This window comes from Dama dama, chromosome 32 (assembly GCF_033118175.1).
Source record: "Dama dama isolate Ldn47 chromosome 32, ASM3311817v1, whole genome shotgun sequence".
Taxonomy (NCBI): domain Eukaryota; kingdom Metazoa; phylum Chordata; class Mammalia; order Artiodactyla; family Cervidae; genus Dama; species Dama dama.
Genome location: NC_083712.1, coordinates 27,000,398 through 27,144,576, shown reverse-complemented (window position 1 = coordinate 27,144,576; position 144,179 = coordinate 27,000,398). Strand labels below are relative to the sequence as shown.

General features: G+C 37.9%; 1 protein-coding gene across 2 annotated transcripts; it reads right to left on the bottom strand.

Moving 5' to 3' along the window:
* Positions 1 to 47,944: 47,944 nt before the first annotated feature.
* On the bottom strand, positions 47,945 to 126,487 carry MSR1 (macrophage scavenger receptor 1). Of its 2 annotated transcripts, XM_061134930.1 has the most exons (10): positions 126,334 to 126,487; positions 117,643 to 117,749; positions 116,403 to 116,516; positions 110,145 to 110,554; positions 103,674 to 103,860; positions 99,986 to 100,066; positions 97,065 to 97,154; positions 90,895 to 90,948; positions 61,723 to 61,911; positions 47,945 to 48,720 (listed from the first exon to the last, which is right to left on the bottom strand). In XM_061134930.1, the coding sequence occupies exons 2-10, from the start codon at positions 117,743 to 117,745 to the stop codon at positions 48,587 to 48,589; spliced, it is 1,362 nt and encodes a 453-aa protein (XP_060990913.1). In that variant the 5' UTR covers positions 117,746 to 117,749; positions 126,334 to 126,487; the 3' UTR covers positions 47,945 to 48,586. The 2 variants fall into 2 exon arrangements, with proteins under 2 accessions (XP_060990913.1, XP_060990914.1); XM_061134931.1 differs by lacking the exons at positions 47,945 to 48,720; positions 61,723 to 61,911 and adding an exon at positions 85,814 to 86,830.
* Positions 126,488 to 144,179: the final 17,692 nt, after the last annotated feature.

Below are 144,179 nucleotides of genomic sequence, written 5' to 3'. Positions count from 1 at the left end.
GTCCGACTCTTCCCTGTCCTCCACTATCTCCAGGAATTTGCTCAAACTCACTTCCATTGAGTCAATGATGCTATCCAACCATCTCTTTCTCTGCTGCCCCCCTCTCCTCCTGCCTTCAATCTTTCCCAGCATCAGGGTCTCTTCCAATGAATCGGCTCTTTGCATCAGGTGGCCAAAGTATTGGAACTTCAGCTTCAGCATCAGTCATTCCAATAAATATCCAGGGTTGATTTCCTTTAGGATTGACTGGCTTCATCTCTTTGATGTCCAAGGCATAGTCTGACCTGATGTTCTTATAATCCAACCTGATTTAGCATAGCCTGCAACTGATGTATAATAATCAAACAAAAGCTGAACTAGATCCAGGCAGTACTGTTTTCAATTTTTACCTAGTTATCTGTTGCTTTAAGAGTTCCACTCTGCTTATAACCTAAGGTTTGATAATATTCCGAATTAGAGACAAATATTCCTACTGACTAAACACAGAAATGTTAAACAATTTAATTAAGCATGTGGTTGCAAAACTCTCACTTCTGGCATCAATAAAGTGAGTTAGAACCTCATTAAGTCATTCAGATCAGCTCCATTTCACAGATCAGACAACTGAGAATGAAGCAGGGTAAGCAGCCTGGAAGCACACATTTAGAACCAGGTCACTTGTTAACCAATTTTCTTTTTATAGCTTAAAATAGAAAACAAAATCAATTTATGTTAATGAAGCTAGATCTTTCTCATTGAATTCTGACAATAAATTTTGAAAAAGAAAAAAATCTTATTACCCTTTTATGAATTAGGAATCTAAGGCTCCAGATTAAATAAAGAAGCCAAAGTCACTTATTTTTGAAATGATTTCAGACACTCCATATTCACACAATTTAGCAATCTCGAGAAAGGAATTAATGTCGTTTTGGGGATAGAAATCTATGGAATCTTAATTTCACCAAAATACATTTTTCAGGTTGTTGTCATCACCTCAAAGCAGAAACTGGGCTTACATGAAGTTTGACGGATGAGCCAGTTTCAAAGAAATTCTTGAGAAGTAAAAGCAATTGTGCCACTAAGAAAAATAATTTTTTTTCCCAAAATAAAAAATGTGAGATCTTTAAAATAGTTATTTAATAATCTTTATATTTTAATTAAATATAATTTAATTCTATTAATTATATTTGTAGCATGAAAGTAATATTTGTAGTATTCTTCTATCATTTAATAGAATGAAAAAAATTTAAGATAGTCATGTTCCCATCTCTACTAATCACTGTTTATATATATATGTGTGTGTGTGCATATAATTATGTACATATAATTTTGTATTCAGATTTTAACTTCATACTATAGCAGCATTTTTCCTTGCAGTATATAGTGTTCACAACTGCTATTTTAAATGTCTGCATGTGTCATCATTACTAGTATATAGATTTTTATATATACTTATTTTTTATATGCTATAAATTTTTTTAGATAGATACATTTCTGCATTGAGATTATTTCTCCAGCATGATTGCCTTGAAGAAGGATGACTTACCCAAGTGTTTACATTATTTTCTCCTCTTGGCAGATATGACCATCTTATTGCTTCTCAAAATGGTTTCATGCCACCACCATGTTTAATCCCAACCAACTTCACTGCATCTTTACCAACGTTTGAGAGTGCTCCTAAAATGAATCAATGAATTTGACCAAAATGTTGCTGCAAGGCAATTTTTATTTACAAGTGTTGAAATGTGTCCTTTTACTTCTATCAAGTTCTATTTGTCTTTTGTACACTTCTTTTTTATTTTTCTTCATTTATATATTGGTTGCTTACCAGGTTCTCTTTGTAGAGAGGATTTCATAGAGTAAGACAAAAGCATTCACTCTTGTATTATCTACAAAGGTATTTCCCAGTCTGTTTTCTTTTATATGTAAAAATTTTAGGTGATTCCACTGTTGCTTCCCATCCCACTATTTCAGTTCATTTTCTGATTTTCTTTGACAGTATTTCAGTTATTTCCTAGTTCCATAAAATTTTTCTTAATTTTTTTTAGTCTCAAAAACCTATTCTAATGTTTTTTTCACTTTGTATGTCCTATAGGCCTATTTGTAAAGGAACCAATTTGAGCACAGAGACCATAAGCATGTTAAACCACGGTAGGTACCTATTAAAATCTATTTTGCTATTTCCACATAATTTGAGTTAAAGTTTTTTTCAATGTGTCTTATTTTTTTTCTAGTAAATAAATGAACCAAAATAAAAAATTCTTTTCTTCTTTGATGCTCAGATAGAAAATGACTAAAGTTCAGATTAAATGTTTCCACCAGCAGAATGCCCAGCTGGTGAGATAAGTTCTAAAGCAGAGCATGAAAGAGATGGTAGAAAGAAAAAATAAAAATTACAAAGCTTACAAAAATCAATACCGTGTTATAGCCTGTGTGAGAAGCGGCAGAAACGACTTTGAGGCAAACTATTGGAAAGCTGTGTCCGAGGACAGATTAGCCTTACTTTTCAGAGCTAAATGATTTGGAGGGATTCATCTAATATTTCTTTATTTAAGGGAGGCCTACGTTAGCAAAGTTGAGTGGAAAATTAAGGCTTGTCCTACCATGCATCCATTATCCACTATGCCTGTTCTGAAAATCCCTCTCCTTTGCTTCCAGGCAATCCAGTTCTTTCCCTTCAAAAACACAGCTCAATGGGCAAGTACTTTAAGAAGTTATCACTGTTTAAACTCATTCAGCTATAGTGATTTCTTGACATAATGATACTCATCACATACATCAATATGCATATACTTTAAATTTGTTAGTGAGCAGTAATTCTAATTATCTCTGAATATTGTAGCAAGAAGATAGTCATTACTGACTAATTACATTGCAAAATAACAAAATGACTGGTGCTGTTTTGGGTTAAATTATTGGGATGACAATTTTACTCTTGTTTATTTTTCTATACTGCTGCAACTACAGATTTTATCTTAGATAATGTAAGTACCAATCATTTAAAGCTTACTAAATCTGTGCTTTTAATCTAACATTTATAGTTTGAGAGGATAATTAAAAGCAAAAATAAATCAACATTTTGAAGATTTGAAATATTTACTGATCACAAATTTTTCTTTCCTTTTAGGGAAAAACATTATGAAAAATCACTGAAATTATATTGCAAACAACAAAAATAATATTTCTTTAGATTATATTACCATCCAGAGTTGCCCAAAGGAGAGCATATTAACTGTGGTCCTGATTTCATTTAGAATATTTAATATCATTTTCAACTCAGGAGTAATATGTGGTTTAAAAAAAAAAACTGTTCCACCACTAGCGCAATTAAATATGAAATCTACCCTTTCTCCAGATCTTATGTTGAATTTAAGATTCCCATTCATTCAGTTTCAAATACATTGCATGTCAATTAACTCTACAGCAGAGACTAGCAAACTATGGCTAGTCACTAGTGTTTACAAATTAAATTTTATGAGATGAGTCAAAACCATTCATTGAGTTATTGTCTATGACTATTTTCACACTAGAACATCAGAACTGAGTTGTTACAAGAAATCTCATGGTCAGCAAAGCCTAAAATATGCATCATCTGGCCCTATTAAAAAAAACATATATACTGACCCCTTTCTCTAGAGGGTTGTGAAAATTAACAAGATAGAGTTCCTGCCTCCATTAGAATAGAAGCAAATATTAAACAAATGATCACAAGAATAACTATAGTAAGAGCGATATAGGAAATCTTGAGTATCAGTTCAGTTCAGTTCAGCTGCTCAATCCTATCCAACTCTTTGTGACCCCAAGGACTGCAGCATGCCAGGCTTCCCTATCCATCACCAACTCCCAGAGCTTGCTCATACTCATGTCCATCGAGTTGGTAATGCCATTCAACCATCTCATCCTCTGTTGTCTCCTCCTCCCACCTTCAATCTTTCCCAGCATCAGGGTCTTTACCAATGAGTCAGTTCTTCACACACATCAGGTGGCCAAAGTATTGGAGCTTAAGCTTCAGGATCAGTCCTTCCAAAGAATGTTCAGGAGTGATTTCCTTTAGGATGGACTGGTTGGATCTCCTTGAGTGCAAGGGACTCTCAAGAGTCTTCTCCAACACCACAACTCAAAAGTATCAATTCTTCAGTGCTCAGCTTTCTTATTGGTCCAGCTCTCACATCCATACATGACTACTGGAAAAACCATAGCTTTGACTAGATGGACCTTTGTTGGGAATGTCTCTGTTTTTTAATATGCTGTTTAGGTTGGTCATAGCTTTTGTTCGAAGGAGCAAGCATCTTCTAATTTCATGACTGCAGTCACCATCCACAGTGATTTTGGAGCCCAAGAAAATAAAGTCTCTCAGTGTTACCTTTGTTTCCACATCTGTTTGCCATGAAGTGATTGGACCAGATGCCATGATCTTAATTTTTTGAATGTTGAGCTTTTTCACTCTCCTCTTTCACTTTCATCAAGAGGCTCTTAAGTTCCTCTTTGCTTTCTGCGATAAGGATGGTGTCATCTGCATATCTGATGTTATTGATATTTCTCACAGCAATCTTGATTCCAGCTTGTGCTTCATCCAGTCCAGCATTTCACATAATGTACTCTGCTTATAAGCTAACTAAGCAAGGTGACAATACACAACCTTGATGTACTCCTTTACCAATTTGGAACCAGTCCATGGAACCAGTTCCATGTCTGGTTCTAACTGTTGCTTCTTAACCTGCATATGTATTTCTCAGGAGGCAGGTAAGGTGTTCTGGTATTCCCATTTCTTTAAGAATTTCCCACCATTTGTTGTGATTCACAGTCAAAGGCTTTGACATAGTCAATGAAGCAGAAAAAGATGCTTTCTCTGGAATTCTCTTACTTTTTTTATGATCCAGTGGATGTTGGCAATTTGATCTCTGGTTCCTCTACCTTTTCTAAATCCAGTTTGAACATCTGGAAGTTTTTGGTTCACATACTGCTGAAGCCTAGCTTGGAGAATTTTTAGCATTACTTTGCTAGCATGTGAAATGAGTGCAATTATGTAGTAGTTTGAACATTCTTTGGCAATGCCTCTATTTGGAATTGGAATGAAAACATCTCTTCCAGTCCTGTGGCCACTGTTGAGTTTTCCAAATTTCCTGGCATATTCAGTGCAGGGCTTTGGCAGCGTTATCTTTTGAGATTTGAAATAGCTCAGCTGAGATTCCATTGCCTCCACTACCTTTGTTCGTAGTGATGCTTCCTAAGGTCACCTTGACTTTGCATTCCAGGATGTCTGACTCTAGGTGAGTGATCACATCATTGTGGTTATCTGGGTCATGAAAATCTTTTTTGTATAGTTCTTCTGTGTATTCTTGCCACCTCTTCTTAATATCTTCTGCTTCTGTTAGGTCTGTACTGTTTCTGCCCTTTATTGCCCCCATCTTTGCATGAAATGTTCCCTTGTTATCTCCAATGTTCCTGAAGAGACCGCTAGTCTTTCCCGTTCTATTGTTTTCCTCTATTTCTTTGCATTGATTGCTGAGGAAGGCTTTCTTATCTTTCCTTGCTATTCTTTGAAACTCTGCATTCAAATGGGTATGTATTTCCTTTTCTCCTTTGCCTTTCACATCTCTTTTTTCCTCAGCTATTCGTAAGGCCTCCTGAGACAACAATTTTGCCTTTTTGCGTTTCTTCCTCTTGGGGATGGTTTTGATCACCACCTCCCGTACAATGTTACAAACCTCTGTCCACAGTTCTTCAGGCAGTCTGCCTAGCAGATCGAATTCCTTGAATCTATTTATCACTTCCACTGTATAATTGTAAGGGATTTGAATTATGTCATACCTGAATGGTCTAGTGGTTTCCCCTACTTTCTTCAATTTAAGTCTGAATTATGCAATAAGGAGTTCATGATCTTAGCCATAGTCAGCTCCTGGTCTTTCTTTTTGCTGACTGCAAAGAGCGTCTCCATCTTTGGCTGTATATTCTTATTTATGTAGGTTTTCAGACTAGAATTTATGGCCAAATGAGATTTATAGTTATAACGTGAAATATTTTTTAAATGTTTTGTAAAAATCATGTAGCATTTTCAGAAAAAATTAATTTATTGAAAAAATAATACATTTTGCTGGGTTAAATGCTTTTATCTTGGAGTATAATGATAAAGAGAAGGGATGGATGGTTATCATAGATTTTTTTTTTATTAATCTATGTATTCATAGGGTAATTTCCAAAATAGATGCTTAAGAAATATACAGATTATTCACATTTCATTTTTAAGATCTATGTAGAGATGTATTCACTTAATTATAGATTTTTTCAATTCTTTAAAGTTATTTATATATTCCAGTTCTTCTCTTGTCATGTTTTCTTAAATTGCTTGTAATATAAGATAAACACAAGTAATAATTCAGTCCACCAGTCTCCTCTGTCCATGGAATTCTCCAGGCAAGAATACTGGAGTGGTAACCATTCCCTTCTCCAGGAGATTTCCTGACCCAGGGATCAAACTTGGGTCTCTCTCATTGCAGGCAGATTCTTTATTGTCTGAGCCACCAGGGAAGCCCAACAATGCAATAGAAACAGGAAAGTCAGAACAAAGGAAAATGAGCACAAAAATGCCAGCTATAATATCTGACAGTTTTAAATTTGACTCTGAGTTTCTTCAACATTATTATAAAAAACAAAACCTAACTTGTTACACAGGCCTCAATTTGGAAGAGAAGAACAAACCAAATTCTTAGGGAAATATAAAACTTTACTAGAATAAAATCAGGTTTAAACATTATTTCTTCTTCCCTGGTGAAAGTTTAAAACATTAATATATAATTGATCTTCATTATCTCTCTTTAATAGAGAAAAATAGACTATCTGGGGGGATATTTGTGTATATCAGTGGTCCCCAACCTCCGGTTATGGACCAGTACCTACTGTCAGATCATTAGCGACATTAGATTAGAAACAATGTGTACGATGAATGTAATGCCCTTGAATCATCCTGAAACCAGCCCCCTGACCCCAGTCCATGTAAAAATTGTCTTCCATGAAACTGAGCCCTGGTACCAAAAAGCTGGGGACTGCTGGTATGTATGATGTTACAAAAATATCCTTCTACATGTGTCATTGTATAATAGACTTCTCATTTTTCCAAAAATTTATAGTCTAGAAACCTATGTAAATGACAATTCGTACTTGATGTTTTCTACATAGCTCTTATTTCAATCAATCTCATTCCTGTGTTTGTTTACTAGCTGCCTCTAGTCTAAAGAGAGCAGTATATATACACACACACAAACACACACACACTTATTACATTGTCTGTCCACACCGAAAAATGTACTCTTATATCTGTCAATGACAGCAAGACCCACGAAGATCTCTGAAGTGACTGGTAAGATTTTCTTCAGTGTCTGTCCAATTGTTTATGATGTTAATATTTTTGTGGACCCAAAACTCAGATCATGGGCAGCCTATTCTTTCAATGCTTAGATTCTCCAAGATTTCACTGTAGAGGGTCTGCAAAAACGGGATTTCTCTGGTGACTATAGCTTTGGGAAATCATCTTTCCCTTGATTCTTTTTTTTTCAGTCCAGAAAAGAATTGCTTCTTGAAATCTGATTTCCGTATTTATTAAAACAGGTATCACAAAATTCTACCACTGGTTTGCAGTGAGTATCTGTAGATGGGTTAGTTGTCAGGTTCAAATGAAATCTGGCAGTGAATCCGTCATGTTTTCTGATATTCCGCTCTACACACTTAAGAAGAAAACAAGCTCTGGGACAAGCTTTTCAGAGAAAACATTTCTTACAAATATATAGGCATTCCCTCAGTCCATATTGAAGATACTCAACTTATAAGTTATCTTACTTTTTACTGGTGTTCTTTCTCACAGTGCGCTAAAATTTCTTCTTGTACCTAAAAGGGCACCTAAACAATCTAAAGGCTCTTTTGTTTCAATTAAATATACTCGTGCAACTATAGGCCACCCTCGTGGCTACTGAACACTTTGCTGTCGCAGGGAAGAAGGGAGCTTGTTGCTGGGCTTAAGTGCCGAGGAGGTATGTAGGGGTGATCAATGCTCCCAAAAGGAAATTAGTCAACAACACGGGAGATTCTGCGAACAATACCCCTCTTAGACCTTCAAGAAGAGCCCTAGATTAGAGAACAAATATATGGACACTGTGGAATGAAATATTTTCTGCTCTATGCTCTACCAGTAAACAAGCCTTTCCAAATGGAAACTTCTAAGCCCAAGTGAAACAAAGCCAGTTATTCTGAAGCCATCAGCTACTTCCATCCCCTACCCCACCAAGCCCCCTACTCCCAACACCCTCCTCCCATTAGCACTTAGGAGCTGGGGGGATGTGACATACTACTTAAGGTAAACAAGGAATTAGCATGTGAACAATAAAGCAAGCACCATTGGATCCAGATTACTAGATGCATATGAAAGAAATGACTTCAGCAAGCCTGGAGGCTTGCATCTTCCCACACAGAGAAGATCGCTAAATCTCTTCATGTGAGAGATTTAGTTTTCTCTTAATTAGCAGTAAACTTTTAATATTCAGATTACCTGGGGCTCACTGCAAACTTGTATACAGTCGGGCTCCTCCCCTGCCTCCTGGGAGTCAGCTCTCTCAGGGTCACCTGAGATACTGTCTCTTGGGCTCAAGTCCTAACCCTCAACATCTATGTTTGTGTGTATTATTGCAGTGGACAACACCAAGGAGGAAAAAGGGAGAGTGGGAGGAATCGGGAGACTGGGATTGACATATATACGCTATTGATACTGTGCTTCCCGGGGAGCTCAGCTGGTAAAGAACCTGCCTGCGATGAGGGAGACCTGGATTCCATCCCTGGGTTGAGAAGATCCCTTGGAGAAGGGAATGGCAACACACTCCAGTATTGCCCGTAGAATCCCCATGGACAGAGGAACCTCGCGGGCTACAGTCCATGGGGTTGCAAAGAGTCGGACATGACTGAACGACTCAGCCCGCACAGATGCTGTGTATAAAACAGGTAACTCATGAGAGCACCTACTGTACATCACAGGGCTCTCTACTCAATGCTCCTGGTGACCTACATGGGAGGAAAAATCCAAAAAAGAGGGACTATATATATATTTGTATAGTTGATTCACTTTACTGTAGGTGGAGACTAACTCAACATTGTAAAGCAACTATATGGTCATAAAAATTGAAGGCAAGTGAGAAAGGTTGGAGAGAGGCTGGGCCAAGGCAGTGGACCAGTTTGCCAGTGTGCTCATTTCCTTCTCCTCACCTAAGGTTCAAGGAGAGAATTTAGGAAATAAATTTGCGAGAACCTCTCGCTATGTCGCTCATTGGAGAATGTAATGAGGGAGAAGATAGAGTTCTCAGCACTTGGAGGAGACGTCGGGATCAAGCTGACTTTGTTTGGAAAATGCCTTGGTTAGACCACTTGGGTCGATGAGTCTGCGGGGATGGGCAGGGTCTGGTATCAGGACATCAGAGATGGGAGGATGTGGAAGAGGAACAGCCCAAGGAAAAGGATGACCTGCTATGTCCTGTGACAGCCCCATGAGCTTTATCTATCCAATCTACTGACAAGTTAGTAAGTTTACAAGATGTTTGGTATGGGGGGAAGGAGCATAGTTATAAACGGGACTCAGCTTTATATAAGGGTCAGGATGAGAAAACACGGAAAGCAAGTATATGGAAAATGGGACAGAAATGGAGGGGAATCATTGAAATATATAGCTTATATAAATTAGCACTATTTTTGGAAGGAAGATCTTAGAGATTTACCATACTGTGAAACTGGGGGTTTAAGACAGTCCTACAGCATTTAATGAATTGAGAAGAACCTGTATCATATCTGGATTAAGTCTAACTAGCAAGTATATAATATATAGCAGAAAATGTTCTAGGAAAAATAATTTTTAAAATTTGGATGGCACGTGCACAACAGTTTTCTGAAAACAAGACTATTGGGTCATTTACTCATTGATTCTACAAGTATTTATTCAGCAGTATTGTGTATTTATATGTGTGTTTATTTATATAAATACAAGTATTTATTTGGCAGTATTATGCTATGAATATAGCTGAGGATGCAGACAATGGAAATCAATTTTAAATTTATATAGGCAGACCTAATTTTTTTTTTTTTTTGCACTTTATTGTGCTTTACAGATACTGTATTTTTTGTTGTTACAAATGAAGCTTTTTCACAACCTTTTGTCCAGCAAGCCTGTTGGCACGATTCTTCCAACAGTATTTGTTCCCTTCGTGTCTATGTCATACTTTGGTACTCTCCCAATATTTCAAACATTTTCATTATTGTTATATTTGTTTTCTGTCATCTGTCATCAGTAACCTCTGATGTTACAAGATGGAACTCAGAGATAGTGCAGGTTCAACGTCACACCATGACAATAAAGCAAATTTTGCAATAAAGCAAGTAATGTAAATGTTTTGGTTTCTCAGTGAAAAAGTAACAGAAAGAGTATGATTTGCTGAAGACTTAGATAACAGCATTTTTTAGCAGTATTTTTAATGATGATAATTATTATTTAGACATAGTGTTGCACACTTAATACACTAGAGGTGTAAACACAACCTTTATATGCACTGAGGACAAAAAATTCATGTGACTCACTTTATAGAGATTTTTAATTTACTAAAGTGGTCTGCAACTAAAAGCACATTATTTCTGAGGTCTGTTTGTAGACATTTGTATTTTAAGCAGATGAGATGTTCAGAGAACCTATGTCATTGGTTGTCGTGTTTTGTACCTAAGAAATAGAGAAAAGAAATTAAAAATTTTGTGTCTTTGATACTCTATTCTAACATTAATTCTCTGACATCAACTGAATGTCCAACAGCTCAATTAAATTCTGACACTATCTGGAAAGAACAAAGACCTCGCAGGTCAACAGAATAATCCTTCACGGGACTGTTCCGACTTCAGACACCAGAGGCAACTGGGGTCCCCAGGCGTCCTAGTCAGCTAGGACTTCTGTAACAAAAGACACAGACTAAATAACTGCAATGATTTATTTTTGAAATTTATTTCCTCCCAGTCCTAGAGGCTGGAAAGTCAGAGATAAATGTGATAGCTGATTTGGTTGCTATTAAGAGTTCTCTTTCTGGCCGCCTTCTCACTATGTGCCCATGTGGTGGCAAGAAAAAGAAACACAGAGAAAGACAGCAGACACGCCTCTGGTGTCCTTATAAAGGCGCTAGTCCCAGCACAAGGACATCATCCTCATAACCTTACCTAAACCTGATCATCTCCCAGAGGCCCCATCTCCACAGACCATCACCCTGGGATTAGGGCCTCAACATATGAATTGAGGTGGGGGCACAAGGCCAGGTTATCTGCACTTCTGTCCAAACTGACTACAAATTCAGGGGTTCCCAGGACCCTCATTCAAGTTCAATAATCCACTGGAAAAAACTCAGAGTTACTGAAAGAGCTATCCTTACAATTATAGCCTTGTTATCAAGATAGCAACTTGGGAAAAACCAAGTGGAAGGAACACTGAGGGCAGGGACTGTGAAGAGGGGTTTGCACGCTGTCTCCTTGTGGAATCCACATGCCACTGCATGCCACCCTCTAGCACATCAGTGTGTTTACCAACCAGGAAGCTCCACCCAGCCTTGATGTGGACAGTTGTATATGGGGCTTAATGATGTAGGTGCACTTGCTTAAATTAGTGTCCATCACAGAGTAAACTCAAAACTATACAGCTCCTCTCCCCTACCAGGACATCTGGAGGTGAGGCTGAAACTTCCAATTCTCTAATCATGTGGCTTGTTTTTGTAGTATCTACCCCCATCCTGGAGCTATCCTGGGGCCCACCAGGGCTTCCCAGGTGGCTGAGTGGTAAAGAATCTGCCAGCAACACAGGAGACGAGAGCTCAATTCCTGGGTTAGGGAGATCTCCTGGAGAAGGAAATGGCAACCCACTCCAGTATTCTTGCCTGGGAAATCCCATGGACACGGAAGCCTGGCAGGCTACAGTCCATAGGGTCACAAAGAGTCAGACACCAATGACTCATCGACTAAACAGGAGTCACCTTGTCAGCATAAATTGAGGTGTGGTTGCTGTTGTCGTTCAACTGCTCAGTCATGTCCAACTCTTTGCAACCTCATGGGCTGCAGCATGTCAGCCTTCCCTGTCCTTCACCATCTACTGGAGCTTGCTCAAACCCATGTCCATTGAGTTGGTGATGCCATCCAACCATCTCGTCCTCTGACGTCCCCTTCTCCTCCTGCCTTCTGAAATGTGGTTAAAAGGGGCTTATAATGAGTAACAAAATACATACTTTTATCACTTAAGAGATTTCAAGGGCTTTTGTAGCTCGGTGCCAGGAACCAGGGACAAAAATCAAATACATTTTTTTTTATTATATCACAGACATAATGTTAAAATTAATCACCTCCCCGGCCGCAGAACCCTGCCAGCAAGAGGTGAGTTAATCTAAACTGAGCCCTTTGGCATCTCTGCCTCTGGAGAGACAGGTAGGTAGGAAGGATCCAGTGACACCTTCATGCCTTTTCTATAAAGTTCGCTGCTCTAGATGCACAGTAGGAGGGAAACTTTTTCCTCTATCTCTCTGCCCTGGTGTTACCTGTTTGTGTGCATGTGTGCTCAGTCGTATCTGACTTTTTGCAACTCCATGGACTGTAATCCACCAGGATCCTCTGTCCTGGGGATTTCCCAGGCAAAAATACTGGAGTGGGTTGCCATTTCTTCCTCCAGGGGATCTTCTTGACCCAGGGATCAAACCGGCATCTCCTGCATTGGCAGGCATATTCTTTTACCATTGAGCCACCAGGGAGACCCCTGGTCCTTCCTATTGGTGCTTTATTAGGTCCGTGGAGAAGAGCCTATAAATGCGTGCCATTTCCTTCCGTTTCTGAGGCTGGTCCTCACCTGACCTCCTTGAAAGTGTCTGCCTTTCCTTAGATTGCAGACCATTAGGCTGTTCTCCAATCTCAGCTCTCTAATGGCTTCAAGAGAAGTTGGATTTTTATATTCTATTCATCTATGGCTGACTTTCCCATCTGCAGTATAAACAACATTTATTCACTTTTTTTTTTTCATTTGATTCTGATAATAACCCTATAGACTGGCAGAGTAGAGGTTACTAGTGCTAAGTTTTTCTCATTAATCTAAGGTCTGTTTTCTTTCCAGCACATGATATACCTCGCAGAGATCTTACATAGGTTATGTATACTGCTATCACTCATATTAGGTTCCTTATGACCCAGTGTTCATCAATAAAAGAAGAAAGGAATCACCTAAGGGATATCAAAAAAGAAAGCCCAGAAAGCACATTTCTTTACCTTCCAAATAAGGCACCCTCCTTTCCTCCATGTCTAATATTAGTAACCACCCCCATTTTTAAATGGATATGCTTTCCCCAATCCAAGTACTAAGCCAGAGATCAAACTTCAGAATACATAAGAAATATCTGAGGAACTACTACTTTTAAAACATGTACAAAATATTCACCATAAATTTCTAAAAAAGGGTACACTGGACTATATAGAATTTAGAAGAGATTGAAAAGGCAGTGCTCACCATGGGAGCAGATATTTGCAATACATATATCTGACAAAGAAGGCATACCCAAACATATAAAGAATATCTCCTAATCAATAAGGAAAGCCAGTCAGCCCAATAGAAAAATGAAAGTTCACAAAATAAGATATTCAGACGCCCAATAAACAGGAATATATGCTCAACTTCTTTAGTTTTTAGGGAAATGCAAATTGAAATCACAATGAGATGCAACTATATATTCTCAAAAATTGTTTCAAAAAGGTTTAAAAAAAAGATTGACAATATCAAGTGCTGATAAATACTTAAAGCAACTGTAGCTTTCATTTATATGCTGTTGTTAGCATTGTTGTTGTTAAGTTGTGTCCAACTCTTTTCCAACCCTGTGGACTGTAGTCCACCAGGCTGTTTATGGGATTTCCCAGGCAAGAACACTGGAGCGGATTGCCATTTCCTTCTCCAGAGGATCTTCCTGACCCAGGGAGCGAAACCCAATCTCTTATACTGCAGACAGATTTTTTTACTGCTGAGCCACCAGGGAAGCTCATTGTTAATGTAAATTGGTACAAAACATCAGTAAATTATTTGGAAATATATAGTAAAATTGAATAACTGCATTATCTAGTTCACTTTTAGCTATTGTGAAATCGCAAGGCATACACATGTTCATCAAATATTGTGTGCTTGCTCGTTCGTATCCAAATCTTTGCGACCCCATGGACTATAACCCACCAGGTTCCTCTGCCCATGGAGTTTTCCAGGCAAGAATACTGGAGTGGGTTGCCATTTCCTACTCCAGGAGATCTTCCTGACTCAGAGATCAAACTGGCATTTCTTGTCTTTTACATTGGCAGGCAGATTCTTTACCACTAGTGCCACCTGGGAATCCCAAACAGAAATGTAGATGGCAACACAATTGTGTGATAGACTTAAATTGGAAACTAACCAAATGCCCACTACATTAATGAGGATTTATGGGTTGATACGTATGTAAGAGTATATTCACACAATAATAAACACAAAAGCATGGGTTAGTTTTACAACCATAATTCTCAGTGAAAAAAGGAAAAATTCCTAGTGAACAAAGAATACTTCTCTATTAATCCATTTATATAAAGCAGAAAGAGATCAAAGTAAATATGCTGGTGGATGTCACAAAAGTATTTGCTTACAGGGGCTGGCTGCTGACTGGAAGAGAGAACAGGGCAAGACTCTTTAGGTCAGAATATTCTTTCTTGACTTGATAATGACCATGTGAGTGTTTTTGGTTCATGAAAATTTATGAAGTGGCACATAATATGTGAACTTTTGTGCATGCATGTATGGTATAGTTTAATGAAAAGTTAAAAAATAAAAGCTCACTGTAGCTATACACGAAGAATTTATTTGAGAGAAGCAAGAGTAAATTGGGAAAATCGTTAGGATGTTATAGTTTTGGCAAGAGCTGATGGTAGCCCAGTAGGAAAAAGAAATTACAGAAACTCTTCTAATTGTCATAGCAGGAAGCATAAAACTGATTTAACTAAAGAAATATAGTAAGCAGTTTTCCGAGTCAATAATTGTACATTAATGAGGGTAACATTTATCTTGTATAATTGTCTCTAGCTGTATTTAGCTACTTAGATACTAGCAACAAAATACATACAGTTGATTTTATATAATATATAAAATCTGGAGGTTTTCTAACAAGCACATGGTGATCATTAATTTCTTTTTCAATTTAATTTTATTCAATACAAATGGTCCCACATCTTTGAATTATCCTAGATTCTGCTTTTTTCTCTCATATCCCATTTTCCCCTTTATTATCTTGCATTGACATCTTGAAACTCCCTTGCTGGTTCTTCTTAAAGGAAAATCCAATTGCAAAACAACCGAGTCTTAAAACCCTGCACACTAGATAATACTACCTTTTCTCCAAAAATTGAACTTATAGCTGCGTTTTCTGGGCTCAATACGGGGTGAGGTTGTCTGAGATTATAAAGGAATCAGAGTATACATCTCCAACACCGGAGTGAAGGATGTTCACAACAGATTCTGCAGAGGGTTTTTAAAACTAATGAAATGAAGATAATTCAAGCTATAATATCCATGGAAACATTGCATTCAGAAACTGCATGATAGAGAATACTTTTCTCAGAGCCAAAAGAACTCCTAGATGGCAAATCTGAGATGGCATGAATTTCCATACATTTTATCCTTGAGGGAAAGCTATCCTTCTGAATTTCAGTTATGTTGAAGATGTCCATTAAATCAGATAACTTTTATGGTACACTTATTATGCTCAAAGTACTTTGGCAGATAATTGGAAAAATACAATTATCAATCATATGTCTCAATTTTCAAGATGCTAAAGTATTTGAATTATTTATAAAACAGATGTATTAAAAGCTTGGAGAATTTTAAAAAATGCTCTACATCTATTTCAGGATAGATACTCTGAAGTTACTTCTAAATTGTGCAGTACACACTTACTGGGCAGGGTGGGAGGAAGGTTGCAAAGTCTACTTCATGGTAAGATGGTGAAGTAACAGCTATTAATTCTCACCCCCTAAAATGATCCTGCAGATACATAAAAGCAAGAGAACACCTGATCTATCCTAGAACCCGATATTTAAATATTCTACCAGCCGGGTGGTGACTAGATCCTAATATGAGTTCAGGAAATAATAGTCCAGGTAGAAAGGAAGGGGTATCAAATAGATCCCCTTGGCAGCTCTTCTGACTGTGCCCTACTTGGGGCATTGATTGTTCCAGCTCCATTTGGTGGTAGAAAAGCATCAAGAACAGTTCAGTGCTGACTAGAGTAGCATCGAGAACATGCTGACTAATGAGGGGATAATAAAAGCTCGACATTGTCTGAATAAGTTGGCTCTGATGGATTCTTCCTCATCCACCACGTGAGGGTGAATCTACCTACCCAGGGTTGTTCTGGAAAACAGCAGGATCTATAGGTGAGATACTAAGAGATTCCACAAAAGATCAGATTGGTTGATGCCAGGGAAAGTGTAATGGGGAAGCGTTAGAACCTCACTGAATGTCATAAACTCTGCCCTAAAGCAAATTCCACCACATCTCCAAATAGACAGAATGGGCAAACTCAAGGGCCAGGACTTTAACCTCAGTTATCCCTCCCAACAAAGGTCCGTCTGGTCAAGGCTATGGTTTTTCCAGTGGTCATGTATGGATGTGAGAGTTGGACTGTGAAGAAAGCTGAGTGCTGAAAAATTGATGCTTTTGAACTGTGGTGTTGGAGAAGACGCTTGAGAGTCTCTTGGAGTGCAAGGAGATCCAACCAGTCCATCCTAAAGGAGATCAGTCCTGGGTGTTCACTGGAAGGACTGATGCTGAAGCTGAAACTCCAATACTTTGGTCACCTCATGCGAAGAGTTGACTCATTGGAAAAGACCCTGATGCTGGGAGGGATTGGGGGCAGGAGGAGAAGGGGACGACAGAGGGTGAGATGGCTGAATGGCATCACCGACTCGATGGGCATCAGTTTGAGTAAATTCTGGGAGTTTGTGATGGACAGGGAGGCCTGGTGTGCTGAGATTCATGGGGTCGCAAAGAGTCGGACACGACTGAGTGACTGAAATGACTGACTGATCCCTCCCCCAACAATATATTAGCTGATTCTTCCAATGGAATGTGCATTTAAGGGGCTAAATATTTAAGTACCCGAGAAACATTAAGTACCATAGAAGAATGACTTCAAGCCAAATGATGAATACATTATCTAAAAGCAAATTTTAAAAAGAGAAATCACACATCCCCATCACTCTGGCCATTCTGTTCTCCCCCTCGGGAGCTCCTGGACATCCTGACAGAGAGGACACTCAGGACCCTGTCCTAGGACTAGGACTGGTGTTTGTCCTAATTCCTTCCATGCTTACGTAAGTGTGGGCTTCCTTGGTGGCTCAGCTGGTAAAGAATCCACTTGCAATGTGGGAGACCTGGGTTTGATCCCTGGGTCAGGAAGATCCCCTGGAGAAGGGAAAGGCTCCCCACTCCAGTATTCTGGCCTAGAGAATTCCACAGACTGTATAGTCCATGCGGTTGCAAAGAGTCGGACGTGACTGAGCGACTTTCACTTTCACTATGTAAATGTAAGGGGACATTTACCTGAAAGACTAACATGGAAAAAGCAGCAGCTATGGCAGCTGATTAAATAGCCAATAAAACAGAATTAAGTGGAAAAATCGGGGAAAAGGCATAAGAAAGAGGAAGTTATATAGGATAAAAGTAATATTCCATCAAGAAAAGAACTGATCAAAAACAATTGGGCCAGAAAAAAATATAGTCATAAAAGGCAACACCTGCACTATTGATATTGTGTACAAAATAGATAATTAATGAGAACTTACTGCATAGAACAGACTGGTTCAAAATTGAGATAGGCGTACGTCAAGGCTGTATATTGTCACCCTACTTGTTTAACTTATATGCAGAGTACATCCTGCTAAATGCCTGACTGGATGAAACACAAGCGGGAATCAAGATTGCCAGGAGAAATATCAGTAACATTACCCTAATGGCAGAAAATGAAGAGGAACTAAAGAGCCTCTTGATGAAGGTTGAAAGAGGAGAGTGAAAAAACTGGCTTAAAATTCAATATTCAAAAAACTAAGATCATGGCATCCAGTCCCAATACTACATGACAAATAGATGGGGAAAAAATATAAACTGTGACAGCCCTTATTTTCTTGGACTCCAAAATCACTGTGAATGGTGAGTGCAACCATGAAATTAAAAGACACTTGCTCCTTGGAAGAAAAACAATGATAAACCTAGACAGTGTATTAAATAGCAGAGATGTTACTTTGCCAACAAAAATCTGTATAGTCAAAGCTATGGTTTTTACAGTAGTCATGTATGAATATGAGAGTTGGGCCATATAGAAGTCTGAGCACCAAATAATTGATGTTTTTGAACTGTGGTGTTGGATAAAACTCTTGAGAATCCCTTAGATAGCAAGAAGATAAAACCAGTCAATCCTAAAGGAAATCAATCCTGAATATTCATTGAAAGGACTGATGCTGAAGCTGACACTCCAATACTTTGGCCATCTGACGCTAAGAACTGACTCATTGGAAAAGACCGCGATGCTGGGAAAGATTGAGGGCAGGAGAAAGGGATGACAGACGATGAGATGGTTGGATGGCATCACTGACTCAATGAACAGGAGTTTGAGCAAACTCCAGGAGATGATGAAGGACAGGGAAGCCTGGCGTGCTGCAGTCCACGGACTCGCAAAGAGTCAGACATGAGTGAGTGACTTAACAACAATAACAGCTGCATAGCACAGAAACTCTACTCAATGTTCTGTGATATATGTGTACATATATCACATATATGTGTACATATATATGTGTACATATATTTCATGCTGCTGATTCACTTTGCTATACAGTAGAAACTAACACAATATTGTAAAGCAACTATTCTCTAATAAATTTTAAAAATTTAAAAATTAAAGAAAGACAACATCTGACAGATATCAGGGGGATATAAACGCATCAAAACATACTTTGAGAGTTCAACTTATATTTTTCAGAAACTGCAGGTCAAGCAGTTGAAAATATTTTGGAGGCTATCTATATACTGATGGTTATAAATTAGTAGGTATAGCTTGCTGAGTAATAACTTATGGGGAAGATAAGTATGTAGTATGTGACTCTCATGTGAAAATGTGGACAAATAATATGTGTCTAGCTTTTTATTTGTGTCTATTTGAAGAGAAATACTGGAAGAGTACAGAGATAAACAAAAATATTAGGGGAAGTAAGGTATACAATTAGCTATTTTGTGTACACTTTTGTTCATATTTTAAAGTTTGTAGATACATATTTTTAAAATATTAAAAAAAAAAAAAAAAAAACAAGTCTAAAGCTTTCCAATTCAGCCAACCCAGATCGAAGTGGGGCTGGATCTGTGATTTGATGTTCTCTTCTGCAATAGGATTAGCATAGAGAGACTGGACATCCCAGGGCCCCATTTGTGGGCATTAATGCAGCAGGTAACGGCTGGTGCAAGATTATATTATGAAAAGAAGTCTGAGACTTGAATTAGAGTTGACGGCAAGGATACAGGGAAGATCTGCAGTTAGCAGGACCAAAAGCTATTTGTCAAAGATTTGCAAAGAGTTTAGAGTCAATATAATGTGCAGACTTTAAAGAACAGAGCAGTGGGAGATGAGACAGGTACATCAACATTCTGAGAAATCGGTGCATCAAGCAAAGTCTAACAGACCTATATGCAAATTAGGAGCAGGCTTTACTAGAGCTTTAATATGGGTCCATTAAGGACCAAACCAATCCAGCTTGGCTGGAGGGCTCAAGATAAATGAAAGGATCATGAAGGAAAGACTACGTATAAATCATGTAAACAGGTCTTTAGGAAAATGGTGCATCATTTTTTAAGTTCTGGTAGTAATAGGTTAAACTAAAAAGTGCTTTCACATTCATTCTGTCATGTGAAGCTCAGAATAAAGGTTAAACAGCCGTAACTCCTCTGTTACTACTTCATCAATGAGTAAACTGACTTTCAAGACTGAAATGGCATGTTCACATTCACAGCTAGTAAGAGGCTGTGCAAAGAAGGAATACAATTCTTTTTCCTGCTCAATACCTCGGTCATTAATTTATTCATCTACCCCTCATTTCAAGTCCCTAATAAGTCAGTCACTACTTAACAAGAAGCAGGGCTTTCCCCTGAGCACCCACCACTCCACTAGCTCCTCTTACTGTTAATGCTGTAGCAAGAGGAATTATTTTTCGTCCTGCCTTTATCTGTGCTATAGGCAAGAAGAAATGTGCAACGAACCCATTCAATTCAACTCCGGGGGGTTTTAAGACCTCCATGGGAGGCCAGAAAGCCCATTAATTCTGGGTCTAACGATCTAGTTTTGTGGTTTGGTAACACTCTGCCCTCTGTACCATCTCTGTGCTCCTTTAGACCATTTCAAGGGATGCTAGCATCCTGAAGGAGAGGATATGGAAATGAACAAGATGGAATTCAAGTCCATCAATTTCCATCTGTTTGAGGAGGTAGTTGGCACTGACAAAATGAGAAACTTGGATTATTTGATGATATAAACTAGTTAGCCTAACTTTACCTCTCCCCTCCCCACTGTGAATAATAAATTTGGAGCTTTCTCACTGCCACACACTGATTTGCCTTGGCTTCTCTGTTTTTCTTTTATATTAAAAATTGTAAAACCTTCTCCAACATACGGAATTGTCTTCATATTGTTATTTGTTTGTTTGCTTTAAGTTAATAGGGAAGAGAGTGGGTACTGACAAAGCAGAAATTCTGGAAATGCTAGACTTGCAGTCAATCTGAGGACTAAGTTCAGCTCAGTCATATTTTTGTTTAAGTTGGGAATAGAACAGAGTAACTATCATCAGGATTGAATGAGTATATATATATATTTAATCATAAAGGAAGGAAGGAAGAAACTAAAATAATTTTAAGTATGCACTGCATATAACTGAATTCTAATGAAAGAGCCTGCAAGTTCATTCCAGATCATAACTTTCAAAATGAGTTTGTTGTTAAAATAATGAATTCCCACAGAGACCTTACCAGTGTGGAGCAAGTTTTTCACAGTATAATTTGGTAGAAATAGTTGGCATCTCTGTCACAAAGAAGAGACAACTGAATTTAGAGACATCCATAGAAGCTTAATAAAAAAATACTGGAGCTAGTGCTTTTGTTTGATCTCTGGGAATTGTCTGCAACCTTCTGCCAATGCTGAACTAACAGTGATTCCAAAGACAGTCATAAGTGATTACGGTTTATAGAACCAGTCGTTAACTATTGGCGTCTTTAAAGAAGACAGCTATTCGAAAATGTTAGAAAGAAAATGTGGTTCCCTAAATATACTTCTAAACAGAAGTTTGCATTGGTCAAGCAGAAAATTGCAGCAAGGTGTTTGAGAAGTAATTCCTTGCCTTCCTATAATTTCAGATTGCTTGTCAAGCTTCTCTTCTTTTATCCGCTGGCTCTGTCTTTCCTGTTCTCAACCCAATTGACTGAAAGACTGAAAAAAGAGATGAACAATGGAAAGAAAATAAGCACATAACTCTGCTTTCATTTTTTCCCCCTCTTAAGTCTCATCTCAGTTGAACAAAATGTATTACACTTCGATGTAGTGGGCAAAGAGGACTAGACCCATTACAGGAGGCAGGACTAAGCTACTCCATTAATCACAGATAGAAGGTTAAATAAAAAAGTGCACAGTCTGGAAAGAAATCAAGATTTATGAAATATGTCTCCTTTATATAGTAGGTAAATACTGAGAAGGGGGCTCCAGGTTAGAAAGAGATAAAAATTAAAGCCAGTTTAACAAAATTTATCTGTAAGTAACCATCTGTACTGATAGAAATATATTTCCTCAATGTGACACAAAAATGTTCCCACCAAGGCAACTAAAATAAAATAAATAATAAAAAATACTGAAATACAAGAGAACTTTGCGATCTGACACCACCCCAAATTCTTAGCATCTCTCCAAATGGGTGTTGCAACCAACCTATTTTTCATTCCTGATGGGCCAATGCATGTTTGTTATGAAAGGTATTTTAAATAGACTTAACATGTGGAGGGCTGCCCTGGTGGTTCAGACAGTAAAGAACCCGACTGCAATGTGAGAAACCTGGGTTCAAGCCCTGCATTGGGAAGATCCCCTTGAGAAGAGAATGGTTACCCACTCCAGGATTCTTGCTTAGAGAATTCCATGGACAAAGGAGACTGGCAGGCTACAGCCCATGGCTTTGCAAAGAGTCAGACATGACTAAGGGACTTTCAATTTAATATGTAGAAGTGGATACATTAGGGTAAAATACCTTTGCTTTTTTTTTTTCTCTTCTCCCTCTTTCCATGCCCTATTATTTCCATCATTATCATTCTATGCTTGTCAGTAAAATAGCTAGCTTAGAATAAATGTCTTAGTCCTTCCATGATGGCCATAGATACATGTTTTAGGATGTTTCTCAAGAAATTTCTTTCAGGATCAGATAAATTGACCTTTTCTCTTTACCTCTACATGATGACAGTTGACTGATTTTCATTTCCTATTCCAATAAAAATAGGTCAGTGTTGACCAAAGCTTAACTAATTAGTCCCTTCAGTTCAGTTCAGTTGCTCAGTTGTGTCTGACTCTTTGTGACCCCATGGACTGCAGCACGCCAGGCTTCCCTGTCCATCACCAACTCCTGGAGCTTACTCAAACTCATGTCCATCAAGTCGGTGATGCCATCCAACCATCTCATCTTCTGTCATCCCCTTCTCCTCCTGCCTTCAATCTTTTCCAGCATCAGGGTCTTTTCCAATCCAGAGTCAATTCTTCACATCAGGTGGTCAAAGTATTGGAGTTTCAGCTTCTACATCAGTCCTTCCAATGAATATTCAGGACTGATTTCCTTTAGGATTGACTGGTTTGATCTCCTTGCAGTCCAAGGGACTCTTAAGAGTCTTCTCTAACACCACAGTTCAAAAGGATCAATTCTTTTGTGCTCAGCCTTCTTTATGGTCCAAATCTCACATCTATACATGACTACTGGAAAAACCATAGCTTTGACTAGAAGGACCTTTGTTGGCAAAGTATTGTCTCTGCTTTTTAATATGCTCTCTAGGTTGTCTATGCTGTCTAATGTCTTTGTCTTTTTAATATGCTGTCTTGTCCCTTCAAGTACCGAACAATTCAAACTAACAACACCGCAGCAGTAGACCATGTATCAGGTACTGAGGGAAAACCCAGAGAAACAAAGGGCAGTTCCGTGAAGGGGCAAAGGGTAGGACGAAAGAATTGAAGGGGTTTTCAATTTCTAACTTTTTAAGAGTCTATCAAAGAAATGAGGAGGCCATTCTAAGCAGAGGGGAAAATAAAGATGTGTAGAAACATATAAAGATGCATGAGATGTTGGTAGAGCCATGAGAAGCGAGCACAAATTCATGCCAGAAAGGAAGTGGCAGTGTATGTAGTAGGGGAAGCATTAGCTGTGAAGCTAGATGTTATTTTTCCTGCTTTTAATTTTTTTCATTGAAATATCATTTATAATGTGATAGTTTCAAGTATACAGCAAAGTGATTCAGCTGTATGTAAATCTTTTTCAGATTCTTTTCCACTATAGGTTATTACAAGATGTTTAACTGTAGTTCCCAGTGCTATCCAGTAGGTCCTGCTTGGTTATCTCTTATATGTAGTGTGTATATTTTAATCCTAAAGTAATTCATCCCTCCACACCTTCTTCCTTTGGTAATCATATTTGTTTTCTGTGTCTATGAGTCTCTTTCTGTTTTGTAAACAAGTTCATTTATATCATTTTTTAAGCTTCACATGTAAGCAATATCATATGATATTTCTCTTTCTCTTACTTCACTTAGTATGATAATCTCTAAGTCTATCCATGTTGTTGCAAATGGCATTATTTCATTTTATTTTATTCATTTATAAAAAATAAATGTATTTATTTCATTTTATTCCTTTGTGTGTATATACCACATCTTTTTAAATTCCATGATAGGCTCTAGGAATTTTATCTTGTAGGCAATTCACTTCTTTAAGGATTTTCAAACTAGTAAATAGAGTGGCTTATTCTACTTTTAAAAAAGTAATCACTTTTTCATATGACTGGATTATAGACTCTTCAAAGAAATTTATAAACAAGAAAAAAATTTATCATTTTCCAAGTAATTTCATAAGCAAATAGCCTGAAACTGTGAACCCAGGAGCATGTTTTGCTGGCTGGCAGACTGCTAATGGTTTCCCTGGACCCTCCCCAGGAGGGCTGTGGGACCCCGCTCTGCTCAAGGAGGAGATGCCTGGTCTGTGCCGATTCGCTCACAGCTTTTCTGGAGTCTCTATCTAGGAGTTTCTCAAAACCCAAGTCCAGTCCCTTCAGCACGTATTTTGAATGCATCCCATTTATCAAAATCTAAAATGTCAGGGTTAGACAGGATTCAATGTAATATCAGAATAAAGGTATTCGTTCAGTGCATTCTTCCTAACACCCAAAATGGCTTTGCTTCTTGAGTTCGGTTATTTTGTTGTGATTGTGATCCATTTTCCAGTGCACATGTGGGCACCTCAAAATATTTGCCATGGAGTGCTAATGAACGCCATGAGAAAATTGTGGAACATCTCATACAAAATTGTGGTCATCTTCTTTGACAGCTTTAGCACACAAAAAAAGAAAATTGCAGAAAATTGTAAAAACAAAAAATGCAGTTAAAATGGTTTACACTTACTGACAACCTCTATCTCAAACCCTGCTATTTTATCATTTATTTAATAATCTGTGATGTTAGCTACTAGTTTAAATTTCACTTTCCATTTTCTTCCTTGTGTTGACACTTCCTCGCCTCCTGCATCTGACATCCCAGCAGTGAGCAGTTACTCACTCCTGATCACCAGGCACTTGGGCAGTTATACTCAGGGTTAGCTCTAAATGGGGATGAGCACTTATGTGTATACACTATATACACGTGTGTATATAGTGTGTATGAACTGTTGGCTTCAATATCTGTATTAAAAAAAAAAAAAAAAACCTTTTTGACCTATAGGAAAGTTTGCACTATTATTTGAGAGATTTTAAAAGTAATAATGCAATAGGATCAAGGCTCTGATTCTTATAATAAACTCCCTTCTATTCTCTGGACTGAGAATTGTAATGGCTCTCCCCACTTGTCTCTTAATCAAGTATGACCTTATATTACCTCTTATTTCCTTGTCTACCTGTCCAAATTATTGTGTCATAAGTTTTCTGACCCCAAGTAAACTATTAACTCCCAGAAAGCATGAAATGTATACCATTCATTTCTAGCTTCCCAAACCCCCAGGAAATCTCCTTATGCTTCTCAGCATATTCTACTAATACTTTTTAAATGTTCCACCAGGATTAAATATTTTGATGAGAAATTTGCGTCTATTCTTTCAGTACCTTTAATATACAACTCAGAAAAGTAGATTTGCTTACTACCTTTCTTTCTTTTGGAGCTCATATTCTCATTTGCTTTGAGAATTTTCAGCTTTACATGAAAGAGGAGGAGCCCAATTACTCCCCCAAATAATGGGAAAGTAGACCGAGATATAAATCATATTTTCCAATTCATAAATGGGATTCATCTGCATTAAAGTTACCTATGCATGTGTGCTCAATCGCTCAGTTGTGTCTGACTCTGTGCGACCCTATGGACTGTAGCCCACCCGGCTCTTCAGTCCACGGGATTCTCCAGGAAAGAATAATGGAGTGCATTGCCATGCCCTCCTCTAGGGGATACAATGCAATGAAGAAAAATAGGCAGAATTTCCAACAACATGGATGGACTTAGAGATTCTGACACTGAATGAAGTAAGTTGGACAGAGAAAGACAAATATCATATGATATCACTTATATGTGGAATCTTAAAAAAGGGTACAAAGAACTTATTTACTGGAGAAGGAAATAGCAACCCACTCCAGTGTTCTCCCCTGCAGAATCCCAAGGACTGAGGAGTGTCACAGATGTAAAAAAACAAACTTATAGTTATCAGAGGTAAGGGAGGGGAATAAACGGGTAGGTTGGGGTTGACATATACACACTACTATATATAAAATAGATAACTAATAAGGACCTACTGTGTAGCACAGGAAACTCTGATCAATACTCTGTAAAGGCCAATATAGGAAAAGAATCTTTAAAAGAAAAGTAGACATATGTGTAACTGATATACTTTGCTAATGCAATGCTGTAAATCAACTACACTCTAATAAAGATTTTTTAAAATAAATAAAACATAAAAAAGAAAAATAGAAACACAGGTAAGTGAGCGAGGCTATTATTTAAAACAGAACAGAAGAGCCTCCAAAGAATAAAAGAGACAAAAGAAAACAATTCATTCTGGCAAAAAACCTCAAAGTGTTTGAGACTGACTTTTTTAGGAAAGGAGTTAAGTTTAAAAACAGACTTGAGGAAATAGAAACATGATCTTTGATCATTTAGAGAGTAGATGCCAACAAAATGTTCTTTCTGAAGCAACTAGTCATAGTAAGGAAAAAATCATCACCTTAACCCTAGAGCTACAAAACTAGAACTCATAAATTATAAATAATACCTTAGAAATCAGTCAGGGACATTAGAGAAATAAGAAAACTATACAGGTGAAACAAAATGTATATTGCAAATGAGCTGATGTTATCCTGAGAGAAAAGTCAAAACAACAACAAAAAAGATATTTTTAAATAATGACAATATTTCTAATCTATAGGAATAAAGAAAACATGCTTTTCAATATATACAAGGAGGAAAAATAATTCAGTCCTATTCAAACCAGTCAGGTAAATGTCAGCTCCTTCAATAGCTCCTTTGAAGAAAGAGATTGGACTCTCAAACTGAGCAACATTTCCAGGACGGGGTCCTTTACTCTGGACCTTATTCCCAACTTAAATATTTGCAAATCTGAAGTGAGGAAAACTTAAATTTTTCAGGAACAAAACAGCATTTAAAAGAGCAATAGGCTTCCAGAATTTAAGACATTGTCAGCAAAGGAAAGATATCCAATTCTTATCTGCAATTTTAAACCCATATGAATTGATATTGTGATAAAAATTGAATTCCAGAAGTAATTCACTCATGTCTTCCATTTAATTTCCAAAGATGTGTCAAGTCATCCCATGTACAAACCAACATGCTAAGAAGACAAAGAGATTTTAAGTAGGCAAAACTACTTATAAACCAAATATTGAACACCACCATTTCTTACATCTGGGGCAGCAGCCAATATTGTCACTAATTGACTTAGATATAAAGAGTTTACGGCAAGGTGAAGCTTTAAGATTTCACTGAGCCTGTGGTGTTTAATATTCTTCTCGAGTGCTGAGGAAGCATTATTTATGTTGTGGGATTAAGGCAATGGCACCCCACTCCAGTACTCTTGCCTGGAAAATCCCATGGACGGAGGAGCCTGGTAGGCTGCAGTCCATTGGGTCGCTAAGAGTCAGACACGACTGAGCGACTTCACTTTCACTTTTCACTTTCATGCATTGGAGAAGGAAATGGCAACCTACTCCAGTGTTCTTGCCTGGAGAATCCCAGGGACGAGGGAGCCTGGTGGGCTGCCGTCTATGGGGTCGCACAGAGTCGGACACGACTGAAGCGACTTAGCAGCAGCAGGGATACTCACACTCACATGGAAACTGTTTATGTGGGGCTATCAGGAGTGAGGGAGAGAAGCCAGGCTGATATTGGCCCAGACTCTCCCTTTAGTACAGACACAAACATGATAAAACCTTTGAGCCAAATTGTGCTCCCAAGGGACTCTGGTCAAAAGGAATCGCTGGTGGTCACAGTGGGTGGGATATAAGTGGAATGCCTATGTCCTAACATTTTTTTCCCCATCAAATTCTTATAAACTGTTCATGGGCTCAATTCATGTAGAACACCCAATCTTTTTTCTTTATTTTTAGTTATCCCTACCTATATCTTCTTCTAATTTTTACATTATCATGAATCCAAGCTAACTTTCTCTTCAAAATGTAATTTGTTCACAAGAACAGAAGTTTTCCTACCCAGTATCAGAGACTCCTAAGTCTTTTCTTCCCTCATTAAAAATGCATGGTCTAGGAATTCCCTGGTCATCTAGTGGTTAGGACTCAGCGCTTTCTCTGCCAGGAGCCAGGTTGAGTCCCTGGTTAGGAAACTGAGATTCTGCAAGCCACGTGACCCAGCCAAAAGTAAAAGTTCCCTTCTTTTCCCTGTGAGTTCAATCCTGCATTATTAGGCTAAATTTCCTGATAACCAGGACTGTTTGGAGAATAATCTAATCTCTACAGTTGGGATTGGGAATCAGACAAGTAGGTGATTTGTGAAAGATGATTTGAGGTTGAAAGAGTCAGTTGGATAAAAATATTAACAAACACTAAAATGTCTTGAAGACAATGGCTGCAAATAGTAAACGTTAAATGTTATCTCAACAAGAGAAAGGGTGGAACTGAACAAATTAATTAATGTAAACAGTGCAAAAGATATAATTTTGAAATTATATATATGCTTAGGAATATCTTAACATGTGGGAAGAATATTTTGAAAGTGCTTTTCTTTTTAAATTGGATACATGTGTATTTAGTTCTGTACTGGTATGAAATAAGAAGTTCTATGATTTGACATCATCTAAAGAACATAGATGGAGAAGGCCATGGCAACCCACTCCAGTACTCTTGCCTGGAAAATCCCATGGACGGAGGAGCCTGGTAGGCTGCAGTCCATGATGTCGCTAAGAGTTGGACACGACTGAGCAACTTCACTTTCACTTTCATGCATTGGAGAAGGAAATGGCAACCCACTCCAATGTTCTTGTTTGGAGAATCCCAGGGACGGGGGAGCCTGGTGGGCTGCCATCTATGGGGTCGCACAGAGTCGGACATGACTCAAGTGACTTAGCAGCAATAGCAGCAAAGTACATAGAATATTTTTAAAAGTATCAAATAAGAACTATTTTTACCTTACAAAAATGTTTAAAGTAGAAAGGTACTCTGAAAGAAGCAAAAAAAAAGTACATGTGAAAATGTTTCAGCTGAAGCATTTATATATTTTAATGCAAAAAAATAGAATTGAATATGTTTTCGGTCCAGCAGAATTTGTCCCTGGAGATAATTTCTCAATTAAAAATGTGATATATAGAGACAAGTCAATTAAATCTATCAACAGCAAGTGGAAATACAGTACACTAAAAAATTTCTGCAGAGCAAAGGATTCACTTTATCATCAATAAAGTGAAAAGGTAACCTACTGAATGGGAGAAAATATTTGCAAATCATATATCCAATAAGGGGTTAATGTCTAAAATATTAAACAAACTCATGCAACTCAAGAGGAAAAAAACAGAAAGTCAATTTAAAAATGGGCATTAGATCTGAATGGGCATTTTTCCAAAGACGACATACTGACAGCCAACAGACACACAAAAAGATGCTCAACATCACCAATCATCAGGGAAATGCAAATCAAAACCACAATGAGATATCACCTCACACCTGCTGGAATGACTATTATCAAAAAGAGAAGGGTTAACAAGTATTGGAGAAGATATGGAGAATAGGGAACCCTAATGCACTGCTGGCAGGAAAGTACCAATTTACTTCCCATTTCCACTATGGAAAACAATATAGAACTTCCACAAAATATTAAAAACAGTTCTACCATACAGTCCAGAAATTCCACTTCTGGATACATATTCAAAGAAAACAAAAACACTAAATTGAAAAGATAGCTATCTGCACCCTAATGTCCAGTGTAGCATTATTTACATAGCCAGGATATGTAAGCAACCTATATGTCCATCAATGGATAAATAAATAAAGAAGATGTGGTTTAAATGGAATGGAATATCATTCAGCCATGAAAAAGAAACCTTGTCATTTATGACAACACAGTTTCACATTTGGGGCATTATGCTAAGTAAAATATGTCAGACAGAGAAAGAAAAATACCATATGATCTCACTTGTATGTGGAATCTGAAGGAAAAAAAAAGAAAGAAGTCACAGATTCAGATAATAGACTGGTGGTTTCCAGAGGAGTGGGGTGAAGGTTGGGCAAAATGGGTAAAGGAAGTCAAAATGTACAAATTTACAGTTATAGAATTAAAGTCATAGGAATATAATATAGAGTATGGTGATTACAATTAATAATGCTCTAGCATATATTTGAAAGTTGCCAAGAGTAGATCTTAAAAGCTTCCATCACAGGAGAAAAATCTATGACTATGTATGGTAACCAGACTTCTGGTGACTTATTTAAATACACACGCAAATACCAAATCACTATGCTGTATATCTGGAAACAATATAATGTTTTATGTCAATTACATCTCAGTAAAAATGTATAAATAAGTAAAAAGAAAGTATTGACAGCTTCAACGTTTTAAACCATAAATTGCCTCCTGGAAGAAAATAACTGACAACGTGATGAAAAAAAACTAATCCCATCTCCTGGGGAGGGATGTTCTCCTGAGAAAGCGCTTGGCACAGGGCAGCTCTGTGAAGTTGCCATGTCAGGCTACTCCTCGTTCTTTTGGCACAAGAGGAATGGTTTTCTCTTTCCCCGTGGGTCTCACTTTGCCCCGTGGAGCAGCGATGTCCAAGCCACTTGACTAGTACTCTCGTTTTCATTCTACCAAGCAGAGTCAGCGGAGTTTACAGTCCACACACAATCACTCCTGCAGCACCCACTCAAGGCAGCTTTTATCCCCCCGAGGCTGTGTGCCCCTTGGAGGCAATGTGAAGGGGCACTGCCTGCTAAATGAAGTCTGCAGAGAAGGGCCCTTTTCACTGTGCCTCACGCTTCCACATTTTTTGAAAGCATGTAGCCTAGGCTTTGACCTGTGTTTTTTTTTTTAATCTAATTCTGAAGTTCAAAAAATGGCCTTTTTGGGTTGCCATTTATCAAGCTTGGTGTTTGAATCTTCCATTAGATTGCCTGTCAACAAAAGATAATCTTGTGTAGTCATTTCCCTAAGAATCATCCTAAAACAAAGCAGAGGATTTCTACAAAAATATCATTTTCTCCTCTTATCTTCTCACCAAATTTTACCTGGAGAACAAAAAGGTAATGGAAAGGAAGGGTGGGGGGTGGCGGGGGTGGCGGTGGGGGGAATAGGCTTTTTGATTGCTCGTGGGTGACAAGAGACGTACTTGGATTGCACTTGGGTCCAAGCATGTTCCTGATGGGCAGGCAGATGAAAGATAGTGTGTGGTCTCCTCAGGAAATTCTGAGGGGCAGGTGGTCTGAGAGACCCATTTATCCTGGGTGGCCTGATAAAAGTTCTCCTCGTTCACCTGTGTGGCTGTGACAGAAGAAATGTATGTGAGAAGCCTGGCCCATCAGTCCCAGCTGTCAGACCATCCTTGCTTCCCCATCTCTTGGAGGGATATTCCTACCCATCTTCTCAGGATGCTCAGCCCCACAGGTGACAAATGGCTCTCCCATAGTATTCAATGTCATTTTTTTCTCTTGTCACTGTTTCAGTCCTTACCTTATTTGTAACTAGTTAAATGCATTCCTTTCTTTACCATCAGCTTAGACTTTCTACAGAGAATAATTTATGGCTGTATATTAAATACATGTGTGAGTGCATGTGTTTAACTTCTTACTTTAAAATTTGATTTGCAAAGGTATACACTTAAGTCACATGTTTGTCTTATGCAAAGCTTTGTACTTCTGGTAATACTGGGAAGACTGAAGCCATCATAATTAAACATAAGCAATAATATGGATATCCAACTTATTTGGAAAAGAATAGAATACTATTTATCAGAAGAAAGCTATTTGTCCTAAGAAAAAGCTTATTAATGGTTGTACTTAGTAAAAATCAAACTATACATAGTTTATTTTCTAAGGACATGTTTAAGGAAACAGAAATTTTCAAGCACAACAATAAAATAGGGAAAGTTTTAAAAAAATCCAATGTATTAAAATATCTTCTATTCTTGAAAGGCAAAGTCCTTTTCCTTTGCCTTGTTGCTTGTTTACAAATGTCTTGTTCCTTCATTAAGATGCTCTATAAGTCTAGATCCTAACCATTCCTCTGAGATACAGATCACTGAGTATTCTCCATACTGGAGCATGATGTTCTGTTTAACCTTCATTTGCAATCATTTGTTTCTGACTTCACTTGGTATACAGCATTTTCTGGACGTTATTGCCACCGGATTAACATTTTTTGTAAGCATTTAGTTAAATACTCGAGCTTGGCTGCTTCAAGAAGTGAGCACATAGTTTTACAATGTGTTATGCACAGATAATGCGTTTTTAATTGTGAGCGTTTTTATTGGAGGCAAAGGAAGTATTAACTGTGTTCTCATGGGTCAGTAATTGCAAATTGAGGAAGGCTTTCCCTAATCCTCACTCCTCATGCTAGTTTATTGCTCCAGTTTTTCTCTTGTCTCTTCCCTGACTCCTGGATCTATGCCTCCAGCTCTCCTCGGCCTCCTCTCCCCCTGCAGATGAGCCAACAATTGGAAACCCTTACGTAAATTTACTCCACTGAACCCACCCTGTTGACCTTTTCTGGCTCTTTTTCACTTGGAAAGTGGCCTATACTCCACGGTCTCTAAACATGCAAAACGCATGACTAGAAATACTTGGTATGCTTTTGCTGCTTCTTAGCAGAGGCCTAATGACAACGTCTGTTGGTTTCAAGTGTGACATGGATGAACACAGGGAAAAGCTGTGTTCATGACTCCTTCATAATAGGTTCGCTTTTTAACTGTCTCCAGACCTTCTTAAGCTGGCTCAAAACTCAAATTCAAAAATCTAAGATCATGGCATCTGGTCCCATCACTTCATGGTGAATATAAGGGAGAAAAGCGGAAAACAGCTTTCCGTGACAGTTTTTATTTTCTGGGGTTCCAAAATCACTGCAGATGGTGACTGTAGCCATGAAATTAAAAGTAATTTGGTCTTTGGAAGAAAAGTTATGACAAACCTAGACAGTTTATTACAAGGCAGAGATGTAACTTTGCTGACAAATGTCCGTATAGTCAAAGCTATGGTTTTTCCAGTAGTCATGTACGAATGTGAAAGTAGAACCATAAAGAAGCTTGAGCACTGAACAACTGATGCTTTCCAACTGTGGTACTGGAGAAGACTCTTGAGAGTCCTTTGAACTTCAAGGAGATCAAAACAGTCCATCCTAAAGGAAATCAACCCTGAATATTCATTGGAAGGACTGATGCTGAAGCTGAAGTTCCAAAACTTTGGCTGCCCGATGTGAAGAGCCAAATCATTGGAAAAGACTCTGATGCTGGGAAAGATTGAAAGCAAAAGCTGATGCAAGTAGCAGAGGATGAAATTTTGGATAGCATCACTGACCCAATGAACATGAATTTGAGCAAACTTTGGGGGGTAGTGAAGGATGGGGAAGCCTGGTGTGCTGCAGTCTGTGGGGTTGCAAGGAGTCAGACATGACTATGTAAAACAAAACAAAACAAAACAAAACAAAAACAGACCATCTGACACCAGTTCAGCTGGAGTCAGGGTCTCCTTCATAAATGTTGTCCATTTTCCCCATCTCCACCTCCACAATTTCCTACCTCTTCTCAATCTCCATTGCTACCACCCACTCTCCTGACTCTGAGTCAATGAGAATTTGCCAGGTCCTTGAATCCAGAGGACACTTGTTAATTTTCATTTCTGAACACTCTGCAGCATTTGATGCTATCATTCCCTCTTTCTGAAAACAATTACCATGAAGTATTGTGCCCTACAATTCTTTTTCCTTTAAAATAGTGAAATAATGAAAATTGCAAAAAAGTTCAAATGACACTATGATGAATACCTATGAGGCCACCACTTTAATTCAAGTAAGCTAAAACATAATAAACACAGTTCAAACATTTTCAGACTGCAAGCCTATCTCTCTCTCTCCATTCTCCACACTCTGAATTTGGTCCATATCGTCTATAATTATCAGCTTTGAACACGTTTGTATGTATCCTTAAATAATTTAACTTGATTTGCACTTATTTAAATTTTGCTTAGAAAGAGCTAAACTATATCTATAGGTTTTTATTTTATTGTTACTGTTTTTAAGTTCAGTGTTTGTGAGATTTATTCATATTGGTATGTATAGTTATAGAGCTCTCTCTTCTTTTTATAGTATATTCATTGTTTAAATCTACTACTGTTGACTGTCTAAAAGACTGCCAGAAAAACTTGCTAATCAAGTAAAGTTTATTACACTTACTGCAGTAAAGCAGAAACAATATTGACAATTTTAGAAGTGTTTCAGAAGTGAGAAAGCCAGGGAGAATATTTACAGAGTTTTAGGAACTGGGCTGGGTGATTTTAAGGTGGGTCTTGCAAGAAAGGAAACAGTTTGAGATTGAGCAGGATATATAGCATTATCTTCGGAGCAAGGGTTTTGAAGAGAATCTTGGTGAATCTGATGGTCTTGAGATGATAGAATTATTAGTTTGTAAGGAAGGCTATTTCAGATGGTTCATAGGCTTATCTCCAGAAGCAAGTATTTCTTGCAGCAAGCTAACTTATTTTGCTTTTTCCTCAGTATTGCTTAACATAGGACCATGGTTACATGGCGCAGTTTTATTTAACTCTGGGGCAGGAAAGGATTGTTTAACACAGTATCATGGAATTGTGTTTAAATTCTGCCCACAATTTAAAAAAATATTTCTATATCAATTGTTTTCAATGTTACTATGAATGATGCTGTAATACCTTTTTTAATATTTAAAAACCTAAAGTGTAATAGATGATTATAAGGAATGCATATTCTAAAATTTACTAGACAATGAAAATTTGCTCTACAAACAGACAGTTATAACTTCAATTCCCATTAGAACCTTATGAGAATTCTTTGTCTGCACTCTGACCAGTACTTGCAACTGTTCAGCTTCTAAATTTTTCCCAAAAGTTAAATGATATCTTATCACGGTTCAGTTTTGCTTTGTTAGTTGCTGTTTCTATTTTTGGTCCACTTTTCTACTGAGTCTATATTTTTCTAAATATTTGATTTTAGATGCTCTAAAGTTTCATGGAAACCATTTTTATGACTATGTGCATTGCAAATATTTTATCTCAGTTTTTGGCTTTTCTTTCTCTGTTTTATATATTTATATACCTATAAAGTTTTTCTTAATATAGTAAGATTTATCAATCTTTTCATTAAAGCCTATATTTTTTGTCCATTTAAGAGCTATTTCCCTTTTAGAAAGTCATCAATGACTAAACATTTAGATCCTTAATTAACTAGGAATTAATTTTTGTAGTTGGTGTAAGTCAGGAATGAATTTCATTTTTTTAAATTATACATGGATGACTCATTTTCATAGTGTAATAGAGAATATCTTTTCCAACTTTCCATCACATATCACACTTCCATATATATGTTAGTGTACTCTGGGTTCTAAATCCTACCTCATTGTGATATTTTGTCTATTCCAAAATCAACACCATCATTTCTTAGTGTATTATGAGGATAACTGAGACTTGGAGAAGCAAAATTTCCTACCCAGTTCCTTTTTCTCCAAGGTTGTCTTTTTCCCCCACTTTGTTTCCTCCACAAAATTTTCCTGTCAAGTTCTACTGAAAAACAACCAAATCTTAAAATCCCTTGCCATTTTAATTGGAGTTGTGTTGACTCTCAGTCAGTTGGGGAAGAATTGGGAAATTTTAATAAAATTCAAACTTCATATTCACAAAGACAGAATCTTTTACTCCTTATCTGCAGCTTTCATGTAGCGACCAAGGAAATGCACTTCCATCTCTTGCTGTAGACAGCAGAGTGCATGAAGGTCCTGTTTGCCATCTCTCTGGATCTGCCACCAAGTTCAGGCAGGTTGAACTTGTTCAAGGTTGCTCCCAGCTGATGATGGAGCACATAGGGTACTAATGTAGGCCCAGTCCTGCTTAATCACATCTCCTCTGACTCAGGGCTTCCCCATTGGCTTGGCAGAACTGCTCTGTGGTCTTAGACTGTCCTACCCAGCTCTCCTTCCTTCTCTCATTTCTCACCCAAGTATCAAACCTTCGTCACAGTCTAAGGCTCTCCTACTCTCTTTCCCTTTTATCCTCCAGATGTTTTCCCTCATAAATTTATTTTTACTGACAATTACACGTTAGTACCTGCCCCTTAGAGCATCCAAAGTCACCACACTCAGTGGCTTTCAAAGAATTTTATAATTTTCTTTCAAAGTTATTTCCAGACATTTATGAGACTTTAAACGAACAGTTAAGATTTTAAAATCATACTTTTTGATTGCAATTGTGGTAGAGACACTGCACACAGGGATAGGCATATATCTTTGAAGATTTGCCTAATTCATGCTATTTCCTATCTAAAAGATGTAGGAGAAGCAGCAGCAGGAGTGCCTTTTATAAGCATGTTCAACTTCCTATGGAACCACATTGACCATCTTCTACCACCCTCTTAGAGCTAAGACTGAGGCTGCAGGGATAATAAAGGGAAAAATAGGAGGCTTCCTGACCCCTGACTGCAGGAAGGGACTAAGGAGCAAGGTGAGTGGAATCGCAAAGCAGCTGAGCTCAGGGGTGACACATGAACCTGGTTCTTCACACCTGAGAAAGCAGAGTTCTCGATCCAGCCTGGGCTTCTCAGTCTCTGGGGATTCTGTTACAGTGAGACGGGTCCTATGGCTCCATCTCAGACTTGGGAGGGAGATGGTACTTCAACAACACACAGCTACCTAGACAAGAAACCATTGCCAGAAACACAGCCCAGGAGGCATTCCTAACAACTGGCCCTTCGGTAACAAAAACCATTTGCTAAGAGGCTTGGTGGAGAAAGAGTGGACGAGTGTATTTATAAAGCCAGGAGGGAAGGCAAGAATGAGTCCTCTCCTCTTTCTGCTGACAAAACAGCTGTTAGCTTGAGAACCAATCTAACCTTGAGGCAGGATGTTCTGAAACAACCTCCAGGCAGGAAAGAAAAGTTTCCATTGTTGCTTCCCTTTTGGGCCGGAAGCCTCAATCCTATTATTTATGAGCAAATTGTTGGTCTGCTCTTCCAAAGACTAGGTCAGACTATAGTGCATAACGTTCAGTGCAGATTCCATTGAGCTAGAAGATGACCATGGTTCTTTATAATAATTCTCATGACAGAGATAAGACGATGAGTCTAAGGAAGATTGAGGGCTTTGCCTAGAGTTACACACTCATCAACTTGTAAAATGTAGTTGGCATTTGAACCCAGGTTTCTGGGACTTCAGACTCTGTGCCCTTTCCATGGTGCATTTCCACCTACCTGCTATGCACCTCAGTCCCCTATCTCTGCTCCACTCCAGGCCGGGTCATCTCATTGCATCTTTGTAGATGCTTCTGTGCAAAATGTGTAACTAAACCTTGGCAACTCTGAGTCAGGCTCCCCTGCTGCTGCTGCTAAGTCACTTCAGTCGTGTCCGACTCTTCGCGACCCCATGGACTGCCCTAGGTCTCACTATATCCTGGGGAAGAGTGGGATGCTACCTCGCTTCATCTCCTACCACTGTGCTCTATTGATAAGTCCTCAGAAGTTACAAAGGCTGAGAAATCATGTGGTTTTTTTTTTTCCTATGATAACATTTCTTTTTATTTCTAATCCCTTCTATTTCCATTCTACAGAATCTACTGATTCTGAGATGCCAGATTTATTATTAAATAATGTGTGCTTAGTCAGTCAGTCGTGTTTGGGTCTTTGTGACCTCTTGGACTGTAGTTCGCTGGGCTCCTCTGTCCAAGGAATTCCCCAGGCGAGAATACTGGAGTGGGTTGCCATTTCCTCCTCCAGGGGATCTTCCCGACCCAAGGATCCAACCCATGCCTCCTATGTCTCCTGCACTGACAGGTGGATTCTTTACTACTGAGATGCCAGATTTATTATTAAATAATAAATATAGCTGGCTTTCCTGGTGACTCAGACAGTGAAGAATCTAGCTGAGAAAATACTCAGCTACAGAAAATCTTTAATCTAATTTATTACATTTTCTGTCTGCTATTTAGGTTGTAAATTGCTTTCTGTTAGCTTTAATTTATGAAAATAAGCTGTGAGAAGTCAGGAAATGTTGAATATGTGCTGGCATCAACACTCTGGGAAGGTTATGCCTCAGCTAAGGAGATGCTTAAGTCATTTAAAGGCTTATTTCAAAGTTCAAAAATGAAATTATTACTGCACAGAGACATCAACACAGCACTTACATAACGAATATGATGGGAAAGCAATGAGTGATACTTTACATGAATAAATATCTTTTTATGGTCTATTAAGAATTCTGTGCTTGAACTAGTAGTTACTCCCATTAGCTTCTAAATGGAGCATTGTTGAGAAGCACTGGACTGTGGTATTATGAATGATGTGGCCAGCAGAATAAAGTGATACAAGAGTTGGGCTGTTTTCAAATGATAGCTGGAGAGATACTACAGGATCAATGAGTTTGGTGTATAAGAGATAGGGAATGGGTGGAAAGCTCCATCTTTTCCGAATGCCGACTAGGATACGTAGAGGGCTGATGTTTTGGTTGGGTCCAAAGAGTAAGTCACAGAACCAGAAATGAGGATGGATGAGGTTGTCATTTTCTGGGACTCTCTTATATTAATTATATTGATATAAGTAGGGATACAATAGAATTTAATGAACTAGAAGACCAGGCTGGACTGAAAGGGAGTGTCAGCTGACATGGACCAAATGGGATGGTAAGACCACAGGGGTCTGAGCAGGGCAGGGTCCCCTTAGTCCTCCAGGCTAGCAGGGAACCCCTGTGATAACCGGACACCGAAGAAAACATCCGGTCATTTGGCCAGCTTATGTACTGATAACAGAAGCAACAAAAAAAGCCTCTTATTAGAGGCACAAGGACACCCAGCATTCTCAGGAAAAAAGTGGATACCAGGATTATGGCTATGCTTGTTATCTGAGATCACACCAGCTGGTAGGAGCTGGGTTTCTAATGTGTTGGGTCTTATTTTAATAGCCAGTCAGGCTTAGTCATTATGTAACAGGTACTGTTTGTTTGCTATAGCCTTCCACAAATTATAAATAATAAGCTCAATCCATCTATAACTGTGGTGATTCTTCCTGTCCACTTCTTATTTATTGACTGTATTTTATTCACTTTGTTTGCCCCAGAGTACCTAGATAAATGCTTGCCTAGTTTGAGTTCTTAGAAAATGTGTAGTGCTATTCTTGCTTTGAAACTGACCTAAAAGATAAGGGAAAATAATTGTTTTAGCGGCATGTAAGATGTCCTCTTAGAGAGAAGGATAGCTCTGCTAGGTCAGTATTTGTAGGTAGATCTATGGGAGGAAAAGTAAGATACTTTAGTCAGGGACATACATATTTTTTAAAAAGTAAAATGAAGATCTGTGATGCACAAGCAAGTAATGGGCATTGGATGCTGGGTTAGAGGCTAAGAAGAGTTGAGAAAAGAGGTGCGTTTCTGAGGAGCAAAGAGGAAGTAACACTGTCCAATGAGATGCTCTCAAAGGTGGGGTTTCACAACACAGGCACTTAACTTGTTTGGTTCTGAATTGTTAATAGTATTGGAAATTGTATCTGCTTCGTTGAATCTTCAGGCCTTTTCCATTATTTTGGGCATAAAGAAATTAGAATGGTGTCCATAATGAGGCAATGCAGTAAAAGAAACATACTCTTGGGACTTCCCTGGTGGTCCAGGGGCTAAGACTCTGTGCTCCCAATACAGGGGTCCTGGGTTTGATCCCTGGTCAGGGGACTAGATCCCATACGCCACAACTAAGAGTTCTGCAGCAACGAAGATAGAAGACCTCACGTGCACAGCCAAATAAAAATGAATAAATATTTAAAAAGAAATGTACCCCTGAAATACTAAGATGAACCCTAAATTTAACTCAGAAGAAGCGAAAACGGGAATTCCAGGTTGACCAGGTGAGGTATCAGTTCTGATTGGTTCCCTCTAATAAACCTGGGAGAGACCCATCTCTTCCCTCTGCTGGTGGGGAGGGAAATCAATTTGTTTAACGTTTGGATTTAATTTTACTGGAGTTTTCAGTTTCAGACAACAAAAGCAAGAGGAAATTCTCTACTCATCTTAAGTTCCTAGTTTGTAATTCAGTATGCATTTGGCATTTAGAAATACATATATTCAGAAAATACATATATTTTAATCTAAAATAACTTCTGATACTATTAACAGATACTAATTATAATCCTTCAAAATAATGAATTTTTCAAATTAGCATCTTACTGTTTACTTTCATATTCTAAAAGTCTGAGACTCTAGGGGTGGGAAGCTAGAATTTCGACAGCCAAGGATGATAGAAGATATATAGAACTCTGTCCTTTGTCCCTGTTATTCAAGCTTTTAATAAAGTCCCCTTCAGTATTGTCTTTTGACTTCGAGGAATCCTTTATAATGATCTATATAATATCCATCTTTTAAAACTGCTCTCACAGTTGCTTCTCATATTATTTTAATGATTTTAACACAAGCATGTAAATACTTTTATTATCTCCATATACACATGAGAAAATCAACAGTTATGGATTGATGTTTGCAGAGTTTAAACTTGCATGTGGGAACCAGCTCCAAACTCACATTTGATCATCAAACCTAAAGAGCAGGAGGGATTTATAAGTGAGGTAGGAACCCGGCCATCAAGGTCTGTGCCAAAAATTCTTTCCCTAAAACTTGCCACACAGCGCTGTGCCTCTTACATGCCAAAGGTGGGTCTTGCTTAAGGCATTTATGAAACAAATATGGAAATTAAAGCAGAATCTCTATTACTAATGATGATGGCACCTCGCAATGTCAAAACGTGGGTTATACAATAAAGCAAAGCAATTATGCCAAAATGCTGAACTTATATCATAAATTAAATATTCACCCTACACACATGTATAATTCTATACTCAGTTATACCAAGCCAAAATCAATCCCTAGGAATAAAATAGAAACAACTTTTCTCTACTTCTCTTACATTCTGTCCCTAGACAGCGATAATAATCATGCTGATTTAAATGTTATTAAAACATTTACACAGCATATCTAGATTTTCATATCAGTCTAATATTATTACAATAGTGGCTCAATAAAGTAGGAATTGAGGTGTACATAGCTTAAAGATGAATGAATGTTAAGCATAAAAAGTGTCATTACTCAGTTAAATTCACACTACTTGCTAGAGGTTTCCTGCAGCTCCAGTCCAGATTTTGGGAGCTACTCTCTGGCTTGGAGTAGCAGACAGCAGCGTTGCTTTCAGTTTGAAGGAGCCCATTATTGAGCTAAACAGATGCTTGGTATTTTGCATCATCAGCTCATCAAGCCTACAGACAACCAGCTTCTCTCTAGCCACCATCATCATTCGATAGGACAGCTTGCCTTTCTACAGTTTTACAGTGGGTCCCACGTGCCTCTTAAATCCAATTAGACTCCTGAGTTGGAGTTCCTCTAGGAACTCATTTGTTTTCGGTTCTTCAGGTTCTACTCAGGTTGTTAAAGTTCTAACCCGTTTATGGCCCTGCTTATAAGAACCTCTGTGCCAAACCACATTTTCCTTCTTTAGAATATAGCCACTTTCCAAGAAGGGCCCGAGTTTCTTCCTCCTTTCTTTCCTGTTTTCCTCCGTCTCTGTAACTTTCCACAGCCTGACTCAGATGGTTCTGTGCTGTGTCAGATGCTGGCTGACTCATTTAATGAGTAAGTGGTTTGGATTAAGACCTTGGCAGGCCTTCTCTAGGACAGGCCAGTGTTCACCTAACAGCTTTTCAATGAAACCCCAGGCCTTTTCAAGGGTGAGAGAAGAAAGGAAAGAAACAGTGGAGATAAGTGCAAACTGATGTCAAGAAAGCAACCCACTCAGTGAAGGGACTGGCATTTTGGAAGGCAGAGGGAAGCAGATTCACCTGGGGAGTGTTCTGGTTTCTGCAGCTGAGATTTCTGCTGTGGCTCCACACCAGTGTCTGAAAATTTCTTTTGTCTCTCTCATCTTTCTCTGGATTCCTATGCAAGCCTAGAGCAGCTTCTACACGGGGCAAGCCTTGCAAATATACCCCTTATTATTTATGTTTTTCAGTTTTCCAGATAATTCTTTTTCCAAGTTAGACTAAACTCATTTCCATAGCATTTCTCTGGAAAGATCTGAGTAAACTCAAAGTTCTAGTTACACAGTAAACTTTCTATTTGAATTTACCAAGCACCGTCAAATTATTAACCCCAATGATGCTGTGATGTGTGAGGGTCTCAAGGTCATGTCCAAATGAAAGGACAAAAGTCTAAAAACACAAGAGCAACTTCAAAATCATTCCAGTTCTTTGCTAATATTAACACCATCAAACAAGTGAGGGCTGGTAACTATTCACCATACCTAGATCACTTCTGTCCATAATTCATGTTCATGTCAACTCACGAGCACACCCTGAGTCTTAGAAAAATCACGTGCAATCACTCCCATTTTCCATGCTGGGGTTTGAGGATTTAGAGGCTAAACAAATGGGGGCAGAGTGAGAGGAGAAACTGAGGCTTCCCCTTTCAGCCCCGTGACCACATCACAAGGCTTCCCCGGTCCACACTAGCCTTTTTGTGAAACCGAGAAAATGAAAGGCCTTGTTGGTGGAGAAAGCCCTTGATAAATAATAAGGAACTGCTCAAGTTTTTCATCCCTATAAGAAGTGCATAATCTACAGAGAATGTTATTCATTTCTCCTTTATCTTAATGTGATATGGTTTCTCAGCGTTAAGGAGTAAAAGATGATATACTGTAATTCTACTTTAAAAATAAAAAATACAACAAATGGTGTTCTAGCATGGGAAGTGCTTGTTTTGGTGTCATACCATGAACCTAAGTTGACAGCTGATTCCCCTGCTCCCCATCCCCCCCTGTGGAGGACACAGCCACTGGTGTGGAGTATGCGAAAATGCTCCCTTGAATTTCTTGATTTCCTTACTACTTGCAATGTGGAGTGAAGCTCTGTTTTTAGGTAGCAAGTCGACTTTAGAATCTGAATATGGAGATAAAAATAATTATTGCTACCTCATTTCTTCAGTGCACGATCTGTAAAAATACCATAAAGCAACTTACCTTCTAACTCAGAAGCTTCGTTGTATCATGAAGCGGTGATGAGCAAACTTGCTTCCTGGGGTCTCTCTTCTTTCTTTCTTCTCTTCCTTCTACCCACCCATCCACCCACCCGGCCAGGGAGCCCTCCCTTCCGGGCTCCCTTTCTTTTTACACTCAGCTCTCAGCTTATCCCTTTGACCCCGTAGTCACCCTGGCAGCTGACTTGGATATGTCTTATTAGTTCTTGAAGTCAGCAAGCCTCAACTTCTTTAATAGGCCCTAATTCAGAACAGCTGTGTTTTCACTTTCTGCTGCTGCTCAACTTTTAGAGGAGGACAATTTTATGCAATTAAGTAAAAGAAAATACATGAACAATTTATGTCATTAATTTTATCAGTCTTTTCAGGGAAGTGATGTAAGCATGAGATAGCAAAGACAATTTTTGAAAAAAAATTGAAATGTTTTCCAGTAGGTTTGATTGAACTTACTTGGCCCTAGGGAGGTGCTTAATGGATGATTAACAAATGTATTTCCATCTCTTTTTTTTTTTTTCTTTTCTCCATAAAATTACCCTAGGCATGTAACTCTAAAATTTTTCATTCAGGGAACCCCAAAGAGCTTTTGGGTTACACTCAACTCTAGAGTTGTTAAAAATAATATAGTAATTTCCCTTTTAACAATTCTCTGTGTACTTGACATTTCTGTAGAAAAACCTATGGCACAATAGTTTCATAAATTATGTAACACTTTTAAAACCTGGACTTATGAGTTTCAGGCTCAAAACGGTATTGCCTTCAGAAAACATGTTCCACAGCCAAAGCAGTTCAAAATAATTCCTTGTTTTACCTGTAAGCTTTACAAACTAGAAGAGAATCTAAATATGGAGCCCACAGCTGCAATTATTCAATGTCCTCTATTTTCCTGTTCCCTTTTCTGCCTAAGGCCACCGTCTCTAAATCCAGAGTAACTGTTCCTTTGTACCCTTGAGGAGATTCAATCTCATGTAACTGTGGATTGTGGCTGCTGACTAAGTTTTCCAGGCAAGTCTGCTGTGTTCCTGTTTGGTCCTGGGTCTGAAGTCAGGAGGGGGCTCTTTAGGAGTAACAGGATGGACATGAACTGGGAGAGAGAGTGAGTGAGGACAAAATGGAGCTCACAGAGATGAGCTGGAACCGGCATTCATTTCTCACTCCTCCAGCCCTGATAAGCCAGGTGGTGTACAGGACAAAGTGGTTAATTCAACACAGAGCTCAATGTGTACCTGGCTCAAGCAGAAGAGAAACTGAACAAGGCTCCAGGGGAAAGTGCAGGAGCTACAAGCTCCACCCTGCAAACCTGGCCGGCCAGCAGCAATGTAGACCACCCGTGGAGCTTTGTCGGTGCCCTGAGGCCCCCTCTGCAACTTCCCGAGCATAAAAAGGCCCACGCTGCTGCTGAACTCTCAGCTTCTCAACCCCACGCAAAAATGCCCTTGGTACACAGCAAAGGAAACCATAAACACGACAGAAAGACAACCCTTAGAATGGGAGAAAATATTTGCAAATGAAGCAACTGACAAGGGATTAATCTCTGAAATACACAAACAGCTTGTGTAGCTCAAAAAAAAAAAAAAAAAATGGGTGAAAGAGCTAAACAAGCAGGCATTTCCCCCAAAACATACAGATGGCCAACAAACACATGAAAGATTCTCAACATGACCGATTTTTAGAGAAATGCAAATCAAAACTACAATGAGGCATCACCTCATACCAGTCAGAATGGACATCATCAAAAAATCTACAAATAATACATGCTGGAGAGAGTGTGGGGAAAAGGGAACCTTCTTATACTGTTGGTGGTGACCTGGTATAATCCTTATGGAGAACAGTATGAAGGTTCCTCATAAACTAAAAATAGAACTACCATATGACCCAGCAATCCATTCCTGGGCATATACCTGGAGAAAATCATAATTCAAAAAGATACATGCACCACAATGTTCATTACAGCACTATTTACAATAGTTAGGACATGGAAGCAACCTCAATGCCCATCAACAGAGAAATGGATAAAGAAGATGTGGTGTATATATATATATATATATACACTTATATACAGTGAAATATTACTCAGTCATGAAAAGGGACAAAATCATGCCATTTGTAGAGACATGGATGGATCCAGAGACTGTCATATGGAGCAAAGTAAGTCAGAAAGAGAAAAACAAATATCATATATTAACTCATATATGTGAAATCTAGAACAATGATATAGATGAACTTATTTGCAAAGCAGGAAGAGAGACTCAGAAACAGGGAACAAATGTACGGATAAGGAGGGAATGAGGGGGTGGGATGAATTGGGAGATTGGGGTTGACATATATACACTGGAATGTATAAAATAGATGACTAATGAGAACCTACTGTATACTAGCAAAGGGAACTCTAAACTCAATGCTCTATGGTGACCTAAAGGGGAAGGAAATCCAAAAAAAAGAGGACGCATGTATACATCTGGCTGACTCACTTGGTGTGACTTCTCTCTAAAGAGCTCGGTCATCTCTGACAAAGTTACTCTCTATTACTGTGCTGCAACTGTATTATCAGGGGAAAAAAGTAAAGAAACTAGATAATTTCTAAAATTATTGTTTTTCAATTTAAAAAAATCTGGCTATATAAATAATGCATGTTTATTGTAAAATTTTCAAAGTTTGTAGTATAACTGTCAGTGACTAGTAGAATTTCTTTTCTTTTTTTTTTTTAAGAAGAAACTACTTTCCTGCCCCTGCTATTTTATTTCTTCTTATGGCTTTGAGTTAATTTCTAGTATTCTTTCATTTCAACCTCCTGAAGCACTCCTCTTCAGTATTTCTTACAGGGCAGCTTCAATAGTAAGAAACTACCTTTGTTTTTGTTTATCTGGGAATGTCTTCCTTTCTCCCCCATTTTTTGAAGAGACAGTTTTGCTAGACGAGAATTCTTGGTTAACAGTTGTTTATTTTTTCTTCTTTTCCGCACTTTAAACCTTGTCTTCTGACCTCATGGTTTCTGATGAGAAATTGGCTGTTAATCTTACCGAGGATCCTTTGTATATGACAAGTTGCTACCCCTTGCTGCTTTCAGGATTCTCTCTTATCTTCAGACAGTTTATTATGATGTATCTTTGCATGGGTATCTTTGAATCCATCCTGCTTGGATAATTTTGAGTTCCTTGGGTGCATATACATGTATATATATGTCCATCTCATCCATCAAATCTGAGAGCTTTTGCACGCTATTTCTTCAGACATCCTTCTTCTTTTCTTTCTCCCTTCCTCCCTTCCTCTCTCTCTCTCTCTCCCTCATTCTCTGCTATTTCTGAGACTCCCATAATGCATGTTTTGGGCACCCTAAATGTACTTACATGCACCCTACACCATACTTTTACTTTTCTTTAGCTAATTCCTTATTTTGTTTAAATGTACTATTAAATCCCTTGAGTGAATTTTTCACTTTAATAGTTTTACTTTTCAAATCCAAAATTTGTCCTTTTTTTTTTTTAACTCTTTTTACTGATATTCTGATTTTGTTAGTACACTGTTTTCAGTTTTCTTTAACTCTTAGTCTTTTTTTTTTTTTTTTAGCATATTTAAACAGTTGTTTTAAAGTTTTTGTCAAATATCACAACATTGAAACTTCCTCAGTGACCTTTTCTGTCAAAGGTCATACTGTTCCTTTCACTAAATCATACTTTTCTGTTTCTTTATACACCTTGTGATTTTTTTTGCTGTTGTTGTTGAACACTGGACATTTGAATATTATAATGTGGTACCTCTGAAAAGTAGATTCTCCCCCTTCCCAGTGACTTGCTGGGTTTTTTGTTTGTTTGTTTAAGGCTGTAGAAGTCTATTTTTCTTATTACTTCCCTGAACAGTTTTGCAAAGCCTATTTCTTGTGGGTAGTCACTAAAGCCTCTGTTCCTTAGCTTTCGTTCAGCTAGTGTTTTTGAATGCTAGGAGCTAAAACAACAAACAAACCTCTACAAAAGAAACCCAAACATACCCAAAGAAAAGCAACAATAACAGCAAAACCCACCTCTTTCAGTATCTGCAGATTGGTTCTATGCTGAGGGGCTCCTTCAACACTTAATTACAAAACTACACTATTGGAGTAAATCACCTATGTACATCAATTAGAAGAATGTACTGTGATAAAGTACATTTTCAGCAGATCATTTCCAGTAGTTCCAATTCCAACATAACATTTTTGCCTTTGCAAGTGAGAGGGCGCTAAGTCTATTATCTGGATACTGTTCGTGAAGACTTTAGGATATGAAAAAATGCCAAGACCATGCTTTTGTTTATCATCATTAAAGAAAGAATAGTAGGGCCATCCTGTACTAGTGGTTTTCTAATCACATGTTTCTCTGAGTTGGGCTTGGAAAACTTGAAAATTATGTTTCTCAGGGCTGAGATTAAGCTGAATTTCAACAGAAATTGCTAGTCTTTCTACCTGTACATCTAGACAGCAGGGCACAGTCACTGAGTTATTGGATGAACTTGGCACTATTCTGGCTTCTCAGGGTCATCAACCCTTTAGTGGTGAAGATTACCTCTCTCTCTCTCTGGGTTGTAAATATTGACTCTTAATGAAAGACTACAGAGATGGGTCACTGAAACTTCCTTCTGCAGGCAGGACATTTGCATGCTGTTAATTAAAACCGAGTAAGTAGATATACTTACCTTTTAAACACAGTCCTAGAATCGTAACAAATTACTCAGTTTAAAATGTATAGCAAGCTGAGCTCTATGTTATAAAATGACATTTTTGATCTGCTAATTATATGGACACATATAGTGATGGTGGGCCTTTGCTTTTTCTCATGTCTTGCTTTCAACTAACTTAATGGTTCAGTATAAAAGAAAAAATAAAAACAAGAAAACTGTCAACACTTGACCATGTCAAATAATCATGTTATTATTAATGACCATGTGATTAGTCATGTTAGTAATGACTTTGTCAATATTTGAGCAGGTAAAACCTGATGAGTTTCTCATCATGGCCAAAACATATCATGAACATTGCTATCTAATTGCTAAGTTACTGCACAGAAATCTTGAGCTAAGATTCTTCCTTTAGAAACGTGTATGGGTTGGAGATTTTGCCAACTTGGCACAAAAGAAAACTTTCCAACCTCTCATTATTCAAAAAGTAATTACATTAAAATCAACTAAGTAGATTACAAAGAAGGCAAAAAATGTGATCTTGTAGTGAAGATACAAATTGTAGCCAGTGATTGGGATGTGTTTCCGTTATCACTGGCATTTGTAATCCAGAAGCCTTAAACTTCAATATATGCAATTCAATATATGTCATTATATTAGAAGATGCCATTTAAAAACCTAGAGAACTTGAAATGGTCCTGATATAGGTATTTGAAGCAAATATGAAGCTATCTTATATGTTTATCCAGTGATTTTTAAATATTCCTTTTCTGTGGACAAAATTCGTATATTTCTTAAATATTAATTAAGCTGTTTTTAGTGAAGCAAAGAAAAAAATCACTTTGTAACAGTTTAAAAAATGTGAATGAAAATATGATGTGTTATGTAGTGCAAGTGACCCCAGCATCTTCGTCGTGCGAACAGACTCTCACACCCCACTGTCTAATTCTGCACTCTTCAATGGATGACTCTTTCCCAAAACAAAATACTTCATTCAGCCATATTGGACCTGTACCTGCAAAAATCAGATACAACTGTATTAATAAGTATAGTTTAGTGTTTATGGTTGTGTGGAACAGTCATTAATTTATTCACTAATTAAACAAAAAAAATGTGTTGCTCATTATCCACATACAAGATCTGTGCTCTCTATTAAGATTCAAAAATTAACTCCCTGCCCCAGAAAATTTTATTTTCTGTCAGTGTGTAAATGACAAAAATACTAAGTAATAAGAGCTGTCATGAAGTTTAGCTCTTCATATGTATTTTTACGAAATCATAGACTAAAGAACTATTGATTTTCTCCAAGGATTTAATAAATTAATTTTATTTTTAAAAATAAGGAAGGAAATAAGCTTTACTAACAATGGATATATGCTATAACTTAATGATCTAAACATATCTGGTAGGACGTATATCTAGAACATATGCAATTCTGCAGTTCTTTTTTTAGCTTCCTATGTGTTGCAGTTTGCATGTGTCTGATTTACCAGGTATGTTATCTATTTTTAATTAAACTAAGACTAACACGATCAGCAAAGGGCTTACAAACTATCCTGCAAGAAGACTACAGATTATTAATTGCAAACACAAGCAAACAAGAAAATGGCAGAGGTAACACTTATACTCTTTGTCTGAAATCTTCCTCAGACACATTAGAAGGAAAAACAGGCTGTCAGCATAGGCTACCTAGAAGATAATTAACTAAACAAACTTAACTGCTACTTTCAAGATAAGGACATTATTTTATCAGTGAATAAGAAAACAACATTTTTTTAAGGAATTCATGGCAAGAAAAGATAACTTTAAAATGAATGTTTGGCAATGTTTTTCTGATATTCTCTAAAGATTTTTTAAGTGTATCAGATATAACAGTTTTTTCTTTCATACTTAAGGCACTTGGGAACAGACTCTTTGAAAAACTTCTACATGAATGATTTCATTTGGTTTTGTTAAACATATAATATTGCAAACCTCCTGATGAATTTTCAAGAACATTTCATGTCATTAAGAAACTGATGATTTAGCAGTGAAATTCCAATAAATACCTTTACAAAACTGCGAATGGTAAATAAATATCTTAATACTGTAAGCATAATCAATAATGCACTTTTTCCATTTGGATCAATATGATGTTAAAGGGTTCTCTTTCAGTCACAAGAACTATATAAAGCATGTTTAGAAGCAAATTCAAAACCTAGAAACATACCTCTGTGTAGCTCTAAAAGCTAAAGGAAGATTTGTTTTTTACAAAGGAATATAAAATGGCACATATAATTCCATTACTCTTAACTGATTTTTCAAATAATCTGTGAGTTAAATAAAAGTTAATAATATGTGCATGACTAATGTGCATAATTGTATAGTAGCATGTGCCTATAATATACAACTAAATTAACAGATATTGGAAATTTTGTAATTGCGATGTGGATAATATTTGACAAAAGCTTAAAAAATGAATGAAGGTTTTCCATGTGTTGAAAAGATGTCATTCCATATAGTGGGGGCATCATGAAAATGTATGATGTATTAAAACAGTGAATGGTCTTCTGGCGTCTGTAACAGAGTGTATTAGTGAGGGGAGGAGGACTCTTTGGGAAGGTTGGATAGGAAGATAGGACCATGCTATAAACATTATTGGATTGTATACGTCACCAAAAAAAATAATATCATTAGAACTATATTTCAGAATTTTAAGTCTGGCAGAAATATTGAAGATGGACTGAAGAAGAAAAAATAACTATAAGCTAAAGGAGCACTTAATAGGATGTTTACATAGATATTTTCTGTAAAGACTCATGTTTTTATTTACTTTGAGAATTAGGAAACTGTAAGTTCCATATATAAAATAAATAGGTGCACTTATTTAATTTTTGAATAATTTGCACCTTCACTAGAAATATCCAAATAAAGACAAGTATTAATAATATTTAGGTTTACATTATCAAAGTAATTGGGAATAGTATATTTGTCATTTCACATAATAGTAATTAAATCATTAGTATCCAAATAATGTCTCTATTAGACAAGCAAAAGTTTTCCTGGGCTGATCAACTAGAATAGTAACCTGGAGAGCTCAATTATTTTATGAAATGTTTATAAGAGTAATAAGCCTTTTCAATTTGAAATTTTAAGGCAGATAAAAATGAAAAGATTAGAGGAATATGATCTTAAAATCAGAAGCCTAGCCAGTAATAATCTTTGGTTTCTAAATTGTTCTTACTAGGTATATTGTGGTCCCTTTGGTGTTTGTGAGTAATTGTGTGTATGAGCATGTTTGTGTGTGTGTGCACTTATTTTAAATATATAAAGACTATCTAAACTTTTGGGAAACTTCCCCAAAGAGCTACTCAACAAGATAGGCAAATAACAACTGGACAAATAATAAAACAATTTTCCTGCTAACGTGGAAGGGAGTCAAAACTGTGGGGCATTTACAAATTGTATTTATTACATTTATTTATTACAGTTCAGTTCAGTCACTCAGTCCTGTCCAACTTTTTGTAACCCTATGGACTGCAGCATGCCAGGCCTCCCTGTCCATCACCAACTCCCAGAGTTTACTCAAACTCACATCCATTGAGTCAGTGATGACATCCAACCATCTCATCCTCAGTCGTCCACCTCTCTTCCCACCTTCAATCTTTCCCAGCATCAGGGTCTTTTCCAATGAGTCAATTCTTCACATCAGGTGGCCAAAGTATTGGAGTTTCAACTTCAACATCAGCCCTTCCAATGAATATTCAGGACTGATTTCTTTTAGGATAGACTGGTTGGATCTCCTTGCAGTCCAAGGGACTTTCAAGAGTCTTCTCCAACACCACAGTTCAAAAGCATCAATTCTTTGGCACTCAGCTTTTTATATAGTCCATCTCTCACTTTCATACATGACTACTGGAAAAACCATAGCTTTGACAACAAAGTAATGTCTGTACTTTTTAATATGCTGTCTAGGTTGGTCATAACTTTTCTTCCAAGGAGCAAGCGTTTTTTAATTTCATGGCTGCAGTCACCATCTGCAGTGATTTTGGAGCCCAAAAAATTAAAGTCTGTCATTGTTTCCATTGTTTCCCCACCTATTTGCCATGAAGTGATGGGATCAGATGCCATGATCTTAGTATTCTGAACATTGCGCTTTAAGCCAACTTTTTCACTCTCCTCTTTCACTTTCATCAAGAGGCTCTTTAGTTCTTCTTCATTTTCTGCCATAAGAGTGGTGTCATCTGCATATCTGAGGTTACTTATATTTTTCCTGGTAATCTTGATTCCAGCTTGTGCTTCCTCCAGCCCAGCATTTCTCATGATGTCCTCTGCATAGAAGTTAAATAAGCAGGGTGACAATATACAGCCCTGACGCACTCCTTTCCCAATTTGGGACCAGTCTCTTGTTCCATGTCCACTTCTAACTATTGCTTCCTGACCTGCATACAGAGTTCTCAAAAGGCAGATCAGTGGTCCAGTATTCCCATCTCTTTAAGAATTTTCCAGACTTTGTCGTAATCCACACAGCCAAAGGCTTTGGCATAGTCAATAAAGGAGAAATAGATGTTTTTCTGGAACTCTCTTGCTTTTTCAATGATCCAATCAATGTTGGAAATTTGATCTCTGGTTCCTCTGCCTTTTCTAAATCCAGCTTGAATATCTGGAAGTTCATGGTTCATGTACTTTTGAAGCCTGGCTTGGAGAATTTTGAGCATTACTTTACTAGTGTATGAGATGAGCGCAATTATGCAGCAGTTTGAGCATTCTTTGGCATTGCTTTTCTTTGGGATTGGAATGAAAACTGTCCTTTTCCAGTCCTGTGGCCACTGCTAAGCTTTCCAAATTTGCTGGCATATTGAGTGCAGCACTTTCACAGCATCATCTTTTAGGATCTGAAATAGCTCAGTTAGAATTCCATCACCTCCACTAACTTTGTTCGTAGTGATGCTTTTTAAGGCCCACTTGACTTCACATTCCAGGATGTCTGGCTCTAGGTGAGTGATCATACCATCGAGATTATCTGGATTGTGGATTGTGAAGATCTTTTTTGAAAGAGTTGTTATTTATTATAACTTATATAAATAAGCATAAGTGAAACTTTTGGTTTTGTAGTGATCGAGAGCATGAGAACAGCATGGTTTCATGGCCTCTGCACCCTGGGAACTGTGATGCTTTCATTCTACAATTTCTAGATCTTGTCACCAGATTTATATCTCAGCAGTGCAGAATTTTTACAATCCAGGAAAAGAGAATTAAGCATGAGGATCCTCTCAATAGCTGAAGCGACCAGAAGGGCCATCCCCACAGGGGCAACTCAAGACAGATACTATTCAGTCCATGTGCTGCCATGTGAGCCTAAGTTTCTAGATACCATAGTAGGGAACTTCATGAATATTAGAATGACAAAGGTGCAGTAAAAAATAAGAATGAACATGTAAGCCCACTGTTTTAAGGATTCATTGTGTGGCAGAAAATATTCAAAGTACTTTTGAGCTGTTACCTTACTAAATTCTCAAACAATCTTAAAAAGTAAATAAATGCTATTTCGGGGTCATGATACTGTTATGGAAAGTGAAAGACAGAGAGAAGAAGTCGCTTTGCCCTAGGTCACACAGCTAGTGCCTGATGGAACCAGTGTTCCCGCCCTGGGTTTGCCCACTGCCAGGGCCTTTCATCAGAGGTTTACTGCAAGCCCTTGCATCGCTGTCTGCGTTTGTGTGCTCAGCCGTGCCCGACTCTTTGCAGCCCATGGACTGTGGCCCTCCAGGCTCCTCTGACCATGGGATTCCCCAGGCAAGGATACTGGAATGGGTTGCCATGCCCTCCTCCAGGGGATCTTCCCAACCCGGGGATCAAACTCTCATCTCTTATGTCTCCTGTATTGGCAGGCAGATTCTTTACCACTGCGCCACCTGGGAAATCTCCCTTGCATTATTAGATTCTGTCATTTAACAAATCTTGCAGTGCCTATTTGAGTAAACAAAATCAGAATCCATCCTCTCTTGGACTGACTTTCTAGTGAAGACCTTTGTTTTAGGTGAATGCAGCAACTGAGGTCACCTAGATAATTAGTGGCAAAGCTGATTCCTGTAGTTAGAACGCTTAACTCATGCACGCATGATAAACTGCTTCAGTCGTGTCTGACTCTGTATAACCCCATGGACCAGAGTCCCTCAGGCTCCTCTGTCCATGGGATTCTCCAGGCAAGAATACTGGAGTGGGTTGCCATGCCTTCCTCCAGGGGATCTTCCCAACCCAGGGATCAAACCCACGTCTCTTAAGCCTCCTGCATTGGCAGGTGGGTTCTCTACTACTAGCGCCACCTGGGAAGCTCCCGCTTACCTCATATTACAATGCTTTTCCCACCGAGGACACATAGATGTGATAAATATGTTATGTAATTTAGTAACTCTTATGTTACGCTATACCAAAAAGACTCAGGTACAGTGAACATACTGGGTCTTTTCATATATAATTTTACAAATTTACTTCTAATAACTTTGTAAAATATTGGCAATTGTTTCCATTTCACTGATAAATAAACTGAGACTCAGGGAGGATGTATGATTTTCTCAAAATAACAGAGAAAATAGAGGCAAGGAACAGAACATGGTGACATTTAAACCTTGGTGCTATTCATTGACTATAGAGAAGCCCAAATAGAGTTATAAAAATTATTTTCAAGTATTTGCTATTTTATTTTTATATTAATATATTCAGGACTATCAACACAAAGGATAAATTTGTTTAATACTTATTTCCCATCTCCTTCCAAACTGTTTTCTGCATTAAAAATTAATGCCAAGGTAGAATAAAATTCATAAAATTTTATCTTCATATGCACTTCAAAGATTAAAAAACAGATCTGTTTTTATTTCTGTAGGTAACGACAGTTACTGAAGGACTTTTGTCGTTGCTGCTGTCCTTGTTATTTTTTGCCTCTGAGCAATCCTTTCTACTAGTGGAAACCATGAAAAATTGATGTATGTATTTTAGGGATGGTTTTATTCTCTAATCCTACCTGTTTATCATCTATTTCCCTATCTACCTAAACATCTATATATCTACAATTTCCTTTACAATGTGAAAGCTGCATAGGAAGGAAAAACTGATTTTGTGTTTCTAAAAGCAGACGACAAAAACTTCCGTCTATGGCTTCTGGAATTTTGTGAGCTTGGTTTGCGATGCTTAACAGTGTGCTTGACAGATGATACCGTTTCCTCTTAATTCCTCTTTAAAACCAGACAAATATTGATATTTCTTTGAGGGACTTGAGTTTCTTTAATCTTTCATAACCACTGCTTTTATTTTAAAAAAGTAATCATATTTCAGACAGTAGCCAGATACATAGTGACATGGTAAGTTTTGAGATTATCTGCTGAGTAAGATAAGTGAAGAAGCAAAAAATCACTAATGGTTAAAGCCTCTGAATGAATTTTAATTACATCCAGTCAAGGCTGGGTGACATGTATTTACATCACTTTTTAGACTTCTAGTTGGGAAGTGCATTGTCAACAGTTTCTTCTTTGAGAAAAGCATTATGCTTTTTCTTTTTTTAGGGGGTGGGGGGGCCAATGTTAAAAATGAAGTGGGAATCAGACTAGAGAATGGGTAAACTTAGATTATTGTTCTAGATTTTAGTTTTTTGGTTCTGGAGAAGCTACTTATTTTCTCTGTCTTATTATATATGAAGAGAGGGGTGGGGCTGAAATAGATCTAAGATTTCATTTACCTTTACAATTCTAAGATTCTGAAGAAGCAAGCTCTTTAGAAATGAAGTTTTTAAGGTTAAAGAACTTAAAAGGACATTCTGTCCAGTGGAGAGACAAGGTAAGGGATGAAGGTTGACCCCTGCCTCACAACCACCATAACAGCTATGTAAATTTGGGTGTTTTGTGACAGTTCTGTCAGATTTACTTAGTTTTCTGGAAAGAATGGGGCTATAATACCTTTCTCATAAGCACTGAGAGCACTAAATGAGATTGCATAGTAAACACTTGATAAACAATATTATTTCATACTTAGTATTTGTTAGATGAGCAACAGAACAGACATGTTACGAACTCTATTAGGCTCTATGAAAGTGAAAGTGATAGTGTTAGTAGCTCAGTTGAATCTGCCAGGCTCCTCTGTCCATAGAATTCTTCAGGCAAGAATACTGGAGTGGGTAGCCATTCCCTTTCTCCAGAGGCTCTTCCTGACCTAGGGCTCGAACCCAGGTCTCCTGCATTGCAGGCAGATATTTAACCATCTAAGCCACCGGGGAAGCCCGGTTCTATACCAGGCTCCATAATATCTCACACATAAACATTTATATTTGAAAACTTTCAATGCACAGGGATCAGTATGTAAGAATTGGCAGTTCTGACTTATTGATGTATTTTATTTATCTTTGAGATTGTTTTTACTCCCAATCACTAAGGGATAATTCAGAGATGCAGAGTTTTATTTTTGATCTCCTTCAGTTTAGTTTTATAATTCTTAAAATTCCACTCGGAAAATTGAATATGGAACGTGAAAGGGGTAGTGTACAAAAGAGAGCATTTATGTTTAGAATTTTCTTCCGTTTCTGCTTTTACATTTGGAGCTTCAGCACCAACTCCCTTAAATTTAGGAGAAGATGAGATGGCTGCTCCAGAGCAGCTTCTTACTTCCTGCATCAGCCTATAGGCTCAGACATGCCTGGAACAAACTCCCGGACTACCGCCGTCCCCTGATAAAGCTCATCCAGGTTTGCTACAGGGAGCCCACTGAGAGAGAAGAGGCTCCCTCTCTCCTCCTTGCTCCATGCAACAGCAAGCACCAGAAGCTTCTCAGTGCTTCTTTAATTTAACCTTTTTGTCTCCTCAGGAAAAAGAAAGAACATTCCACTTGATGCAAAAGGTGCGTCCAGATGAAAGAACCCATTTAAAGGAGTGAGCTTTAAGCTTTGTTCCTATGAATCCTTTCACTTGCAACACTAGTTGTTCTTAAAGCTAATAAGGATTATCTCTAACAAGCCAGGTTTGCTATTTTAAATGAGAAGGAAAAAAAAAAAAGAGAGGGGGGGGGTGACTATGGGAGACTGTGTCCAGAAAATGGTATTCTTTCTTTAACAGGAGAATTATACAAAGGAGACAAATTTAAACTTTCATCTTCTTGGTTCAATTTTGATAATAATGTACCATATAGCATTAATCTGATTCTTCTTACTTTCCTATGAGAACGACATATAATTAAAACTTTAATGCACCTTCCTCCTCATCTCTGCTCTACACCTCCCCACTCATACTTCTAAGTTTCCTTGCCTGCTTCTCTTTTGCAGTCAAAGTTGCTTTCTCCTTTACCTCCTGAGTAAAACTGTAAATTTAAAATGGAAAAATGAAGAGTTTAAACAGCTTCACCTGAAATGGTGGTTTGTCATGACTAATCCAGAATCAGTTTATGTTGTAAACCTGTTTCTTAAAAGACAATGTACACTGAAGCAGATCATGAAGTTCATTTTTCAGATTCTGTTTCTTCAGAACAAATCACCTCAGTTCTATTTTTGTCCCAGCCCACCTTGCTTTACTATTTAAAAATTTTTATCATAATTCTTCCATTGTTTTGGGCTGAAATCTACACAGAGCTGAAACAGTGCTGGGTGTGCGTGTGCAGCAGAGCGGGGACCTTAGGAGAGAAGGTTACACAGAACATTCTTAAGTCACACCTCCGTACTGCAGGAAGCCACATTCAACTTTTCCACTCTTGGAACATCATGAATGTCACTCTACAATGTAATACCAATCTGACTTCTCTACCTTTCAACTTTTAGCTTCCCTGGTGGCTCAGACAGTAAAGAATCTGCCTGCAATGCAGGAGACCTGGGTTTGATCCCTGGGTTGAGAAGATCCCCTGGAGAAGGGAACAGCTACCCACTCCAGTATTCTTGCCTGGAGAATTGCATGGACAGAGGAGCCTGGCAGGCTACAGTCCATGGGGTCGCAAAGAGTCGGTCACGACTTAGTGACCTTCACCTTTCAAAGAGGATGGTAAATATGTAACTATACAGTTAGTGGTCCTGCTCCCTGTGATCTTGTCACTCGGGAGCAATGATGTGAGTGCAGCTTCATACTGGGCACTTTCTAGATGCCACTTCTTCTCAGATTCAAAACAAATATTTGCTGTTCAGTTGCTCCCCCATGTCCAACTCTTTGCAACCCCGTGGACGGCAGCACTCTGGGTTCCTCTGTCCTTTACCATCTCCTGAAGTTTGCTCAAACTTATGTCCATTGAGTCGGTGATGCGGCCCAACCATCTCATCCCATGTCATCCCCTTCCCCTCTTGCCTTCAATGTTTTCCAGCATCAGGGTCTCTTCCAATGAGCTGGTTCTTCACATCAGGTGAAGAATGCTTCTTCAGCATCAGTCCTTCCAATGCATATTCATAACTGATTTCCTTTAGGATTGACTGGTTTGATCTCCCTGCAGTCCAAGGGTCTCTCAAGAGTCTTCTCCAACACCACAGTCCGAAAGCATCAATTCTTTGCCACTCAGTCTTCTTTATGATCCAACTCTCACATCCACTCATGACTACTAGAAAAACCATAACTATGGCTATACAGATACAAAACAAATCTGCCAAGTTGTTATTGATAGTCTAATTTTGTTGGAAAGGAAACAAAGTCTGAGACATTAAGTATTAAAGCTAAGGTTTCAACTTGGCTCCCCTTAGTTTATAAAACTTTTTGGTCTTTCCGGTTCAATTCAGAAGCACTTAAAAATAAGAGCAGAAAAACAAAAATCTAACATTCCTCGCTGTTTTATTATAATAAAACTCTAATGTATAGAATCTCCAGCTATCATAAATATATCAGTTCAGTTCAGTCACTCAGTTCTGTCCGACTCTTTGCAACCCCATGGACTGCAGCATGCTGGGCCTCCCTGTCCACCACCAACTCCCAGAGCTTACTCAAACTCATGTCCATCAAATCAGTGATGTCATTCAACCATCTCATCCTCTGTCATCCCCTTCTCCTCTCTTTTCTAATGAGTTAGTTCTTCGCATCAGGTGGTCAAAGTATTGGAGTTTCAGCTTCAGATTCAGTCCTTCCAATGAACATTCAGGACTGATTTCCTTTAGGATTGCCTGGTTGGATCTCCTTACAGTCCAAGGGACTCTCAAGAGTCTTCTCCAACACCACAGTTCAAAAGCAGCAATTCTTTGGCACTCAGCTTTCTTTATAGTCCAACTCTCACATCCATATATGACTACTGGAAAAAACATAGCTTTGACTAGACAGACCTTTTTTGGGAAAGTAATGTCTCTGCTTCGGAATATGCTGTCTAGGTTTGTTATAGCTTTTCTTCCGAGGAGCAAGCATCTTTTAATTTTAATTTTACTGTAAATACATAGCCTCCCTGAAAATGGATGCTCATTTTAGAGAAGTAGTCAGTTATCTGGAAAAAACTTGAGATGATTGTTTCCATATAGCCAAAGGAATCATTTCACATGAGACTAAATTCTATTGTTTCCTATTTTAATAATAACCTTTTTTTTGGTTAGTATTTCAGAATATTTATTTTATTCCTTTCTTACCAGTGTTTTAGACTAGAAATCCCTAGTGCTTTAGATTAGAAATCCCTAAAGAAATAAGTAAGAATGAATAAAATCTGAGGGGAAGGGGGGAAGAGTATTTTACTTGTGAAACTAGGCCTTCAAGTTAATGGAAATTAAAATTATAGTCTTCAGTTGTGTGTTGACTGTCGGCTTGAACCTCAATGGGAAAACAGCTTTGAAATTTATGGCAAGGCTCCATATTCAGAAAAGGAATAGAGCTGGGGTATAATGTCTAATTCTGTTTCCTCCTACAGTTTATATTTGAAATGTTTTTTATACAATTATGTATTTTATATAAATGGCCTTTCATGTTACAGATCTTAGTTACCATAGAAATGGAATCTCTCTGAAAAGAACATTATAGAAACTCAGATTGGAAGATTAGTCTTCCTAAACAATTAGCTGACTCATTTGATTTTCTAGTGATGAATAGTTGGGGATTTTTTTCTTTTTCCCTTCTCTGGGGGGAAAAAAATCTAGCTTATCGATATTAAAAACATTTCACTTGGAGGTAAATTTACAGGTTCATGAATGATTTTGGTCTGACAGCTTTCAAGCTGAGGAAGTTCTGAAAGTGTAGTGTAAATGGAAAAATTCGGAAATTCCAACAATCTATTTGGTGGTGGCAACTTATGGGTATTTTCTATTTCCTTTGTTTCTTCTATTCCAAGCTTTAACACACAAATTAAAAACTGGTGGCCAGGGGCTTGAACAAAACAGAATAGAAATTTTCACTATCACCACTTTCTTTCAGTCTTGTGTTTAGCCTCTCTATGAATTTAATTATCCTTCTGGTCTCTAAAGACTTTAGAACCTGGATTCCTGCTAAAATTCATCTCTTAAATCTGATATAATAAATTCATTTAGGTAAAGGAATAAAGGATATAATTGTGATCTATTATTAACACTATTTATGTGTTTAGCACAATGCATGACAGAATTATTACTCAGTAAGTTGTAGCATAATAGTACTAAACACTGGCTTCCCAGGTGACGCTAGCAGTAAAGGATCTGCCTGCCAATGCGGGAGACATAAGAGATGTGGGTTCAATCCCTGGCTTGGGGAGATCTCCTGGAGGAGGAAATGGCAACCCACTCCAGTATTCTTGCCTGGAGACTCCCATGGACAGAGGATTAACAATATGTTTCATGAATATATATCATTAATTTAAGAAGTCTATCCTGTTTAGTATTTTGATATAATAATTTGACATACTCCACTATTTTATTATTATACATAAGATTATCTGGTAACTGTTCAGTTGCCCAGGTGTGTCCAACTCTTTGTGACCCATGGCCTGCATCACGCCAGGCATCCCTGTATCGCATACCTGGTAATGCTGCTATGTTATGTCTATAATTCTGCATACAATCTCTATTGCCAATACCTCTCTAGAAGAATAACTAATGCAATATCAAGGTGGTCAGATCTTTCTCTCTTTTTATAGTCATCATCAGCTTCAGAGATACTAGTTACTTATCACATATGGACAGAAGAACTATAAACAAGAAATACTGACTTTAAACTTCTAGTTTATCTATACATGGCTACTTAATCTGTCCTTCAGAACTGAAGCACTTATATATGTTTAATCATACATAAAACCTAATATAAGATGCCTATGTAGGGGGAAAAAACGAGTAAAATTTTCATGGGTAAACTTTCAAATATTTTGTCCCCTGCAAATTTTCTCCCACACTCTTTTAATACATTCATAAAACATGTTACCGAGCCATCCAGATGAAAATGCACAAATTTACATGCAGCAAAAGAATTATTCATTTCAACCTCACGTAGAGGGGAAAGTAAGCTTTCCAGTCCCTATTTCCCATCACATTCCTTAGAGGAGAAGTCATAACCGGCAGGCATAGAGAGCCCGTAGAGTTGCCCCTTCTTTCAGGGTTTCCACTGCCCTTTCTGGAGAAGGAAATGGCAACCCACACCAGTATTCTTGCCTGGAGAATTCCATGGACAGAGGAGCCTGGCAGGCTACAGTCCAAGGGTTTGCAGAGAGTCGGACATGACTGAGTGACTATAAGGAAGGAGTGACTGGGAGGTAAATGCAGAAGCCGGTACCCTGCCCCCACCCTCAGTTCCAAAGAAGAGAGAATGGGGGAGCACAAGGCATTGCCCAGATGCCCACAAGACCCAGAGAGGTCAGTGAGTGTCCCAGGAAGTCAGGCCTGGTCTATAACTGACTGCTTCCTGTTGCTCTGCTTTGCCAATCATTTCCCGCATTTCCTCTGTGTTACATTCTCCAGCTAATCAATTGAATCCAAAGGAAATGTAGACATTAAAAGGTGTCTGAGAGCATATGTCTTTCCCTTAAATCTCTTTTCATTCCTACTTTCTAGGAAAGGCCTGTAAAAAAAATTCTGCTTCCTATTCTATATGTTCCTGACTCTACTCGATTATACCTATTGGAGAATGCTTACATTTCATTAAGAAAAATTTACCTTTTCCAAAATAAGCTCCCTTATGCACACTTTGAACACCTTTGTATCCCAAACTCCTACAGACGACCAGTCCTCCACGCAGTTCCCAGCGGTCGTCACACACCGTACCCCACTGGCCTTCATGGAAAATCTCCACTCTGCCTTCGTGAGGGCCGCTGCCACCCACCAATCGGACTGTATTAGAGAGTCCTGTAACAGAAGTAAGCAGGGTTTAATTATATAGACTATATGTATATATATATATATATATATATATATGTACATACTGCTTTATAATGCTTTTTCTTAAAAAACCCCCACATTTTTCCAGTTAAGTTCATTATTGTAATAAATATTAAACTTTCTAGCCCCACCTATTGGTAAAGACTTTAGTTGCACACACTGTACATAGTGGTCAAATCTGAAGAAGAAATCTCTTCTTTCTTGTGAATCTCTTCCAGTAACTTTAAAATTTAACAGCTACAAGTCTGTTAATGTTATAGAGATTTTATGAGGTTTTATAATATCATAAACATAAAAATAGACCAAATATCCCATTCTTCACCAAGATAAACAAAATAACTATAGTGACAACACTGATCTAGAAAGAGCAAGGCTCTTCCTTGTTACAAGTTCCCTGGATTTTATCCCAAAGTGTTTTTCTTGTTTTGTAAAAGGATTAATGAGATAGGAACTAGAATATTTTTGTTTATTTTGAGAAACTGCTAAAGAAATAAACTTTGGAAAGAAATATACCATGTCTATAATAGTAAAAGTAATTTTGCTCTGCAATGCTTAAGTAATCAGAATTGTCATACATGCTGTAAACTGTTATAAAATCTTGATCATGTGCAGCAATAAAAGTGTCTCTTTGCCTTCTTGAAAAGCAACATATACATTTCAAACCTAAGAACAGGTAAATAAAGTGGATAATTAGTATTACAAAAAGTTTCACTTAAAGTTAGAAAATTTCTTTAAATAACCTATACTATTCTAGTAAGTATTTGTTTAAGAATATTTGGCTAAAAATGAGAAAACAGAAAAGACAGAAAATAACTTTTAAAATGTATTTAGTGCTAAATAAAAATAACAATATTCTCTAATAATTAAAAAAGCCAATGAATTAAACACAATGCTACTTAAATATATCTTTTCAAATACAAGTTTGAAGAATATCACATTATAAAAAAGCACAATGTGACTGTTGCTACAAAAGTATCTCTGTAATGTGAAAATGGAGTTTTAGATTATGGGTTTTCAGAACTCAGTTACCTAAAGAAAAAGTAACTTTTTTTTCAAATTTCATTAAATTTTGTTTGAACAGTAATCTAACAAAGTGTAAAGGAAAATAAGCCATTTCCTACAAGCCTGACTGAGCCACTCAGAAACAGGAAAAGCAAACAAATTAAATGTAGTATTACAATTACAATTATTTTCTTGATTCTTCCAAAATGTTATTCAGTGCTAAATAATGAATTCATGCAATAATGCCCAGGTGCATAAGCCCTTTTTCACTTAATAAACATGAGTTATAAGCATTAAAAACATTTTTAAAAAGGAAAATAGCTTGCTATTGCAGTAATCAAACTTCCAATTACTGGGTAACCCAATTGTTCACTGTAAATGTCTAAGAAAATAGGAAATGATCCAGGAGCAGATTGTGTAAAGTTTTAAAATACTAGAGTCATGTAATAGTAACTAGTGCCACTCCCAAGTGTTTAAATTTTACACAAGTCAGAAATACCTAAGCACAACATGTTTACCATGATTCTATGAAAAAATAGATGTCACATTCAAACACGTGATTCTATGAGCTTGCCTTATTGCTCAAATAAGTGTACAGAAGTATTCTCATTGTGGGTTCTTTCCCCTCTTACAGCTCCGAAAATGCCATTAAGGAGCCTGGCTTGTCCTGGATCAGTGGTTCTCAAACTTTAGTTTGTCTTAGCTCAGACTGCTACAACAAATACACCATGGACTGAATGGGTTAAACAATATTAATTTCTCACAGTTCTGGAAGCTGGAAAGTCCAAAAAACAAGGTGTTGGCAGATGCAGGATGGGGTTTAGCCAACTTCTTATAGCCAGCTGCCTCGTGTCTGCTGTGTGCAGGAGGCCTTTCCTCAGTGTATGTTCATGCAAAAAAAGAGGTAGAGAACAGCTCTCTGGTCTCTTCTTGCAAGGCCACTAATAGAGGAAAACAGTAGAATGGGAAAGACTAGAGATCTCTTCAGGAAAATTAGAGATACCAAGGGAACATTTCATGCAAAGATGGACACAATAAAGGACAGAAATGGTATGGACCTAACAGAAGCAGAATATATTAAGAAGAGGTGGCAAGAATACAGAAAAAACTACACTAAAAAGATGTTAATGACCCAGATGATGACAATGGTGTGATCACTCGCCTAGAGCCAGACATCCTGATGTACAAAGTCAAGTGAGCCTTAGGAAGCATCACTATGAACAAAGCTAGTGGAGGTGACAGAATTCCAGTTGAGCTATTTCAAACCCTAAAAGATGATGTTGTGAAAGTGCTGTACTCAGTATGCCAGCAAATTTGGAAAACTCAGCAGTGGCCACAGGACTGGAAAAGGTCAGTTTTCATTGCAGTCACAGTGAAGGGCAATGCCAAAGAAGGTTCAAACTATCACACAACTGCATTCGTCTCATACTCTAGCAAAGTAATGCTTAAAATTCTCTAAGCTAGGCTTCAACTGTACATGAACCAAGAATTTCCAGATGTTCAACCTGGATTTAGAAAATGCAGAGGAACTAGACATCAAATTGCAAATATCGCAGAGAAAGCCTTTGACAAAATTCAACACTCATTTATGATTAAAACTCTCCAAAAAGCAGGAATAGAAGGAACATACCTCAACATAATAAAAGCTATATATGACAAACCCACAGCAAGCATCACCCTCAATGGTGAAAAATTGAAAGCATTTCCCCTGAAATCAGGAACAAGACAAGGGTGCCCACTCTCACCACTACTATTCAACATAGTGTTGGAAGTTTTGGCCACAGCAATCAGAGCAGAAAAAGAAGTAAAAGGAATCCAGATAGGAAAAGAAGAAGTGAAACTCTCACTGTTTGCAGATGACATGATCCTCTACATAGAAAACCCTAAAGACTCTACCAGAAAATTACTAGAGCTAATCAATGAATATAGTAAAGTTGCAGGATATAAAATTAACACACAGAAATCCCTTGCATTCCTATATACTAACAATGAAAAAACAGAAAGAGAAATTAAGGAAACAATACCATTCACCATTGCAACAAAAAGAATAAAATACTTAGGAGTATATCTACCTAAAGAAACAAAAGACCTATACATAGAAAACTATAAAACACTGATGAAAGAAATCAAAGAGGACACAAACAGATGGAGAAACATACCGTGTTCATGGATTGGAAGAATCAATATTGTCAAAATGGCTATTTTACCCAAAGCAATCTATAGATTCAATGCAATCCCTATCAAGCTTCCAACGGTATTTTTCACAGAACTAGACCAAAGAATTTCACAATTTGTATGGAAATACAAAAAACCTCGAATAGCCAAAGTAATCTTGAGAAAGAAGAATGGAGCTGGAGGAATCAACCTGCCTGACTTCAGACTCCACTACAAAGCCACAGTCATCAAGACAGTATGGTACTGGCACAAAGACAGAAATATAGATCAATGGAACAGAATAGAAAGCCCAGAGATAAATCCACGAACCTATGGACACCTTATCTTTGACAAAGGAGGCAAGGATATACAATGGAAAAAAGACAACCTCTTTAACAAGTGGTGCTGGGAAAACTGGTCAACCACTTGTAAAAGAATGAAACTAGAACACTTTCTAACACCATACACAAAAATAAACTCAAAATGGATTAAAGATCTAAATGTAAGACCAGAAACTATAAAACTCCTAGAGGAGAACATAGGCAAAACACTCTCCGACATAAATCACAGCAAGATCCTCTATGACCCACCTCCCAGAATATTGGAAATAAAAGCAAAACTAAACAAATGGGATCTAATGAAACTTAAAAGCTTTTGCACTACAAAGGAAACTATAAATAAGGTGAAAAGACAGCCCTCAGATTGGGAGAAAATAATAGCAAATGAAGAAACAGACAAAGGATTAATCTCAAAAATATACAAGCAACTCCTGAAGCTCAATTCCAGAAAAATAAATGACCCAATCAAAAAATGGGCCAAAGAACTAAACAGACATTTCTCCAAAGAAGACATACAGATGGCTAACAAACACATGAAAAGATGCTCAACATCACTCATTATCAGAGAAATGCAAATCAAAACCACAATGAGGTACCATTACACGCCAGTCAGGATGGCTGCTATCCAAAAGTCTACAAGCAATAAATGCTGGAGAGGGTGTGGAGAAAAGGGAACCCTATTACACTGTTGGTGGGAATGCAAACTAGTACAGCCGCTATGGAGAACAGTGTGGAGATTTCTTAAAAAACTGGAAATAGAACTGCCATATGACCCAGCAATCCCACTTCTGGGCATACACACTGAGGAAACCAGATCTGAAAGAGACACGTGCACCCCAATGTTCATCGCAGCACTGTTTATAATAGCCAGGACATGGAAGCAACCTAGATGCCTATCAGCAGATGAATGGATAAGGAAGCTGTGGTACATATACACCATGGAATATTACTCAGCCATTAAAAAGAATTCATTTGAAACAGTCCTAATGAGATGGATGAAGCTGGAGCCCCTTATACAGAGTGAAGTAAGCCAGAAAGATAAAGAACATTACAGCATACTAACACATATATATGGAATTTAGAAAGATGGTAACGATAACCCTATATGCAAAACAGAAAAAGAGACACAGAAATACAGAACAGACTTTTGAACTCTGTGGGAGAATGTGAGGGTGGGATATTTCAAAAGAACAGCATGTATACTATCTATGGTGAAACAGATCACCAGCCCAGGTGGGATGCATGAGACAAGTGCTTGGGCCTGGTGCACTGGGAAGACCCAGAGGAATCGGGTGGAGAGGGAGGTGGGAGGGGGGATCGGGATGGGGAATACGTGTAAATCCATGGCTGATTCATATCAATGTATGAAAAAACCCACTGAAATGTTGTGAAGTAATTAGCCTCCAACTAATAAAAAAAAAAAAAAAATTGCAAATATCTGTTAGATCATCGAAAAACCAAGAGAGTTCCATAAAAACATCTACATCTGCTTCGCTACGCTAAAGCCTTTGACTGTGGATCACAACAAACTGTGGAAAATTCTTCAAGAGATGGGAATCCCAGACCACCTAACCTGCCTCCCGAGAAATCTGTATGGTCAAGAAGCAACAATTAGAACCAGACATGGAACAAGGGACTGGTTCCAAATTGGGAAAGGAGTATGTCAAGGCTGTATTGTCAGCCTGCTTATTTAACTTCTATGCAGAAAACATCATGCAAATTGCTGGACTGGATGAAGCACAAGCTGGAATCAAGCTGAAATATCAATAACCTCAAATATGCAGATGATACCACCCATATGGCAGAAAGCAAAGAGTAACTAAAGAGCCTCTCGATGAAGGTGAAACATGAGAATTAAAAAGCTGGTTTAAAACTCAACATTCAGAAAACTAAGATCATGGCATCTGATCCCATCACTTCATGGCAAAAAGATGGGAAAGCAATGGAAACGGTGAGAGACTTTATTTTGGGGGCTCCAAAATCACTGTGGATTGTGACTGTGGCCATGAAATTAAAAGCAGCTTGCTTCTTGGAAGAAAAGCTATGACAAACCTAGACAGCATACAAAGGTCCATCTAGTCAAAGTTATGGTTTTTCCAGTAGTCATGTATGAATGTGAGAGTTGGACCATAAAGAAAGCTGAGTGCCAAAGAATTGATGCTTTTGAACTGTGGTTTGGAGAAGACTCTTGAGAGTCCCTTGGACTGCAAGGAGATCTAACCAGTCAATCCTAAAGGAGCTCAGTCCTGAATATTCATTGGAAGGACAGATGCTGAAGCTGAAGATCCAATACTTTGCCCATCTGGTGTGAAGAACTGACTCATTTGAAAAGACCTTGATGCTGGGAAAGAGTGAAGTTGGGAGGAGAAGGGGACAACAGAGGATGACATGGTTGGATGGCATCACCGACTCAATGGACATGAGTTTGAGCAAACTCTAGGAGTTGGTGATGGACAGGGAAGCCTGGTGTGCTGCAGTCCATGGAATTGCAAAGTGTCAGACACAACTGAGCAACTGAACTGAATCCCATGTCAGGGACCCTACTCTCCTGACCTCACTTAAACCTAATTAGCTCCTTAAACGTCTACCTCCAAATGCCATCACATTAGGGTTTCAATATATAAATATGAAGAGGGGGCTCAAAGACTGTTGGTCTCACACCCAGAGTTTCTGATGCAGTAGGTTTTGAGCAGAACCCAAGAATCTGTGCTTTTCACAAGTTCCCAGGGACTTCCCTGCTGGTCCAGTGGTTAAGACTTCCTTTTCCCATGCAGGGGGTGTGGGTTCGATCTGTGTTTGGGCAGCTAAGATCCCACATGCCTTGTGGTCCAAAGAAACAAAACAAACAAAACAAAACCATAATACAGAAGTAACATTGTAACAATGCAATAAAGTCCTTAAAAAGTGGTCCACATTAAAAAAATAAAAAAAAAAAATACAAGTTCCCAATGATGCTAATACTATTAGGTTCCATACTTCTATAACCACTAACCTAAAGATCACATTATACATTTTAAAGAGAAAGCATGTTATATAAGAAGCAACTATTGATGCTTGTATTCAATCCTTTGACCTCATTTATTTCAAAAAGAATGGCTTGTAGATTTCTTCCAAATTCCCTGTGCTTGTAGGATTTTAAGGGAGATTTAATTCCTTAGTGCCAAATATGTCTGGACATGCCTATGCTTATCTCTGACTTAAATATTTTGAGTTATAAATCAATTGCTGATAGCTGATCACACTTTGATGATCCCTGGTCATCTCTGAACGAATAGAATGAAAAGAAGCAGGTCAATAGATTCATTTACGTGTCAGTATCATACATGCAACTACTCTGTTTTGGAGAAAAGCTCATTTTATCATTTTGAAGAGCCTCAATCACAGCATGTTTCTCTATAAGATGGTAGACCAGAATTTTCCATGAATGTGGATGTAAATAATGCCTTAGCATCACACTAATATAATTAGTCAAACAGATTTTTTTTCCCCCATTGGGAAACTTTTGCCTTGTACTTAAGATTTCAGAAGAGTAACTTTTATGATTTTTTTTTTTTCTGGGTCACTATCTTAATTCCCTTCTTAACTTTATTAAATGTAGATTTTTTTTCTAGAGTCAAATCACAGACACATAGATAAACACTAGGTGGCCACTACATGACCCTCTGTATTAGTTATTACTTTGTAATTGGCTAAAAACAGAAACACAAATCAAAATGGGAAAAACTCCCAGTGTCAAAGACCACAGGATTCTCTCAGAACTCAGTGATGCGAGAGTAGTCAGGCACCTGGACCAGCTAAACCAAGACTTGAACCTGCTCAGGACTCTCGCCAACTGTAATCCAAGAGTCTCTGTTATGTTGCTTCATTCTTTTCTTTAATTGCCAGCTGGATATCTTTGCTCTTCAGTAAACATGCCTGTTATCAACTCTCAAATTTATATTTTACATTCTCTTTCTTACAGACAGTTCTAAAATAGCCAGGGAATGGCCTAGTTTGGGTGAGATTCCCATCTATGGACTCAACAGCTTGGGCCAAAGACATGGTCAGTTGTGTTCACATGGCATTCTTGGAATGGGGGAAGGAGAGAGGCATTTCCTGTGGAAGGTGAGTTTTGAGCAAAGACAGTAAGTCCAGCTCATAAAACACTTTAATAACCTTGGTGTATTTATGATTAATAATTGTACTATATGTTTAGCCTTGTGTTCTTTTTCATATCCCTGACTGTAGAGTATAACTGAAATCAAAAATGCAAGAGTTAGATAATCTGGATTCTCCCTCTTCCTCTGACTCTGTTCATGTGAGCTATTAGACAGGTTAACCTCTAGGACCAAATTCTCCAACTGTTAAGAAAGAGTACATGATATTTTCTCTTTTACTTAAACACATCTAAACACAACTTCTCTGTGCCAGGCATTTTCTTTGGTTCTATGAATTATTTGAATAAAGCATGTATCCTGCCCTCAAGACTCAAGTATTTTTGAGGTTATTATGAAGCTTTGTTTTGTAACAGGAGGGAAAAGGGCACGGCACAACTTTTGAAAGAATGACATAGCCCAGTAAAACTCATTCAGTTGTGTCTGACCCTTTGTGACCCCACGGACAATAGAGTCCATGGACTTCTCCAGCCCAGAATACTATAGTGGGTAGCCTTTTCCTTCTCAAGGGGATCTTCCCAAACCAGGGATTCAACTCAGGTCTCCCACCTTGTAGGCAGATTCTTTACCAGCTGGGCCACAAGGGAAGCCCAAGGATATTGGAGTTGGCAGCCTATCCCTTCTCCAGCAGATCTTCCTGACCCAGAAATCAAACTGGGGTTTCCTGCACTGCAAGCAGTTTCTTTACCAACTTATCTATCAGACATAGATCAAGGACACAACATAAACCGATGAGAATCAAATAGCTTCGAGATGGCAGACAAAGTTGACTTGATTAGACCTTGATCATCAGTAAGGGAAATGTCACACCCAGAGGCACCATGACAGTTGCAAGTCATTGTCAAAAGACTAAGAAGTGGGTGGTGACCGATTTCCTGGAAAATTCCACCCCTTCCGAAAAATAGTTGGAAATTTCATTAGCATATGAAATTACCAAGCCTATAAAACTAACCATGCCACATTTGTGCAGAAAATCCTGCAGTCTTTGAAAGGAGATTAGTGGACACTTTTCAGTTCAGTTCAGTCACTCAGTCATGTCCAAGTCTTTACAATCCCATGGACTGCAGCATGGCAGGCTTCCCTGTCCATCACCAACTCCTGGAGCTTACACAAACTCATGTCCAGGATGTCAGGGATGCCATCCAACCATCTCATCTTCTGTGGTCCCCTTCTCCTCCCGCCTTCAATCTTTCCCAGCATTAGGGTCTTTTCAAATGAGTCAACTCTTCGCATCAGGTGGCCAAAGTATTGCAGTTTCAGCTTCAGAATCAGTCCTTCCAATGAATATTCACGACCAAATTCCTTTAGGATGGACTGGTTGAATCTCCTTCCAGTCCAAGGGACTGTTCAAGAGTCTTCTGCAACACCACAGTTCAAAATCATCAATTCTTCGGTGCTCAGCTTTCTTTATAGTCCAACTCTCACATCCACACATGACTACTGGAAAACCATAGCTTTGACTAGATGGATCTTTGCTGGCAAAGTAATGTCTCTGTTTTTTAATATGCTATCTAGGTTTCTCATAGCTTTTCTTCCAAGGAGCAGTTCAGTTCAGTTCAGTCACTCAGTTGTGTCCAACTATTTGCAGCCCCATGAACCGCAGGATGCCAGGCCTCCCTGTCCATCACCAACTCCCAGAGTTTACCCAAACTCATGTCCACTGAGTCGATGATACCACCCAACCATCTTATCCTCTGTTGTCCCCTTCTCCTCCCACCCTCAATCTTTCCGAGCATCAGGGTCTTTTCAAATGAGTCAGCTCTTCGCATAAGGTGGCCAAAGTATTGGAGTTTCAGCTTCAACATCAGTCTTTCCAATGAACACCCAGGACTGATCTCCTCCAGGATGGACTGATTGGCTCTCCTTTCAGTCCAAGGGACTCTCAAGAGTCTTCTCCAACACCACAGTTCAAAAGTGTCAATTCTTCTGTGCACAGCTTTCTTTATAGTCCAACTCTCACATCCATACATGACTACTGGAAAAACCATAGCCTTGACAAAACGGACGTTTGTGGACAAAGTAATGTCTCTGCTTGTTAATATGCTGTCTAGGTTGGTCATAACGTTCCTTCCAAGGAGTAAGCGTCTTTTAATTTCATGGCTGCAGTTACCATCTGCAGTGATTTTGGAGCCCAAGAAAATAAAGTCTCTCATTGTTTCCATTGTTTCCTCATCTATTTGCCATGAAGTGATGGGACCAGATGACATGATCCTAGTTTTCTGAATGTTCAGCTTTAAGCCAACTTTCTCACTCTCTTCTTTCACTTTCATCAAGAAGCTCTTTAGTTCTTCTCCACTTTCTGCCATAAGGATGGTGTCATCTGCATATCTGAGGTTATTGATATTTCTCCCGGCAATCTTGATTCCAGCTTGTGCTTCCTCCAGCCCAGCGTTTCTCATGATGTACTCTGCATATAAGTTAAATAAGCAGGGTGACAATATACAGCCTTGACGTACTCCTTTTCCTATTTGGAACCAGTCTGTTGTTTCATGTCCAGTTCTAACTGTTGCTTCCTGACCTGCATATAGGTTTCTCAAGAGGCAGGTCAGGTGGTCTGGTATTCCCATCTCTTTCAGAGTATTCCACAGTTTGTTGTAATTAACACAGTCAAAGGCTTTGACATAGTCAATAAAGCAGAAGCAGATGTTTTTCTGGAAATCTCTTGCTTTTTTCTTGATCCAAAAGATGTTTGCAATTTGATTTCTGATTCCTTTGCCTTTTCTAAATCCAGTTTGAATATCTGGAAGTTCACGGTTCATGTACTGTTGAAGCCTGACTTGGAGAATTTTAAGCATTACTCTCCTAGTGTGTGAAATGAGTGTAATTGTGCGGTAGTTTGAACATTCTTTGGCATTGCCTTCTTTGGGATTGGAGTGAAAACTGACCTTTTCCAGTCCTGCGGCCACTGATGAGTTTTCCAAATTTGCTGGTATATTGAGTGCAGCACTTTCACAGCATCATCTTTTAGGATTTGAAATAGCTCAACTGGAATTCCATCACCTCCACTCACTTTGATCATAGTGATGCTTCCTCAGGCCCACTTGACTTCACATTCCAGGATGTCCGGCTCTAGGTGAGTGATCACACCATTGTGATTATCTGAGTCACAAAGATCTTTTTTGTACAGTTCTTCTGTGTATTCTTGACACCTCTTCTTAATATCTTCTGCTTCTGTTAGATCCACAGTGTTTCTTTCCTTTATTGTGCCCATCTTTGCATGAAACGTTCCCTTGGTATCTCTAATTTTCCTGATGAGATCTCTAGTCTTCCCCATTCTGTTGTTTTCCTCCATTTCTTTGCATTGATTGCTGAGGAAGGCTTTCTTATCTCTCCGTGCTATTCTTTGGAACTCTGCATTCAAATGGGTATATCTTTCCTTTTCTCCTTTGCTTTTCACTTCTCTTCTTTTCTCAGCTATTTGTAAGGTGTCCTCAGACAACAATTTTGCCTTTTTGCATTTCTTTTCCATGGGGATGGTCTTGATCAGTGCCCCTGCACAGTATCATGAACCTCTGTCCATAGTTCTTCAGGCACTCTATCAGATCTAATCCCTTGAATCTATTTGTCACTTCCAGTGAATAATCATAAGGAATTGGATTTAGATCATAGCTTAATGGTCTAGTCGTTTAACCTACTTTCTTCAATTTAAGTCTGAATTTGGCAATACGGAGTTCATGATCTGAGCCACAGTCAGCTCCTGGTCTTGTTTTTGCTGACTTTAAGGAGCTTCTCCATCTTCAACTGCAAGTAATATAGTCAATCTGATTTCGGTACTGACAATCAGGTGATGTCCATGTGTAGAGGCTTCTCTTGTGTTGTTGGAAGAGTGTATTTGCTATGACCAGTGAGTTCTCTTGGCAAAACTCTATTAGCCTTTGCCCAGCTTCATTCCGTACTCCAAGGCCAAAATTGCCTGTTACTCCAGATAGCTCTTGACTTCCTACTTTTGCATTCCAGTCCCCTATAACGAAAAGGACATCTTTTTTGGGTGTTAGTTCTAGAAGCTCTTGTAGGTCCTCATAGAACTGCAGCTTCTTCAGCATTACTGTTCAGGGCATAGACTTGGGTTACTGAGATATTGAACGGTTTGCTTTGAAAATGAACAGAGATCATTCCGTCATTTTTGAGATTGCAACCAAGTACTGCATTTTGGACTTTTTTGTTGACTATGAAGGCTACTCCATTTCTTCTAAGGGATTCTTGCCCACAGTAGTAGATATAATGGTCATCTGAGTTAAATTCACCCATTCCCATTTAGTTCACTGATTCCATTATAGCTCACTGATTCCTAAAATGTCGATGTTCACTCTTGCCATCTCCTGTTTGCTCACTTCCAATTTACCTTGATTCATGGACCTAACATTCCAGGTTCCTATGCAATATTGCTCTTTACCTCATGGGACTTATTTCCATTGCCAGTCACATCTACTGCTGGGTCTTGTTTTTCCTTTGGCTCCCTGTCTTCTTTCTTTCTGGAGTTATTTTTCCACTGTTCTCCAGTAGCGTATTGGGCACCTACCAACCTGGGGAGTTCAATGTCCTTTTTTTTTTTTTTCCTTATCATACTGTTTATGGGGTTCTCAAGGCAAAAGTACCGAAGTGGTTTACCATTCCCTTCTTCAGTGGACCATGTTTTGTCAGAACTCTACACTTTTAGGAGACTTTTAGTTCAGTTCAGCTCAGTTCAGTTGCTCAGTTGTGTCCAATTGTTTGCGACCCCTTGGACTGTAGCACACCAGGCTTCCCTGTTCATCACCAGTTCCTGAAGCTTCCTCAGACTCAAATCCATCGAGTTGGTGAGGCCATCCAACCATCTTATCCTCTGTCATCCCCTTCTCCTCCTGCCTTCAATCTTTCTAAGCATCAGGGTCTTTTCCAATGAGTCAGTTCTTCGCATCAGCTGCCAAAGTGTTGGAGACTTTTAGGAAGTATACAAATATGAATCCCTCCTCCCCTGAGGGACAGGCCCCCTTAGCTATGTATTTCATAGCCCAGTCTGCCCCAGACATCAGGCACAAAATTCAGAAAGCAACTGCTGGGCCTCAGACTCCAGTGAATCATTTGCTCCAATTCACTTATTAGTTTTTTAAAAATAGGGATATGGCCAAGAAGGCTGAACACACCCAGAAAAATATGCAAAAGACCCAAATGATTGCAATGTTTTTTTCTGCTCAGAGACCACCAACAAATCTTCTCACTCAGTAGCATATGAAGTTGCCAGCCTATAAAAACTAAACAGGCCACACTTCATATAGGAACTTGTGGTCTGTGATGGCCCACACTCTGTCTGTGGTATGTGCTTATCTCTGAATCTGAGTAAATCCACTTTTCCTACCTATCACTTTGTCACTCACTAAATTCTTTCTGCAGTGATACATCAAGAACCTGAGCTTCCCTAGGTCCTGAAACCAGGTATGGTGGGTTTTGGCAGGGTTCAAATCCCAGCACATAGTTCAAGTTCCAATCTGAGGTACCCAGTTTGGGTTTATTCTTCAAAATGAAATATAAATCTGAAGTTTTTACTTTTACAAGTTTTGAAAATTTTGAGATTTACATTTTAAGGTGAGAGTACTTGAATATATTATCATACTATTAAACACCTTACTTATTAATTTTTTAACTACTTTCCTATTTAACACTAACCTTCTCAAAGAGGAGTTTTCAGCCCAATAGGCTGAATTTCTGCAGACAGACAAAACCTACCGTATGGTTTCAGAAGGAATATATTTGACTTGTTATTTCCAAACATGATGGATCTTGAAGAGGCTCATGGAGACCAGTAATGAGTAAAATATGGCCCTTAAGCCAATCATAGCTTTCTGTTTATTTTGTAAATAAAGCTTTAGTTTATTTACTAAATAAACCTTAAAATTATCTAAGCACAGCTTCAACAATATGTGAACCAAGAACTTTCAGGTGTTCAAGCTGGATTTAGAAAAGGCAGAGGGACCAGAGATCAAATTGCCCACATCTGGGATCATAGAAAAAGGAAGAGAGTTCCAGGAAAACACCTACTTCTGTTTTATTGACTACGCCAAAGCCTTTGACTGTGTGGATCACAACAAATGGTGGAAAATTCCAGAGACTGGAATACCAGACCACCTTACCTGTCTTCTGAGAAATCTGTATGCAAGTCAAGAGCCAACAGTTAGAACCAGACATGGAACAACAGACTGGTTCCAAATGGGGAAAGGAGTATGTCAAGGCTGCATATTGTCACCTGGCTTATTTAACTTACATGCAGAGTACATCATGAGAAATGCCGGGCTGGAGGAAGCACAAGCTGGAATCAAGATTGCCAGGAGAAATATTACTAACCTCAGATATGCAGATGACACCACCCTTATGGCAGAAAGCAAAGAAGAACTAAACAGCCTCTTGATGAAAGTGAAAGAAGAGAGTGAAAAAGTTGGCTTAAAACTCAACATTCAGAAAACTAAGATCATGGCATCTGGTCCCATCACTTCATGGCAAATAGATGGGGAAACAATGGAAACAGTGAGAGACTTTATTTTCTTGGGCTCCAAAATCACTGCAGATGGTGATGGCAGCCTTATAATTAAAAGACACTTGCACCTTGGAAGAAAAGCTATGACCAACTTAGAAAGCATATTAAAAAGCAGAGATATTACTTTGCCAACAAAGGTCCATCTAGTCAAAGCTATCGTTTTTCCAGTAGTCATGTATGGGTGTGAGAGTTGGACTATAAAGAAAGCTGAGTGCTGAAGAATTGATGCTTTTAAACTGTGTTGTTGGAGAAGACTCTTGAGAGTCCTTTGGACTCCAAGGAGATCCAACCAGTCCATCCTAAAGGAAATCAGTCCTGATTATTCATTGGAAGGACTGATTCTGAAGCTGAAACTGCAATACTTTGGCCACCTGATTGCGAAGAGCTGACTCACTGGGAAAGACCCTGATGCTGGAAAAGATTGAAGGTAGGAGGAGAAGGGGATGACAGAGGATGAGTTGGTTGGATGGCATCACTGACTTGATGAACAGGAGTTTTTGAAAGTTCAGTAGTTGGTGATGGACAGGGAAGCCTGGTGTGCTGCAGTCCATGGGGTTGCAAAGAATCGAACGTGACTGTGCGACCTAACTCAACTCAACTCAACTTCCACTGAAGCTTTAGTGGAACGCATCCATGCCTGTTAGTTTACATACGATGTAGGTTTGCTTTCAGGCTACACAGCAGAGTTAAATAGTCTGACAGAGACCTTCTGACAAGCAAATCAAAAATATTTACTAGCTGGTTGTTTTCTGAAAAAGCTTGGCAACCCCTGATATAATTGAAAACACAAGACTAGTATGATAGCGGATTTCAGTAGGGAAAAACCTGCCACATGACCCCTGATTCATGGACCTAACATTCCAGGTTCCTATGCAATATTACTCTTTACAGCACCGGACCTTGCTTCTGTCACCAGTCCCCATCCACAACTGGGTGTTGTTTTTGCTTTGGCTCCATCCCTTCATTCTTTCTGGAGTTATTTCTCCACTGATCTCCAGTAGCATATTGGGCACCTACTGACCTGGGGAGTTCATCTTTCAGTGTCCTATCTTTTTGCCCTTTCACACTGTTCATGGGGTTCTCAAGGCAAGAATACTGATGTGGTTTGCCATTCCCTTCTCCAGTGGACCACATTCTGTCAGGTCTCTCCACCACGACCCAACCGTCTTGGGTGGCCCCACACGGCATGGCTTAGTTTCATTGAGTTAGACACGACTGTGATCCTGTGATCAGATTGGCCTGTTGTCTGTGATTGTGGTTTCAGTCTGTCTGCCCTCTGATGCCCTCTCTCAGTGCCTACCATCTGACTTGGTTTTCTCTTACCTTGGATGTAAGGCTGTAATTAACCTCTAATTACGTTTCCAGTTTAACGCTTTGAAAACCTCTTTGCCCCTCCCTTCTTGCTCCCTTTTCTTCAGTTACATAATTACTCACATTTCCAAATAAGCCTTCCCTCCTTTATTCCTGGGGCTTTGGTCCCTCGATCCCCCATACCCTCTCCTCCTCGCAGCCCCCACCAACACCTCCCATTTCTTCACCCTCAGCGCCCAATTTTGATAGACACCCTTCTCAAGCTTGGACAGCACTGAAAGTGTTAGTCGCTCATCTTGTCTGACTCTGCCACCCATGGACTGTAGCCCGCCAGGCTCCTCTGTCCAAGGGATTCTCCAGGCAAGAACACTGGAGTGGGTTGCCATTTCCCTCTCCATGGGATCTTCCCCACCCACGGATCGAACCCAGGTCTCTCACATTGCAGGCAGAGTGTTTATTCTTTGAGCTACCTGAGAGCCCAGCACTGCTGACCTACAAAGCACCGGAAACTGGTTTATTTTCGCCCCCATACTGAAATCCTTCCAGTTATCTTTTCCATACCTGACCAAATTTCACTTGATGAAGCATGATGGTATAAATGAATGAATGAATTTTGAGCTACTCTTGATATGTGATCTCTATGACCTGAGTGGATTAAATTGGCAAATGTTTAAAATACCAAACACTGAAAGGAATAGAATTTAGTATGTCATCCATCTCTAGAGAGAATGTTGTTTCTATGTGCAGAAGCAGTAAAGAAAATTGCGCAGAGAAGGTTGATTAAAAAAAAAAAAAAGAGTCCTATTACAGGAAAAAAATCTCCATGGTTGTCCACTAAGAGCCCTCTAATGTGGAATGGTCTGGTGGGAGGGTTTGATCAGAAGCCTCACAAATTCCAAAGCCTGATTTTTAGGTTTAGTGGATTTATCTCTTAGTGGCAGACTAATGTTAAACAGAATCTTGGGACTAAATGTCAATGCAATTTACAACCAGAAATGTAATTGCCTCAAAAAACAGGAATATTTTTAACTACTTGACAAGGCCATTTTCTCTCTGTGGGCAATCTGTGCAAGAAGTCAAATCATAATCAGTGAATTATTCGTTTAATTAATTTATTAATTTACAATGAGGCAGAGCAGTGAGATTTTGCCTCTGGGATTGGCCCATGCTCTTTTGCTTAACACATTTTTCTTTCTATATGTTAATATATTTCATCAGGTTAGGGGATTTCACATATCTCTGCTCTGATTCACTGTGGTTTAATTTTCTAAAGGCAGTCTTACCATACTTATTTCCTAGGGTTAGAAGGAAGAGTAGAGTACTGATAATTTCTATATATTATTAAAAGTCTATAAGAAAGATAAAAACAATATGTGAAATACTTATTATACAAATAGCTCATTCGTATGTCTATAATCATAAGGTATCAAACAAAAAATAATGAGCAGGTAACTTACAGAAGAAGGTTTTTTAATCTGAGAAAATAACTTCAAATTAGTGCAAGTTACCAAGTTCAGTGGCCATTGTTGGTTTTTTTGTTTACTTGTTTGTTTGTTTATTGAAGGCTTATTTTTAAAGGAAGAAGTAAAACAACTACATTAAATATCTGGAATAGAGGAATAGGTAAATTAATTATAGTATATACATTAGAAGGATAGTTTTAGAGGCATTAAACGTAATTGTCAAAGGAATCATGTAGAAAATGAAAAAAATGGTAATATAAAATTAAGTGACTATATTAATATTTTATTTTACTATGCCAAAAAGTTGATATTTAAAAAGACTAGAAGGAAGTATCCAAGAATATTGATAGTAATTTTCTATAGGGGATAGGAATTGAATATAAAATATTTTTCTTATTTTCAGAAATTATATTATTTTTAAAATTAGGATTAATTAAAATAAGTGGTGGCCAGATATTCACTAATGTCCTTACTGTTTTAAGGGGTCTATTACTCAAATAAAGCCGAAATTCATAAAACTGAGAAAAATAACAAGCTTAGAATGAGAGATCTTGTATAATGTTATTTATATAAAACAGAAAATAATACCATCTACCATTTATGCAAACATACACATGTAGTAAATATACAGAAGCATGAATGGAACCAAGCGTGTAAACTCCATGATGGAAGTTTAACCTAGAAAAACAAGACAGGCAAGCATAAATGGGACTTCAACTGTGCAAGTTAACATATTTCTTAAAGTAAATACATGCAGTCAGTATGGTAGAAGGACAACACCTCTGAAATGCAGGTGGTGTAAACATGATTATGTATCAGCTATTTGTTGTAACTTTTCTTTCTTCCTGTCTTTATATTTGAAATCTATTTTATTTAAAGAAATCTATTTTAAGTCTCATGTTCATAAGGCTGCTGATGGAGCCATCCATGAGCCCAAAATAAATTATAGAAGTGCTTCATATGTAAGTCTTTTCCGGAAAGTTAGGAAAAAATATGAATCTACCAAACATAGGACAGGAAGAGGGCAGGGCACAACCTTTAAAAGAATGACAGAGATGTTGCAGACACAGTATAGACTGGTTAGCACCAACTAGGTCCAAAACGGTGGACAAGTGAACTTCCACTAGACCTTCAGCCTCATTATATACTTACTATAATACATAGGAAAGCTAAATGACTCACCTACAGACACCAAGACAGTTCTAAGCTCAGCCATAAACAGACAAGAGGGCAGTGACCCAATTCCTGGAAATCTTCACTCCATCCCCAAAATAGTTGGAATAATCCTCCCACTTATTAGCCTATAAAAACTAACCACCCTGTATTTTGGGGCCTCTTACCTTCTGAGATGGCCCAGACTTTATCTATGGAGTGTGTATCTTCCTGAATAAGCCATCTTTTACTTTACTATGACTCTTGAATTCTTCCCTGAGGGAAGCCAAGAACCCATACTATGCACCGTCCCAGGGACTCGCCTGAGACCTGAGACGTGACCATCTTCTTGCACCCCACTTTCTTTCCTGCAACAAGCTCCAGCTTTCAAAATTTTAATTTTGAAAAGAAAAGTCAAGAAGAATGAGAACTCTGAGGCATCTCTGCATGTGTCCAGCACTGCTACTTGAGTGGAAGAAAAGAACAGAGGTTAAAATGACTTGAGGAGTGTAGTTATTTCATTTCAATTATTATCATATTGCTTGCCTTATTGTCATGCTTTATTTACTTTAAATCATTTAGTGGAATTATGATTTAAGGCTAAATTTATTACCCAATGGTAATTATTGTATTTGAGTTCCAAATATAGCAAAAAATTTTTTGTAGAAGTCTAGTTGCAAGTTAACCCAGAAGTCCTTGTAATATAACAAAATTCCTCTGGAAAGGGATCTGATTTTCTTTTTTTAAGATAATTAGTCTAGTGATGTATTTAGCTATGAAAGGCACAATCTGGTGTGAAATAGAATTTATATTTTATGGCAAGATCAAAAAATTTAAACATAACTTTTTTCTGCCCTTTGACCTCTTCTGCCCCCACTGTTCATTGTATATCTGCATTATGCATCAACCAGACCTCACCCATCAGCAGAAATACCTGCTCAGCTGTAAAAAGGAACAGTGTCCTAGCATCAAGACAGCTCCTTAAAGATAACGTTCCCTCTAGAGCTTGTAAGGGGTCACATGACCTAGCACGATGACCTGAAGATCTGGATTATGTAAACTGTCAATAATACCATCATTTGATGCACAGTCCTCTGTCTCAAAAACTTTTGCAACTGGGCCTTGACTTTCAATGGAGCTCTCTGAGATGCTCTTCCCAAGCTATCATCCTCAAATTTGGCTCTAATGAAATTTTCCATTTCTTCCTTTGATTGACGGATTTTTTCTTTTACAATGGATATCAGATGTCTGGAGAAATATGTTGAACTTCTTGGAAAAATAATTTAACATATTTTGAATCTTCTCTGGAAGTTGAAAGAAACAAGTATTCTGGAAATCCCAAAACAAAGTAAAGGGGAGAAACCGGAGGGAGAAGATCCCAGCTGAGCAAGAGTGTGTAAAGTTTTTTGGTTGCAGGGGAGAGTCTGAGGATATTGGCCAGTGAGGAAAATTTGGTGTCTAATCTAGCTGGTTTTCAACACAGTCAAGTTCAAGGTTCAGCTTGAAGTTGTAGACTCTTCTGCTAACATTTCCTGTTAGGTGTGATTCTTCAGTAAAATTCTCTTACATCCCCAGGGAGAACTAGGGAACATTCTCAAATGAAGGGAGACATGTGGTGCTCATTGTTGGAATGAACGATGTCGGGGGGAAGCAACAACAAAGATGTGTGGGTGTGAGTTTCCTCAGGCAACTATAGTAAATGGTCACAAACTGTGCGGCTTAAAACCACAGAACTTTATTCTCGCAGTACTGGACATCAGAAGTCTGAAATCAAGATGGTGGCAGGGCCTTGTTTTCTTTGAAGAAATTTCTTTGAAGGATTTCTGGGGAGAAATCCTTCTTTATCTCAGCTTCTTATGGCTCCAGCAAGTCTTACATTCTCTGGCTTGTGACCAGATCACTCTAATCCTTGCCTCTGTCTCCATATGGTCTTTACAGTGTCTCTGTGGCATTCTTTTCTTATCAAGATGTCCATCACTGGCTTCAGGGCCCACCAGAATCCAGAATCCTCATCTTAGCCTAACTACACCTGCAAAGACCCTACTTCCAAATAAAGGCACATTCTGAGGTTTCAGGAGAAAAGGAATTGCTAGAAACCCTATTAAACCCACTATCACAGTTGTTGCAGGGGTTTGAAAGAGGAGATGAAGGGAATATATTTTTTTCATATTTTCATCAAACTGCTTTAGACAGGAGGCACTGGAATTGCCTTAGGATATGAGGGTGGTGCTCAAACAATCTATTACAATTTTATTTCAGAATTAAAGGACTGACCCCCCAACCCCACCCCGGATTTGAGGACTGCGGAATAGCTGGGTGGTAGACACTTGGTTGCACTGGAAATTAGTGACTTAACAAAATTAACCATGATGACAGTGAACACCCATAGTTCAATAACTAAAAGATTGAGAATGTGTTGCATGAAAATAAATGGTAGTAAAGTCAGATGATACTGAGTAAATCTGTTACAACTTAAAAGTTCTTACTTTGCAGTGGATTAAGCAGGATGTGAGTGAGAACACAGCAGAAACGGGGGTGAGGGTAACCGGAGCACCCAGGAAGCGTCCTGCAGGGTAAGCCACAGTGGGAGATATTTCCGGGACACTTCATGTGCAAGCAAGTAACTCCTCTGGCTGTTCTAAGGAATCTGATCTTGAGATTTGCATTGTAGTGAGCACAGTGGCCAGAGAACCAGGTTAAGGGGGCAAATGATCCGTTGTGACCTGGGAATTCCCTGGTGGTCCAGTGGTTAGGACTCAGTGCGCTCACAAAAGAAACAATCTTGGATTAGTGTAAGACGATGTTTACAGCAGAGCAGGAAGCCAGGACCCAGTTCTCTGAAGAAGGAAGGAAAGCCATTGGTGCCTCCAAGCTTGTGGAGACATGGGAAGTGGCATGTTGGGTCTCTCTGCTCCATCTGAACTCTGGCACATACCTGGGTGAATTACAAACTTTGCTGATGCAAAAGACCCGGCTGGAACTGTATTGATTTTTTGTTGTTGTTGTTGTTTCCTTCTCATTATCTCTGCTGAGAGTCAAGCTGTGAAACAGCTGGGATAGGTCCTAAACAGGACCAGTGCTAAGCCCTAGACTCATTACTGATTTAAATCTCTATTTCAATTTACAAGACATATTAGTTATACACACTATTAAGGAACACATCTATTGCTTCTTAATGGAACACTATGTGTTTTTAGCAACCATCTGTGGAATCATATAAAGCTGAAAACACCACATAACTGTTGAGAATGATCAGTGTTTATGTAAGTTACATGGAGCCATCACTGTTCGGGGACACTGCTCTGCTGAAGCCCAGCTGGGCCACTGAGGAAAGGACAGTGAGCAGTTAAACAAGAGACATGATGAAAGAAATGGGACATCCAAGCAGCAACATAATTGGGAAAAAAAAAAGTGTTCAAATGGAGCCAGTTACTGAAATAAAGATTGAATATTAACAGGTAGCTTCTTCCCCTGGCATACATGAGTAGCTCTCAGCAAGGTAATGGAAGCTTGGTGAGCATTCCAGAAAGACTATATTTCTGAGTTAATATTCTTTAGGGAGAGACTGCAGGCAGTGGCTGAAACAGGATATGAAGGAAGAAACATAAACAGAGATTAAACGAAAATGCTTTCTTGGAATCTGACCTAATGGAATTCATGTTCTAAGAACTTTTTCTTCCATAAGGTCTTCAAATGATTAGGCCCATCCTAGATAATCAAATTGCTCATTACAAATCTCTTTCTCTCCCTTCTTTCTCCCTCTCTCCACACACTCCATATGAAATATTCTTGATATTTATGTATAAAAATATAGAAAACTAGTGTGGGAGTGTTGGATGGAAACAAAAGGGACTTTGGAGATCAACACACCAGGTTTTGCGTTTCTGTTGTACCACTTATTAGCGGTGAGCTTCAGTTTCTAATCTATAAAATGGGACTGATGATAAGACTTACCTCAAAGGCTCTTCTGAAGATCAGATGAGATAATGTATTAAAGCCCCTGGTGCTGAGAAAATATTCTCCAAATGCTCATTATTACAATTATTTTGTGGTTGGAGAAGAAGCCTTGACTTTGGTCAGCTGATTGCTTTGAGAAAGACCAAGATTCATTCAAGGGTGTGCTGAGTCCTCAGTAGTAATCAAATGAAAGACATACTGATATTTCATATCATGGTATGAGTTTCACTGTATATAGTCTTACTGGGCAAAATGCACAGCAGAAAACACAGACATTAGTACTTGGTATGTTTAGGACAGAGCATCATGCAGAGTATTTAATTGTATAGCAGGAATTCCATTTGCCTGAAACTCATACACGTTGAGGTTAGAATGAGAACATAGCAAACTATTAGGACAAGCATTAGAACTTGATGCAGACTTATTTTCTCTTTAGTATGTTATTAAATCGGCTGTCATGTGTCCATTTGAACTAGACATTCAGCATCTACTCTTGTCTAGAGAAAAAGCCCTTCTGCCCTAATGTGGAAAGTTCAGGTTAGTATTTCACACACTTAAGAAGTTCTTTGCAGCCTGAAGAGCCAGATAGCTTGTGAACTGAATCCCCTAGCATGGTGTCCCAGGGAGTCTGGGTTCAGGTTATCCTGCGGCCACCGTGGACCGAGTCCTGCTGGAAGGGAAGACGGCTCCCAGCCATTGCCTGGCCCCCAGCATGGAACAAGGTAGGACACCCCATCCAATGAAACCACAGGCACAGAGATCCGACTCATCTTCAGACGTCTGCAATAACTGACTCCTCAATGTTGCTAGTTTGCTAGCATTGAGGATGGGTGGTCTGATTGCTCCCTGCCCCTCTTCTCCTGGAGACCTTAGTGTCCAGCTGGCATAAACCCAGAGTACCACTGACAGCTCTAATTTGTTTCAACCTTTCCTGGAGCTTTCTCATCAGCAGTGTCGTCCTCCAGGGCTCATCCTCCGTTCCTCAGAGCCTGGAACTCCTGTTTTATTAGCCTGACATTTGGTTGTGACCTGTGTTGACAGCTTCTGGCCTCTGGTGGGCACTCTGTTTAGCCGCTCCTTTTATTTATAACTTACGCTCTCTTCCTCGGCTCAGACAAACTCACTGATTTGTGATCTGGTCACACTTGCGTTGCTCTGTCTAATGTAAAATCTCATCCAAGTCTCCAGCATCTCTCTTTTTGTCCATGGCATTTATTTGGCTTCTTGCATTTTCATTTGGCACACATTTGTGTTCTGATTGTGGATTTAAATGTCTGCATTGGACCAGTGAGAAAGAATAGCTCCAGGTTAGAGAGACCCACCGGGAACTATGCCTTACGAGTATTAAGCGCTTCATGATTTTACAGAGCATCTACATACACAGAGTATCTTATGTGACTCTCAAGACAAACCTGTGAGGTGAGTGATACAATGCCCATTTCACAGGCGAGTGAATGAAAGTGGGGAGACACATAGGGATGCAACTGAGAATTCTCCTAGAACCTTAATATCCTGAATCCTGGGACTATATGTGTTAAAACTTGAAGGGAAGGAGAGGTGAGAAAATTCCATCTGCTGATTAATAGAGAGAGATAGACATTCAAAATGAACAAGAAGTCCCATAGCTTCCTATTTTTGTAGTTTGTCTTTTCCTACTTTTTCTCCTTTCTCATTTTCAGCACTTTTACCTACAAAAAATATCTCCAGTTGTACTGAAATATTTCTTTTTCTCCAGGATCTATACAGGATATTTAAAGTACAAAGAATTCCTTAAAAAAAATGCTTTTCTTTATAGTTTTTATTGAGTAACATAACTAACACACTTAGAAACTTTGTTTTTACATGTGCTTTTACCAAGGATATTAAATGCAGCAGGCTGGTGAAAAAAGCTTTATAGAATAAAACAAGTTTCAGCATTTTTTTCAGCATTATTTTTTTTATGATCAAAATATTCTTGCTTGAAAGAGCCAGATAATTTAAGGCAACAAATTCTGATTTTTTGGCTCAAAAATGTTGAAGGAACTGCCCCAGTTCCACTTGATTTCATGATAAAACTTGAAAAACATATGCCATAAACTGGAGAATAAGAAGACAAGAAGGTAAACTAAGCAAATCAAAGTCAATTTACCTTTTTAAAATTCTAAGGAATTGAAGACTCTTGATCCCTTCTGAACACCCACGGAGCCCAGTTCCTTCCCCCATCTAGCCCTGCTCTAATGTATAAATGCTTCTGTCTATGTCTATGTATTTCAGGGACAATTAGTTCTGGAAGGCCAGAGACAACAGCTATCTTATTAGCTGTTAAGTCTAGCTCTAGGAGGTACATGGTAAACATATGCTGAACAAACAAATGGATTCCTTTATGGCATTGCTACCTCTGGCTGAGACTGATATGTTTGAAGGTAAAGAACTCACATATAATCTGTTACCATGAGATTTCTCCTGGGAGCCAACGGATTCAGGAGACACTAGATGAGAGGGTGGCAGAGTGATCTTGGCCTGGCTCTGAGGAGGGTAGGAGAGAGCAGTCTGCAAGTCAATATATGGAGGCATCCCAGCTCAGGGACAGTGGTCATGGAGAGGTGGTGGAGAGCGGACAGGTATGAGCAGGAGAGCAGAGGCCCCAACAGCACCAAAGGACCAGGAGAGGAAGGCATGCGGAAGCTGACACCACGTGGGAACCAAGGTCGTTTGGAGGAGCCACAAGGGGATCCTGGAGTCAGTTGTGCTGATGACTTGTCCAGAGATGAAGGGCCTTTTAATGAGATGGTAGCACGGGGTGTCCCGCCCAACCCACCTGATCTTCAAAGGGGCCTGCCCTAATACGATCAGGGAGTTATGCTGGTCCTGACACATATATGAAAGAGGAAATAAGAATGAAATTAGAACATGCTGTAGCACCATACACAAAAATAAATGCAACATGGATTAAAGGCCTAAATGTAAAACCAGATACTATAAAAATCTTAGAGGAAAACATAGAACACTCTCTGGCAAATATCACAGCAAGATCTTTTTTGACCTACTTCCTAGAGTAATGAGAATAAAAAGAAAAATAAGCAAATAGGACCTAATTAAACTTATAAGCTTTGGCATAGCAAAGAAAATCATAAACAAAATGAAAAGACAACTCACATAATGGGAGAAAATATTTGCAAGGTGACCGACAAGGGATTCATTTCCAAAATATGCAAACAACCCATGGGGCTCAATATCAAGGAAACAAACAGTCCAATCAATAAATGGGTGGAAGATCTAAATAAACATTTCTTCAAAGAAGATACACACATGGCCAAGAGGCACATGAAAAGATGCTCAACATCTCTAATTACCAGAGTAATGCAAATCAAAACTACAATGACGTATCACCTCACACAAGTCAGAATGGCCATCATTAAAAAATCTACAGATGATAAATGCTTGCAAGGCTGTGGAGATAAGAGAACCCTCCTACACTGTTGGTGAGAATATGAATTGGTATAGCCACTACTAAGAACAGTATGGAGGTTCCTTAAAAAACTAAAAATAGAACTACCATGGGATTCGGCATTCCCACTCCTGGGCATACATCCTGAGAAAGCCATAATTGGAAAAGACACATGTACCACAGTGCTCACCACAGTACTATTTACAGTAGCCAGGACATGGAAGCAACCTAAATGTCCATCAACAGAGGAATGGATAAAGAAGATGTGGTGTGGAAAACTAGTTGGCCATAAAAAAGAATGAAGTAATGCTGTTTGCAGCAACATGGTTGGACCTAGAAATTGTCATACTAAATGAAGTGAGTCAGACACAAAAAGACAAATACCATAAGATACTAATTATATGTGGAATCTAAAAGAATGGTACAAATGAACCTACATGCAAAATGGAAACAGAATGACAGATACAGAAAAAAAAAAAAAAAAAAAACAGTTACCAAGGAGGAAGGGGGGGCAGGATAACTTGGGAGATTGGGATTTTCATTTACACTCCACTAAATGTAAAATAGATAACTAACAAGGACCTACTGTATAGCACAAGGAATTCTACTTAATACTCTGTAATGATCTATAAAGGAATAGAATCTAAAAAAGAGTGGATTCACTCTGCTGCATAGCAAAAACTAACACAACACTATAAATTGACTATGTGTGTGCATGCTAAGTCGCTTCAGTTGTGTCCAACTCTGCGACCCTATAGACTGTAGCCCACCAGGCTCCTCTGTCCATGGGATTCTCCAGGCAAGAATACTGGAGTGGGTTGCCATGCCCTACTCCGGGAGATCTTCCCAATCTAGGGATTGAACCCGAGTCTCTTATGTGTCCTACAAAGGCAGGTGGGTTCTTTACCACTAGTGCCACATGGGAAGCCAAATCAACTATATTCAAATAAAACTTAATTTAAAAAAAGCTGAACACCCCCCTGCAAACAAAACAGGAAGTCAATTATTATTTTCTTTATATTTAAATCACACTTAAAAATATTTTTAAAAATTATAGCAAAATAATTCAACATCAATTTTCATATATTAGAATTAATTGAAGATGTGGGGAATAAGGCACTTTCATACAGAATAAATTGGTGCAACCTTTTAGGAGCCATTTGCAAGAATCCACCAAATTGTAAAATGCATATCACCTTTGAATTATTAATTATACTTCTAGCAAATTCTCTATTAAAAAACATTCCCAAAACATCATGTAAGAGAGTGCTGAAAGTAGCATTGTTTCTTAAAGCCAAGCTAAAGCAAACAAAAATCATCAAGTGTTCATCATTAGGGAATTGAATGATATATTATGCTAATTAGGGCAGCACTATATTAATGGAATAGTGTGTAGCCAGTGAGAGAGAAAAAAGTACCATAAGTATTGCCATGGCAGATGATTGGTATGCTAACTTAAATAAGAAGACAGAATACACTGTGTAGATATTTCTGGATGTGATTCTTTGTGTGTTTTTGAAACATTATGGAATTATATACTCTCCATAGGAGAATACATGGAGAGGAATCTGGAGGCTATGTACACACGTTTATACATGGAACTTCCCCTTAACACTTCTTCAAATAAAGCAAGCACATAAACTTCAAAACAGCCATGAAAATACTTGTAACTGAAAACATTTCTGAATACATCTGAAAACAAAAAATGTTCAAAGCATTTGAAAGCCTCAGGTAACAAAAGAAAACATGAGTGCTTGGTTAAACAGGCTGCAAAATAAAGGTTTCCCTTATTTGCCAAGCTTGGCCAGAGTCAAGGTTAAGAAACTCAGAGAATGTCTTAAGAAAAGACAAGAAGGAGATAAAGAACCAAAGATGGAGATTCCCATGAACAGAGGAGCCTGGCAGGCTACAGTCCTTGGGGTCGCAAGAGTCAGACATGACTTAGTGACTAAACCACCACCAAAGGAAGAGATAAATTTTGAGATAAACATGCAGATAGAGAAGAATTACACAGGAGCTCAGTGAAAATAAGTGGGTGACGGGGGAAAGGGGAAGAAATGGATAAAAAGTAAACAGCTGATCAAAGTGATCACATCAAATAATAAATGGAAACAAAGGAGACTTTTTCCTATCCATAGACTGTAGCCTGTCAGGCTCCTCTGTCCATGGGATTATCTTGGCAAGAATACTGGAGTGGGTTACCATTTCCTTCTCCAGGGAATCCTCCCGACTCAGGGATCAAACCCGTGTCTCCTGAATCGCCTGCATTGGCAGGCGGATTCTTTACCAGTGAGCCACCTGAGAAGCCCTCAATACGATAACAACAACACTAATAATCACTGACTCACATTAAAACACTTTGAGGATAAACAATACTCAGTATTGTTCAATTTAAGGGCACACGCAGTTCAACAATGAAGCAATTATGGAAATGACTGTAGAAAGCATCATGTGGTTATACCACACTTAAATGGCTGGCATTCACAATGCTGACCCTAAGTTGCCTAAATGTGGCATCCACACACATTATTAGGTTAAAATAATTATTTTTAATAAGATGGAAAAATTAGTACTGCATTTTTAAAACAATAATTACAATGGAGAACTGCTAGATTTCTATGGTTCCATGAAAGGATTTGCCAAAATCTGTCTCAATCAGGCTCCTGATGGGTAAAGATTATGATAATCTCTGTGAGTATCACCTATTCTCACAAGCACACACACACATATACACATTACATGCAGCGCCTAGTGTGAACACAGAGAAGGAACACATTGGTTTCTGAGAAGTCAAATGCGAATTCCTCATTCACTTTCAAAATTTTTTCATTATATCTGGTAGGTTCAGGCTAGACATACAAGTGTTGACTTATAAAGATAAGTCATCTAACATTTAGTTTTCAAGGTCCAATTTACAGATTCTCTACACTGGAATATAAGATCACCATTCCATTCACAGAGAGTCCTGTTGTGAAATCTATGCTATTGCAGTTTTGAAGGTCTGGGATATTGAATATCACTTGTCAAGTTTTTATCAAAACAAAACACAAAAAAACCCCAGCTGTCACAGAATTAGTCTGTCAGCGTTCTTAGATTGTGCAAATTCCTATATGTAACATTTCGGTTATTTCGGTTAGTAGGTAAGGAGGCTGTAATTGTTTCTATTCATAAGCTTCATTTTCCTTCAGCAGACTGAAATTTGCTTGAAAATTGAGCAATTTTCAGTGTGAAATTTTTAGAAAATTACGCTCATCACAAAAACTAAATACAAATGGGTAATGAGATTTAGAGCTGTGTAATTTAATCTATTTGCTTTATTCCAATTAGCACAGTTTACTTGTAGAAAGCTGTGGCTGACTTTCAGAGCATCTGTGGATCAACACTGAAGTTCTCGACCTTTACCTCAAGAGCAGCCCACCACTGTCACAAGCTTGTTTATTACCAAGGCGCACAGGAAAAAAAAACCAAGAAATTATAAACTTACTTTGCATGCTCCCACTCCCTTTTTCTCCCTTCTGGCCTTTTTGTCCATTAACTCCTTTAAGAAAAAAAAAAAAGGAAAAAACATTAGTTTAGGCAATTCAAAATGTTTGCCCTAAAAGGAGACAAGAGCGTGACAAGGTTATCTAGAACATCAATGTATAACAACCTACAGATGCTCAGACATAATAATGTTGATGATGATGACAGCTATCATTTTAGAAGGCTATTATGAACTTGGCATTTTATGGGTAGGTCCTTTACATACATTATCTCAGATTCCTTACCAGGGCATTAAATGTTCCATTTTCCTAAAGTAAGCAAAACTGAGGAGTAAGCAGTTTGTTTGGGGCTTAAGCATGCTCCTGTCTATCCTTTTTCTCTGTGCCTTCCTCCCTTCCCCAGAAAGTCTAGTGTCCTCCATCTCCTCCCAAACCTTGATTTTCCATTCCCATTACAATTTTTCTATCTTACTTTCTAGTTTTTTTTTCTTTTGTGTGGAACCTCGCAAAGACTGAGCTGTGAATGAACTTCTGGGAGAGCTGAGATCCTGATTACCTCAGTCCTGGGGAAAGCTGGGAAGGTTTGAGGGGGTGTCTAAACCTCTAGGCTTTGAGACATTTTGGCTTCGAGAAGTTTCTTTCACATAGTTAGAGGTGTGGTACAAAAGGTATTCTAGTAAGGTTTAGGGCTTCAGATACTTATGGAAACATTGCTAAGACCCTGCTCTTTGCTAATGGGTTGCTATTCCACCCATGGTTCCATTCGGAAAGGTAGATCCAGAGGATCAGTTCTTAGCACCAACAAGAGACTTCACGAGGGACAATCCCGTCTCATGAGAGGAGTGCTGCTTTTGCTTATTGATTCTCCTTCCAAGGGTCCTCAATTGACTGTCTTGCAAATAATAACCTTCCTGGTATAAAATGCATGACTGATCACAGTGCCTTCTATCTCTAAGTCAAAATCTTTATTAACATTCTTGATTTCCTCCAATAACACCAAGGACTGCTCTCTTTTCATCCAAGAACTCAGAAAGCAGAGTTCAAAAACTCATGAGCTTTCGGATAATAACAATCATTTTAAAATCTCTTGTGTTGAATTATTTTGCTTGGCCACTTATTAGGTATGTGGCTCAGAACAGGTCTTTAAACCTTTCTGAGCTAAAGTTTATTCTTCTTTAAAATGAAAAAAAACAATACTTTCTATTGCAGAGTTGCCTTGAAAATTAGCAACCATGTTTATAAAAGGCCTTGCCCATAAGAGATGCATATGAGAGATGGTAGCTCTCATTATTTGTTGTACAACATCACTTAGCTAGAATGGTCTCCATGATCTTATTCTCAGTGAATCAGAGAGGATATTTTCATTTCAGTTCACTTTTTTATGGTACAATTATTTTAAACTTAATTTTTGTTTTACTCTTTATTTTGGATTTTATTTTTTTGTCTGTTTTCTCCTCTAGTTTACTTTGCTTCATCTAGGCTTTGTTTTTGAACACTTGTCCTTATTTGACTTTTAGAGAAGATTTTTTTTTTGATCCCCAATTTACTACATTTTAAAAAATACAAAATAATGTGTGATTTTATTAAAAATTAAAATTTCAAATTAAAATTTTATTGTGAAGATTTCATGAAATACCAACCATTCTTTATCAGAGTATGATAAAGAGAAAGTCTCTAATTGTTTTATATCTATGGTTACAATGTACATCATTAAATTCACTTTTTACTTATGATTCAGTCATTTCAGGTAATATTAAATTGACAAGAATCACTAATCTTGCACAAAGTACCAAAAACCATTTCTACTTTTTTTTTTTGATGGTAGGCTTTTATGAGATATAATAACAAAGTTTTAGATTTCCTCAAGAGGAAAAATCTAAGATATTAAACAAAAATTGGGGATAGCGGTTTAAAATGGTATAATTGGTCAGTTCTAATTCTTTTCAGAGAAGATAATAAACAATTTTATCATTCTAGCACTATTTTCACAATTAGAAAATAGTTGTAAAATTATTCTTGGAAGTCTTTTCATACTGCAATTTGTCTTCAGTATTTAAACAACAGAACAGATTAAACCAAAGATCTGAGCCAATGACCCACTTTTCTTCTTATAAATAAAAACAAATGTTTTATGTTATTTTAGCATGATTCAGAGATTTCCTCACAAACAGCATTTGGAAATCTTTTTTCACTCCTGAACACATGAAAAACATCCTTTCTAGAGAACAGGGGTTCCTTCCTCCTTTATGAAGAGATGCCTTAGACTAAAAATGAGCCCAACAACTTTGTCAAAATCTGGAGTTAACCACCTCCTGTCAGATATGTCACTCCTCCATCAAAAATAAAGAACGAATATTTCTGACAGTCACTGAAAAACAAGATGTAGATGGTATGTAACATACTGCCACTCTAAATTCTAAGATCAGAGGAGCTATTTTCACCGACACCATTATGACGTCAGGCATTTTCAGACCCCTGCCGTGAGCCGGGTGCTGGGCACCCGTTTTCACACGCAGGCACGCTCAGCTCAGCCAGAGTCTTTCCACATCCATTCAGATGTGACACCCTCTCTCCTCAGCCTAGTGCTTCTTCCTGTCTCCTGGATTCTTCACCTTCAACCTTCTTCCTAACGTTTCACAGTCTTTTTCACCTTTGCTTCCTCTGTATCTTCAGCAACTCCTGTATTTCATCTGGCCATCAGCCTTTAAATAGTATTCAAATTAACTTCCAAAGAAAACACAAAATCAAATGAAAGAACTGAGCTGCTGCTCCCCCTCGGCAGAGCCAGACCTCTCTACCCCCGTCTACAGTCCCCACCACCAGCTACCTCTGGGCCTTCCCTTGTCTGGCTTCCACCCAACCCCACCAAAACTGCTCTAATAAAGGCAACCTCCTCATAGCAGCAAGTGCAAAGAGCTTTCTGTGGGCCGCATCTTACTTGACCGACTTGTGCAACTGTCTGCGTTTTCCACATCACCTTGTCTGGGCTCTCCTCCTCACTCGGGCTCCTTTGTTCTTTCTGCTCTGTCTGTACATCTGGAACCACTTCAGCCTTTATCCTAGGCCCCTTCTCTTCTCACTGCTTACCCATGAAATACTATTAAAATCAACAATTATTAAAATTCACTGACCTCAGTGAACATTTATATGAGCTTGACTACAACTTTGTCTTTTTACCTCTGGCTTCTCCTCTGAGTTCCAAACCCATATATTTCACTATCTATAAATATCTCCATGAATGGCACAGAGAAAGTGTTTCATAATTGTTTGTCAAATAAATAAATGAATTTGCTATGGTCTATAGCTTTAGACACTCCTAAGAAAGACCATAACGCATTCTTAGAATCAGACTTTGAATGGATTCCAAGAGAAGTAAATTATTTACATTGCTGGAAAATCTAGTTCATTTAAACAGGTTATATTCAGAGTCCTTTAGGGATTTTAAATATATGTAAGGTTACACATCAATTAAATCTTCCAAGCGCTCTTCAGGGATGATAAATGCTCTATAAATCTGGGATGGATCAAAAAGAAAGTCTTCCCTTTTTCTGCCTATATGTGTATATTTTATCAGTTAAGGACTGTATCTTAATTACTTCTCATTCCCTTGTACCAAGCATTGTCCCTTGTGTGTGTATATGTTTATATATATGGGGGGAGGGGACTTAATACACGTGGAAGAAAGAGGGCAGGGTGGGGAAGAAAAGGAGAGCAGGAGAGAAAATAGGAGAAAATAAATAGGGTTGCTTTTTTAAAAAACTTTTTGCTTGGAAATCTGATAATGCTTTGACATCACTCAGATAGTCCAGGCTGTCATTATTTAGAAGACGACAATTAGATTTTATTTCTAATTTTATTACTCTTTGGACTCTTGTATGGAAGGACTCATTTACTGTTTTAATCTGAAGTATAACTAAACTAGTACCAGGCACTGCTGCTCACATTTCTAGCAAATTTGAATTTTTAATAAGCAAGGGATATCCTGAGAATATCTTTGGTCAAGGGATTTACTACCTCTGCACAGAGTTACTGTTTCTCCACATTTCTTCACTGGAAATGTGGTTCTCAAACTGTGATCCCTGGATCAGCGCCATCACTATTACCTGGAAATTTGTGTAGAGTAAACATTCTTGGGGGAACCCAATTCTTAACCTACTGTATTAGAAACTCTGGAGTTGGAGCCCAGGAGCCCAGTAAGTTCAACAGGGCCCTAAAGGTGATTCTATTGCCTGCTGAAGCCTGAAACCACAGACAAAAATGGAATTCTATGCATCTTTAGGCCAGCTCCCATAGAACTTTCATTAACACCTTGTCCTGCTGTATGGAATTAATCACTCTACTTCCTACTTCCACAGCTTCCAGCTCCCATTACTTCTGTCTGACTGTACAAATGATTATTACTTACCACTTGGCAATATAGCTAATTGCTTCTGCATTTTTCTGCCCCTGCTCCCTTCTAAAATTTCTGTGCAAAGTTCACAATTCAAACTTAGGCTACTGGCATAAGGAGTAGAAATAATATCATAGTGTATGCAAGCTGTAACAGGCCCGAGCATGTCGATTATTAAGTACTAATAAAATAACATCCGCTAGATCACTGAAAAAGCAAGAGAGTTCCAGAAAAGCATTTATCTCTGCTTTACTGATTATGCCAAAGTCTTTGACTGTGTGAATCACAACAAACTGGAAAATTCTTCAAGAGATGGGAATACCAGACCACCTGACCTGCCTCTTGAGAAACCTGTATGCAGGTCAGGAAGCAACAGTTAGAACTGGACATGGAACAACAAACTGGTTACAAATAGGAAAAGGAGTACGTCAAGGCTGTATATTGTCACCCTGCTTATTTAACTCATATTCATAGTACATCATGAGAAACGCTGGGCTGGAGGAAGCACAAGCTGGAATCAAGATTGCCAGGAGAAATATCAATAACCTCAGATATGCAGATGACACCACCCTTATGGCAGAAAGTGAAGAAGAACTAAAGAGCCTCTTGATGAAAGTGAAAGAGGAGAGTGAAAAACTTGGCTTAAAGCTCAACATTCAGAAAACTAAGATCACGGCATCTGGTCTCATCACTTCGTGGGAAATAGATGGGGAAACAGTGGAAACAGTGGCTGACTTTTATTTTTCTGGGCTCCAAAATCACTGCAGATGGTGACTGCAGCCATGAAATTAAAAGACACTTACTCCTTGGAAGGAAAGTTATGACCAACCTAGACAGCATATTAAAAAGCAGAGACATTACTTTGTCAACAAAGTTCTGTCTAGTCAAGGCTATGGTTTTTCCAGTGGTCATGTATGGATGTGAGAGTTGGACTATAAGGAAAGTTGAGCGCAGAAGAATGGATGCCCTTGAACTGCATTGTTGGAGAAGACTCTTTGAGAGTCCCCTGGACTGCAAGGAGATCCAACCAGTCCATCCTAAAGGATATCAGGGTGTTCATTGGAAGGACTGATGTTGAAGCTGAAACTCCAGTACTTTGGCGACCTGATGAGAAGAGCTGACTCATTGGAAAAGACCCTGATGCTGGGAAAGATTGAGGGCAGGAGAAGAACAAGACAAGAGAGGATGAGATGGTTGGATGGCATCACCAACTCAACAGACATGGGTTTGGGTAAACTCCGGGAGTTGGTGATGGACAGGGAGGCCTGGCGTGCTGTGGTTCATGGGGTCGCAAGAGTCAGACATGACTGTGCGACTGAACTGAACTGAACAGTAGGAGGCAAATTATCTTACAAAGGATAGGATTTCAGGTCTACCTGTGTTTTGCTAATTATAACTTAAGAGGATTTGAAGGTTTTGGTTAAAGGGGGGTTAATATTGTTTATCAATATTGGTTATTTGGCTAGTATTTTGCTTTTTTGTTTTCTTTGCCAGTCTTCCACTCTTTATTCTATGATAGATGGCGATTTACAGTGGTGTGAAGTTGATAGATCCTCTGTTGTGGTTTTATATTAAACTGTTTTCCTTTAGTAAACAGAAGCCTTGCTCACATGGTCAGAAATCAGTTTCAAAATGTTTCAGATCACAAAATAAACTTCATGTAACTGCTACTGTCCATACCATGATGACCATTGTTTTTGTGATCTAAGAAGTTGAAAGGAATATCAATGATCTGGTGTTTATTTTCATGTTCTATAGAGAGAATATGCTTTATCAGAATACCTGGCTTCCCGGTCTTCCCCACTGGTCCTGGGAATCCTCGACTTCCAGGAAAACCAAAGAGCCCCCGATCACCTTTAAGACCTGGAGGACCTACATGGTAAATGAAGGGGGAAAAAAACCACACTAGTAATAATTCATTTTTCATAACAATTTGAGAAAATAATGAAGCAATTTAATTTTACTAATGGATATGAAAGAGGTGAATCTCCAAATGGATGAATAATGTCTTTCCTAAAATTTCATGTGTAGAAATTGATAGATAACATCAACAGTAAGTGGAAAAACATTAGTGCATACACAGCAGATATTCAATAGGTAACATATTGTTAATAGAAATAAAAATACATGAGGAAACAAATCTTATAATTTAAATAATTTAATAATTATTAAAATTTATTATAAAAATAATAAAATTATAAATAATTTAATTATAATTAAATAATTATAATTTAAATTTATAATTTAAATAAGTTTTAATTAGAAGGTTTATGTAGTCTAATCAGGAATCTTCAAATGGCAGGATTTTGCTGTGGCAGAAGTGATAACTTTGAAATGTAAGCTAAACATTGGATTTTTAACATTTGTCCCAGAAAAATCACAACTTAAGCAATGGGAAATATAAAAGAATATTTATTAAAAAAAAAACTAGGTACTAGTGAAGGAATATATTACTCTATCTTGCATGCTCTTGTTTATACCTACTCCATTTTAATCCCAAACAATAATGTAACTGTGTGTGTACATGTGTCTCCCAGGCACAGGGAAAGTATTCAGTAAAAAATTTTTTTTAATAAATTTTAAAGTAAAAAGTCATAGGTCATTCTCCCTGACATACTGCCAAGGAAATAGCACACTGAAATTATTTTTATTATATTATTTAAGATAAAGCACAGTTTATCCACATAATATCTACCCCAGTATAAGTAACAATTAAAATATATTTACTATATTGATTATTTAAAACTACTAAGATAAATAATGGACTCCAATATCCTTGCCTGGGAAATGCCACAGATAGAGGCGCCTGGAGGGCTGCAGTCAATGGGGTTGCAAAGAGTTGGACACAACTTAGCAACTGAACATTAGGATTAACACTTATTTTTCTCAGACTTTCATATCATGGTTGAGTGTCAAGCTGAGTTTACTGGGCTTAACTGCATGTATATGTGGGGTTTTAATAAACCTGCTTAAATCAGAAAGTAGAATTATCAAGACAGTCCATTATATACTTTTAAGCTCCTGATTCTAGTTCTACACATGAGACAAATAGGCAATGTGGCAAAGAACAAAACAGAATGCAGCAATTAGGTAGGAGAGATGCCTTATAACTTGAATATTTTCGCTGCAGTGCACCAAATCAAATGGCAACCTAGTAATCTAAGAGAGTCAGTTTATCACTCCCACAGTGAAATCTGCTTCTCTTTAGAGGGGCCAGATAATGCTTGTTTGTACCGTACACGAGCAGTACCAATAGCCACAGACTAAAGCCTCACTTAAAGAATTGAAGCAGCTTTGCAATGCTATCTGTTTATGGTATTAACAAAAGCTGAAACTTTTAAATCCCTCTTTCTATTTCATACATCCATAGTTCTGAAACAGCTGCAAAAGATGTTCCCAAGATGAAGCTTTGGACAGCAAGTTGTAGCCCAGACTGAACTTTTATGGTTGAGTTATAAAGCTTTGACAATTGCAATTTGTAACAGAGGAGCTGACAGACCTTTGACAATAGCCACTCTGGCAGATAATATAACACTGGTTACTTCCCTGCTCATGACATTAACACACCATTGCTAAGATCTGCCAGGTGCTAGTCAAGCAGAAAGACTTTCCTGAATAAAGGCTCTTACCTGGTATTACTTTCAAAGGCACAGCAACAATTCATCTTATACATATATATATTTTTTTTCTTTAAAGGAATTTAAAATTTTTTTTAAGAAATGTAAACGTTATATACTGGCTTTTTAAGCTCTATGATATAAAGGGCAGGCTTGTGTCAAATTCATGCTTTTCATTTTTAAAAACTGTTTTTCTGATGTAAACTGGGCTGGTCAATACATTGATCAGAAAGGAGGACATTTTATATAATCAAAAGACAGAAAAATAAGTTGAAATCCTTAGTATTTAGGTATTTTGGTAGAGGGCAGAACAAACCATTCTAGTTGTAATTAGACTGTGCAATGCACTCCCCACCTTCAAAAGTCATACAGGTATTTGATTTTGAGCCAAGAATAACATGGTGATCATGTTCTTGTTATTATCTTCTTTATTTTTTTGAGAGCAAAGAAAGTTCATGATCTTTTTCTTTTCCTGTCTTCTATTATCTTCTTTCAAAATATTGCTTTCAAGATTACAAAATAGAAGAAAGTAATTTGAAACATTTTGCTCCAAGTAAGATACAGAGAGTAACTGACAGCAAAGGTAAAACTCATCCGTATTCTAGTCAATATTTATATTGAAACTGCAGAGGTTTAAGCAGGTATGTTCAGTTAAGGACTATATAAGGAATATGATCCAATTTGCCTTTGACTCAAGTTTTTTTTTTTTGGTATCTTGAAAACCAGATGACTTGTAAATATATTCAACGTGAAAATAGTTTTCATATTTTCCTTCACCTGTGACTTCAAACTAGTTCTGCCAAATACTGTGTGCAGTCAGTGATATAGACAGCCCTCCCTAGAATTAACAAACAACCGCATGTTGTTAACGTTCTTCGAAAATGAAGAATCAGTGCTTACCATTCTGAACTTAGAGGTGATGAGGCTACCCGAACACTTAATATGCCCTCAGTACACACACACACACACACACATGCACACACCCCCCACAGAGAACCAATCAAATATCTCAACCCTCCTTCCTCATACATGGCTGTATACTACTCAGCTCTGTGGTACATAATGAAGTAGTTACTATTACCATACCTATTGGACCTGGGATGCCTGGTAGACCAATGTCTCCAGCAGGGCCTCTATCTCCTTTTTCTCCTGGAGGTCCAGGAGGACCTTTAAAAAAATAAATGACAATTACTGATCATAGTTTTAAAGCAAAGGTAAAATAAATTTGTCACCTGTCAAGACAGTTACATAGGTAAATCCAAAGCCTTTTGTTTGTTGCACAGTTATACAGAATGAACGAGACTGACCATCCTGGTTGGAAGCGGTGTAGCCAGTCATTGAGTAGTACAAAGAGATAGCCCCAAACTAGACAGCCTGATTACAGATTAAATACTTATGTGTGCTGTACCGTTCTGCGTTCTCTGATCCTGGCGGCAGAGAGAGAGACACTGAGTCAATGACAGGACAAGTCCACATTAGTACTGTGTACCTACTGGGAATGAAGCCCAGTGCCCCTAAAACTGAGTTCCCCTGCCGAATTTATGATTAACCTCTCTACTCAATATTTTATACCCCTTCTTGTCTTACCCATGCTCCCCTCAGGATTGAGGAGCATCAAAGAAAAGGGGGATTTAAATCAAGCAGGACCTTTGGGACCTACCCAGCCCAAGGCTTTCCAGGTCCCCTGTTTCTTGTTTGCAGAGAAAAGTCTTTAGTTTCCTAGGCCTTCCTTGAGCCCCAGTGAGCAGGCACAAATGGTTAACAATGAGACAAGTGAGGGGATGCAGACAGAAAGCAGTAGTCCAGCAAGGTAGCTTCAAGTTCAGAGTCCTAGTTCCCCCCCAACAATATATGTAATGATCTGACACATGTCTGAGTTGATCTGCAGACACCAAGCCACTCATGGAGGTGGAGGGTGGTGACTATGTGCAGACCACTAGCACGGAGACGCCGGATTCATTGGAACCAGAAGGTTGATGATTAAGGCTCTGGGAACATCTCCCTGTTACCTCATCACCAGGCAGATTTCACTATATTAAGTTAGATCTTCTGTGGGAAATGTGCAAGTAGAGTCATGTGTGGTACCGTCAAAAGAAACAGAAACCCACACAAAGTAGATAACCAAAACCCATATTGTTGAAAATGATACCCTTGGGTATTTGTTAGAGAGATGCATGTCAGCACGAGAAGCAGTGGTCGAAAAGGCTTGATTGAGGAGGTAAGATTGGAGTGGACTTTGAAGAATAGGTAGAATGAGAAGAAAGAGAATTCTGGATAAGCGGGAGAGATGTGGGGAAAGACAGTAAAGTGAAAATGAGTAAAGGAATAACTTTTCAAGTATAATATTAAGTAGAATCCCAAGATGGATATAGATGTTATAAAATAAGATGGAGGTTGCAGGGGAAATTTTGACTGCTTGGCATGGCAATTATTAATACCACAGTGTCCCCCAGTACTGAGCCTGATCAACACTGATTAAGTCACTTGAATTTTCTGTGTCCAAGAAACAGATGGCATTATGTCTCTCTTCTTTATAGAGTGCCATAGGACAAGTATTAATCTCTTCCTTTAAAGCAGAACACTTAGCAAATGCTTTTTTTTTTTTTAATTCCAAGAGGAAGAAATGAACCTGGATATATCACAGAATAATTACAAGGCAATGTTTTAAAAGAAGCATTTTTCAACTTCCATGGTTCAGCCACGTAACCCAAGGACAATACATAGACATAGTTAGCGTCACTGGTTAAATAGCACTCGTTTACAAATTGTAATCAGGTGGGAAGATATAAGACCTGAAAAATTCTAAGAAGGGCCTACATAAATAAAGATAATCTCATGAGTAAGTATATTCTGTCCATTTTCTTTGCTTCTTTTGAAACACTTTCCCCTGCTTTTCTTCATTTTCCTGAACTGTTTCTGATTTTGCAAGATCCAAATTGGGTTTTAGGACCTTCCTTCCCTGATAACTTAATTTTCCAAATAGCCATGGCACATTTTCCATTTCAATGGCACATTGTCCATTTTCCTTCATATACACCACTAGGCTTTAATGTTTTATTGCATTTTCATTACAATAATAACTCTACATATTATAGGAAGGGTAAAAGCCTAGACAAAATGAGGAAAATCTAATTCATAATTCTATCATCTTAAGAGAATAACCACTAACATTTATATTTTCTATTTGTGTTGTGTATTTTTTTGCCTCTTTGCTTTTTTTAAAATATAATCATCACATAAATTACATACCACTGGGCATTAAATAGCTGTAGTAACAACTAGCAAGTTCTTGTAAACTATAGCTTAATGTAGGAAACATATTTTTAGGTGTCCACAAGCGATGTCCTGGTTTTATGTCAATGGGAACCCATGCACCCTCCTATTCCTGCAGCAAGTACTTCTTCCCAACGAAGTGGTTTTAACCCCACAAATGTGAACATGGCTACAGTTCATTCATCTCTGCACAGTGACGAGAGAGCAGGAAAGTAGGCCAGAAAGACTCAATTTGCAGCTTGAATTTTGCTGAGCAAATTGAAGGGAAGCAAATCTGCAGTACTCCAGGATGAATTTTGAAAAAAAGAGTGCATACGCAAAGGCTGTGATTCAGTGACAGGGCCCTAAACCAAGACAGACATCTCAGGAAAAACTATACAGTGTGAGACAAGAAACAAGGGACACAGACTAACTGTGGACTCTTAGCCTCTGAGATTAAGAGTTTTCACCATTTCTTTAATAACTCAATATTCAAAAAACTAAGATCATGGTACCCAGTCCCATCACTTTATGGCAAACAGATGGGAAACAATGGAAATAGTGACAGACTTTATTTTCTTGGGCTCCAAAAATCACTGCAGATAGTGACTGCAGCCATGAAATTAAAAGACACTTGCCCGTTGGAAGAAAAGCTATGACTAACCTAGACAGCATTTTAAAAAGCAGAGACATTAGTATGCCAACAAAGGCCCATCTAGTCAAAGCTATGGTTTTTCCAATAGTCATGTATGGATGTGAGAGTTGGACTATAAAAAAAGCTGAGAACCGAAAAATTGATACTTTTGAACTGTGGTGTTGGAGAAGACTCTTAAGAGTCTCTTGGACTGCAAGGAGATCAAATCGGTCAATCCTGAAGGAAATCAGTCCTGAATACTCATTGGAAGGACTGATGCTGAAGCTGAAACTCCCAACACTTTGGCCACCTGATGTGAAGAACTGACTCATTGGAAAAGACTCTGATGCTGGGAAAGATTGAAGGCAGGAGGAGAAGGGGATGACAGGATGAGATGGTTGGATGACATCACGACTCAATGGACATGAGTTTGAGTAAACTCAGGGAGTTGGTGATAGACAGGGAAGCTGGCGTGCTGCAGTCCATGGGGTCGCAAAGAGTCAGACATGACTGAGTGGCTGAACTGAACTGAACTGATAGCTGATTAACAGTGTTGTGATGGTTTCAGGTGAACAGTGAGGGGACTCAGCCACACACACACGTGTATACACTCTCTCCCCAACTCCCCTCCATGCAATCTGCCACATAACACTGAGCGGAGTCCCCTGTGCTATAAAGTAGGTCCCTATTGGTTATCAGTTTTAGATACAGCAGAAGACAGCTACCTTAACACATCTGAAAAGATCCCAAGACTCCTTCCTCTGGATATTTGTAATAAATATATGCTCCAAAACTGTTTGAAAACTATAGAATTCCCAATACCAAATTTCTACATGTATCACTACATCCTAGTATATAATTTTCTGGAGGAATTAGAAGATACTTTACCTTGGAATAAAGTGATATTTTTCAATGTCTGAGAATGTTCCCAATCCTTCAGCCTCAGATCATTAGTGATATTATTCAAGAGTTTCACTTCCCCTTTTATTTCCTGTTCCAAATGCACTTGTTTTTCATCCAGAGACTTAATTTCTGCTGATGCATTGTACACACGCTCCTCTAATTTACGCATCTCCTGTGAAACACAAGCCAACATCTGCAATTTCTGTTACACACACAATTATCAAATATATAAGTTTAAGAAGCCCTACAAGTCAGATTTTTTTAAAATGGATAATATTACAATAATATTATGGAACAAGAATATGGAAATTAGAGAACAACTTTAAAACAGTAATTCTTTGGTTTTGAAGCATTTCCTCTTTTAACTGAATGGCTTATTTCTACACTCTGCCAGAAAAAAAAGGTTAAATATATATATTATATATATCTTAGACATGCTTCTATTCCTAAATATCTACATGTCAAAATGCTAAAACTAAAATAAAATTTAAAACTTGGCATATGGTTTTAAATTCATTTGAAGTTAAACTCTTTATACTGTACTTGAGTAATTCCAATTCTATAAACTCAATAGATTTGTACACTAAATTGTTTTACAGCAATAGCAAAGCTTAATGTCATAATTCTCAGTGGTAATGAACATTAAGGATAGCTTTTCAGATTTGATAAAATCTCAACTAGCATGATAACAATATCTTATGTTCACATGTTTTGCCTCTGTATTTGAGATTTCATTATTTTATGTTTTCAAATGTACATATAGATTGTGGGCATTTACACATATGCACGCATATCTGAAGAATATGAACGAGAGAGATGGCATCATGTTCTGGATGATGACTTTATTTTTCACTCAATAATATATTAAGAATATTTACCTATTAAAATATTTAGATACTGCTTTATTTGCTATAATTTAGTAGAATTATATTGTATGTTTCATAATTTGATTCCTACTGATAAAGAGTTTTGAGATGCACATAAATAATGCTGCAATGAACACAATTTTATATGTATCTACATATTTATACAAGTACTTTTATAGTACAGTTTCCTGGAAGTGGATCTGATCAAAGGGACTAAATATAAAAATTTTTGTTCACCACTGCCATACCACCCTATAAATACACAGGACCATTTTTTTACAAAAATCTTACTTAATATATCTGAATGCCTACTTTTTGCACTCAAACCCTAGGTATCATCAATGCATTTAATTTTTCAGAGTAAGAGTAGACACAATAAAATCTTGTTCTATTTGCTTTTCAAATTGTGATGAGGTTAAGTCTCCAGTTGTAAAGTTTTAGACAATATTTTTTTTTTATTACTTTTCCTTTCAAGTCATTTCCTGGGTTTTCCTTTGGGAGCTAGGCTTTCTCTTTCCAGGGTACCTAACTTTCTCATCTATCTTGGTAGCATTTTCTATTTCTCTGTTCTACTTACCTTGTGTCGTCTGTCTTCATGGTATAATTTATACTTTTCTAATGACTTCTATGTTTAATTGCTAATAAATTCTCATTTCCCAATTGCACAAAGAAATAAATCAGTGGTGTACTGTTCCTTAATCCAGGTATGAAAAGAAAATTTCACCTCCCTTGACTGGACTGGACAAGTTGAAATAAGAGGGTCAAAAGTGTCACCTAAAGCCTTTGGAAAGAAATGCAAGTATACCCAGATCTGCCTGTACAAGAGCACCGCACTCAAATAGAGAGACGTCGGTTTTTATCACTCTGACTGTGCCTGCCTTCCCTCATCCAAAATCTTGTTCTAGATTAAGATGTCTCTACCCTCTGCTGCCTCCCTCCCCGTTTAGTCTTTTCTGTACAATATGGTACATATATACATGAAATAATGAACATGGATGTTTTATAGAGCATAAGGACATGATAAATATGCTCGACATCATTGATGTGGCTGCAGATTGCTCCAGCTGTCAGGGAGTTCCCGATATCCACAGAGAAAAGGTCAAGGGACTAGTTGGTGACCTTGCTCCCTAAACCTTAGGAGTCACCCATGTTTTTCATACCTAAAGCTGAGGCTGCCTTTTCCCCCTTCTTTGAAAACTCTATACAGTGCTCATATTAACCACACTTTACTTGAAATAGGTTTTATTGGGAAGAGAGAAAGTTCATTTGATATATCTTTAAAAGTCCTGTATAGCAAGAGTCCCCAGCTGACAGCATCTAATGCCTGACGGTCTGAGGTGGAACTGATGTAATAATAATAGAAATAAAGTGCACAATAAAAGAATCATCCTGAAACCAATTCCATCACCCCCTATCCAAGGGAAAATTGTTTCCCACAAAACCACCCCTGGAACTAAAACGGCTGGGGACTGCTGCTATACAGTAACCCCACACACTGTCCATCTACCACCAGTGGCTCTGCTAGAAACAAGCATTTAACTTTGCATTCTTACAGTCCTTTCTATGTAAAACAGAGATAATAAATCCCATCTCTCTCTTTTATTTAGTCAGTATTCTTCTTTCTTTCAAATTAATGCTTGGTCTATCCTTGATAAACATTACGCTGGTATTACTTATAAGCCTTTTATTCAAACAATTACTGATTGAGGCATTTATTTAATTTACTTATTCCTGCATTGGGCTAAAGATTCAAAGATGAATCCAATTGTTTTAAGCGATGGGAACAAGATTGCAAATACTATTTTCAGTGAGCAAGCACGCATGCACACACACACACTAGCACTGACCTAGATTTCAAATCTCTGCAAATGACTACTGTCTTACAAAAAACGGCTTTAAAAAAATTAACCTTGCAAGTTCCTCCTTTCCCTTGTACCTCCATCTCTAATGCTGGGACCACTTCCAAAACGGAAGTGCAATCTATTCCAACTCAATGATCAATTATTACCAGATTCCGACTGCTTCTATTATATATCATTTCCAGGCATCCTGGTGGCTCAGACGGTAAAGAATCTGCCTGCAATGTGGGAGACCTCGGTTCAATCCTTGAGTTGGGAAGATCCCCTGGAGAAGGGCAAGGCGACCTGCTCCTGGAGAATCCCCACAGACAGAGAAGCCTGGAGGGCTACAGTCCATGGGGTCGCAAAGAGCCAGACACAGCTCTAAGCATACACACATGTATCATTTCAAACATGTTCAGTACTTCTACTATCTTCCAAATGGTTTCCAATTTGGTTTTAAATCTTCATTTATGTGGGTTTATGAAAATGATGAAAATGGAAGTTGCTCAGTCGTGTCCGACTCTTTGTGATCCCATGGACTGAATTCTCCAGACCAGAATACTGGAGTGGGTAATTGTTCCCTTCTCCAGGGGATATTCCAAACCCAGGGATCAAACCCAGGTCTCCCCCTTTGCAGGTGGATTCTTTACCAGCTGAGCCAGTTCATATATAACCTATAATCTCTGAGGAATTGGGGACATTACCAATATCAAGTAAATTCTTATTCTTTCATTGTGTCTGTCTTCTTTTTCTTCTCACCCTGTTTCACTGCCCCTCTGATCTTCAGTTTAGTTCAGTTGCTCAGTCGTATCTGACTACTTGTGACCCCATAAACTGTAGCACGCTAGGCTTCCTGTTTATTACCAACTCCCGAGTGAGTGATGCCATCCAACCATCTCATCCACTGTTGTCCCCTTCTCTTCCTGCCTTCAATATGCCCCAGCATCAGGGTCTTCTCCAATGAGTCGGCTCGTCACATCAGGTGGACAAAGTATTGGAGCTTCAGCTTCAGCATTAGTCCTTTCAATGAATATTCAGGACTGATTTCCTTTAAGATGGACTGGTTGGATCTCCTTGCAGTCCAAGAGACTTTCAAGAGTCTTCTCCAACACCACAGTTCAAAAGCAACAATTCTTCAGTTCTCAGCTTTCTTTATGGTTGAACTCTCACATCCATACATGACTACTGGAAAAACCATAGCTTTGGCTAGATGGACCTTTGTCAGCAAAAGTAATGTCTCTGCTTTTTAATATGCTGTCTAGGTTGGCCAATGGAGAAGGCAATGGCAACCCACTCCAGTACTCTTGCCTGGAAAATCCCATGGACGGAGGAGCCTGGTAGACTGCAGTCTATGGGGTCGCTAAGAGTCGGACACAACTGAGCGACTTCACTTTCACTTTTCACTTTCATGCATTGGAGAAGGAAATGGCAACCCACTCCTGTGTTCTTGCCTGGAGAATCCCAGAGATGGGGGAGCCTGGTGGGCTGCCGTCTATGGGGTCGCACAAAGTCAGACATGACTGAAGCAACTTAGCAGCAGCAGCTGCAGCTAGGTTGGCCATAGCTTTTCCTCCAAGGAGCAAGCGTCTTTTAATTTCATGGCTGCAGTCACCATCTGCAGTGATTTTAGAGCCAAAGGAAATAGTCTGTCACTGTTTCCATTGTTTCCCCATCTATTTACCATGAAGTAATGGGACCAGGTGTCATGATCTTATTTTTCTGAATATTGAGTTTTAAGCCAACTTTTTAACTCTCCTCTTTCACTTTCATCAAGAGGTTCTTTAGTTCCTCTTAGCTTTCTGCCATAAGGCTGGTGTCATCTGCATATTTTGCGGTTATTGGTATTTCTCCTGGCAATCTTGATTCCAGCTTGGGCTTCATCCAGCCCGGCATTTCGCATGTTGTACTCTGCATAGAAGTTAAATAAGCAGGGTGACAATATACAGCCTTGATGTACTCTGTCCTCAATTTGGAACCAGTCCATTGTTCCATGTCCAGTTCTAACTGTTGCTTCTTAACCTGCATACAGATTTCTCAGGAGGCAGGTGAGGGGTCTGGTGTTTCCATCTCTTTAAGAATTTTCTACTGTTTGTTGTAGAACACAACAGTAAACTGTGTAAACACAGTCAGGTTTTAGAGTAGTGAATCTTGTTTGCACACAAAGTAATATTTCTTCTCCTGTCCTCTTTCCCTCATATTTAATCAGTTTCTAGTCCCAAAGCTGATATTTTATTTTCCTCTGTCTCTCAAGGTTCTCATCCCTGTGGATACTTTCTTATTTGTGCACTCTTTCTAAACCCTCCATAGCCTGAGTGCTTGATGTTCCAATAACATTTGCATATGCTTAGATACTTATTAACCATGGGGGAGAGAGTAACAGTCAGTATTTGGAAGATGTGACAGGGATACAACACGGACTATCAAGGCTGGCATTGGGATGAGGTTCACCGATGGAATTTCTATATTTAAACAGCAATGTCATTGTCCTCTCAGTGATTGCATCTTACAATAAATATAAAAATGTGCTTTCTTAACCTGTTTAATCTGTTCTCTAGTCAATAATTTAGTTGGTTTTCACATGATGTTAAAACTTCAGAGGCTTTTCTTTGCTCTCTAAGAGACATCCATTTAAAAAATTCATCACCACTGCATAACACTGTATCTATATAGCAAACAACGTCATTAAGATGTGGTCCATTTAAGTAAAATATACTACAAAGATGACAGCCTTACTGAGCTAATGGTGGAAATTTTACACATTTCACATTATGATCTTAGGGCATGTAATATGAAGATTAATTTTTTCACACAAGTAATAAAGTTTTATCCATGAGCTTATTTTTTTCACAAATTGAACAATTATAATTACCTAACAACAAAAAAATCCAGTTCTGAACTAAACAACTTGCTTCTTAATTTCTTTCTCCTCAATACAAAGTAACCCAGAGGGCTGGCCACAGAATAGTTTAGGGCAAAGCTGAGAAAAATTATGATCCATGGGTCAAAGTCTATTTTTGTAAAGAAAGACTTATTGGATCACATTTTCACTCATTTGTCTACCTACTGTCTATGACTGCTCTAGTGGTAGAGTTGAGAAATTGCAAAAGAGACCATGTGGTTCCCAAAGTCTAACAGTCACATCTGGGCCTTTGCAAAAATACTTTGGCTAGCAAGTGGTCTAGAAGATGTCTTGCTCTCTTGTGTTTGATCCTGTGATGGAAACAAGATGTTGATGCATTATTCAAACTCTAATTCTTTACTTATAGTTATCTATACACATAAAAATTTAGCAATACTTCTTGGGAGTGACAAACTATTTTAAAATTTAGATTTTACAATTTACCCATGTAAATAAGGTTTTCATTCTTTTCATGATGGAGAAATTCTGGGTTTCTTTTAAAATTTGCAAAAACTGTGTCTATCTGTCCAAATATGCTAAGATAATATACCAACTCTAATGGGTTTAGAGAATCTCAAGAGGCATTCTGAAAGTATTTATAAAATTAAAACATGCTAAGAGAGTCTATATTTGATGAAAAACAAACAAACTCCCTCTTGGGCTGGGAATTTGGAACAGGCAGTAGGTAAATCCATTTGGAACTTTCTGGTGAGACTGCAAGAGAAATCAGGGTAAGTAGAATGATGTGGAAACAGTTTTGCAACTTTGTCTCTGCCCTGGACTATCTGAGGAGATAGGTTACAGATGGATTCACTCCCAGCATATGACTTTCCAGTATAAAAACTCTTACCTCTTGTTGTTTAAATGCATGCTCCTGGACTCTGCCAGTCAGTGTTTCAATACTGAGCTGCAAATCAAGTAATGTGGTGTTCAGACCTACTAATGACTTGGAGATATCACCTATGATATTCTCATGTCCCTGGATGGAGGAAAGTAAGGAATTTAGCTGGAAAAGAACATCGTTAAACCTCTGATCAGTTGTTATGCTGAAATTCTGGAAATTCTTAGAATCTAGGAGATTGGCTTCATTGTCTGAAAGATACTGGATTCTCTTTTCCATGTTGCTCATGCGTTCCATCATGACTTCTCGAAATCTCATTTCATCTTCACTGCCATTTCCTCTGCCTTCCAGACTTGGAGATATATCTGCATTAACTGAACCAACTGTGCAATTCTTCATTTCCCATCTCAGGAGCTGAGCTGCATATTTAAGTAAAAATAAAGAGAGTCATGCCCTGTATCCTTAAATGCATCCACTGTTCCATTCCACATCACTTCATCCCAAGCTAACATTCTGAATGCTATCCTAAATCAGGTGTTTGTTTTAAACATACAAAGTATGAACCAAAGTAGGCAGAGTGCTGGGAGGGAAACAGTCTCCTTTTCCTATTTTACATTAGAATTTATTCCACAGTTAAGTCATTCTTTCTGACTTGCTGCTTAGATGAATCTTCTGGGTCGCCACATCTGGCTATGAGAGCAAGAGTAAATGCTACAGATTATGAAGTGCACTGTATCCTGGTCCTCAGGTGTGCTGTTAGGATAAGATGAGATAATGCTTAACACAGTGTCTGCAGTAAACATGTTGAATATGTTAGCTATTATGAAGATAAATGATGATGTGACAAAAACAATATGTAGCAAAAGTAGAAATATTAGTGTTATCCATTGTATGAATAAATTGTTGGCTCATCTTCCTTATGCTATCACTAAGCTACCAGAGAGTTATCACTTTCAGTTTCTGCAGATCTAATTTATTGTTGGTAAAGCAGGAAATTGGATAAAAAAGTTTTTTAACTTAAAAAAGTACTGTTCTTTCAAGACTCCTCTAAAATATATATTTGTAGAGGAAAATTTAGAAAATATGAGTAATGAAAATAATTTACCATTAATCTCATGGTGCAGAATTAAGTGCTAATGTTTTAGTAGATGCATATTAGATTTCTGAGTCCACTATCATATTATTATTATACAATCAAGAGCTTATATATAATTTGGAAACTAACTTTCAATTAGCATCTATCATAAAGACCCTTGCATATTATTTAATATTGTTTTACAAAATAATTTGAATAACCACATTGTATTCTATGTGTGGTTTTGCCAGATTTAACAAAACCCCTATATATTGCTTCTATTTCTACTAATATATTCAACACTTCGATGAACCATCTTATGAGCAATTATTTCCTGAATATAAAAATTCTATTAAATGGTGTTTGGGGCATAGAGAGCTGCTGATATATATTTACAAATGGGCATATGTTCTCTAAATAAGCTAATTATCCTTCTGAAAGGATCTAGAGCAATATGTTTATAGTTTCAAAAATGAAAAGTATAAATATTACTTTTGCCGATAAAAATAATACATAATTGTACACGATGAAGAAAATGTTAAGCACCATTTTATTCCTAGTTAATGATGGTTAAGATTTTATTGTTTCATCTCTCTATATATATATCTATATGATTTGTACCTTTTATCTACATATATATCAGTCTCTAATCCATATTAATTTGAATACATAAGACTTTACATATTTGGCCATTATTGAGCAGTAAAGAGTAACTTTGTATGGTTTAAAAGTATATCTATATAAACAGCAATAACTGACCTGTCAATTTTCTTTAAAGTGATATGGCAATAGTTATTTATTAGCTTTACAGGTTTTTGAGACTTAACTGAGGTAACACATGAAAAGCCCTGAATTAAAAAAAAAAAAGAAAGAAAAGCTCTCAATTCCACCCTAAGCTTAGGGTACTGTTATACAAATGAGAGCTTGGTGTTTATGTAGGAACAAGCTGCCCAATTCTGGAATCTAGTCCCACTCCTTAGTTACTAACTAGGTTACTCTGAGCAAGTTATTTTTCTTCTTCTTAATTAGGCTTCCCCAAAGACCTAAAAGTAATAACTGTCTTATAGTGGTGCTGAGAATGAATGAGATAAGGCATGTAAATCCCATAGCACACAGATGGCACATATGAAAACTACTCAAATAAAAGTGCCTTATCTTTGAAAGTTATTATCTTAGTTACAGAGTCTTCACCACCGTCACTTAAAGAAGGTGTTTGATGACATCTGTCATTGTAGCTCTTATTAAGCATTAAACTACATATTCAATTAAATCACAATTTAAAAAAATCATATTATATGTTCCTAGTTATAGTCTCTTTAAAATTAGCTTATTTGAATTAATAAAATATGTGACTATGTTTTGATACTATCCACAACAGACAGAGGCCATATTGAGTGTACATTATTTTATCAATAATTTGGACAAAATAGTATTTTTCTTAGTTAGATCTCATAACATTTATTAAATTAAGTGTAGAGAGCAAGTTTGGGATTGACAGCTTCATTTATGCATTTGCCAGTTCCATGATTTATTTATTGAGTACCTACTATATATAAAGTACTGCTCAAGCAATTCTGGGAATAGCAAACTGACTGGGAATGGAATTTGACTTTAACAATCAGAAACCCTAACTAACAATATTTGCAAAATTATCTCCAAGTTAGCCCTTAAATTTTTCTCTTATAATGATTACTGCTTTTTCAGATAGCAGTTAATAATTCAGGCTCTAGACGGGAACTGCCTGGATTAGCCATTCTTGTTCTTTCCTTCATAAACTGTGCCCTTGAGCAAATTAATCAGGCTATCATTTCACTACCTTATAAACGGGATACTACTAGTTAGTGTTTAAATAGTTAAATGAACTGATATATGTAAAGTGCTCAGATCTTTGCCTGGCACATAATGCACATTTGATACTTTTCATTTTTTAATTATTATTAATATTTTGGATTCAATATCTGCATGCCCAATACTGATACAAGGGGGAGTTAATATTATGTAATATAAAAAATTGGGATGAAGTTGGGTGCTCCATGAGAAAGATAGTATCTGTACTTATTTTAATAGGCATATTGATTTAATTACTCAACCATATAATTTTTACTTTCACTAGAAATTCTTTTTATTTCATAGGGATAAAGCAAAATCTCTTCATAGTGTAGAAAGGGAAGACTTGATTTGATAAAATGTCATGTGACCAAAGATTTCTATTCAATATCAAGTTCAACATGAGCTGATACTAAAGGCTACTTTTTGCTTATAGATTTAAAAATGCAATATTGTTTGTTTTCCCAAATCCTGAGTGAAACCTAATTTAATCCTTACTTTCTTTAAAAACATTTAACTATGATACAGATGATACAAATACGAGTATCACAAATCTAGGTATGGAATGCTAGAGTTCATATTTTCAAATGTTCATTTCTTTCATTATCATCAGAGAGATGGTATTTTGTGACTTTTCTATCTTACATTTGAAAGGAGACAAATTTTATGACTTGTACAATAGGGAGAGAGTTATATTTGACCTTACAGATCACATATACTCTTCCATGTTGGCAATACCTTCTTCTACCAAAATTTGTATTACTTTGAGCTCAAGGATCTTCTGTTTGTCAGCAATTTGTATACATTAACTTAGGCTTAACCTTATCTTATTCTTCAGAGACATTACTATATGCTGTTATACTGTAACAGAAATGTAGTAGCTTCTTGGAAAAAAGGTAGCTTGTGGAGAAGACTATAATTAAGAAATATTTTTCAATATATAAGACACTTTAGCTTTCATGCACAACATTTTATTTCATCTACTGATTTATATTTGCCAAAACAGAATAATTTCTATCATTTCAGGGATATATTTTCTCTACATTTGAAATTTTTTATATTATGTAGAGTTAATGTATTGCATTTCAGCTTTCTTTTGGAAAAATTTTGACCTACAACTTACAGCTGTAAATGGATAGTCAACTGTTTATTATTCAAGTATGATAAACACAGGAGATCTAAATTCTGGTGAATTGGGGTGCTAATGTGAACTTGCAAGATTTGAACATGTTTAGCTTTTTGTTGGTATTAATAGTACATGCTACAGTCTAAGGAAACAAACTACTTCAGGTCAATCATTGTCAACCCTAGAACAATTGTGTTGACTTGGTAGCATTTTCTAACAGCCCACAGATTTTGAACCTGGTTAGAACCCTGATATTTTCAAACTTCAGTTCACATTGTGCCTGGGCAGAGTAGAAAGAAGTTGCATTCCTGGAGGTTGGTTCTGCAGGCCATGGTTTACATAAAAGCGACGAAGGTGAGGCACTCAGTCGTGTCCAACTCTTTGCAACCCCATGGACTATATACAATCCATGGAATTCTCCAGGCCAGAATACTGGAGTGGGTAGTCATCCCCTTCTCCAGAGGATCTTCCCAACCCCAGGATCGAACCCGGGCATTCCACGTTGCAGGCAGATTCTTTACCTACTGAGCCACCAGGGAAGCCCAAGAATACTGGAGTGGGTAGCCTATTCCTTCCCCAGTGGATCTTCCCAACCCAGCAATCAAACTGGGGTCTTCTTCATTGTAGGTGGATACTTTACCAGCTGAATCACCAGGGAAGCCCCATAAAAGTGATGAAATTATGCAAATTCTAACTGACTGACAGCTAATGATCCCAAACAATGATGCATCTTTCAGTTAAGCACTTGAAACTGGTAAGCATAAACATAAACAACACATAGATAACCTGGTTTATCAGGACGTTGTTGTTTAATGACAGACACATCAGATTCTTTTACTTAAATGGTTGTGGTTCATTTGATTGGTTGATTGGTTGTGGTTGATTATTGTTTTTGACATCCAAAATAGTATTTGACTTTTACATATGGAAAATATTTTCCTGGCTAATGTTACAACAAGCTAATTTTTTAGTGGCTAATCATATTTTGTTCTAAACACCTGATTGAACTGGGAGATAGTAGACCACAAAGGATAGGAGTCAGGAGTCATGGTAGGAACTTCAATTCCATCACTGAACAGTTTTCTTTTGTGGATGATGAGGGTAAGCATATGTCTGTCCAAGGGTAACTGTGAGGTGTCTTAAGATAACCTGTGGAAAATGTATAGCCCAGGGCCTGAACAGAGTAAATGCTCAAAAATGTTATAAAAATATTACAGTCATTGTTGCTTTCATTATCATTTCTTCCTTAGTACAATTTTGGTTCTATCTTGGAATATCCTTTTGACAGAGGAGGTATGGCCTTATATTAGGAGCATTTCCTTGTTAAGCTGATTAGTATGCACATAAAAACACATCTTCCTCCCAGCCTATCTCTTGTTCAAGCATATGTCTAGACATTTTGTCACTCCCAGAGAAAAAGGGAGCTACAAGGCAAATAAATTCAAATGTCAATCAAATCCCTCAAAAATGGTCCTGAGGGAAATAATGTTTATAAATTTGCTTGAGTTACATGCAAGCTATCCACCCCTGTATAAACTCTTTAAATGTATCTCTAATTCCAGCCAAACTCTTCAAAACAAATCCATACCTAAAAAACATCATGTAGGACCCAAGCAAAGTGTTCTATTTGTTTGTTTGTTTGTTTGTTTGAAAGGATGCTATCAGTTTATTTTTAGAGAGGTTTTAAATAAAACCCTCATGAAATATGTGACCATATAAAGGACAAATATTGCTGAGGGACAGGTCATTAGTTTCTGAGGTTTCCTCTGAAGACTTGTAGGGAATACTTCTTTCTGCTCTCAATACTAGGAATAAAAGTATTTTTCCAGAACAACTGGCTTGTTTTTATATTTTAGGCATCACTGATATAAACAATCAGGTTTATATCTTCACATTTGCAACTAGAATGCTTACCATGAAATGTATGATGCACCACTAGAACTTCCTAGGACTTCAGATGATAACATTGCTGAAATGGTCAATTCTTTCCATCTTCCCTTTACATATTCATATTTTTATCTTAAAGTTCCATTTTCTATGCTGTTTATTTATAGGTTTTTTTATGCAATAACTTTGCAGAATCTGTTTTTTTCGTGAAATAAATTTGAGGAACATTTTTTGATCTGAAGTTCAAATTCTTACTAATTTGCCATATACCAAAGACTGAATACTTCTTTCTGCTTCTGCAGTAAATAATTTACTAGGTGAGTTGCTGAGTTTCAGAACTAGAGTACTGTACCTGCCACTATGCCAACGATGGGCACGAGAACTACAAACACAATGAGATAAAGGGTGATCAGTGCAGCTTTATAAGACTTCATCCTCTCTTGAAGAGTTGGGCCATTTTTAGGATCTAAAAAACAAAAGTCCAACCTCCTGTTAGAGAACTTACTCATCTTACTTAATTAAAACTTTTTAAAATCTCCAATTATATGGTTAGTATCAAACCTACTGGAATAAGAAAGGAACCAAGAAATAGGTTCTCATTTATTCAGCAGAAAGTAAAAGGGACAGCCAAAAGGAGAAGTCAATACAGAAATCGCTGTGGACATTTGATTTATCCACTAACTAAACATCCAGGACAAAGTTACTATCTTCTCCAAGCTGTACTTGTCTCATTGGATGCATTCATTGGTAAATTTTAATACTGATACCATACCAACACACACGCAAACATAAATTTTATTCTTCTGTTTCACATGGGAATGTGAACATTCTGGATGAAAATAAAGTTCCTCAAGCAACTATATATTAATAATTATATATATTTTTTCAGATTTTAAGTGAGATAAGAAAAACATTACTTTTGATGGTAATTATGCAAATTTTCTTTTCTCATTCTACCTCAATAGTTTTGTATTTGGATGCCTCTTATGATTTGAATACAAGTTGGAAAAAAAGAAATAACAAAATTCACACTTTGATTAAACTTTGGAATGGATCAGTAAAGCCCATCCTCTGGATATTTCAGAATATACCAATATTTTAGTATTATTTCTTTATATGAACCAGCAATTCATATGTTGAGATGCTAACTGTACAAAAGCTATCTCGATATAGAGGGAATCTTACTAGCAGAAGAAGATGTTTCTTTAGTTAAGTGAATTAAACATCCATTAAAGCATTCTTTCCTATGGCCATTGCTTTTGTTGTTTAGCAAAAAAGAAGGAAATTTTGTTTTCAGATTGCAAATTAAAATGAAATTTTAGATATTGTTCAATAATGTTCTATGAGGAATTGAACAGAAAAAGGAGGAAAAACTTAGGTAAAGAAAATTTTAAAAATAAGGAAAAGGGGGAAAATGAAGGAAAAAAGAGAAGAAGCAACCACAATACAAACAAGACGGGACATTCCATCCGTCAGGTGACTAAGACTGAGATCCAGCCAAGCAGATAGAGTAAGTCTCATGACCATACTTTTACACAGTCTCACTAACTCCAAGGACAATGTCCATGAGCACCCTCCCTTATTCTACTTACTGGGAGGAAGCAAGGCTGTCATTGAGCGAGCATCAAACTTCACAGACTCTGTACAGCTGTCAGTGTCCTCCTGCTGATCAGGAAAGTCATCCCACTGTGCCATACTTCTATCAAACACATGGAAAAACATGATAATTACACACGGAATTGCTAGGGCCCTTTGGCATCATGTTTCACATTGAAATTTACAGTTAAAATCCAATTTTAGCCAGGGAACAAGTACAATTAATAAAATTTACATCTCTGTCCTACATATGCCAACATATTATAACTACCCATGAATTTTCATTTTAACATTAAAAGACAGACTTATATGGAACCCACTCATGAATTTTTCCATGTACAAATGTACACTTGTGATTGTAGATATGTGGGTTTTTTTAGAGTGAGAGGTAACTTTGCTCTCTTTAGCTGAAAAAGGAAAAATTCCCAACTGGCAGAAAACAACTGTTTAGCTAAAAAGTTAAAAAGAATTTCCCTCAGAACAAGTAGTAGCTGAAAATTTGAAACAAATATTTCCCGTGATCATTTATCACAGCTTTATGAGCCAAATTTTCGTCTGTCAAGGCATGTGTTTATCCCTTTAGAAACAAAACAAAGTCCAGTCACAAGATAAAGAGCCACAGGAAAAACTTAGTTTTTTTATTTCCCTTTCTTTTCCCATTCTTTCTCTTAAAAAAAAAAAAATTCTTATATATTTTCCTATCAAGGCTTCCCTCACTATATACATTGCCAGCACCTCAAATATGTGCTTGTACCTTTTAAAACACAATTGCAAAGAGCTGGGCACGACTGAGCATACACATACATGTTTTATGACCCAATCTATAGCTATGTCTCTTCAAGATGCACCAGAATCATTTACAAAGCTTACTTTAAAACAGACTGATGGTCCCTACCTGTGAAATTTCTGATATTTAGGGTAGGGATCAACAACCTGCAGGCTTCCCTGGTGGTTCAGTGGTAAAGAATCTGCCTGCCAAGGCAAGAGACATGGGGTTCAATCCCCAATCAGGGAAGATCCTCTGGAGGAGGAAATGGCAGTCCACTCTAGCACTCCCGTCTGGCAGTCCACGGGGTCACAGAAGGGTTGGACACGACTTAGAGACTAAACAGCAACAATCTGCAATTCAGACAAGTTTTCTAGTGATGCTGCTCCTGCCAGTCTGAGGACCACAACTTTAAGAACATTTGTCAAAAGAAATGGTGACCTTTTCTTGGAAGCAGTTCAGTTCATTTGATTGATAAGTTTAGCATAAACCCAACATCTTCTTATCATTGTTTATTTTCTCTAATGCTGAGTTATGGATTTAGCACAGCTGAAGTTACAACTGTGTGCCCTGGCAGCTTCAGGACACTGAACTCTTTATCTCCTCCAGAAAATGGACAATCATTCATATGCAAATGTTTATTGTGCTTTGGGAAGAGGTACTGAAAATAAGGATGTGGCAACTCCTGCCAATATATTTTTTAAAAAATATTTCCAAGGAGTTATTTTATTTTGCAACTTGTACATATATCATTCTGTAAATCAGTTTTAGTTTTTTGTAAGTCTGGTCGATCTAACCAAGGAGTGTATTCTTTAAACACTTCAGTCACTGTGGAGGAAGCTGGTAGAGGGGGAAGTTAGAACGACATCCCCTTTTCTTAGGCAGAGGTGAAACTAAATAAACAATTATAGGGGAACACTGACTATTATAGGAAACCAAACTAATTAATTCAGACCCAGACTCTCCTGCCATTCCCCCCCTTTTTAATTCACTCTATTATTTGATTTGGATGACAGTTTTTTACTCACCATGGGAAACAAATCAAAAATATAACTTTGAAAAATGAGATGACAATGAAACAGCTAAATTCTTTTTAAAAATACAGTTCAAAGCATTGGGACTCTGGCAAAGCTTTTAACATTTGAACTCACTTTATAAAGGACGGGCTCACAAAGTCTACTTTTTTTTTTTTTTGCTGCATCCCATGGCATGCAGGATCTTAGCTCTCTGATTAGGGAACAGGCCTATGTTCCCTGCATTGGAAGCCGGGAGTCTTAGCAACTCGACAACCAAGTGTATATTTAGGTACCTCTGCTATGCAGCTAGAAATATTTTCCTGTCAGTCTGCTCACAGGTCCCTTCTCAATATGTTTGACTCTGGTTCTGGTCCCAAAAGCTGAGATATTATGACTCCATTTTCACTTACATACAAAGGAAACATCCTTATATTACTCAGTCTTCTAAATGGGAATATCTTTGTAAAATATATTTTTGCAAAATTTTGAAAATTTTAAATCTGATAAATCTCGCTAGACTGTGAGCTACAGAAGTGGGACCATGTCTAGTTTTGTTCAATATTATATTGCCAGAGCCTAAAGCAATCTGGAGTATAGACTACACTTAATATATACTTGTTGAATATTTGGGCACTACTACAGAGACTAAGTTGTTTTGTTTCTCTTTAGGCCTCTACATTTCAATCTATCTTTTATGGGCTTTAGATGAAAATATACATCTTTTAGATTACTGGATTTCAAACTATGATTTCTTTGGGCAAATTTAAAATCTTTGAAAAAGAAAACCCTCTAATAAATGTCTACAAGTGGATTAGATTAAATAACCATATGTGGACAACAGAGGTACAGAGAGCTGAAAGTGAGATGAACACTAAAGTCTGTTGAGTGGAGCGATGAATGAAAAATAATCCCCTCTGGGCTGGTGAACTGTGGGTTCTGTTTGTTCTCTGGAGTGGTTAATAACAAGGGTTGGTTAATCATGAAGTATACTTTTTTGCATTGAAAAAAAAAAGATGAAATTAATCATAGATGATGCTGCCATAAGATTGCTGGCATTTACTATTACTACTTTCTTTTGTTCTCAGTCTCCAAAATTATCCTGAGAAGCTCATTTATTTCCATGGCTTGAATGGCATGAACTACTACCTACATGCTGACTAAGCCAATATACCCAGCTCAGATCTCATGTCTCAGAATCAGATTTATATATATATAAATACAGCTACCTACAAAGGGGTACTTTCCACATCAACCTAACTTTTCTTCTTCTAGGGTTTCTGATGTTGGCATGCCACCCATTTATATCATCTATTTGTTATTACAATCCTGGGCTATTAATAGCTCCCAATAGGTCTCTCTGGCTTCCCTGATAGCTCAGTTGGTAAAGAATTCACCTGCAATGCAGGAGACTCCAGTTCAATTCCTGGGTTGAGAAAATCCAGTATTCTTGGGCTTCCCTGGTGACTCAACTGGTAAAGAATCTACCTGCAATGTGGGAGACCTGGGTTTGATGCCTGGGTTGGGAAGATCCCCTGGAGAAGAGAAAGGCTACCCACTCCAGTATCCTGGCTTGGAGAATTCCACGGACTGTATAGTCCATGGAGTCGCCAAGAGTCAGACACGACTGAGTGACTTTCACTTTCACTTTTCCATAGGTCACTCAGCTTCATGTTAATCCTTCCATTTTATTTTCCACACAGCTTCTAGAATGGTCCTCTTCAAAAGTAAGTCAGATTGCCATCATGACCAAGTGGGCTTTATCCCAGGGATGCAAGGATTCTTCAATATTTACAAATCAATCAATGTGATACACCACATTAACAAATTGAAAGATAAAAATCATATAATTATCTCAATAGAGGCAGAGAAAGCCTTTGACAAAATTCAACATCCATTTATGATAAAAACCCTCCAGAAAGCAGGCATGGAAGGAACATACCTCAACATAATAAAAGTCATATTTGATAAACTCACAGCAAATATCCTCAATGGTGAAAAACTGAAAGCATTCCCCCTAAAGTCAGGAAAAAGACCAGGGTGCCCATTCTCACCACTACAATTCAACATAGTTTTGGAAGTATTAGCCACAGCAATCAGAGGAGAAAAAGAAATAAAAGGAATCCATATTGGAAAATAAGAAGTAAAACTCTCACTGTTTGCAGATGACATGATCCTCTTTATAGAAAACCCTAAAGACACCACCAGAAAATTACTAGAGCTAATCAACAAATATAGTAAAGTTGCAGGATATAAAATTAACACACAGAAACCCCTTGCAATCCTATACACTAACAATGAGAAAACAGAAAGAGAAATTAAGGAAACAATTCCATCCACCTTTGCAATGAAAAGAATAAAATACTTAGGAATAAATCTACCTAAAGAAACAAAAGGCCTACATATAGAAAACTATAAAACACTGATGAAAGAAATCAAACAGGACACAAATAGATGGAGAAATATACCATGTTCATGGATCAGAAGAATCAATATAGTGAAAATAAGTATACTACCCAAAGCAGTCTATAGATTCAATGCACTCTCTATCAAACTATCAACTGTATTTTTCAGAGAACTAGAACAAGTAATTTCACAATTTGTGTGGAAAAAAAACAAAAAAAACAAAAAAACTCTAATAGCCAAAGCAATCTTGAGAATGAAAAATGGAACTGGAGGAATCAACCTGACTTCAGGCTATACTACAAAGCTACAGTCATCAAGACAGTATGGTACTGGCACAAAGACAGAAATATAGATCAAAGGAACAAAATAGAAAGCCCAGAGATAAATCCATGTACCTATGGACACCTTACCTCTGATAACAGAGGCAAGAATATACAATGGAGAAAAGACAAACTCTTTAACAAGTGGTGCTGGGAAAACTGGTCGACCACTTGTAAAAGAATGAAACTAGAACACTTTCTAACACCATACACAAAAATAAACTCAAAATGGATTAAAGATCTAAATATCAGACCAGAAACTATAAAACTCCTAGAGGAAAACATAGGCAAAACACTCTCTGACATAAATCACAGCAGGATTCTCTATGACCACCTCCCAGAGTAGTGGAAATAAAAGCAAAAATAAAAAAATGGGACCTAATTAAACTTAAAAGTTTTTGCACAATGAAGGAAACTATAAGCAAGGTGCAAAGACAGCCTTCAGAATGGGGGAAAATAATAGGAAACAAAGCAACTGACAAAGAATTAATCTCAAAAATACACAAGCAGCTCATGCAGCTCAATTCCAGAAAAATAAATGACCCAATCAAAAAATGGGCCAAAGAACTAAACAGACATTTCTCCAAAGAATACATACAGATGGCTAACAAACACATGAAAAGATGCTCAACAACACTCATTATCAGAAAAACACACATCAAAATCACAGTGAGGTACCATCTCATGCCAGTCAGAATGGCTGGTATCAAAAAGTCTACAAACAATAAATGCTGGAGAGAATATGGAGAATAGGGAACCCTCTTACACTGCTGGTGGGAATACACACTAGTACAGCCACTATGGAGAACAGTGTGGAGATTCTTTAAAAAACTGGAAATAGAACTGCCATATGACCCAGCAATCCCACTGCTGGGCATACACACTGAGGAAACCAGAACTGAAAGAGACATGGGTACCCCAATGTTCATTGCAGCACTATTTACAATAGCTAGGACATGGAAGCAACTTAGATGTCCATTGGCAGATGAATGGATAAGAAAGCTGTGGTACATATAAACAATGGAATATTACTCAGCTATTAAAAAGAGTGCATTTGAATCTGTTCTAATGAGGTGGATGAAACTGGAGCCCATTATACAGAGTGAAGTAAGTGAGAAAGAAAAACACCAATACAGTATATTAATGCATATATATGGAATTTAGAAAGATGGTAACGATGACCCTATATGCAAGACAGCAAAAGAGAACCAGATGTAAAGAATAGACATTTGGACTCTATGGGAGAAGGCGAGGGTGGGATGATTTGAGAGAATAGCATTGAAACATGTATATTACCACATGTGAAATGGATCACCAGTCCAGGTTCTATGCATGATACAGGGTGCTCGGGGCTGCTGCACTGGGATGACCCAGAGGGATGGGATGGGGAGGGAGGTGAGAGGGGGTTCAGGATGGGGGACACATGTACACCCATGGCTGACTCATGTCAATGTATGGCAAAAACCACTACAATATTGTAAAGTAATTAGCCTCCAATTAAAATAAATTATTTTTTTTAAAGTAAGTCAGATTGTATCACTCTGCTCAAATCCTATAAACACCTTCCCATCTCATTCACTCAGACAGACTGTTCTCCAGCATCAGATCTGAAATGGCAACCTACCTCTTTCACTTCCTCTTCTCCTTCTTGCCTTGATCCACCCCCCAACCAACTTATCACCATCCAACATGAAATACATTTCCCTTATTTATCTTGTCTATTGTTTGTCTCTGCTCACACAAGCTACAGTCATGATTCAGGGGTTTTCATCTCTTTGGTTCAATGAATAGAGAGTTCCTGTCACTTAGTAGGTGTTCATCATGTACATAAGAACATCAGGAGAAATTCCACAAATAAATGAAAGACAAAATAGTTTGCAAGATGACTGGATTTTATACCTGGAGTCATGCTTCAAGGAAAGTTTGTATTAGTGAAATGCAGAAATGCAAAAAACTGTTCTGCTATCTATTGGGAAATGAAAGGTTTTTCTCTGAATCCCATGTCAACAGGAAACTGAAACAAAAAAATCTCACCCCTGATGTTCCCACTTTTGCCTCGGAGGGATTCGTTAGACTTACTTGATTCCTCCAGTTCCTTACTCTATCAGTGCTGTTTGTTTAGGAATGTTAGAAAACTTACACATGTGAGGGTTTGTTAGAAGCCAGCGGACAATTCACAAAATCCAAATGAGGCTTTAACTGTTTTCTCCAGAGTTAAAAGAAAAAGTAACCTCACATAATGCTATGGTTTCCTGTCAAATGTCAATGCACTGACAAAGAACTGCAAAATCTTCTGAGTGTATGTAATCTATTAAAAGTGCATTCTCATGAGAAGTGAAACGCCTCTCTGCAGTATCAGCTCTTCATGAAGAGGGTGAAAAGTTTATAGAAGCTACAACAGGAAAACCTTAATGAAAGAGATTCAGTATTATTGTGTTTGGAAACATACTTTTCTTTATTCCTGTTCTTATTATAAAAATATTCTAACACTATTGAAGACAAGTTGGGACAAAATTTCTACCAATCCATCACCCAATATAAGAAAAAAATTGAGTGTATCCACATTACAAATTGATACTATAATGTATATTATCATCTAGTTTCATGTATTCCCCTTAAATTCATATCAGTATCTCTATACTTGAAATTATTTTTTTAAGTTTAAAATGATGGGCCACATAATAATTCACTGAATATATGTACCTTATTTATGCAGCCATTTTGCTACAATTCTTCAAAAAAAGATACGTTCCCTGTTCTTTGATGGGCAATGTTTTACTGATACAGATGCTGCTGCTGGAAATATTTGCATTACTTAGGTTTCTTCTTTTTAGCCTAAATGTTTCTTTAGGCTAATTCATTATACGTTGAACTATCAGATAACAGGAATACTATCTCAGACTTCTTAGTATCCACTGTCTGACTTCTCTTTAAAAAGATTGTACACATTTACAGAGATTCTAGTCACTTATGTTTTAAACCAAATTCACCACTGCTCAGTAACAATGTTTATTTTAGAATCATTTAGATTTTAGTGAGAGTTAAATGATATATCAGATATATATTTATATACACACAGATATATGTGGTTATAATATGAATTTTAAAATTATTATGAGGATTAAAAATAATTTTTATAAATTGTTTGGCAGACAACCACAAATAAATGAATCACCATTATTTTAAACCATGACTTTTTTTTTAATATGAAGTTTTCTTATTTTATTCTCACAACAGCACCATGAGGTATGTTCTCAATTTTGCAAGTTGGGAAACCAAGACCTAAAACTTTTAAGTATCCAGTTAATGTTACACAACATAAGGAGTGGGGGAGTTGGGACCTGAAGGTAGGCAGTGTATGACCAGAAAAAAAGCTCCTAATACCTGTGTAAAATATTTATAATCTCAGTTTTATGACTTTTCTATCACTATTTTCACACGGCTAATGAGAATGCTAGTCACATTTTATGCCATGTAAATCTTAACGATTCTTCGAGGTGAATGTAAATTCTAACAGCTCCATGAAGATTCTTCTTTTCCTCTTTAAGTAATTTTGGCCCCTCCTGTATTCTCATAGTAGTTACATATAGCACTTGCATACCACTTATGGTGCCCAAATTATATTATGCCAATTTGCCTTAGATCTTGATTTTCCTAAAGACAAAGACTTTTATTTTTTATATCCCTTCTTTACATCTAGTTCAGGAAAGTGCACACAGTAGATGCCCAACCAATACTTGCTACATGAGCAATAGAGATAATAAAAGTATTAAAGTCAAAAGTATTATGTAAAAATTAAGGTTAGACTAAGATATATTTAATCACACTGAGTAAAGCCAATAATTTGCAACAAAATATGCACACTTATATGCCCAAAATTTCTTGCTAATTCAACTTACAAAATATATATTATATATGTATTTCATATACATTTGTGCACATATATTTATTTTTCACCCTCAGAAAACCTAGCAGAAATCTCTATTTATTATTGAAACAATCAAACCTAGTTATTAGTGATAGGATAAAAAATTGTACCAAAAATTACTGATCACATATGTAAACAGCTCTCTCATATCACATACACACACACACACATTTAGACACACAAAAATACACAGAGCAGACCCATATATTCAATAGAAGCAATTTGGGAAAAAACACAAGTAAAACTTCTTTTACCATATGTCCGAAAGACGGCAGCACTGATTTATCCACTTCCCTCTTGTAACAATTGAAACCTAAAACCTTTATCACATAATATTTCAGCACGGCACAAGAAGAAAGGAAATGACACATCTGTATGTTGAAAATCTTTCTTAACAGTGTATTTCAATAGTACTCTCCTCAGTGCACAAGTTTGCAGAATCTAAATTTGTCAGATAACTCATTCCTCTTTCCATCTAAGACATTACAAAAAGAAAAAGAGAAGTCAAATGAAAAACAAATGGGGTTACTGTAACAGCACACATAACATATGGAAGATTAATCTTTTCCATTTTGTAAGATAGGTCTGCTTTATATAATATTCTCATTATTATTAATCTTCTATTAATCTCAATATCTTCCACTAATACTCATGGTCTCTTTCATACTGTATAACCTTGAGGGAAGACTCAATGTTTAGGTGGTTTGTTTTTCTTAATCCTTTTCCCTAGATCCCTTATCACTAGCTTCAAACACAAAGCAGAGAAGGAAAGGATACCCACCAAGTAAAACCAGCAATCCCTTACTGCTCACTTCAGCTCTGTCTATAGTGATGTTAGCAATTTCTGTAGATCCCTTTGAGCATCTAAAAAGTTATTTATTTCCTGAGAAGTATAATAGAGGGCATGGGATCAGAACAAAGGACTGACTTTCATCTTCCACACCTGTCAGAGTTTTACATTTTCTTTAATCTCATTTATTTAATCACATTCCAGTTCCAATAGGACATGTAAAAAAAAATACACTAATGAGCTAATTTTTAGATCTGATTCTTTTGAGGACAAGTGTTTAGTTTATATTTCATGGGCACTTCGTGGTGCTCAAAGAGAGAGGGACCCTACCTTCTATCAAGAGATGGTCAAAATGTCCTTGCCAGGCCCACTGGCACCACAGAACACTAACGCCTGGGAGAGAGAACCCAGGAATAGTGCACAGTGCTTGAAAAAAGAAAGCAGAAAAGAAAGTAGCAGTGTAATAGCAATAGTAACAGGCAATGAAGCTGGCAGCACAAGTGCTGACCAGGCAGCTTGAGCCAAGAGTAGGATCACAGACATCAACCCAGGCTAGACCAACATGAAGGCTACTCTGTGACCACACTAGGTCACCAGATTCTAGAAGAAGAACTGGAGACTAACACCAGAACTCACTGTATTTTCTTTTTATCTGCTTCTATATGTTTTTGTTGTCCAGTCATTAAGTCATGTCCAACTCTTTGCAATCCCATGGACTGAAGCACACCAGGCTGTTCTTTCCTCCACTATCTCCTGGAGTTTGCTCAAATTCATGCCCATTAAGTCAGTGATGCTATCTAACCATCTCATCCTCTGCCACCCCCTTCTCCTCTTGTCTTCAATCTTTCACAGCATCAGGGTATTTTCCAAACTCACTGGAAATATTGGAGTTTCAGCTTCAGCATTAGTTCTTCCAATGAATATTCAGGGTTGATTTCCTTTAGGATTGACTGGTTTGATCTCCTTGCTGTCCAAGGACTCTCAAGAGTCTGCTCCAGCATCACAGTTTGAAAGCATCAACTCTTTGGCGCTCAGCTTTCTTTATGGTCCAACTCTCACATTTGTACAAGACTACTGGAAAAACATAGCTTTCACTATATGGACCTTTGTTGGCAAAGTGATGTCTCTGCTTTTTAGTATGTTGTTTCATTTTGCCATAGCTTTCCTTCCGAGGAGCAAGCGTCTTTTAATTTCATGGTTTCAGTCACTGTCCATAGTGATTTTGGAGCCCAAGAAAATAAAAGCTGTCATATTTCCACCTTTTCCCTTTCTATCTTCCATGAAGTGATAGGACTGGATGTCGTGATCTTAGTTTTTTGAATGCTGAGTTTCAAGTCAGCCTTTTCACTCTCTTCTTTCATCCTCATCATAAGGCTCTTTAGTTCCTCTTCACTTTCTGCCATAAAAGTGGTATTATCTGCATATCTGAAGTTGCTGATATTTCTCCCAGCAATCTTGATTCCAGCATGTGATTCATCTAGCCTGGCATTTCACATGATGTAAACAGAATATGTTAAATAAGCATGGTGACAACATGCAGCTTTGATGTACTCCTTTCCCAAGTTTGAACAAGTCCATTGTTCAACATCCAATTCTAACTGTTGCTTTCTTGACCTGCATACAGGTTTCTCAGGAGACAGGTAAGGTGGTCTGGTATTCCCATCTCTAAGAATTTTAAGATCACAGTTTGTTGTGATCCACACAGCCAAAGGTTTAGTGCAGCAAATGAAGCAGAAGTAGATGTTTTTCTAGAATTCTCTTGTTTTCTCTATAATCTCTCTATACATTTCAGATGCTGGCAATATGATTTCTGGTTCTTTCTTTACTAAATCCAGCTTGCACATCTGGAAGTTCTCAGTTCACATACTGTTGAAGCCTAGCTTGAAGGATTCTGACCGTAACTTTGCTAGCATGTGAAATGAGCACAATTGCAGTGCAGTTTGTACATTCTTTGACATTGCCCTTCTTTGGGATTAGAATGAGAACTGATCTTTTCCAGTCTGGTGGCCACTGCTGAGTTTCCAAAGTTGCTGGCATACTGAGAGCAGTACTTTAACAGCATCATCTTTGAGGATTGGAAATAGCTCAGCTGGAATTCTATCACTCTCACTAGCTTTGTTCATAGTAATGCTTCCTAAGGTCCACTTGACTTTACACTCCAGGATGTCTGACTCTAGGTTAGTGACAACACCATTGTGGTTATCCAGGTCATTAAGACTTTTTTGCTTATTTCTTCTATGTATTCTTGCCACCTATTCTTAATCTCTTCTTTTTCTGTTAGGTCCTTACTGTTTCTCTCCTTCATCATGTCCATCTTTGCATGAAATATGCCCTTGGTATCTCCAATTGTTTTTTTTAAAGAGCTCTCTAGTCTTTCTCATTCTATTGTTTTCCCCTATTTCTTTGCATTGCTCATTTAAGAAGGCCTTCTTATCTCTCCTTGCTATTTTCTGGAACTCTGCATTCAGTTGGATTTATTTTTCTCTTTCTCTCCTGCTTTTCTCAGACGACAGCTTTGTCTTCTTGCATTTCTTTTCCTTGGGATGGTTTTGGTCAATGCCTCCTGTACAATGTTACAAACTTCTGTTCAGGCACTCTGCCTACCAGGGCTAATCCCTTAAAGCTATTCATCACCTCCACTGCATAATCATAGGGGATTTGATTTAGGTCATACCTGAATGGCCTAGTGGTTTTCCCCACTTTCTTCAATTTTAGCCTGAATTTTGCAATAAGGAGCTGATGATCTGAGCCACAGTCAGCTCCAGGTCTTGTTTCTGCTTGTGGTATACAGCTTATCCATAATTGGCTGCAAAGAACTTAATAAATCTGATTTTGGTAGTGACCATTTGGTGATGCCCATACGTAGAGTTATTTCTTGTGTTGTTGGAAAAGGCTGTTTGGTATGACCAGTGTGTTCTCTTGACAAAACTCTGTCAGCCTTTGCCCTGTTTCATTTGGCTCGAAAGCCAAATTTGCCTATTATTCTAGGTATCTCTGACTTCCTGCTTTTGCATTCTAATCTCTATGATGAAAAAGGATATCTTTTTTGGTATTAGTTCTAGAAGGTCTTGTAGGTCTTCAAAGAACCAGTCAACTTCAGTTTCTTTGATATTAGTGGTTGGGGCATCTACTTGGATTACTGTGATGTTGAATGGTTTGCCTTGGAAATGAATCAAGATCATTTTGTCATTTTTGAGATTGCATCCAAGTACTGCATTTTGGACTCTCTTGTAGACTATGAGGACTACTCCATTTCTTCTAAGGAATTCTTGTCCACAATAGTAGATATAATGGTCATCTGAGTTAAATTCATCCATTCCATCAATTTTAGTTCACTGATTCCTATGATGTCAATGCTCAATCTTGCCATCTCCTGCATGACATCAAATTTACCTTGATTCAAGGACCTAACACTCCAGGTTCTTATACAATACTGTTCTTGACAGCACCGGATTTTACTTTCACCACTAGACACATTCACAATTGAGTGTCATTTCTGCTTTGGCCCAGCTCCTACATTGTATCTGAAGCTATCAGTAATTGCCCTCCACTCTTACCCAGTAGCATATTGGACACCTTCCTACCTGGGAAGACTTCATCTTCTGTAGTCACATCTTTGTGTCTTTTCACACTGTTCATCCGTGGGGTTCTCTATGGCATACTGGAGTGGGTTGCCATGTCCTCCTTCTGTGGACCATGTTTTGTTAGGACTCTTCACTAGGACCCATCATCTTAGGTAGCCCTGTGTCAGTTCTGTCGCTTAGTCGTGTCCAACTCTTAGAGACCCCATTGACTGCAGCACGCCAGGCTTCCTTGTCCATCACCAACTTCAGAAGCTTACTCAAACTCATGTCCATCGAGTTGGTGATGCCATCCAACCATCTCATCCTCTGTTATCCCTTTCTCCTCCTGCCTTCAACCTTTCCCAGCATCAGGGTCTTTTCCAATGAGTCAGTTCTTCACATCAGGTGACCAAAGTATTGGAGCTTTAGTTTCAGCATCAGTCCTTCCAATGAATATTCAGGACTGATTTCCTATAGGATCAACTCGTTTGATCTCCTTGCAATCCAAGGGACTCTCAAGAGTCTTTTCCAACACCACAGTTCAAAAGCATCAATTCTTTGGTGCTCAGGTTTCTTTATGGTCCAACTCTCACATCCATATGTGACTACTGGAAAAACCATAGCTTTGACTAGATGAACCTTTGTTGGCAAAGTAATGTCTCTGCTTTTTAATATGCTGTCTAGGTTGGTCATAGCTTTTCTTCAAGGAGCAAGCGTCTTTTAATTTCATGGCTGCAGTTGTCATCTGGAGTGATTCTGGAGCCCAAGAAAATAAATTCTGTCATTGTTTCCTTTATTGCTCCATTTATGTGCCATGAAGTGATAGGACCAGATGCCATGAACTTTGTTTTCTGAATGTTGAGTTTTAAGCCAGCTTTTCCACTCTCCTCTTTCACTTTCATCAAGAGGCTCTTTAGTTCCTCTTCACTTTCTGCAATAAGAGTGGTGTCATCTGCATATCTGAGGTTATTGATAATTTTTCTTGATTCCAGCTTGTGCTTCATCCAATCCAGCATTTCACATGATATACTCTACATTTAAGTTAAATAAGCAAGGTGACAATATGCAGCCTTGATGTACTCCTTTCCCAATTTTGAACTAGTCCATTGTTCCATGTCTGGTTCTGACTTTTGCTTCTTGACCTGCATACAGATTTCTCAGGAGGTAGGTAAGGTGGTCTGGTATTCCCATCTCTTCAAGAATATTTCACAGAGAATTCTTCAAGAATTTTCCACTCTGTTGTGAGCCACACAGTCAAAGGTTTTAGCATAGTCAATAATGCTGATATTCTTCTGGAATTCACTGGCTTTTTCTATGATCCAATGGATGCTGGCAATTTGATATCTGGTTCCTCTGTCTTTCCTAAATCCAGCTTGAATATCTGGAAGTTCTCGGTTCACCTACTGCTGAAGCCTGACTTGGAGAATTTTGAGCATTATTTTGCTAGCTTGTGAGATGAGTGCTAGAGTGTGAGATGAGACTCCGATGCAAGGGGTCGGGACAGAGTGTCTCTGAGGGGTGAAGGGCGATCTTGTCAGCCTATCCCTACTTGAACAAACAAAACCCTGTCCACACCAGGACCAAGAAGAAAGGAGAAGTGGCCCCACAAGAGACGAAGCCAGATTTGCCTGTGAGTGTCCAGCCCTGTGTGACATGGCTCATAGATTCATTGAGTAATCCCTTAGCCACAAGGCTGTGACCCATGAAGGGACTGCTTCCATATACATCTTATTATAGACTATGGTCCCTTGAGATCTTTTAAAAAGTCTAGAGTTTAAAAATTCCTTAGTCTATTGCTAAATTTGGATACCCCTGTCAGTACTATGTGATCAGAGAAGTCAGACTCAGTAAAAAATCTAAGACACCAACTTTCTAAAATTCTTCCTAATAAAATTCATTTCTTTTAAAGTGGGCTATATTTCTAGGATGTCTCTATTAATATTGTTTGGGATACATCTTTACTTTAGCAATAGTGCCCACTTCTCTATTTGATATTACCACATTCTTCAGTCAATCTAGTCATTCATTTAAAACAAAAAAAAAATCTCTGCAAGTGTGTACAGGGTATCATATAATGTATTATATTCTATAATATTATCTATTACGGCTTAATATATGTAAGATACCTTACCAGGGAACATGGAGAAAATGTTTAGGTCAAACTAATGGTTCACTGAAAGAAAAGCGGGGATCTTTTCATCCACTGAGTCATTTGAATTCACAGCAACTTTGTCAGGTCATCTTCCTGATTAAGAAATTGAGGCTTAGATATTGAGTAAATCTGTCAAGATCATAAGAGATACGAGTCATCAGAGCTGGCAGTCATACCCAATTAACCTGATTTCAAAACTCAGCAAAAATATACATTTTTCTCAGTCTGAGATCAGTGTATGTATTATCAGTCACCTTTATGACAAATGTTATTTTGAAAACAAACTACAAACAACAGACACATTCCAGGTCATCAGAATAGCTGCCGTCTCATCAGTTACTGCCATGGGATTCTTTGACTTCATTTTTGTTGTTTATGGAATATGTGTCTAGCACAAAGACTATTATAATATTATGCCTAATATTCAAATACAGTTTCAAAATTAAATAAATGGGTTGAAAGAACTTACTTGAGTCTCATAGAGTTCATTGTGTTAGAGGAATGCAAGCTGAATTCAAAGGAAGACATATTTTATATTCATAAAGTGACACATTTCTATGTCTAAAACTGCAACAGATCATTAGTTATAAGGTTCATGATACCAAAATCACTGCAGATGGTGATTGCAGCCATGAAATTAAATGACGCTTACTCCTTGGATGGAAAGTTATGACAACCTAGATAGCATATTAAAAAGCAGAGACATTACTTTGCCAACAAAGGTCCGTCTAGTCAAGGCTATGGTTTTTCCAGTGGTCATGAATGGATGTGAGAGTTGGACTGTGAAGAAAGCTGAATGCTGAAGAATTGATGCTTTTGAACTGTGGTGTTGGAGAAGACTCTTGAGAGTCCCTTGGACTATAAGGAGATCCAACCAGTCCATCCTAAAGGAGATCAGTCCTGAGTGTTCATTGGAAGAACTGATGCTGAAGCCGAAACTCCAGTACTTTGGCCACCTCATGAGAAGAGTTGACTCATTGGAAAAGACCGTGATGCTGGGAGGGATCGGGGGCAGGAGGAGAAGGGGACGACAGAGGATGAGATGGCTGGAGGGCATCACCAACTTGATGGACATGAGTTTGAGTAAACTCCGGGAGTTTGTGAAGGACAGGGAGGCCTGGCGTGCTGCGATTCATGGGGTCACAAAGAGTCGGACAGGACTGAGCGACGGAACTGAACTGAACTGAACCATATATTTATGTGATAAATTTGCACAAAGATAACACTTTTCCTATTCTTGACTCAAAATAATAATTAGATAGTAATGTTTACTATCTACTTATTCTTTTAATAATTAAAAGTTTTAATAACATTGCATTGAACACATCTCTCCATGTGAATATAATGCCTTAAAGAATTATCAAAAGAACCTCATCAAAATCAATATTGAAAAATTACATCCTAGCAGAGCTTTTGTTTGATGATCATAAAGAGGGAAAAGGAAGAATTTTTATGGTAACTGTATCATTTTATATAACTCTATACTGAACATAACTTTTCTGCAGAAGTATTACTGAAGTTAAAATACATAAACAGACAAGTGAAGCATTAAAACGAATTATATCTTCCTTCTGTGAAGCCTATCAAAACTGTTCTGGTTCGATCACATGATCCTAAAGTGATACAGCTGATTAAAGTTTTAGTATTTTTGTAGGGTTTAATGTAATTTACAAATGCATTATAGATATAAAACATATTTGTAATCAAAAAATGGTTAAGAACTATAGACTTACGGAATTTAGGTCTAAATTTATGTTTCTATGTTTTAACATATAATAAAATATCAACACTCAGTGAGATAAAGGGACTAAAATACTTATTTCCCTCGGAGAAACAATGCACTTTTACCATATTATTTTAAAAGCCATACAGTTTTTAAAAGAAAGGGCAGATATCTAAAGAGCTCACACGTCCCTACGGTAAGAAAAGAATAACCTGAACAAACTGAAAATCAATGACGTTTCCTGGAGACAGCAGAGCCTTGAGGTCTCAGGACAAACTTTAGAGAGGGAACCCAAAGAACTCACAGCTGGGTTTAGCTTACCTGGAGCAGAAGCCTCTAGAATCAGAAACTGGCAAGAACCTGTAAGTGGTAATTTGAACGAATGGCTGGAGAGCTTGAGGGAGGGCCAGTGTGAGAGTGAAACTTCTGGGGCTGCAGTCTTAGGGGGCTTTATCCTCAGAAACCCCACCAGGTTCTCACAGGGAAGAGCCAAGAAAAATACCTGGTGCCTGTGGCAGAGGGAGAGGAAAGAAACCATTTTAAAATGTCCCTGGTGCACTGGGAAGACCCAGAGGGATCGGGTGGAGAGGGAGGTGGGAGGGGGGATCGGGATGGGGAATACATGTAACTCCATGGCTGATTCATGTCAATGTATGACAAAACCCACTACAATACTGTAAAGTAATTAGCCTCCAACTAATAAAAATAAATGGAAAAATAAAAATAAAAAATAAAATGCCCCTAGAGCATTCTCCATAATAAAGCCTTCCTCTCCAGAATAAAGGCTTCCTCTCCAGGGCAAAGGGCTTCCCTGGTGGCTTCCAGGGGTCAGAAGATCCCCTGGAGAAGGGAGAGACAACACACTCCAGTATCCTTGCCTGGGAATCCCTCGGACAGAGGAGCCCCTGGGCTACAGTACATGGAGTCTCACAGAGTTGGACACAACTGAGCGACTAACACTTTCACTTTTTTACTTTCACAGCTGACAGACCCTGAAAAGTTCTTTTTTTCAGGGAAGTTTGTAGGGAAATCCCAAAACTAGAGGAGACAAAAGCAAGGACAGTAGAAGAAATTTTAGCCTCTGACAGCTCAGCTCCAGCAAGTATTAAACACAGCCCAACTCTTAGCCAGGTAATCATAAATTTTCATACCAATATGCCTATTTACCTCAGTTCCTAAACCTGTCTTGACCAACTCCAGTTTTCAACAAAAGACATGTTAAAAATCAATGAAGTGTGTGCCAGGCCCTAAAAGTCATGGATTCCTAGGATAGTTAGGGAGGTGGTGGGTGGGGCGGGGGATAGAGTATGCACAAAATCCTAGTGACCAATTACCCTCAAGCAATATTAACAAATCACCCCTTCCTCATAACTCATGTCTTATTAAGGAGACACAAAATGCCAGTTAAGAAAAAAATGAATGTGAGATCATTTTTAAGTGATATTTTTAAAACATGAAAGCCCTGAGTTTAGGGAAGTTTGGTTTCAAAATTAGAGTGACAGACTCATCTAGTTTAAATAAGTTTTAAAGTGGTAAAAAATGTCAATTTATTTAAGCCTGAATAAACTTCATTAAGCAGGAATTCAGTTCCCGACAAGGTATCAAACCTAGACCCTAAACAGTGACACCACAGAGTCATAACTACTGGATCACTAGGGAATTTCCTCATTAAACAAATTCTTATCCAGAAACCTCCTGGAATCATTACAAGATGTCAGCCTAGGGGCTCAAAAGCAGAACAGACCTTTCTACCACAGCTAAGAGGACTGAGGCAAACTGAGTATCACTCACGTTATAGCAACTTCACATGTGCCATAGTTTTTCCTACTCATGGCTAAAAAAAAACACCAACAAAAACCTCTTTGAAAATGAGAGAATAAAAACTCTTCAAAAAATTTATCTAGGGTCACTTGGTCAGTGACAGAATATGCTCTAGAACCTGTATTCTATGATGTTCTTTCCACTTGGACACAGCTTCCATGAACACACATAATTACTCATCTACACATCTCCATTTTCTTCCATAATGTCTTCAGAAGCTACTGATAGTTTCCAAAAGGCATCAAAGCCAAGCTCTGTCTTTGCTGTTTGATCTCCCCGCATTGGCTTTCAGAGAATAAAGGGCTCTCTTTTTTAACTTCCAACTCTCTTGAAAGCACTGCTCCTTAGCCAACTCTCACCAAGAATCACACAGTAAAGGTGATTCTGAGCAATTTAGTTCCTGGCACCTCCTGTGGGACACAGAAAAGACTACTGTGTAAAAAAAGAATGTAGGGAGGCAAAAAGCAATAGTGGACGCCTACACAGTCTGACAACTCAGAAAGGAACACTTACCATCCAAAGAGGGAATGGAACCTGAATTGCTGAAAAGGGAGGAAGAACAGCTGGGGTGGAAAAAAACAATGCATCCAAATGCCTGAAAAAAGACAGGAACACAAGAACATCAACGACCAGAGTGACGCCAACGTGGCTGGGTTAAAACATTCCAGATGTGGTAAGCAAGGTTTCAGCTAAAGCGGAGCGTTAGGTAGGAAGCTGTGGATTGAGGAGTTTATCTTCAGAGCAGAAGAAAGACATTAATGATTTGGAAGTGGGATGAATGAGACACAACTTGATTTTATAAGTTGTCTGCCATGTGGAGGAGAGAAGTGTGGTTGAGCACAAGTCAACTGGTTAGGAAATTATTACAGTGGTGTCAGGGAAAACTGATGAAACCATCTGGCTTGGAGGATGTCAGTGGTAAAGGGCAGGAGTGGAGAGAGATATTAAAAGGCAAATTTAGTGGAAGTTGATGATGGATTTGATGGTGAGAGTTGGTGAGCTTAATTTTTTCTCATTTACTACTCCAGATCCACTCTCCACTTTCTCTACCCTTCTACTTTGCCCAGCACTGACTTTTTGGACTGAGAGTTATGAAACACATAACTCTCTTGATCTCTGGCTTCCGATGAGGTGTGACAAAAGGGCAGCCCAGCAGGAGATTTGGGAAGGGAAAGAGAGCTAATTCTTCATGCTAAATGTCTAGAAATGAAATAAATACTTATGACCTGGGAATGTTTAGTAGCCTCTTAAAGGGCTACTTGACCTATATAAGCAGAAAATGTCTGGGTCTGCTAGGCAGAAACTTAACCCTCACTATTGTAGAGATTTCAATATCATACCCATCTCCTGAACAGTGATAGTAAAAAAAAAACAAAAAAACAAACCCACTACTTTTTAAGAATAAACAATGCCTGGTGATAGGACTATGGTCGGCAAAAAATCCTCTCCCCCAGAAAGCTATCCACCATCCTTATTCCCAGAAGAATGTTATGTTTCATGGCAAAGGAGAATTAAGACTGCACATGGATTTAAGGTTGCTCATCAGCTGACAATATAGGGAGATTATTCTGGATTTATCTGAGTGGGTCCAAGGTAATAACCAGGATCCATAAAAGTAGAGGAGGGAGACAGAAGAAGGTCAGAGGGAGTGATGATGGAAGAAAGGACAAAGAGATACAGTTTCCAGTTTTGATGTTGAAGGAAAAATGGCCATAGGCTAAAGCCTGTGAGTGCCCTCTAGAGGCTGTGAAAGGCAAGAACAGATCTTTTTTTCCCTTAAAAGGTTGAGAAAGTAAGGCAGCTCAGTTGACAATTTATTGTTAGAACAGCAAGATCCATGGAACCTAGAGAACTGTAAGAAAATACATTTGCATTCTTTTAAAGCCACTGAATTTGTGTTGATGCGTCAGTGCAGCAGTAGAAAACTAACCCAGGACTATCTGTTTGTTAGAGCTGCCATATTAAAACACTACACTGAAAGGAACGGGTGGCTTAAACAACAGAAATGTACTTTTTACAGTTCGGAGCCTGAAGCCCAAGATCAGGGCGTGAGCAGGTCCGGTTTTTCCTGAGGCCTCTCTTCTTGACTTGCACATGGCTGCCATTTTGCTTCTTTACATGGTTGTCCCTTGCTGCTCACACTCCCCGAGGGTCTATTTATCATTCAAATTTGTAGTAGGGATATGTAACACAATAGAAAATAGCCTTTGTGATCTGTAGTAATGACCTATTTAAAAATATGTACTCAATCCTTGGTGACTTTAAGGTAAACTCTTTAATTTACCAGGTGTGTTAGTCTCTCAGTCGTGTCCGACTCTTTGCGACCCTATGGACTGTAGCCCGCCAGACTCTTGTGTCCATGGAATTCTCCAGGCAAGAATACTGCAGTGGGTTGCCATTTACTCCTCCAGGGGATCTTCCCGAACCAGGGATTAAATTCGGGTCTCTCTCATTCCACCTGATCTAATTTACCACATCTATGATGAAGACAATTGTTAGAACATTGTTAATATGGCTCAGATACCTGAACAGATTCTGACGGAGTTAGCAGCTCTCTACAGGACAGGACATCATCCAAAAAGCACCCAAGTCGGTAGAGAATCCACCTGTAATACGGGAGACCTGGGTTCAGTCCCTAGGTTGGGAGGATCCCCTGGAGGAGGGCATGGCAACCCACTCCAGTATTCTTGCCTGGAGAATCCCCATGAACAGAGGAGCCTGGCGGGCTATAGTCCATGGAGTTGCAAAGAGTCAGACACGACTGAGTGATTGAACACACACAAGAAAAACAATGAACGTGATAATGAGCATGAAAGGAATTGGTAACTTTTTATCATCAAAGTGAAGAAAGGACAAAAAGCAACACCATCTTCTGAATAATAGTTCAAAGGTAGAGGATGATTCAGAAAAATAAAGAAAAGGAGCTCCTGTAACCTGTAATATAAATGGCAACCACAATGCTTAGTCTTGAAGCACCTGCTATTTAGATATGAATACAAATTATCCTAAGAAAATTCCTTTGCAAGGCAAGAGTTTTTGAAATTTAAATGAGTTCTTTCCCATCTGTCATAATGCTTACAACAAATTTACACAGACTTCACACTGCATTGATTTAACCAAAGGGAACAGCCTTCCCTGGCTGTTTTCACATCATATCGAAGAGATTCTGTTTGTTTACTCATTCATTTCATTTTGTTTTTACTCTGGTACACACTGGCATAGCGAATATTCCAGCCTGTCTCCAAAACCTATACCAAAAGCATCGTATTTCTTACATTTTAAAATATTTATTAGCTGAGGCAGATTAAGGAGAATTGCTAGAAAATTGGTTACTGGAATTATTTTATTTATGTCTCAAAATAAGCTCTTTGCATCCAAATAACTTGCTATATTCATACAACGTAGGAGAAAACAAAAAAATGAGTAAAATGAGGCCTTCAAAGATAGAATATAAATCAGCTAATAAAATGCTATTCAATAAAGAAGCATGGCACTATTTATTTAAGAAAGACATGATAGAATTTTCACTGTTCCTGGAAACAGGAACTCAATATTTTTATTTTTTATGATTTATTTGTTATTATGTGCAAGATCCTTATTGAAAGAACATGGAAGATAAAGTATGGACACAAGAAAGCCTTCCAAGATTTTGAAAACTGCCTCTAAACTTGCTAACCATGACATGAGGCAAGTCATTTTATCTCAGTTTTTCATCAATAAGCTGATTTTCAAAAAGATCCTTTAGAACTGAGTAAGTTCATATTTTTTAAGCATACATAACAGTGCTTTGCATGTAGTATGTCCCCTGTAAGCATATTGTTTACAGTAAATTAAAATGTTAAAATTTGAAAATGTGAAGCCAACATCAAATCTTCTTAATATTATAATACTTATTTTTAAAAGAGTAATCTCTAAGAAAATATTAACTGATTTGCAAAATTTTATATCTCTAACTCATTTTTAACATTGGCATGCTTTTTCACCCAGTAAATTCAACTGAGATATACACTTTGATGTAAACAATATGGAACGTTACATTTTCTGTTCTCTTATTTCTTCTCTCCTGGCAGAATTATTTTTGTCCTTGATAATTCAGCAATTTAAATGAAAGATTTAAATCTTAAAATGACTGGAAAGATTCTCATTATGTATTCCATAATGGTTGATTGGCTTATGAAATCTAGCATTTTAACATCATGGGGAAAAAAATCAAAGATTCTGAAGTAACACTATCTGGCTTGAAATTCTGGATCTCCTCTTACTAGCTACGTGACTGCGGTAAGGTATTTAACCAGAGTGTGCTACAGTCTTCCTCACCTAGAAAAATGGATGAAAGAAAAAGTTATCTCTGACATTTGTTTTTAAAATTTATTACACTTACAGCTATGCTTTCACAAAGCAGATAATCTTAAGTATTCATTGGTATTGCTATAATATCAATGATGATTAGTATTATTACAGTAATTCTTGCTATGATGTCATTATATTTAATTTTTGTGTCTATTTTGGGACCCATGAAATGTATATTTGCTATAATTTTTTGAAGATGTCAACTTCTTTGACACTGTCAATATTTCAAAAATATGTTTATTGAGGATCTGTTAAAAGTTGTTGTTCAGTCGCTCAGTCATCTCCAACTCTTTGCGACTCCATGGACTGCAGCATGCCAGGTTTTCTTATCCTTCACCATCTCCTGGAGCTTGCTCAAACTCATGTCCATTGAGTCAGTGATGCCATCCAACCATCTCATCCTCTGTCATCCCCTTCTTCTCCTGCCTTCAATCTTTCCCACCATCAGGGTCTTTTCAAATGAGTCTGCTCTTTGCATCAGGTGGCCAAAGTATTGGAGTTTCAGCTTCAGTTGTTCCAACGAATATTCAGGACCGATTTCCTTTAGGATTGACTGGTTTGATCTCCTTGCAGTCCAAGGGACTCTCAAGAATTTTCTCCAACACCACAGTTCAAAACCATCAATTCTTCGGCACTCAGCTTTCTTTATCGCCCAACTCTCACATCCATACAAGACTACATAAACATAACTTTGACTAGACAGACCTTTGTCAGAGAAGCATTGTCTCTGCTTTTTAATAGCAGAGACTGTCTAAGTTTGCATAGCTTTTCTTCCAAGGAGCAAGCATCTTTTAATTTCATGGCTGCAGTCACCATCTGCAGTGATTTTGGAGCTCAAGAAAATAAAGTCTCTCACTGTTTCCATTGTTTCCCATCTATTTGCCATGAAGAGATGTGACTGGATGCCATGATCTTTGTTTTTTGAATGTTAAGTTTTAAACCATCTTTTTCTCTCTTCTCTTTCACTTTCATCAAGAGACTCTTAAGTTCCTCTTTGTATTTTGCCATAAGGGTAGTGTCATCTGCATATCTGAGATTACTGACATTTCTTCCGGCAATCTTGATTCCAGCTTGTGCTTCATCCAGCCCAGCAATTCACATGACGTACTGTGTATATAAGTTAAATAAGCAGAGTGACAGTATACAACTTGATGTACCCCTTCCCAATTTGTAACCAGTCTGTTGTTCCACGTCCGGTTCTAACTGTTGGCTCTTGACCTGCATAACAGATTTCTCAGGAGGCAGGTAAGGTGGTCTGATATACCCATCTCTTTAAAATTTCCACTGTCTGTTGTGATCCACACAGTCAAAGGTTTTAGTATAGTCTATGAACACAAGTAGATGTTTTTCTGGAATTCCTTTGCTTTTTCTATGATCCAAAGGACATTGATAATTTGATCTCTGGTTCCTCTGCCTTTTCTAAAACCAGCTTGAACATCTGAAGTTCTTGGTTCACACACTGTTGAAGCCTGGCTTATAAGTTAGCTAATGCCATTTTATAAGTTGTGATCTGAAAGAGGGTGATCAAGAAACTAAATACAAACACATCATTTTAAAAATCAAATAACATAATTAAATTAAATTGATATACATTTAATGACACATTTAATCAAAGGCATGGTGAATATTCAAATACAGTAGTTCTCAAAAATTATTTAACTGGAATTCTTTGACATAGTTAAGTTGGTTTGCTTAGTCTGTTTTCACATTGTAAGTTCCGTTTATCTATAAGCAATATCAATATTGACAGTTTCCCATGGTACCAGGATAGCATTTGCCCTGCATTTTGCGGATGTGTGCACAAAGATTAAAAGACAAGTCAAGATTTAATTCCCTAGACTCTGAGATTAATTTGTCCCTAGTCTGCTTTTATGTCACAGAATTGTAAATGCTCTTTTTAGCATTTCTATAATCTGAGTCTCTGGTTCACTGCACATTCCTTATACCCTTATTAAAATTTGAAAATAAATTCTGATAGACTGAATATGTGGCTTTTTTAAAATTATAACTGGCTTAATATTTCTGTTTTGAAATTTATTATAATTTCTAAACATGTGCATGCAGCATTATGTCTACATTTCTAGAAAAACAAAGGCACGTGTCACTATCTTATTTATTCAACATTATAAACCTCAGTTTGGATATTTAAATTAGTCTAGAAATCATTCTGGAAAATAACAAGGTACATTTTTGGAAAACCATGAGCTGGAAATAGGGCTTCTTCCCTTCCCATTGCTTCCTCCACCCTAATGTGCACATTGACAAAATCGTATTAAGTTCAAACAATATTCTAGCAGGCTTCTCTTCACTAGAGAGGTACACAATTAAGGGTAATGCTTTATTGTACATCATCTAAGCTTTCCATTAGACATCTCTTTTGCATCCGTGCACAGTCTGAGCTCCAATTTTTGCTCTGGCTGCTACTGAAGCATCCAGTTCACGGTGGGCTTCACCCACACACTGGACATGCCACATGTGTGCCCAGAGCTCTTACCACGTACCTCTTGTTTTCTATCCCAGAGTTTTTGCTGACAATGTCACTCTGATATCAAGGTTACCTAAAACCTTGAGAGTTGTTGTTTGAAGAAGTAGGGTTATCCTTGACCAAAGGGGCAGAAACTGGAGGATTATGCTCTTCTTCCTGTCTTCAGATGGGCTACTCTGAGTCATGTTTAATTAAGTCTCTTCAGGTATGGACTTGAGCACAAGTCACCCATAATGTTGGTCAACTTGATAAAAGATCCTTGTGCTGTCTTAACTCCTTCCATTTTTTTTCATCTTCCCAGGTCTCTTCCTAGGATCAGTCAAAAATTAAAACTAAAACAAATGCAAACAAAAAACTGCTTGCACATGAGTGTGCTTGCACATGAGTGTATCAGATGTTCCCTGGACATGGGAAGTGGGAGACGGCAACTAAAATGAAGTAAATGGCATTAAATTGTTCCCGGTATGTGCACATTTTAATCCTCTGCCTGAAGTAAAGCAGAAATTAAAGACTGAATGAGAATGATCACAAGCCATCTATCAAGATGAAACTGTCCCTCACCAGACAACACCTACCATGCCATCCTTTCCAACTGCTTCAAATCCTCTGTCTACTTTTATCTGGCCTGTGGCAACTGGCTCCTCTCTTGCTGAGCTAGGGAAGACCGTTGTCTCGAGGTGCACGGCAGACCATCAGCTATCCTCCCCATATCTTTCTAACCGTTCACCTTTCCTTATGCACAATCCAGAGTAAATGTTAATGAGAAATGTTTGAAAGAATGGGTCAAAAAATAATTGTACTCAATCTTAGGTGGTCACTCAGGGGGCAACAAGCTAAGTTAATTCTTCCTCCAGTAAATAAGAACCCAGATGGAAGGAAATTTTCAAAGAACCAGAGGACAGAGTATCTTCTTCCCTCATTATCCCCCTTCTTTATGGAAGATTGCAAGATGAGCTTCAATAGGTTTTACTGTAATTGGCTATAACTGTGTGGGACTAAGTGTCAGTCTAGAAATGTGACAGCAATACATTGTGCCAATTAAGAAACTGTATCTTGAAATATTGGTAAGGACTAAACTATAATATTAAATTTAGAACTCTTACATGGCAACTGCAAGGTATAAATAAGAAAGTTTCCACCTTGATGAAGAATGAGAATTACATCATGAAAAAGAATTACTACATGAAAACTTTAAAAAAGTTTTTAACTTTATGAA

What these genes read in the sequence shown, in the direction of transcription:
- MSR1 (XM_061134930.1), bottom strand. Translation starts at nt 117,745, where the DNA reads ATGGCACAGTGGGATGACTTTCCTGATCAGCAGGAGGACACTGACAGC. An exon ending in AAATATCACTTTATTCCAAG is followed by an intron (nt 100,067 to 103,673) that starts GTAAAGTATCTT and finishes ATTTTTTTAAAG; the next exon opens with GTCCTCCTGGACCTCCAGGA. An exon ending in AGGCATCCCAGGTCCAATAG is followed by an intron (nt 97,155 to 99,985) that starts GTATGGTAATAG and finishes TTTACCATGTAG; the next exon opens with GTCCTCCAGGTCTTAAAGGT.